At 39.1% G+C, this 143,084-nt stretch overlaps 11 protein-coding genes and 1 long non-coding RNA gene across 28 annotated transcripts; 8 read left to right on the top strand and 4 right to left on the bottom strand.

Moving 5' to 3' along the window:
• Nucleotides 1-1,175: 1,175 nt before the first annotated feature.
• Nucleotides 1,176-2,227, top strand: LOC128859209 (uncharacterized). The gene is made up of 3 exons (XM_054096004.1): nt 1,176-1,434; nt 1,512-1,907; nt 1,983-2,227. The coding sequence occupies exons 1-2, from the start codon at nt 1,274-1,276 to the stop codon at nt 1,864-1,866; spliced, it is 516 nt and encodes a 171-aa protein (XP_053951979.1). The 5' UTR covers nt 1,176-1,273; the 3' UTR covers nt 1,867-1,907; nt 1,983-2,227.
• Nucleotides 2,228-5,995: 3,768 nt separating this feature from the next.
• LOC128859208 (zinc finger protein 91-like) lies at nt 5,996-9,437 on the top strand. Of its 3 annotated transcripts, XM_054096001.1 has the most exons (4): nt 5,996-6,069; nt 6,180-6,777; nt 6,838-7,947; nt 9,186-9,437. In XM_054096001.1, exons 2-3 carry the CDS (start codon nt 6,462-6,464, stop codon nt 7,941-7,943), a joined length of 1,422 nt encoding a protein of 473 aa, XP_053951976.1. In that variant the 5' UTR covers nt 5,996-6,069; nt 6,180-6,461; the 3' UTR covers nt 7,944-7,947; nt 9,186-9,437. The 3 variants fall into 3 exon arrangements, with proteins under 3 accessions (XP_053951976.1, XP_053951978.1, XP_053951975.1); XM_054096003.1 differs by lacking the exon at nt 9,186-9,437 and having other exon boundaries at nt 6,180-6,762; nt 6,838-8,554; XM_054096000.1 differs by lacking the exon at nt 9,186-9,437 and having other exon boundaries at nt 6,838-8,554.
• A 26,913-nt stretch (nt 9,438-36,350) lies between these two features.
• Nucleotides 36,351-38,795, top strand: LOC128859205 (gamma-butyrobetaine dioxygenase). Of its 2 annotated transcripts, XM_054095999.1 has the most exons (5): nt 36,351-36,529; nt 36,744-37,778; nt 37,840-37,966; nt 38,036-38,344; nt 38,424-38,795. In XM_054095999.1, the coding sequence occupies exons 2-5, from the start codon at nt 37,289-37,291 to the stop codon at nt 38,749-38,751; spliced, it is 1,254 nt and encodes a 417-aa protein (XP_053951974.1). In that variant the 5' UTR covers nt 36,351-36,529; nt 36,744-37,288; the 3' UTR covers nt 38,752-38,795. The 2 variants fall into 2 exon arrangements, with proteins under 2 accessions (XP_053951974.1, XP_053951973.1); XM_054095998.1 differs by having other exon boundaries at nt 36,351-37,778.
• A 1,049-nt stretch (nt 38,796-39,844) lies between these two features.
• On the bottom strand, nt 39,845-41,048 carry LOC128859206 (uncharacterized). The gene is made up of 4 exons (XR_008454112.1): nt 40,962-41,048; nt 40,814-40,902; nt 40,692-40,759; nt 39,845-40,631 (listed from the first exon to the last, which is right to left on the bottom strand). It is a non-coding gene; the product is annotated as an uncharacterized LOC128859206 (long non-coding RNA).
• A 326-nt stretch (nt 41,049-41,374) lies between these two features.
• On the top strand, nt 41,375-43,059 carry LOC128859204 (uncharacterized). 2 transcript variants are annotated; one of them, XM_054095996.1, is made up of 2 exons: nt 41,375-41,482; nt 41,896-43,059. In XM_054095996.1, exon 2 carries the CDS (start codon nt 42,178-42,180, stop codon nt 43,009-43,011), a length of 834 nt encoding a protein of 277 aa, XP_053951971.1. In that variant the 5' UTR covers nt 41,375-41,482; nt 41,896-42,177; the 3' UTR covers nt 43,012-43,059. The 2 variants fall into 2 exon arrangements, with proteins under 2 accessions (XP_053951971.1, XP_053951972.1); XM_054095997.1 differs by lacking the exon at nt 41,375-41,482 and adding an exon at nt 41,553-41,673.
• A 1,431-nt stretch (nt 43,060-44,490) lies between these two features.
• Nucleotides 44,491-46,469, top strand: LOC128859202 (peroxisomal targeting signal 1 receptor). Its single transcript, XM_054095993.1, has one exon. It carries the CDS (start codon nt 44,680-44,682, stop codon nt 46,420-46,422), a length of 1,743 nt encoding a protein of 580 aa, XP_053951968.1. The 5' UTR covers nt 44,491-44,679; the 3' UTR covers nt 46,423-46,469.
• Nucleotides 46,447-50,081, bottom strand: LOC128859203 (uncharacterized). 2 transcript variants are annotated; one of them, XM_054095995.1, is made up of 4 exons: nt 49,717-50,072; nt 49,544-49,632; nt 49,418-49,477; nt 46,447-46,972 (listed from the first exon to the last, which is right to left on the bottom strand). In XM_054095995.1, exons 1-4 carry the CDS (start codon nt 49,828-49,830, stop codon nt 46,891-46,893), a joined length of 345 nt encoding a protein of 114 aa, XP_053951970.1. In that variant the 5' UTR covers nt 49,831-50,072; the 3' UTR covers nt 46,447-46,890. The 2 variants fall into 2 exon arrangements, with proteins under 2 accessions (XP_053951970.1, XP_053951969.1); XM_054095994.1 differs by lacking the exon at nt 46,447-46,972 and adding an exon at nt 47,059-47,335 and having other exon boundaries at nt 49,717-50,081.
• A 924-nt stretch (nt 50,082-51,005) lies between these two features.
• Nucleotides 51,006-55,036, bottom strand: LOC128859201 (polyubiquitin-C). The gene is made up of 2 exons (XM_054095992.1): nt 54,818-55,036; nt 51,006-53,703 (listed from the first exon to the last, which is right to left on the bottom strand). Exon 2 carries the CDS (start codon nt 53,688-53,690, stop codon nt 51,174-51,176), a length of 2,517 nt encoding a protein of 838 aa, XP_053951967.1. The 5' UTR covers nt 53,691-53,703; nt 54,818-55,036; the 3' UTR covers nt 51,006-51,173.
• A 15,923-nt stretch (nt 55,037-70,959) lies between these two features.
• LOC128856756 (uncharacterized) lies at nt 70,960-71,700 on the top strand. The gene is made up of 2 exons (XM_054092072.1): nt 70,960-71,072; nt 71,133-71,700. Exons 1-2 carry the CDS (start codon nt 71,019-71,021, stop codon nt 71,535-71,537), a joined length of 459 nt encoding a protein of 152 aa, XP_053948047.1. The 5' UTR covers nt 70,960-71,018; the 3' UTR covers nt 71,538-71,700.
• Nucleotides 71,701-74,485: 2,785 nt separating this feature from the next.
• Nucleotides 74,486-96,295, bottom strand: LOC128859200 (probable E3 ubiquitin-protein ligase HERC2). Its single transcript, XM_054095991.1, has 15 exons — nt 94,090-96,295; nt 93,126-94,029; nt 92,496-93,067; nt 91,875-92,429; nt 90,901-91,811; nt 90,685-90,838; nt 89,676-90,626; nt 88,470-89,581; nt 86,560-86,933; nt 79,211-86,494; nt 78,621-79,146; nt 78,067-78,550; nt 77,762-77,938; nt 77,050-77,374; nt 74,486-75,371 (listed from the first exon to the last, which is right to left on the bottom strand). The coding sequence occupies exons 1-14, from the start codon at nt 95,050-95,052 to the stop codon at nt 77,222-77,224; spliced, it is 15,120 nt and encodes a 5,039-aa protein (XP_053951966.1). The 5' UTR covers nt 95,053-96,295; the 3' UTR covers nt 74,486-75,371; nt 77,050-77,221.
• A 918-nt stretch (nt 96,296-97,213) lies between these two features.
• On the top strand, nt 97,214-103,034 carry LOC128859199 (gamma-tubulin complex component 6). The gene is made up of 10 exons (XM_054095989.1): nt 97,214-97,904; nt 97,963-98,355; nt 98,412-98,861; nt 98,920-99,073; nt 99,133-99,268; nt 99,324-99,540; nt 99,603-100,713; nt 100,777-101,964; nt 102,025-102,562; nt 102,626-103,034. The coding sequence occupies exons 1-10, from the start codon at nt 97,494-97,496 to the stop codon at nt 102,846-102,848; spliced, it is 4,821 nt and encodes a 1,606-aa protein (XP_053951964.1). The 5' UTR covers nt 97,214-97,493; the 3' UTR covers nt 102,849-103,034.
• A 3,070-nt stretch (nt 103,035-106,104) lies between these two features.
• Nucleotides 106,105-134,083, top strand: LOC128859197 (protein PRRC2C-like). 12 transcript variants are annotated; one of them, XM_054095985.1, is made up of 4 exons: nt 106,105-106,392; nt 108,632-109,216; nt 125,419-129,563; nt 129,632-134,081. In XM_054095985.1, exons 3-4 carry the CDS (start codon nt 125,423-125,425, stop codon nt 130,375-130,377), a joined length of 4,887 nt encoding a protein of 1,628 aa, XP_053951960.1. In that variant the 5' UTR covers nt 106,105-106,392; nt 108,632-109,216; nt 125,419-125,422; the 3' UTR covers nt 130,378-134,081. The 12 variants fall into 12 exon arrangements, with proteins under 12 accessions (XP_053951960.1, XP_053951959.1, XP_053951962.1 ...); XM_054095984.1 differs by having other exon boundaries at nt 108,614-109,216; XM_054095987.1 differs by having other exon boundaries at nt 106,105-106,660; nt 108,835-109,216.
• The last annotated feature ends 9,001 nt before the right edge of the window (nt 134,084-143,084 follow it).

The raw sequence follows: 143,084 nt of genomic DNA, 5'->3' as shown, positions 1-143,084 counted from the left end.
TGGTTGCATTTGAGGAATCAAATTCACAATGGTTGCATTTCATCGATCAAATTCACACTAAACAAATGACATGTACCCCATTTCGCTACATTCTAAAGTTTATAACTAGTAAATATATTTAAAAAAAATATTTCCAAAAAAATATATTGTGTCATGAACACAATAATACTAAAATAAAAAATGATAACATAATATCTCGTTAGGTATTTTCGGTCCGTTCAGTAGTTCAATTTTCTTGTTGTTGAAACGCCAAAGGCGACAATATCATCTAAATGAGCCCAAGTTTTTGGTTTGCGGGATCTTTTTTTTCGTCATTTTATTCGTGCGTGTATGCTCTGTAACTCAAAATACGATGATACACTTATAATGATTATATTAATAATTATATTAAGTTGTTAGGAAATATGGAAATGAGTGCTTCAGCATAACACTTTTTATTAACACTTGTAATTTTTCCGCTTACTCCTATCTCGCCGATGGCTCGTAAAAAAAAAAAGAAAAAATCCGCAAACTGCGCCACAAACTAGCAACAAGTCCCAGGTAAATGAAAATTTTCAATTACCTGGAATTTGTACTCGCACTTCGCCATTGCAACTGCAACAAATCAATGGGAATTGTACTCTGTGTGTGGTCAGCAAGTGTCTTTTTCAACTAGTGTACTTCTGGAAAAGATAAACATCTTCTGCATGATTCACAATATTAGATAGAAACAGTTTTGATCAGGTCATCTGGGAATAAACCAATCGTTATGTGTTTACATCAGACTTTTAGTTGAAGGCAATAATCGTCTGCTGTAAACGGCCATTCATCGGATTTAATGGACAAATTTGAGACATCAACCATTTCTTTGAGCAACCCTAGATTTCTTTACATACTGTTCATGGTAATGCATGGTTACGTTAACGATTGTTTTTCATACAATAATAAAATCCATATTATAAAGATCTTGCTAAGAGCTTTAATACGCATAGACAACAAATAATGAATTCGTCTTGTTTCATTCAGAGCTGACACACACGTGGGCACGGCGAAAGAAAAAAAAAACAACTCAGCTGATTTACTAACACCACCTGTAATATATTCGCCTTAATCGCAAGTGATACTTTCAAAAATTCGTACAGTACAGCAATTGTAATTGCAACTCGCACCAACCCACCCTATTATCTGAATGCTAATTTAAGATGAATGAAAACTCAATCAGATTTGAAGTAGTTTTATTTTTTACATATATTTGTTTGTAAATACGGTGTAATTCCTAAATTGTTAAATAATAATGACGAGCAAAACACAACAAGCCTTCCAAGGAAAAGAATGCTTCAGTCGTATGAATTTTCTCTATCAAGCATCCATGCTAATGGCTGGCAGCAACAACACTTTGGCTTCTTACTATGGCGAACTGTGTCGGAACATTGGCAAAAAGGCAGTGCTTAGAATGTAATGTTAAATAAATACAAAACTTAAACTAATATCTTAATATATATGTACATCTTAAATCTGCATTTATACTATAGTCATCCGGACGTTAAGCGACAACTATGCAAACGTTGCTCCCTCGCAATGCAGCCGGGCATTACGGCTGATTTTAATGCAACTGCACGGCGGAAATGGCGAAAGTGCTCCAAAAATACCCACAGTATGGACGAAAATACAAGTTTTCAATTGACATGTCGCCAGTGTAGTTTTAAACGCCAGTATTTATTTAATCCGCAATTCAAGTTTTGGCTGGAGAATGAGGAGTCGGTGGTGGAATCCATTACTCTAAGAAATGAAACTACTAAAGATGAACAAATCATGTCAAACAAAATCAATCAAACAATAGGTGAAGAACAAAGTATCACAACGCAGAAACAACACGATATCAAATAAGTAAACGAATGAACGTGGGAAAATGTAAAATAACATATTTAGTAAGAATTATGAAATACAAGATTTGGCTAACCCAAGTTAAATTCTAAAACTAACTTAAGACTACTACGTCATAGGTGAGTTGATGACGGATCTTCCCCACTTCTGACAGATGTGCTAGGAATGTCATCTCGCAGTTGGTGGCTTATAAAACCAGCTAAATTCTCCAAGCCATCTTGTTCCAGATCGCAAAATTCTTCCTTTACAACCGGCAAGGGCTCTGAAGCAACTTGAAACCTTTTTAATATAATTCCTGTGAAAATATTTACATGCATTTTATAAATATTGACATTCATAGATTATACATATATTATAGTTTTTATCCTTCCTTACTTATATACAAAAAAAAAAATACCTGTAAGTGGCGGTTGTGAGATTTCCAAATCAGGTTTATCATCCATTTCCACATTTGCAGAGTCAGATAATACACCGTCATTGCGGCCAAGTAAATACATCTTTAGGCGGTATTTAAATTCTTGCTGATCTGGGTGGTCGTTCCACCCATCTTTAGATCGGATGACACCAAAAAAGTTATAAAGTATATCTTTGTTAAATCGATATGTAAGCAGATATTTCACATCGAAACGGTTTTTAACATCGGCGAACAACATTTGCAAAGCGTTATTTGTCTGTATTATTCCTGAAAGTAAACGTTCGGATCCCGCCATTACTATATGACATTTATACGAGTATATTAAAATATAATACTTGGATTACCTTTTTGGAACGGTAGCAAATTCTGTTTACCAATCACTCGAATGCGTTTCATCATAGCCGTCATCTGGTTGATTATTTGATCCTGCTCCTCGAGGGCAAGCCCATAAGCGTAACATATTTTTCTTTCATCAGCACGTGGTACCCTGACGTTCAGAACGTCAAACCAATCATTTGTCTGAAAAGATTGGAACTTAGGTAAGATATTATAATAATACTCGTATAGGTCAATGTTGTATACTATTTTAAATAATTGAAAGCATTCCTTCCAGTTATGTTGCAGTAGGTGTCCCAAACTAGCAGCCCTTGTTATAGCTTGCGCCACCGTATGGGAAAATAATTCGGCAGCTGTTTTCACCTTCTGGCGAAGGGGTCCCGAAACGTTTAAGTGGCTTGCAGAAATTTTGTGCGCTATTGTGAAGTCCGTAGATGTAGATGACAACAACTCTGATATTATTTCCTTTTGCACAGGTTTCCCATTGATTAAGAACCCTTCATCTAGGAAATGGTATCTTAATAATTTGAGTAATCGGGGAACATCTACAAAAACGAAAATATTTCGACCATTGAAAAAAAACCTGCAAACACGAAATGTATTAATAAGGATTAACTAAAGACAATTTAACAATCAAAACATGCCATGGTTTTTCTTCGTTGACATTTAGATCATTAAATAGATGGGTGGCATCAAGGTCGCTTACAACCGCAACAACATTATAGCCACAATTATGGCAGCTTTTCAAAATACTCTCAAGTAGCTCTTTATTCATTTTACAATCAAAATCATAAAATACCGGTTGCTTCCATCTAGACATAAGACCTAATGAAAAAATTACAATAAAAAATATATACATACATAAGTATGTAAAAATAATAATTTATATAATATTAGTGTTAACTTTTTACCTCTGAGCATTACCACTTGGACATGATTTTCAGATGCCACTGGTGAGTCTGACGAAATGTCATAACGGTATGACCGCCTTATTTTCATTTCGCCGAAGCTCAGAACACACAGTTTTTGAATTGGATCCATTTGCGTGGAGGCTGCTAGTAATGTAAAAACAGGTTCGATAAAACCTTTTGAAGCATCAAATTTGTTCACCCATCTATTAAGGGTGCGAGTCCCAGGTAGAGGGAATTTCCTCTTATATAACAATCTATACGCCTTGGGACTTGCAGCATACAAAGTAATTGACTGAGCAATGTCCATCTCAGACCAGTTCGTCACTTTTGTACCAACTTTTAGACTCATGACTTGCCCTTTTGTAAAAATAGAACGCAATTTCCCCTCCATGTTACCAATTTCTGCCTCCATTAAAGAAATGCGCTTTTGGAGAGATTTTATCTCCCTAGCATGATTCTCCTGGCGTAAGTTGTATTTTCGTCGTAATGTCTCAAGGTCGCTGCTTTGCTTTTTATTCTCTTTTTTAAGCATACAATTTTCGAGCTCCAAAGCCTCTCTGTAAGTATTTTCAAATCACACAACCATTACCTTTACGTAGCAATATAGAAAGAGCTTACATTTTTGACTCAACTTCTAGTAAGATCCTCTCGGAAGGAAGAATCTCCGGGCTTGGTGGTTCCGAATCATCAATATTTTCGGTAGAATCCTCCACAAGTGACACATCTGTAATTTACATTCAAAGCTGGATGATTAAAATAAACTCTTTTAGTTTGGATAACTTTCAATACCTTTTGATGGAGGTTGATGACGTAACTCTTCACCCAGACTTTCATTAACATGCTCTAGAGATTTCTTAGGTACCTGAGGATCAGGTGGATAATATTTTGGTACAGCACCCCTCTTTAAAAATCGCTTATTCGAAAAGCCTAAGATATTTTCAGTAACACGTTGTTATTAAATGCTGGATTCATTAATAAACCAATGTTACCCAAATTAAATTCCATTTCATTTTCGATGTCTTCAATTGAAAAATGCCTTATGCATATGCGGCCTGTTTTCGGATTGAATCCATCTTCTCTCTGGCAGAACTGAATCCATTTCTCCAACAAAGCCGCGTCCGATGGGAAACCGAAAAAGCTTAAAGATTTGTTGCTTGCGGTTTTACAGCTATCACAATTTAGAACCACGCACTTCATTTAAATAAAAATATTAATTTTAATTAAACAAAAACTCAACTAAAATAACGCACAATGAAATATTGCACTTTCGCACATTTGTATTCACCGTATCCGTAAACAAACCGCTACCTTGGCAAGAGCATTGGCCACATGGTGAAAATATATTTAGAGGTGTGCTCTTTAACAGACCGTCATTTGGCGCTGAGTGAATTTGACAAAAACAGCTGATGGGCTATAGTCACTTGGGATATGTTTACAAAAAAACTGAGATTGTGTTGGTGATATACGAAAAAAATCAACACAATGTCACTCGTATGCAAATGATTGGACGAATGTGTGAATACATGTGAAAGGATTGTGCAGACTACCCTTGTGACGTTGCAGCTGAAGTTCCCCTCACAATTTTCTTTTTCACCATAGTTAAAGAGCAAACCTGTAATAGATTCTGTATTCAGTGAAAACTAAAATGTGACGCCCCATAATCTTATGTTGCATTTTGGAAGTAGGAAGAAAGAGCAGAATATAATCGCCCTGTGCGAAAATGATAGTAGAAACTAATAGAAATATTACGTGAATGAGGTGTTTAACTAAAGTGGTTATTATCAGTGCTAAAACTGAAAGATCTCTCAATACTAAAGTGGAGCTAGTCGGTTTCTTAATCCTTTTTTAGTTTACATAAAATACGATTTAATATTGTTTCTTGTGTATAATAATTTAAATCTTGTTTGTATTTTATTCGAATAAATTTGTTTAGTCAAACCTATACCGAAGAGGTAAATAACACGACTTAGTTATAGTGGAAACTCTGTATTCCGTCATTTGATATTCCAAATCATAGCAAGTTGCGCAGTCGGGATTATCTGGAGAGTTATGTTACAGCAAATATCTCGATAGGAGTCAATGACCAATAATATATCAATTCAATTTACACAAGTTGTATTTGTTTGAAACTATTATAATTAAATGACTATTTAAAAACAGAAAGTAGCTTACTTGTGAAAAAAAACTAATTTTCATCATATATTTGCGCCGGTTCAATAAGAGCCTATCTTTCTTCAAACGTAAAAATAGCTTTTTCGTAATAGAAGTACCGTCGTGTATTTCGTTTGCATTCAATTTAGCAAACGCTGCTTCCAGAAGCTAAATTTTTTTTGTTTTGAGTTAACTTTGCACTTAAATTACTCCAATTCTACAAATCGTGCATGAAAGATATTTTTTAGAGGGGCCGCACATATTTTATTAATTTAAAGCACTTAGTTGATTTTTACAATTTTATTTCAACTTTCAACAGCAACCAAACAAAAACAAAAATTATGGCGGATAAAATATTGTCTGTGATGACATGATTCAATTGTAGAAGGTTAGGTAAGTAGCAGCTTTCTTGCTTCCTCTTGACAAACCGGCTTCCTTACTTGAAAAATGTTGCTTCTTTACAAATATACGTACATGTTTTATAAAAAGCTTTTAAATTTTAGTAAAAATTAAACTAATAAACTATAATGAAATCATGGTCTGTGAAGATGCTGAAGGCTTTATTGTGAATGCCATAGTGGAAACAGAAGAGGTTAATTTTTCTTTATTTGACATTTGATATAAACAAATACGAAATTGCTAATTGAAATGGGAAACAGGCGAATAACAGCATGAATAAATACCCAAATGTTTGGGAGCGGATGCTACTGTATAGTAGTATAGCACATAAATAATAAAGTTAATAAGCCGGGAAATACAATTAATAAATTTACGTTTAAATAAAAATGGATCCGATAGAGAATGAAGATCCATTTTCAGCTGCGCAAATGCCCACAGATTCTATGGAAGTGACTATAGAAGATATCAATCGGCTGGATGAAGAGGATTCTTTGGAGGAAATAGAAGGCGTGGAAGATGATTTGACTATATTAGAAATCGCCATTGCGAAGGCAATTGAAAATGTAAATCCCGTGTTCTTTATGCACCTCTTATGTCCGCGCTGCGGTGAAACATTTAATTCACCTGCCCTTTGGCAGCAGCACTTGGATAATGTACATTTTTTTAACAATTTGAAAATGTTGCCAGGTACATTAGATGAAGGTAGATTTGAAATAACTTTGAATTTTCTTGTGTTTAATTTTTAAACATTTTATTTTTCAGATGAAAAAATGTATCGATGCAAAAAGTGTTCAGCTGAGTTCAAGTATATTGAATATCGAAAAATTTTACTCCACTGCTTTTCTCATATGACTTTCAATGCATATTATAAGTGCAGTTTATGCGATCATTTGGAGTGTTCAGGGCCGGAAATGGCTCGTCACATCAAACGACATATGGAAGTACATATGCTTAAGGCGAAAATTAATGGGAAAATTGTACGCCCTAAACGGTTTTCATTGAGTGAGGGAATCGATTATGAAAAATTCCTGCTTTATATGTGTCCTGAATGTCAGTTAACGTTTCGACAACACGATTCATGGCTGCAGCATGTTACCGACAAACATGCGCTCTTTGCCAAGGACAAACTTAAGTTTAAAACTGTGGATATTGACGAATCCATCGAGAAAAAAACGCACCTTATTACAACTTGTGAAATATGTGCTACCACTTTGGCTGGCGACAACTTGGAACAGTGTCAGCGAAAGCACTATTTAACTCATCTACGTAGCAGAGCTTTCCGATGCGCAATCTGTAATTTGCATTTCAACTACCGCAACGAAATTAAGATGCATTTACTGTTGCTGCATTGTAAAAATGTAGAAACTTACGAAGAGGCATTATTGCCAGGTAATTTGCGCCCAAACAATGCTAAGTTCGCCATGAATGCTAAATTCTGCGATAAAGGGGCGAAATTCTTGCAGCACATTGAATTCAATTGTCCGATTTGTGGTGTTAAATTTGATAATCCGGACGACTGGCGTTTACATATAAATGAAAATCATGACTTCTATAAGGCGCCGTATATGGCATTGATAATAACCAATTTTGGTTCATCCTCTAGTACAAATAGGGCCTGCAAAAAACGACGTCTACAACCATACTGCGTTCTTTGTGACCGGGTACTAGATGGATGTAGGAATTTTCATCTTTTGTGGGCTGAACAATTACGTCATGCACCTCATCGGGCCTACACTTGCCGCATTTGTTCAGAACAATTTTATTCGGAACGTATCTTGCTGAAGCATTTGAAGGTCTTTCATACAAATACGGATGGGAGTGTTAATACTGTAGCAAAACAACGTCGGAACAACGCGAAAGAGATATAATTGTGTAATTTTATTTAATAGCTTAATTAGAATTAGTTCTTTAACTAGATTATTTATTATGTATATTTATATTTTTTTTTTTACAAAGTATATGTAACATTCATATACTAAATAGATACAACATCTACCATCCATATTCATGTGGGCAGAAAAAAATCTTGGCCTGCCTCAAAACACAGCTCATATGTATCTACATATAAAAAATTCAAAAGCAAATAGACAAACGTATGCAAACATATTCCTAACATATGCAAAAAAACTCATCTAAACGGTATTCGCGTACATATGCATATGTATCTATTTTGCATATATGAATACATATGTTGGGACAATGTACATATGTACGTAAATGTTTCTATTCTAAGCAAAACAATGAATATTCGTATATACATATAACCGCACATACTTACTTTATGCCTCTACATGTGTCTGCTTCCAAAACTAAAATTCTAAGTCTAGCGACTACAAGAACAAAATGCATTCCTAGGCGTACATAGCTGTTGCGGCCATGATTATTTACCCGCGACGGCGCTGAACAGTTTCAAATATTAAAAAGCACAACAAAAACAAATTCATTGATAAGTTCGAGCTCATATTTCTACGAGCAAGTACTTTCATTCATAAAACGAGCCGCCCATATGCCAATTTTCTCGACCATTCGAAAATAGTCAATATTGGAATATTTCGCGTTGAATTATTTGCCAATATGTATTTGGTAAATCTTGAATTTTTGTCAAGTCGAGTGGCCGCGGCTCCGTACATACATATGTATGCACCAATATATGTATGTAAATATGTGTTCTAAATTCTCGACAGCAATAGCAAATCGAAATATTTTTTCTGTCGCAAGTGCTCGCAGCCTCATATGTATGTATGTCTATGGAAGTTTGTAGGCATGTATTTATGTATATGCGTGTTTGCTTTTGCACGTCCATATGAACGATTTTTCATATGCAGATATTCATTTGATTTAGCTGAACGAATATATTGATTTTGTAAGGAAATCCTGTCGAATTAAATTATTGGTATATGTTCATTTAAGTTCTTCTTACTCTTAAGAAAATTGAAACACTAGTTTTTTTAATCTCTATTTTTTATTTTTACCAACAAGTAAGTTAACTACTCATATATAGCATATATATTACAATACTATATACTTTATTCTTTTTTTCGGTCCACTTGTTCGATGGAACATCATCATAGCCTAATTAAAATTTTTATTATTATTTTTACAAAATTTAGATTGAGGTATATTCAGTATAATCATATACAAATTATATGTCGTTCACTTTCCCTCTGGAGCAGTGATGATGCCTTGGTCCAGCGGCGTGTGTTGCTGACACGTCTCAGCTACTTCTTGATTCTAATTAGCTTTAGGATGTTTAGGTTGGGAGACTTGACTTCGTCCCCTTTGTTGGACTATTGGCCTTGTGGCTCAACAGGGTAAATCAATACATCAAGTATTAACGGCGGCGTGCCGGAGTAAAGTCAATCGTTCTTTATTAAACAATTGTCTGGACAAAACTGATTATAAGAATGGAATGAATAAAAGACTAAAGCTAAGTACATAAATGGAAATATGAATCTAAACCTAAATACATAATAAGTACATAAAGATCATGCCATGGGTTTGTGGTCTGTAAAACCGACTCAGCATATTTCCGATCAGAATTCCAACGCTTGCGACACAACGGAAACGGCTGGCCGTTGCTCCGACTCACATTATTTTGTTTATGTTGCATATGTGGTCGGGTTCAGCGACATTGTTTGCGCGCAGGTTGCTCGGTGAATTCATTGCGAGGGACGTTCGATGATTTGGCTGTTAACTAGCCCCCCTTTAAGATTGTTGCCGTCCTCGGTGACACTTAACTCCTTTACCAGTTCTTGCAATTTGATGGAAGATCTTCTCCGGTACCAACACTGATAGATGATGCCAATACAGCCAAAGGCAAGGCTGAGTGTTACACCAACCATGAACCAGACTCTGGGAGTCCCTCCGGAAAACATATCGTCTCTTAACTTCTGAATTATATGTAGATTGTGCTCATTCATCCTTTGTAACATTGGTAGGCTGAGCACTTGGTCGTGTCCTGTAATATTCAGCAATGGTGACGCCGCGATGCCTGGACTCTTGTTTACAACACCATTGTAGTTAATGTATGTGGTCTCGTTTATAGTCGCAATACGTTCAAATGTGATGAGATGTGTGCCTTCAATTGTCATCACTGGGCCGTCATCTACTCTTACTCTTGCTGATAGTTCGTTGACAACGATTATTCCTTCGTCTAATAGGGTAATCGGTTCCAAGTGTCTTGGCTGTGTGTGGCATAACGCTGAACCTCCGGAATGTAATCCGCTGGCGCATGTGTCATAAGCAGATTTCTTGCAGAACGTCGCAAAGTTGGTTGTAGCGCATTCTGTCACAGCTAGGACTCCATCGTCGCATTCAGCTACTATGTCATCATGTACTTGCAGAATGGTGTTATTGTGGGCAACAGGATATATCATAACCTTCTTACAAATAGTCTTAACATTAGGATATTCAATTATTATGTGGATTACTCTATTTGATTGAAATATTTTTATATTTGATACTGCCATTAAACTAACTATTGGGACCTCTGCGAGCTGTTCGGTAAAAATTGATTTTAAATCTTCGTGGTCGAGAATTGCGGGGCTTATGATGTTAGATTTGGCGAGCGTTATAGTGAGCATAAGGTTTTGGATTTCAGTGGTTAACATTCTATTTCGTGCAAGTAAAGTTTCATACAAATGAGGAGAGTCTACGAACTCGCCTTTTTTTTCTTTAATTAATTTATTTACTGCATCAGTTGAAAGGTTAATTTGTTTCTGTGCTTCAGTGATTACTATTACTTGTCTGTTGTTTGATTCTATGAGCTCGGCTTCGGTAAGTTTAATCTTTTCTAAGTCTGATGCATCAGGCGTACCTGCAACGATTTTTAAAGCTGTTCCTAGAAAGTCTAAACTTCTGGCCATTCTATGGTGTACCGTTAAGCTAGATAAAATATTCTGAATATGGTCGATATCTACATCTAACAATTTTCGCATGTGTGACTGAGGGAAAAGTTTTGATAATTTAATTGTATCATCTATAATGCTCATGAAATTAGATAAATTTGTAGAATGTCTCACGTAACTATGTTGTTCCCATACAAAAACGTTTCCGTCCAATATCGGAATGTAGCTTGCGTGCGAGAAATCGGTGATGCGTGCGTGAGTTGTGGATAAGAGTATGAGGGTCACTCCGATGAACCTGTATGAAATGATTAAACTGAATTGTAGTAACTATCTGTAAGAATCTTATGCGTTATGACCTATGTTTACCTCACATTGTCCTTATGGACCACCCTCCCCTTAACAAGTATAGACGTTCCCAGGTCTGCTTGTACGGCGCCCTCTCTGCACAAGGGAGATAGTTTGTTACCTAATCTTTTGTTATTTTTGAGGTAAACTTTTTCTCCTACATCAAACATCCTGTTCTGTCTGTTCGGGTTGCATCTAGCTAATTGATCTTGCTGAGCTTTTATTAGTCGATCTTTGATTTTTTGCTTCATTTCGTCCGGTATAGAGTGAATTACATCGAGTGGTTTTTGTTCTGTTACTGAAGGTATGGTTTTATTATATTCTATTGTTGCTCTCATGATAGCCTGAACTGTATCGCTAACTTTTTTATCCAACTTTAAACACCTTGCGATTTCTATTAATGTACTGTGGAAACGTTCCGCTTGCCCATTGGAACAGCTATGTAATGGGGGGGCGTTTACAACGTCAATGTTAAACTGATGTTTTAACAATGAAGTGATCGTTTCGGAATTAAACGCTGGCTCATTGTCGCAATAAACGGTTTTTGTGTTTGGAAATGTATTAATTATAAGTAAAATGGGGTTAACAATATCGACTATTGATCTAGAAGGTAAGGGCTGGACGACGGTGAATTTGGAAAATTTATCGATGCAAGTCAGGAAAAGTTTCTGATCGGTAGAAAATATGTCAATGTGTAACATTTCTCCGACAAATGAGGGAATTGGCGTCTTCCCGAGTTCTTGTTTTTTGGGGTGTCGGTCGTACTTGGCGATAGCGCAAACTTTGCAATTTATTACAACCTCGTTAGCCAATTTAGTCATTTTTGGGAAGTAGTAGTCCCGAAGTATCTGTTTTACGTTTTCTTGTGCCGCTCTGTGCGCACGATTATGTTCGGTGTTGACTATTTCTACCTGTTCGTCTTTGTTAGTGATGTCTGACACTATTCTTTTGCAATGCCAGAATTTGGTTGTCGGGAAAATTGAAACCAGCTCATGTTGAAATGCAGCTAAAGTTGTGAGTTCGCAATAAAACGCGTTTACAACATCGGGGTTCACAGCAAGTTTTAATGTTTCTATGAGATTAATTTTATCTGTAAATTGAATTAAGTGACGGGTTTTTTTGCCAAATAGAATAAGTCTTCGATGCAACGAATAACGTGATTCTTCCAAAGTTATCTGATTTCTATAACAATTTAGGGGGTTATCAGTTGTTTGTATAGTGTATGTAAGGGATACCTCACTGTGAATAGTGGCTATGTCTGAGTGCGTTTCGTCTTGGAGAGCGTTAAGCTCTTGCCTAGATAAGGCATCTGCGACAAAGTTTTCTTTCCCTGGCTTGTAATGCAATTGGGCGTTATATTGTTCAATAAACGCCTTCCACCTCTTGATTTTCGCATTCGTATTTTTCTCAGACACTGCGAACGTGAAAGGTTGATGATCTGTAAATATATGTAGCTCTCTTGTACCGTAAAGGTAATTCTGCAGTTTGCCGAGGGCCCATACAATCGCCAACAACTCTCTTTCGTTGGTAGCATAGTGAGTTTCGCACGTTTTTAGCGTTCGGGAGATCATGGTGATGGGTCTACCGCCTTGAGATAATACTGCTCCAATGCCATTTGCAGAAGCATCTGTAGTCAAGTCAAAAGGTCTTTTGAAATCAGGGTACATGAGCATAACATCTTCTGATGCTAGTATGTTTCTCAATCGGTTAAAAGCGTCGCGTTGAGATTCGTCAAATTGGACTGCTACTTTCCTAGACATGTGTTTGCTTACAGTGCCGTTTTCGCCTTTTAGTATATTAGTCAAGGGTCTTGCTATGGCTGCAAAGTCTTTGATAAACACCCTATAGTAGCTGGCTAGGCCTAGAAAAGATCTCAGAGAGTATAAATTTTTTGGTTCAATGTACTCTTGGATCGCCTTGACTTTTTCTGGGTCTGTTTTTGCTCCCTCGCTAGTAACAATGAAGCCTAGATACTCGACACTTTCTTTAAAAAATTTCGACTTTTCCTTGGAGATTCTCATGTTAGCATCGCAAAGTTGCTGAAGTATTATATCGATATGGCGGACGTGGTCTGCGGCATTTTCAGAGAAGATAATTACGTCATCCACATAGACATAACATATCTTTCCGATCTGTTCTCGCAAGATATCGTCGATTGCTCTTTGAAAAATGCTTCCCGCATTTTTTAGACCAAAGGGCAAACGACAGAATTCGTATTTTCCGCCATTTATCGAGAAGGATGTCTTTTCACGATCGTCCTCCGCTAGGTAAATCTGGTGGTATCCGGATTTAAGATCCAGTGTGGTAAAAAACTTAGCCTTTCCGAGGTTAGCTATGATTACCTGGATACTCGGCATCGGATATCGGTCGGCGATGGTCTTCTCATTTAGTTTTCTAAAGTCAATGACCAGCCGTTTATTCTTATTTCCGTTGGAATCTATTCCTTTCTTATCAACAACCCAGACTGGGCTATTATACGCAGATCTTGATGGCCTTATGATGCCATCTTTCAACAGCTGTGCGACTTCGTTGTTTACAAAATCTGACACGCCTACTGGGTATGGAAAGGGCTTTGAATATACCTCCTTATTGTCTACAGGCCGGATCCTGGCGACGACTGAAGTATTGTAAGGCAGTGCCTCGTTAGAGGTCGCGAATGCACTAATTCTCTTCAGTATCATTTTCTAGAATTCGCCTTTTACGGAATTTGGGACTACGATATCATCGACACGTGTAAAGTTCACGTTATCGCACGGATGGTGATTGAGTATTTCGGAAGTATTACCGTAGTTTATGCTGTTTTCCATCAGGTCAATAGTTACCCCCGCCTGCGTGAGCAGATCGAAGCCTATTATAGCATCAAAGGTGTCAAGGGTATCTAATATGAAAAACGTGGCAACTTTCCCAAAAATTACTATTGAACATTTTTTTTGAATTTTACTGGACCCATGAATGGAGTTCACAGTAAAAGGGGTGTCGACTGGTGTTACGTTTTTTAACTCCTTTACGGGTTTAATGTAACTTTTTGCCGCCCCGGTGTCGATAAGAATCTTTAATGTTTTGCCAGCCAATTGACGCTCGACGAACGGCAATCGGGAACGACCTCTAAAAAATTCAATAAATCGTTGTTCTCGGGTTCGCCACTTTCGTCATCTATTTCAGCACGCGCAGTTTCGGCCATTTCTTCGTATTCTTTCTCGTCTTGGGTAGGCGCTCGTTGCGTAATATTGTTAATCTTTTGGCGCCTATAGCCTGACGTGCGTTCTGAAGTGTTATGCCTTTTCCGAGCCCCGTCTTGTGTAGAATAGCCCTGTGGCTTTCCCCAATTGGTCTGTGGTCTTAACTTGGACATCGAAGGATCAACGTCCATGGGTTGAGCCTGATACTTTGATTGTGGCTCTTTGTCATTCGCTAGCGTTTTAGGGTCAGCTTGCTGTGCCCTGCTTTGGCCTTGATTTCCCACAAAATGTGGATTTCTTTCCTGGCCCCTGCCTTGTCTAGCTTGGTTACGATTGCCTTATCGCCGCTATGGTTTCTTTCTTCAATTACTTTAGCATAAGATGCAGCAAATGCGCTTCTTTCGATGCTATTTTCAGCCTCACGGGCCACTGCTAATGCAGATGGCAAATCCTTGGGCTTCGCTGGGATTACTAAAGATTTTAGGGGCCTCCTAAGTCCTGCCATGAAAGCGTGTAGTGCATCGTCTCTAATTTCTGCACAAAGAATGGACGCAGCTTGCTCGTCATGAGTCATTACTATTTTATTTGTGACCAGAGTGAGCTTCTTTTCTACCTCATCGTAATATTCCATTAAGTTTAGGTCACCCTGCCTTACCAGTTCTAGTTGCTGCCTAAGTACGCGCAAGGATGTTTTGTCTGCGTACGAGCAGTCGAGCCTAGCGATAATGGCGTCAAAATTAAGCACTGTATTGTGCGACGTAAGGATGGCACGAGCTGGACCAGTTACTTTGTTTTTTAAAATGGCCACAGCCTCGTAATGTGCCTCGCTGCCTACGTATCTTTTGAAAATCTCATATGCGTCTATAGCCGCCTGCCGCCACGACACGTATTCCTCATGATTTCCATTGAAGCTAGGCACTGATTTTGCAATGTCTAACTTCACCTCACATCCCACACTAGGGTCAATTGTTACTCTCTGGTATGTTTCAACTTGTGGGGTCTCTATTCTTAACGCATTAACCTGACCTCTAACTGTTTCAAGTTCCGCTCGGAACTCGTCTTTTAGTCTCCTCTCTTGTTCGAGGAGCGCACTGTTTACCGCACCTTCTACTAACGCTTTTAGTAATGCCGGCTCCATTCCTAATTGACCGTTTCTTCCTGGCCTAAATCCTATTTCTTGCTCTTCGTCACTGTCGTACTCTATCTTTATATTTCTATAAGCCCAAGTCATGAGCAGCCAATGAAGCGAAAATATCAACTTGTTTCTCTTTTTTTTTTCAACAAAAAAACTGCACTTGCACGTCAATAATTTCGCGACTATACCGTAATGCTCACTTTCGCATTGCCAATTTATTCACAATTTTTTTTATTTAAAATAGTTTTTCATCAATACTTTTTCTAATTTTTACCGAACATTCACTTACATGTTCCTGTTTAGGGCCATGGTGTTCCTAACTTAATAGATATCGTAAGATTATCTAATTCCAGTTTTAACTCTGTTGGGCGCCAAATATATGTCGTTCACTTTCCCTCTGGAGCAGTGATGATGCCTTGGTCCAGCGGCGGGTGTTGCTGACACGTCTCAGCTACTTCTTGATTCTAATTAGCTTTAGGATGTTTAGGTTGGGAGACTTGACTTCGTCCCCTTTGTTGGACTATTGGCCTTGTGGCTCAACAGTGTAAATCAATACATCAAGTATTAACGGCGGCGTGCCGGAGTAAAGTCAATCGTTCTTTATTAAACAATTGTCTGGACAAAACTGATTATAAGAATGGAATGAATAAAAGACTAAAGCTAAGTACATAAATGGAAATATGAATCTAAACCTAAATACATAATAAGTACATAAAGATCATGCCATGGGTTTGTGGTCTGTAAAACCGACTCAGCATATTTCCGATCAGAATTCCAACGCTTGCGACACAACGGAAACGGCTGGCCGTTGCTCCGACTCACATTATTTTGTTTATGTTGCATATGTGGTCGGGTTCAGCGACATTGTTTGCGCGCGGGTTGCTCGGTGAATTCATTGCGAGGGACGTTCGATGATTTGGCTGTTAACTTACATACTATATAAAACTAGAACCCGCACCGTCCGGAGATTTATAGTTTTCAAGTAATTTATTGCTAAAATTGTGTAATATAGCGAAAGGATATTGTTGTTTTGAATACAAGTATAAAAACCAGTAAAAATACGTTTGTGACCATATATTTTATGAATTGAACTGAAATTTAGAACAAAAAACACATAAATGTATGTATTATATTGTACCAATTTATAAGTGTATTGTATTATAATGCGTGTAAATATTGAAAGTTATAAAAGTTGTTCATGAGCCACTCCCTAACATCTCAACCAAGTTTCATTAAATAAATCATTATACTTGGCTTAAAATTGCCCATACGGTATTATCCTAAACCCGATCTTTTAAATTCAAAAGTTTTTTATAAATATGTAAATAAAATAATGAGAAAGTGCGCATTCTAAATAAATAAATCCCTTCTCTGCTTTCTATTTCATGCATGCATATCAAAATCAAATCGAATGCAATCATACATTTTTTCCAATATTTGGCGCAATTTTCATATATATATGTATGTAAACCTAATATACATATGTCCTTTGCTAATATATGTATATAAACATGCATACATACAATTACGCGCAATTTTCATAAAAAAACCAAAAAGAACAAATCATATGGACATATCAAATGAACAAATCTGTTCTGTACGCAAGCAAATGTAAGCTAATGTAAACTACATTTTTTCACACTTGCGTATCACTCTCTCCCTCTCATTTCTCTCCGGCAGTCAAATTAATTAATTTCCTTCTGTTAACTTGTGCTGATTTCATTTTCCTACCCGTATTTTGTTAGAGCCCAAAATGAGGAACGGGCCGGGACTGCGCCTTCTCTATGAATTTACGTTCTCTGTTATAACTATAGATACGTTCCATAGACCGCATGAATCTGAAATAATTAAATAAAATCGCATAAACAAAAAATTGTATTTTTGAAAATTATATCTTTACAGAGAACGTTAATGATAGAGAATTCTCACGGGCTACGAATAGTGTGAATTGTCAAAAATGAAGTGAAACCGCCGCCGGGGTGTGGTGAAACTTTTAACAGAGCTATTTACAGCGATTTCTCCTTTAGCATATTGGCCCTGCACAGTTTTTGGCTTCTGTAGGAAATCAAATTGACGAATAGCCGACGTCATTTTGCAAAGTATTTGCTTGTGCATTTTTATGTTCCCTTGATAAACGAAAATTTATTCAATTTGTATTTTCAAACAAAGATGATGAAGAAAAAATGATTTGAATATTATATGCGCCAACATTTCAAATCAAAGTAACTTTAACATTTTGATTTAATTTAAAAAAATACATTATAAAACGACCTCTCACATTTTGGTATGTGCGTTTTAGTAAATTTAAAACTAAACAAATTTGATGAAAATTTTTAGTAATTTTTTGAGTCGAAATTAATTCATAGCATACAAGTGTTTTGGTATATCGACATATCGCTCATTTGCTGCAACGTCGTCATAACTCAAAAATCGCAAAATTTTAGTTAACATCACTAATATATCGGAAATAATATGTTTGATCAACTGACAACGTGTTATATCCGAAGTTTTAACATTTCACGCAGCATCGCGTTAGATGCCTTTCGCTCTTATTACATATCCTATTGCGTCGTATTTGCAACAACGTATTATCTCAGTTGTGCGTCGGCTTTTGTGTGGTTAACATCATGAAGTTCTCTAGAAAAGTGTCATATTTCATTTTGTGACAATATTAATAAAAGGTAAGTTCACTTTTATATCTCTTTCTTTATCGTGTATATTGCATTATTTTAAGATATGACGTTGTGCATGTAAAAATTTGAGTGAATTCCTGTAGTGTTTTTGAGTGTTATGACGTTTTTGCAGAAAATAATAATTTTTATTTCAGTACTATTTTGTCTTGAAACACTATTACAAATAAGATGTATTAGTGAAGCAATAGTGTATTAAAGAACTATTCACTGTTATGACATTGCACTAAATATTTTTTAAGTATAAATTATTTGATATGAATCATTTCCATTTATGTCAGTATTGTTGTCATTTTCAGTCAAAAAATAATGGAAACTAATTCTCGATCCGCCAAAATGGTGGGAATGGCTTTAAAGAAACAAGATGGAAAGGGTAAAGAATACCATATAAAAAGTACATCAACAGTGAATTTTGTAGAAATGAAATCAGACTCTTAAGCACGAGCTCATTTTCTGAGGATGAACACGATTCCGTACGTGATACCACATACATTCCACCCGATATTGTCAGTAAGAGTAACAGTCACAGCGAACCAAATTCAACATCAGACAGTTCTGAGGCTAACACAACCGGTGTCGAAACTCCGATGATTTTAACGAGTCCACTAAAAAAAGGAGTAAAGCGTAAACGAAATGAGAGTAATTGGGTAAGAAATGTAAACAAAAAGTTGAGAAATAGTGGAAAAGAAAATGGAAAGCCATTTAACGTTACAGAACTGTTCTTTGAAGACTTCTTTGATATGAAGGCTTTAGTAACTGAAATGGGACTCCAAAATATGGCAAAGGTAAAAATTTCCACAGTGGTGGTTCTGCAAGTTCGGCGCGATTCACCTAACACCATTTTCTTTAAAACATCTTATAACGAAAACGAATTTAAGGTGGCAAATAATATCATTAAAAAGAAAAACATGAAGGATATTACAATGACAAGAGCATTTTATACAAAACCTCAGATAGCGGGCCGCAAAAAAAAGATCTGCTAGAATTGATACAGAAAAATCACATTCCTAAGTATTATAGGCCTTTTTACGAGCAATTGTAATCCTGATTCAATTCATTTTTTTATTTAAAATGAATATTATTTTTTACGTGAATTTATGTTTCTTTATTTGTGTACCTGAAGTAATATGTTAATTTTTATGTTACAATAAAATATGCAATGAATGCAATAAGTTTTGTTTAATATTCATATTTTTTTCTCTTATAATGTTTAGTAAGGTGCAATTATAATACAGTCACAAGTCAGAATTTGCAATAGGTTTCCAGCTATAAAACATTTTGTTATTTGCAGTAACGCCACAATTTTAATTATGTCAGACCATAAAGCCTATTTTTGCAACAACAACGTCATAAGAAAAACTCGGAGTACTTTTGAAGCTATAGAAAAAAGTCCATTATACATTTCAACCTTTAATTTACATCTACGTCTTCACCAGATGCTATTTCAGCAAATTTGACCATAATCTTCTTTTCATATACAATTTTAATATATACATATAAAAAAATTTAAAAAGTGAAAAATGCGTCTCCTGTAAAATCACAATTTTTGAGTTATGACGACGTTGCAGCAAATGCATTTACATTTGAATATGCATTTATTTGTTCCTTTGGCAAACCAAATTTTTTTCAATTTACATTTCATTACAGGGAATAATAATATACATGCATTTGTATGTATGCATTTTCTAGATAGTATAAAACTTTAAAATAAATTAAGGAAAACTTCAAAGAAACGTATTTGCATATATGGGACAATTAGTTCAATTGACATCATCGGCCTTAACAACCGCGCTGTTAGTTCTGCCTTCTCCAAACTGGATAAAGAGGCAAAGCGAATGGGTTTGGTGGTGAACGAGGACAAAACGAAGTACCTCCTGTCTTCAAACAAACAGTCAGCGCACTCGCGTATCGGCACCCACGTCACTGTTGACAGTTATAATTTTGAGGTTGTAAAAGACTTCGTGTATTTAGGAACCAGCATTAACACCGATAACAATGTCAGCCTTGAAATCCAACGTAGAATCTCTCTTGCCAACAAGTGCTACTTTGGACTAAGTAGGCAATTGAGCAGTAAAGTCCTCTCTCGACGAACAAAACTAACACTCTACAAGACTCTCATCATGCCCGTCCTAACGTATGGCGCAGAAGCTTGGACGATGACAACATCCGATGAAGCGACGCTTGGAGTGTTCGAGAGAAAGATTCTGCGTAAGATTTTTGGACCTTTGCACGTTGGCAATGGCGAATATCGTAGACGATGGAACGATGAGCTGTATGAGCTTTACGACGACATAGACATAGCGCAGCGAATAAAGATCCAGCGGCTTCGTTGGCTGGGTCATGTCGTCCGAATGGATACAAACGCTCCGGCTTTGAAAGTATTCGATGCGGTACCAGCTGGTGGTAGCAGAGGAAGAGGAAGGCCTCCTCTGCGTTGGAAAGATCAGGTGGAGAAGGACTTGGCTTCACTTGGTGTGTCCAATTGGCGCCGGTTAGCACGAGAGAGAAACGACTGGCGCGCTTTGTTAATCTCGGCCAAAATCGCGTAAGCGGTTATCGCGCCAATTAAGAAGAAGAAGAAGTTCAATTGCATCTTTATTAAATATAGTGTTGCACACATATGTATGTACTGAAGCAACCATGACCCACCTGCCGCGCATCGCCTTATATTTCATGCAATAATTAGGGAGTAAATATTCGAATGATCGAATTCCTGCAAATGCTAAAACAATTTCTTCTGCATATGCATCGACGTGTGTGCATGTGCGTATATGCACACTTGATCCCTAACTATACCTATCTATATATATATCAATTGATCAAATCAATAAATTCTGTATACAAAACGCTTCATTACCAGGCACACAGGAAGATGGCATATGCAAATATAAATATGTGAGTTGAATTCAAGAAAAACAATGCTTATTAATATACATATATGCATGTGCACTTTATTCCTCAAAATGCGTATGTCGTTCAAAGCTAAAATTCTATGCCTAGCGACTACAAACATAGACGCAGGCGTAGCGGCCATCATTCTAGTTGCCATAGCGCTGAATAGTCGCGGCGGCGCCGAAAAGTTTCAACAATTGTACTGTGCAACAAAAACTCATCATCAAAAAATTCATTGATAAATTCGAGCTCATAGTTCTAAGAGCAAGTACTTTCATTGATACAATTCGAAAATAGTCAATATTGGAATATTTCGCGTAGAATTACATATTTGCCAATCTATACTAATATTATAAAGAGGAAAACTTTGTTTGTTTGTTTGTTTGGTTGTAATGAATAGGCTCAAAAACTACTGGACCGATTTTAAAAATTCTTTCACCATTCGAAAGCTACATCATCCACGAGTAACATGGATTATATTTTATTTTGGAAATAGGGCTCGAGATATAGGTCAAAACGTGGACCCGGGTAACCTTCGGATGTGTATGTACAATATGGGTATCAAATGGAAGCTGTTGGTGAATGCTTTAGTCCAGAGTATTTTTCATGCCGCTCCGTGACTAGGGTCTTAAGATAGAGACCAAAACGTGGACCCTAGAATGTGTTTGTACAATATGGATATCAAATTGAAGCTGTTGGTGAATGCTTTAGTACAGAGTATTTTTCATGCCGCTCCGTGACTGGGGTCTCGAGATATAGGTCAAAACGTGGACCCGGGTAACCTTTGGTTGTGTATGTACAATATGGGTATCAAATGAAAGCTGTTGATAAGTGCTTTAATACGGGGTAATTTTCATACCTATTGATTACTAAGGTCTGGAAATATATGCCAAAACGTGGACCCGCCGTGTCTTTGAACCGAATTAAACCAAACTTACGCACATTGTTAAGGAGGTATTGAAGATGGTTTCCATATAGTTTGGATACCTATTGGTAGATAGGGTCTCGAGATATAGGTCAAAACGTGGACCCGGGTAACCTTCGGATGTGTATGTACAATATGGGTATCAAATGGAAGCTGTTGGTGAATGCTTTAGTTCAGAGTATTTCCATCCGCTCCGTGACTAGGGTCTCGAGATAGAGACCAAAACGTGGACCCTAGAATGTGTTTGTACAATATGGATATCAAATGAAAGCTGTTGATAAGTGCTTTAATACGGGGTAATTTTCATACCTATTGATGACTAGGGTCTCGAAATATATGCCAAAACGTGGACCCGCCGTGTCTTTGAACCGAATTAAACCAAACTTACGCACATTGTTAAGTAAGTATTGAAAATGGGTTTCGTAAAGTTTGGTTGTAATTCGGAGCACTGGCAACGGGTACAGCGTTCTTTTGAACCAGCCATAATGTCGCTTACTTTTTTAACGCTTGGGGCGGAACTGAACTGTCAAATTGACAGTGTGAGTTACAATGTGTCAATATTTCTTTCTGATTTGGATGCCATAAGGAAAAAACGTAAGTGCAACATGTAAAAATTGTTTGTGAATTTTTTTGGAGTGGATTTTGGAACAGTGAATAATTTCTTACGAAATTTGAGAATTTAATGTGAAATCCGAATAAAATTATGTGTTCGTGGAAAAAAAATTTTTTTTGGTTTTTTTTTTTTTGAAAAATATAAATGGATAATGGTTAAAAAAGCTCCAACGCTTAATAAAACATATAAATTGAAACGAAAAATTCATGGATGATCAGGTAAAAAGACGATTGTTTATTCATATGCGTTGATGTGTTGATTTGAAATTTAAAAACAATCTTCTTTTTTCCTGATTTTCAATTTATATTTTATATTTACTCAAAAACAAATAGAAAAACAAAAAATATTGTTTATGCCAAAGCGCTTGAATAAAGAATAAAGAAATAAATAATATGAAAATCATATATTTTCTGTTCTATACCATATCTATTCTATTTTAGCGTGCCCAGCGAAGGGGGCCGGGTTTGCTAGTATTTGATCAATCTTGAATTTTTGTCAAGTCGAGTGCCCGCGGCTTCGTACATATGTATGCACAAATATATATATTACATGTAAATATGTGTATATGTACAATGCTGTGCCTATGAATGTGCGCTGCGCCTATGAATGCGCGTTGGATTTCTTGAGAAGTTTTACCGTTTTATTTTGAGCTGTGGCTGGTGAGCATACATACACACAGCATATATGTACATATGCGCAAATGTATATAAATTCACAAATTTACATTTGCATATGCCATCTTCCTGTGCGCCTGGTAATGAAGCGTTTTCTATAGAGGATTTTGATTCAGTTGAAGGGATTCAACAAAGTTTTACAGACACCACCAGACAGACAGACATAACATACATACAGTGAGTGCCACTCAAAATGGCCCACATGTAAAAAGTTTACAAAACGTGGTATAATTCCAAAAACTTACATTTTCTTTTTCAACTTTTTTATTTTTCTTAAACTATAAATAATAGCCAACAAAAAAACGTAAACATATTTCATTAATAAAATAAAGTTTTCAAAATTTACGAGAAAGGAACAAAACACATGAAAAATGACGCGCCACTCAAAATGACCCACTCATTTAAAGCAACTCATATAACGGTATTTCACGAAACCTGTTTGTAAATTTTTGTCTGTTTAGTTGCTTTGAATACATTGTTCATGTGATCGACTTATTAGTTGTGCGTGCGAAGTTAAGAGTGTGAGATTTTGCGTATTTTCCTAAAATGGCTCCTCAAACCACAATAGAAATACGAAATTTGATAATACAGCATTATAAAAGTGGTAAAAGCCAAAGAGAAGTAGCTGTTATGGTTAATAGGTCACGCAGTACTATAAAAAATATAATAAAACGTTATAATGACGAAAAACGAATCGCAAACAAGCCAAAACATCCTGGTAAGAAAGTGCTGACTGAACGTGAAGAGCGTTGGATTCTACAAAAAGTCAAAGTAAATCCACGATTAAGTGCTCCAATTCTTCGAGATATGTTAGCAGAAGCATTTAATATAAAATGCAGTGCAACAACCGTCAGAAGGGTTCTTCATAGAGCTGGTTTACATGGAAGAATTGCCCGGAAAAAACCATTTGTAAGTGAAAAAAAAATAGGAAAAATCGTTTGGAATACGCTCACACCTACTACATGAAAGATTTCGAATTCTGGAAAAACGTAATTTTTGTTGACGAATCCAAATTCAACTTATTCGGATCAGACGGGAGGGTAAACGTATGGCGAAAACCGAATGAAGAGCTGGATCCAAAACATCTTCGACCTACAGTAAAACATGGTGGTGGGAACGTGATGGTGTGGGCTGCTTGTTCGGCTTCAGGTGTTGGAAATTTCTGCTTCGTGCAGGGTAATATGGATAAATTTCAATATTTGCAAATTTTGCGAGAAAATCTAAAACAAAGTGCACAAAAGCTGCGAATAGAGAATACATTTCACTTGTATCAAGATAACGACCCAAAGCATTCCGCCCACATCGTCAAAGAATGGTTATTGTATAATTGCCCTAAAGTCTTGAAAACACCTCCACAGTCTCCAGATTTAAATATAATAGAGAATTTATGGCAAAAATTGGAAGTTGAAATTCGGAAGCGAGCAATATCAAATATAAACGACCTCAAGACTGCCCTAATGGAGGAGTGGGAGAAAATATCTCCAGACTTTACAAAAAAATTGGTGGAATCCATCCCTAATAGGTTGAAATCGGTAATAAATCAAAAAGGTTATCCGACAAAATACTAGTTTTAATGAAATTTATGATTTTTTTTATGTATATAACTAAATTTAAATGAGTGGGTCATTTTGAGTGGCGCGTCATTTTTCATGTGTTTTGTTCCTTTCTCGTAAATTTTGAAAACTTTATTTTATTAATGAAATATGTTTACGTTTTTTTGTTGGCTATTATTTATAGTTTAAGAAAAATAAAAAAGTTTAAAAAGAAAATGTAAGGTTTTGAAATTATACCACGTTTTGTAAACTTTTTACATGTGGGCCATTTTGAGTGGCACTCACTGTATGTACAATACATATATAATTTTGGATGATTTGGAAAAATTCAAGTTCATATTAAAAAGCTACCTAACATTCTTTGCTTCTAATCACCAACAAATTCTTATCGACTGCTGCTAAATTTACATAATTCAGCCCCTTACTATTAACTTTTGGTGAAAAATGTGGCTGTGGTGTACCTCGCGCGCAAAACGAGTACCCCTGAAAATTCCATACGTTCCTGTCATTGAGACTTCTCTTCTTTATTTAGGTAGGTAGGTAGGTAAGATGGCAAGAATACCCCAGGTACGCTACAAGTAGCACTTACGTGCCGTTTTGATACCATAAAGTGGACCACTACCTGTGAAAGGATTAAGGGAGGAGATAAGACCGTCTACAGCCATCCAGTGCTGTTGATGTAGCGGAGGAGAGAAAAGGGATCTAGGCTGGAGAATTTCATTAAGTCATCCCCAATGGGGACGCTGAGGAATCTCAAGCGCCTAGCCGCCAAAGCCGGACATCTGCAGAGAAAGTGTTCCACAGTCTCTTTCTCTGTAGGTTCCCTATAGCTTCTGCAATGGGGGTTGTACGGAATTCCAAGTTTCTTCGCGTGAGTGCCGATCACCCAGTGGCCAGTGATCACCGCAGTGAGTTTGGAAATTGAATGGCGGGGGGTTCCCATCACCTTAAGCGTTCTGTTTATATCGTATTGAGGCCATAGAGCTTTTGAAATGGCACACGATGAGACAGACCTCCATCTGTCTTGCGCTTTCTTAGAAGTAAGTTGTGTAGTTTCCCTTTAACGACGGCCAAGGAGATACCGATGTCTGAGAAGAGGGCAGCTGGATTCCCTCTATATTCCTGTGCCCGGGAACCCAGATGAGGGAAATGTTTCCTGCACGTTCGAGGCGTTTAAGTTCCTCCTTACAGGAGTTCACGAGAAGAGAGCTGCAATACGGCGACGACAGTGCCTTGATTGCAGCTTGGCTATCGGAAAAAATATTAATGTCTCCCTCCCAACAGCGATCCCGAAGCATTTTGCATGCCTGCAGGATCGCGAAGACCTCTGCTTGAAAGACGCTGCTTGTCTCCGGCAGTTTATAGGAGACCGAAATGCTGGCTGATTTGGAGTAGACCCCCGCTCCCACTCCAGACTCCATTTTGGATCCGTCAGTGAAAACAGAGGCATCTATATCCGCAACAACTCTCCCCTCTTTCCAATCTTGCCTGCTCGGAAAGATAGCCCTAGCACAACCCTCAAAGCACAGTTTGCGGATGGAGAGGTCGGTGCGAATATCAGAGAAGGAAGGGGAGATCTGCTTCAAGATGCTGCTATGCCCTACAGGGAGTTGTCTTTATTTAAGAAACGTCAGAATCGAAAAATAAATTTACATCGTCAGAAATAGATTCAGACAATACACACATGTTGCGCATTCGTTTAGGATTTGGCGTAAAATCACTTCCGCCACTTAAGGAAATGTACACGTCTGATCTGGATGGTGATGCAGGCGGTTCCTTACTTGTTTATATGTACAATTCCGGATAGGTCGACATGCTTTTTTTAATTAAAAAAAAACCGCACTATTTCAAAACCCCATAAAAACAGAATCTACTGTATTTTGTATGGATATAGAGAAGGAGGTAAATGGAATCGCAATGGAATAGGTCAAGTTACATTTACACAAACGTGAAAAATTACGAAACATTATCAAATTCATGAAAGATATGTTCAATTTCGATTGAGCATCAGACGTTAATAAGTAAACAACACTAAGAGGCCCCATCATCGATTTGACTTTTTCAAGACACATTACACTCGAAACACTCCCTTTCATTTCCTACTTTTCCTATAATCGTCCTATTCTCAAAAGAGAAATGGTTCATTACCATGCACACAGGAAGAAGGCATATGCAAATACAAATGTGTGAATTTATATACACATGCGCATATACATACATATAGGTATATGCTCACCCAAGTAGGACAGAGCCAGATGTCGAACGTTGCCGAACGCGGGGGCCGATTGTGCTCTTTATCGTTCGTTCCGCGCTCTCCCTTGCAGTTCAAGCAAGGTACATTAGCTTACATTTCCTTGCGTACAAAATAGATTCGTACATTTGATATGTCCATATGATTTGTATGCATCTTTACATATAGATTTGTTCTTTTTGTTTGAAAATTGCGCGAAATTGTATATGTGCATATGTATATGCATGTTTATATGTTTTGGCATAGGACATATGTATATTAGACTATGAAAATTGCACCAAAGTATATGTATGTATCCATGTTTATATACATATAATATATTAGTATACAACATATCTTATAAGGTATGTGGTAAATATTACCATACATTTTTTCCTCCACATATAATAATAAAGTAATAATAAAAATATTAAAACAACAGGTATTATTAACAACTAGTCGTCACTAATTATAAATTCGGTAAGGATGATGATGATACACTTGGTTTTTTTTTTAATTCTTCAAGTAAAGCAAATTAATAATAATCAAAAAGAAGGCATATGCAAATACAAATATGTAAATTTATATACATATGCGCATATATATGCTCATTCAAGTAGGAGAGAGCCAGATGTCAAACGGTGCCGAATGCGTGGGCCGATTGTGCTCTTTGTCGTTCGTTTCGCTTGCAGTTCAAGCAAGGTAACGACCAACGAGCAAGGTAACGACGATTGAGCAAGGTAACGACACATTTTTTCGTGCGTGTAGCCGGCTAAATCGAATTATAAGACGTTATCACGTCAAAAAATCAGCTGATTTACCGATACCACCTTTAATAGATTGTCCGCTGTTAAAGGCCTTTCAACAACTGGGTCGACAGCCATTAATGACCCCTTCTACTATTTCTTCGAGGAGCCTCGTAAAGATTGTTCTTAATGCAATATATAATAAAATCAATATTATAACAAGTTTAGAGTGCTAAGACCTTTTTACTCGAACCAAGTGTTATTATTTCGCGTTTTAACTTAATTTTCCCACCTCCCATAGTTTGCTCTCCTTTTCAGCGCATGCACTCCCAATTGTCACTAAGGTCCAAAACAGTAATAAGGATCTCACAATGCCAGCCAGTAGCTCTTGGATCAAAGATATGGAAATATTGATGGCGACATTTAAGGCGATTAACCAGACGGTTCTGAGCTATGCTGCACCCGTCTGGGTACCTGACACCAGTAATACGCTGCGGACTTGTCAAAATAGTACAATCAAGATAGCCACGGGATGACTTCTGATATCCTTCCTTCGACACTTTCACGACAAGGCTTCCATCCTCTCAGTTAATTTCTACTTCGGTGCTACCGCATGAATCACCCCTGCTGACATTTGCTAAAGCCTGAGCCACCACCCAGGCATGTCAAGGGGCAGCTCTTCAACTACAATCAGGAAAATCCTGTATAAAACACAACTACAACTACCGGACCGGACAGTATATAGACTGACGTTAAATGCCATTCATCGGGAGACTCTTACAACCTTCCTAAACTCCCGACCCCCGAATGCCGTTGATAGAGGCCAAACCCCACCACCTTCAACTTCATCCCCCTCTGGACCCAACCTGTTGAAACAGCACCTTTCATGGACCTACCATTAGATGAGTTAGACGATGAGGGTCGGTCACTACATCGCACTGGCAAAGGAATCATGTCACCGAAATATGTATGATACCGAACGCGAGCTTTTGCCAAAGTTGCCAGACTCTCCTATCGTGATACTTTAAAAAATCGTGCAACACAGAAATAGTGGTTGCAACTCGCACTAGCCCACCCTATTACTCTGAATGGTAATGATGAATGAAAAGAAGAAGCGACAATTAGATTTGAAGTTGGTTTATTTTTTACATAGATTTGTTTGTGTTAAATAAATAAATAATAATAAATTGTCAACTAATTATGAGCAAAACACAGCAAGCATTCCAAGTAAAATAATGTTTGTCGTGTGTCGTGTCGGAACATTTACAAACAGGCAGTGCTTAGAATGTAATGTTAAATAAACAAAAACTTGAAACTAGTTTTTTAACCCTTCGTTAGGCACGTGGTCTACAATCGTAGACCATTTTAATATTATGACTAAAAGTGTTATTCATTTGAGTTTCTCAATAATACTTCATAAGTATATTCTGTGATTTAATGTGAGGAATATAAACTAATATTTTCACTAAAATATTTGTGTATTTTCTGTAAATTCAATAAAAACGTGAATGTATGTGTTTTTTAACATTTATTGCAATTCATAAAAGTTTTTTCTTATAACTAATGGACGATTTACAAAAGAGTTTTTATTATTCGTAAAACTTAAAATAAAAATATGTAAAATTCAATTCTTTAAATAAAAAAATAAAAGTTCAGTACAAAACTTATATGTTATGGTTTCTGAAAACTGCTTATATTTCCTCACTGAGACATTCCGTGCAACTTTCCCTCATATGATTTTTGCAAGGAAATCTGCCGCATTTAGTACACGACTTTCGGGATGATTTGTTCATATTGCGAGGGCAAATATGACAACGTCCGACATAGTTACTTGGTGATTGAGTGGGTTGTGGTGCAATGCTTAGGATGCCAAGAAGGTTGTGGGCTCGCTGCCTCATTTCCATGGGTAGTCGAGGATTCTTTGATCTAACTTCAATTTGTGGTCGAATGAGCTCCCAAGCGCATTTTTCAAGAAAATCACTTGGTTTTTTTCATCATTTGTTTGCTCATCTATTGCGTTATCATGGTGCATAGATGATATCTGGATCACTGACCGGTTTTATTGGGCAGTACGACACTAGTATACAATTTTCTTGGAAACCAAAAATACTTGACTTTTCTTTACGATTCTTCCTGGGAAAGAATTCTTTGGGATCTTCGCGTTTATTTTTTCTCACAGTTCCCAAATATGTAAGCTTTTTCTTTAGCATCCATAGCACTTTCTTCACTACTTGATAGTTCGGAGAGCGGATTTTTGCTGCTTTCCAATCGTTTTTTTTTTGAATCAGACATAATATTATCTGAAACTAATTAAATTAGCACACTCTTGTAAAAAAATATAAGCAAAACTTAACTGAACTTAATTCAAATATTTAATATATCAAGTAATATTGCCGCAAGAAAAAGTAACGTCGTTAGTCACGTGGTCTACATATGTAGACCAGCACTGTTCAGACCTTGATAAAATTTACAACTGTACGTCAAACCCGCACTGAATGCACTAATTGGATAAAGAGATTAATTATAAACAGCTATTAAAAAGCTTAGGTAATTTAAGAGACAAATTTAAGGAGTTGCACGACTTTGAAAAGACGTGGTCTACCATTGTAGACCACGTGCCTAATGAAGGGTTAATATAGGGTTTTTCAATAGGTGCGCTTCAACTTTTTTCCGATAGGGAGGGCGAACGACGCAATATTTTTTATTTTTCGCTTGTCATTTGTAAACTTCATTAGTATACATTTCATCATGGAACGCTACACACTTGAGCAACGATTGCAAATCGTGCAAATTTTTTATGAAAATAATCGTTCTGTTGCTGCTACTTTAAGAGCATTACGGCCATTTTACGGTCCATTTAACAAGCCGTCCCGTTTTGGGGTTATGTGAAGTCATTGGTCTACAGTAACAAGCCGGCGACGATTTGTGAGCTCAGAGCCAATATTGAACGCGAAATTGCTGGAATTTCGGCCGATTTATGCAAAAGAGTGGTCGAAAATTGGGTTCAACGGTTGGACTTCGTAAAACGTGCACGCGGTGGTCATGCAAAAGAAATCGAATTTCATACTTAAATGTATATGTTCAAACTCGATAATAAAAAAAATTAGTTAAAAAAGTCAAACCGTTTGTGTTTTATTCAAAAAAGTTCAAAAGTTGAAGCGCTCTTACTGAAAAACCCTATATATATGTACATCTTAAATATTTATCCTATAGTCATCCAGACGTTGAGCGGTACCTATGGAAACGTTGCTCCCTCGCATTGCAGCCCGGCATTACGGCTGATTTTAATGCATATGCACGGCGGAAATGGCGAAAGTGCTCCAAAAATACCCACAGTATGGACGAAAGCACTAGTTTTCAATTGACATTTCGCTAGTGTAGTTTCAAACGTCAGTATTTATCAAATCCGAAATTCAAGTTTTAGCTGGAGAATGAGGAATAAAAATGAAACTACTAAAGATGAACAAATCGTGGCTACTAATAATGCCAAGACTGACTGCTACGTCATAGGTGAGTTAATAAGAGAAACGCACTCACTTAAGTGATTTGCCCAGGAGTACGACGGATCTTCCCCACTTCTGACAGATGTGCTAGGAATGTCATCTCGCAGTTGGTGGCTTATAAAACCAGCTAAATTCTCCAAGCCATCTTGTTCCAGATCGCAAAATTCTTCCTTTACAACCGGCAAGGGCTCTGAAGCAACTTGAAACCTTTTTAATATAATTCCTGTGAAAATATTTACATGCATTTTATAAATATTGACATTCATAGATTATACATATATTATAGTTTTTATCCTTCCTTACTTATATACAAAAAAAAAAAATACCTGTAAGTGGCGGTTGTGAGATTTCCAAATCAGGTTTATCATCCATTTCCACATTTGCAGAGTCAGATAATACACCGTCATTGCGGCCAAGTAAATACATCTTTAGGCGGTATTTAAATTCTTGCTGATCTGGGTGGTCGTTCCACCCATCTTTAGATCGGATGACACCAAAAAAGTTATAAAGTATATCTTTGTTAAATCGATATGTAAGCAGATATTTCACATCGAAACGGTTTTTAACATCGGCGAACAACATTTGCAAAGCGTTATTTGTCTGTATTATTCCTGAAAGTAAACGTTCGGATCCCGCCATTACTATATGACATTTATACGAGTATATTAAAATATAATACTTGGATTACCTTTTTGGAACGGTAGCAAATTCTGTTTACCAATCACTCGAATGCGTTTAATCATAGCCGTCATCTGGTTGATTATTTGATCCTGCTCCTCGAGGGCAAGCCCATAAGCGTAACATATTTTTCTTTCATCAGCACGTGGTACCCTGACGTTCAGAACGTCAAACCAATCATTTGTCTGAAAAGATTGGAACTTAGGTAAGATATTATAATAATACTCGTATAGGTCAATGTTGTATACTATTTTAAATAATTGAAAGCATTCCTTCCAGTTATGTTGCAGTAGGTGTCCCAAACTAGCAGCCCTTGTTATAGCTTGCGCCACCGTATGGGAAAATAATTCGGCAGCTGTTTTCACCTTCTGGCGAAGGGGTCCCGAAACGTTTAAGTGGCTTGCAGAAATTTTGTGCGCTATTGTGAAGTCCGTAGATGTAGATGACAACAACTCTGATATTATTTCCTTTTGCACAGGTTTCCCATTGATTAAGAACCCTTCATCTAGGAAATGGTATCTTAATAATTTGAGTAATCGGGGAACATCTACAAAAACGAAAATATTTCGACCATTGAAAAAAAACCTGCAAACACGAAATGTATTAATAAGGATTAACTAAAGACAATTTAACAATCAAAACATGCCATGGTTTTTCTTCGTTGACATTTAGATCATTAAATAGATGGGTGGCATCAAGGTCGCTTACAACCGCAACAACATTATAGCCGCAATTATGGCAGCTTTTCAAAATACTCTCAAGTAGCTCTTTATTCATTTTACAATCAAAATCATAAAATACCGGTTGCTTCCATCTAGACATAAGACCTAATGAAAAAATTACAATAAAAAATATATACATACATAAGTATGTAAAAATAATAATTTATATAATATTAGTGTTAACTTTTTACCTCTGAGCATTACCACTTGGACATGATTTTCAGATGCCACTGGTGAAGCCGACGAAATGTCATAACGGTATGACCGCCTTATTTTCATTTCGCCGAAGCTCAGAACACACAGTTTTTGAATTGGATCCATTTGCGTGGAGGCTGCTAGTAATGTAAAAACAGGTTCGATAAAACCTTTGGAAGCATCAAATTTGTTCACCCATCTATTAAGGGTGCGAATCCCAGGTAGAGGGAATTTCTTCTTATAAAACAATCTATACGCCTTGGGACTTGCAGCATACAAAGTAATTGACTGAGCAATGTCCATCTCAGACCAGTTCGTCACTTTTGTACCAACTTTTAGACTCATGACTTGCCCTTTTGTGAAAATAGAACTCAATTTCCCCTCCATGTTACCAATTTCTGCCTCCATTAAAGAAATGCGCTTTTGGAGAGATTTTATCCCCCTAGCATGATTTTCCTGCTGTAAGTTGTATTTTCGTCGTAATGTCTCAAGGTCGCTGCTTTGCTTTTTATTCTCTTTTTTAAGCATACAATTTTCGAGCTCCAAAGCCTCTCTGCAAGTATTTTCAAATCACACAACCATTACATTTATGTAGCAATATGGAAATAGCTTACATTTTTGACTCCACTTCTAGTAGGATCCTGTCGTAAGAAAGAATCTCTGGGCTTGGTGGTGCTGAGTTATCGATATTTTCGGTAGAATCCTCTACATGTGACACATCTGTAATTTACATTCAAAGCTGGATGATTAAAATAAACTCTTTAGTTTGGATAACTTTCACTACCTTTTGATGTAGATTGGTGAATTAAATCTTCAGTCCGACTTTCATGACCGTGCTCTTGACTTTGCTTAGGTAACTGAGGATCAGGTGGATAATATTTTGGTACAGTACCTCTCTTTAGACGTCGGCAATTCGAGAAGCCTAAGATAATTTCAATGACAAGTTATCGTTAAATGCAGAATCATTAATAAACTATTTTTACCCAAATTAAATTGCATCTCATTTTCGATATCTTCACTTGAAAAATGCTTTATGCATATGCGGCTTGTGGTTGGGTTGAATTCACCATCCCTACGGCAGAACTGAATCCATTTTTCCAACAAAGCCGCGTCCGTCGGAAAATTAAAAAAGCTTAAAGATTTGTTGCTTGCGATTTTTAAACTATTGCAATTTCCAACAGCACACCTCATTTCAATATTAATTTAAATTATAAAAACTTCACTTGCAAAATAACAGAACGCACATAGCACTTTCAAAATTCGCATTCACCGAATTGCTTGTAAACAAACCGCTGTCATCTTGTTTATTGTCTGTTCCTTTACGGGGCCGGTTTACAGGGTTTATAGAAAGCCTTTCCTTTACTCAAAAAATCTGTTCCGGGGACACTTTTGAGAGAATAAGGAGCAACTCTTTCTATGTATTCACAATTTACAGGATATAAGTCAAGTTTCATGGCAACTTCATGAAAAGTGTCAAACGATCAGTTGTGCTGAATTTGCCAACAAAAACGGAATGCGATAAAACCAAATAAACTAGTACACTTATTAAAAAAATGAAAGCAAATAAGGAAATATTTGCTATTGTAAGTGAATATTCTTAAATTAATCAATTTTAACAATTGTCAATTGATCTTTAAACCAAATCAGCCACAAGCAAACCATTAGTTAGTCTGGAAAAAAAATTTAAAATACTACAATACAAATTTAATCATAAACCAATAAATAAATAAAATTTTGTAAATAAAGGGACTGACGTTTTTGCTAGAAAATACTTTTCGATCCCATGCAAATTTAGTTGTTCTCGCGTTACTCTCTCTCAATAGAAAAATATTCATGTTTGACAATTCTACAGGTTTTCCTCCGAAGTTTAAAAACAGACGCATTTTCGTGAGAGTAGCGCTTAGTTAGAAGATACAATATTTTTTAATGCTTTCATAAGTTTTACAAACATGTGGGACACAGGAATTTATGGGCCTTAAAATTGGTATCTAAGTTTTTGAACTTTTCGATTAAAATATAATTAATGATTTTGTAGTTAGGAATTTTAGAATTTTGTAAATAAATCATTTGACGTTTCTATACTTGCAGGAAAAATGGTGTTTTGCTTTCCAGCGTTTTCTTATTGCTCTCTCGTTATTCTCCCCTGTGACATTTATTATTATATTTGACAGTTCTACAGGTTTTGACACGATGTGGAGAATATTGAAGGTAACGCCTTCCGAAAATCGCTACATTATTTTTATGCGGTTAGCATGTGCCGATTAGCGGTTAGATGTTGACGACATCTGCAAAATAAAATACGCGAAAACTATTTCTTGTATAGCATTTAAGACAATAAATACCCGTAGACTGGAGTTATCAAAAAATTAAATGACATAAACCAAACCAGCCTCTGGTTCAATTCTGTTCAAACAAACTGTTTCCTTTGCTACGCGTTAGATGCCCAAACCAGGATATTTTCTATTTTGCGAAAAAAAAATCAGCTGGGTGGATGCCTCAACTATAATAAATATACCTTGCCCACAACATTTAATTGAGTACCGGCTTGGACAGATCTGAGTAAAGGACAGTTTGTCGTCAGACCTTAAGGGGTTATATACAGTTAGAATTTAAAAAAAATCGATTTTTATTTTTGTTTTTTTTTTCTTAGTGTACATATATTTAAGAATAAGAATAAGAATTTCAAAAAAGACGTTTCAGAGTGCTTGAAAGTGCTTTTCAAATTTTAAACGCGTTTTTCTCAAAATGGTGTTTTCAAAGTCGATGACCAATATTACTCGAAAACGGCTAAACCGAATACTCTCAACTTTTGACACGAGCTTCTTAAATATATTTTTTAGTAATTAATCGAAGATTTTTTCTCACCGATAAATATTTTTTTTAACAATTTAAGGCCGAAATTTTGGTAAATACTCGATTTTTTTTAGAAACCGCAATTCTGTAAAAAAACTTTTTTGCTTATTCCTTCAATTAGTTACTAGATTTAACATTACTTTAACGAAATCTGTTTCGTTTTTTAATTTGAGAGGGTCCAGTTCAGAGATATAGTGGTCACCGCAAAACGTCTTTCTTGAGAGGAGCTCCCGGAGATCAGCTGTAGCTCCTTTCCAAATAAATAATTTTACTAATACTAAGTTTAAAAATACAGTTAAAAGATAACGTAATATGTGTACAAATTTTTAGATCAATAAATTTAAAAGTTTTCTCAGAAAATTTTCTGAAAATTTCGCTTTTTTCAGCCCTTAGAACTGTATATAACCCCTTAAAACCTCCATTCATATAGGTGCAACATACATATGTACACTTAGAACAACTTATATATCATCACTTTCCTTCTGCTGAAAACAGTGAAGACCGCACGGCATCCCTTACCGCAGTCCTTTACGTGCTCAGCAGAATTCTTTTGGCTACGTTGCCTGGATCAATTGCAAGATGATCTCAGTTACAAAACTTAAGGATTTAGGAGGGGCTTAGTAAAACTGCTACAACAACAACATATTTGCTTTCTTCATGGCTTAAATAACTACGTGAATAGCACAAAGATGTTTCTTAATTAAATATTTTATAAATTATCTTACTTTTTTTTCATCGTTAAGAAAAAAGGCAACATATAGAAAAAATTTATTTCACGTATATATGTATGTATGTACATATACATATGTATATGTATGCACGAATATGTACACAGATAATAATAAAATATGTCTTCACTAATGATTTAATTTCTTTAATAACAAAAAGGGAATGTACTGAAAGTAAATGTGAAAACCCCTTACAAGTGCAACCTTTCTTAACCTTGCACACGGATCTCCAGGCTCTCATTTGCACTATCTTTACAATCTGCTTTTGCGCCCCTGCGCACCTTTTTTGATGATCGCATAGTTATAACTAAAGTTATTGTAAAATCATGGATACATACATACGTATTTCACCTTGAATAAATAGGCTCTCAGGCTTTTCACGGAACATTGCCCAAAATATGCCTGCGAGTGTTTAATATTTTACATTATTAAATTACAAAACATTTCCATCGCTCAACCCTCCTAAGCACAATTTGAGAGCTCGACGTCAACTCAGCTTTAATTCTAAGAGCCTGATCTTCCTATTATAATGAGAAACAATAAGCTGAGCTTTCTCCTCTCGTATCTATCATCAAGTAAATATTCAGTGTACAATCGCTTATCACAATAGTACAGCCGTTTCATAGTCATTAGTTATTGCTTGATAAGGGCATAACCAGCCAATCCATTTGCTCCCTTAATCACTGGATACTTAGCCAATAACGGATGAAGATGTTCGCTAGACAATTCAACAACAGCATTTTGCACAAATTACTTGTTTCGCGTCACTTCCCGATGCCTCAGCGGCTACTTAGTGCATCTGTGGCAGAGGGAAATGTGGTCGTTGTGCAGGAGCCGAATGGTGGTGCACCTTTAAAATTTCCCAGTGTTTGGTTACGCGACAATTGCCAGTGTAACTGCTGTTTTCATAAAAATACCAAGAGTCGACAGGCAAACTGGATTCGTGGCAATGTGGAATCACGCATCCGGAACATAAGTGGTGGCCATGAAGAGGATGTAGTGGCTATTGATTGGTTCGATGACCACAAATCGGTCTTCAAACTAGACTGGCTGCGGGATAGAGACTTTGCACCAACTAATCGCGAACGCTACATTGAAGAAGTTTATAAGCCATCCTACCAACTGTGGTCAAAACCGGATTTCCCAAAGGTGTGGCGCACTTTCGAGTTTAAGGATGTTATGGAAAAAGATGGAAGTGAGTACTAGTGGCTAAGTGATATTTGTACCTTAACAAGCATATGCTACTATTTGTCTAGGTTTCTTGCAATGGTTGGAGTCATTAGCGGTACAGGGGTTTTCAATTATCAAAAATGCGCCACATGATGTAACTGTGGCTAGGCAACTTTCTGATCGTATTGGCTTTATAAAGCGCACCACTTATGGGTAAGTAATCTGTTAAGATGCCTGCTAATTTAGATACAAAAATATTTCATTACGATAACTTATCAACAGTGAAGAGTTTGAGGTAAAGTCGAAGGAGAACGCAACCAACTACGCCTACCTAATGTCACCCCTGCCACTGCATACAGATTTGCCATATTACGAACACCAGGCCGGCATCAATCTGTTACACTGCTATGTGCAGTCTCTTTCTCACGGTGGCAGTAATCTTTTGGTCGATGGTTTCTACGTTGCAGAAAGATTACGCAAGGAATTTCCAAATTTTTTCGAAATACTGTTAAAAACGCCAGTTGATTGGTATGATCTCGGCAAGGACAGTGGCATATCGTTCCATAATATCTGGCGCTCACCAATGATTTCGTAAGCCTCTACTCATGCATGCATTCATATAAATATTTCATTTTTAAAGCATTCAAATAAAATTCTGAATTTTTGCTAGTTTGGATGTGGATGGCCGTTACCATCGCATTAACGAAAACAGCATGAAGCGGGATAGTCACTTCACGATAGCACTCGAGGATGTGGTACCCTGGTACGAAGCTTACGACAAATTCATTGAATTAGCATACGCAGAGACTGTGGAATTTAAAATCACACCTGGCGAAGTTTTTGCCTTTAACAACAAGCGTATGTTGCATGGACGCACTGCGTATGAAGATTCGCCTACGAACAAACGACATTTGATAGGTGCCTATGTTGATTGGGACATTATCTATTCTAAGATACGTATCCTTAGGTCACACAAAAAAAAAACAAAATGGAATTAAAGTAGAAAAATAAATGCATATACACGTAGATTGCATGAATACTATTTATTCTGGTTTGCTTATAAACTTTTCTTGCTTTGACTCATTATACCTTCTCCACGCTGCACACTGGTTGCGTCCATAGGCCAAAAACATGATTCAATTATAGAAGGTTAGGTAAGTAGTGACAAGGGCGCTTTGACACTCCCTTATTTTAGGGCTGCATTTACGAAGGATGGGAAAAAGGGAAAAATGTCTTCCCCTTCTTGCCTAAAGGTAGTATAAAAGTACGTAAAGTAACTAATTAGTCATGTACTAAGAGAAAAACAAGTATATTGGTTATTTAATCTACATTAAAACAAAACGACAGAAAAATTATAGTTTTTTCTTTAAACAAATGTAATATTTATTTAGAATATTTTCGATGTTTATCTAACACAAGAGCACGCAGAACTATGGGATGTTACTTATGTATGTGTTTTTTTTTTCTGCCGTTCGGAGTCGGCTTGAAACTGTAGGTCCCTCCATTTGTGGAATAACATCAAGACGCACACCACAAATAGGAGGAAGAGCTCGGCCAAACACCCAAAAAGGGTGTACGCGCCAATTACATATATATATATATATGTTATATATATACAATATATATATATATATATATATTGCAAACTATTTTAACTCTTCTAATTTCAATTTTTTCTTATATTTAGAAATGATCGACTGAACTTCTGCTTTCGCAATGTCTTTACGGTAACATACTACATGTACCTACATGTATTGTTATGCACGAAATAAGAAAAAAAATTAAACTTTCTGTTTCATCTCATTCCTGTCGATTAAGTATATTTTGACCTTTGGTGTATTAAAAGACTTGTACTATTGTAGTAAATTAAACATATTAAATTCCTTTATTATGACTATTTTTTGTTCTCTTGCACAAAATATACTCAAATCTATTGCATGATTATATATGTATATATATATATATATATGTATATATTTATGTTACCGTAAAGACATTGCGAAAGCAGAAGTTCAGTCGATCATTTCTAAACATAAGAAAAAAATTGAAATTAGAAGTTAAAATAGTTTCAGTCGATCATTTCTAAACATAAGAAAAAAATTGAAATTAGAAGTTAAAATAGTTTCAGTCGATCATTTCTAAATATAAGAAAAAAATTGAAATTAGAAGTTAAAATAGTTTGCAATAAAAATTACAAATTTACTAGTTTATAGTTTAAAATTTGTGTACTTTAATATACTTTGCGTCCCTAATATTAATAGGAAAATGTATTAATATAGACTAAAACCAATACATCGAAAAATTTTAGATGTTGGTAATATAATCCACTTTTAGTAATTCTGATGGTTTGTAAATTTACGTATATCAATACCACGTGTCTCAGTAATGAATCGGAGAGGAAATATGAGGAATGTGGGTGCACTTGCTCGTATAGGTGTTGGAACACTGCACTTACTTCAGGCAGAAATCAAAAACCTGTAAACCAAAAACTTAAAAATAACTCACAAATATATCATTACAACTTATCTGTAATTGTAGACTTAAAGCGCGAGGACTTGCTCGTGTAGGTGTTGCGCATACATCTACGTACAGCATATTGATCTAGATGGGGTAAGGTATCGACGTGGACAGCCAGTTCGGAAGTCAAATTGATTTCAGAGGTAGCAGTACTAGGCACATAATGACCGTCACATGTTAAACAGGTATTTGCACCATCATACACAACACGCTCCATGTCTCCTATGAAATTGTCCGTAGCACCACATGAGACAATGGTAGAAATACGTGCATACGTGCTTTCGTTTCTAAAAACCACAATAGTTGGGCCACCTAGCTCTTCAACACACACCTTCCGCAGCAATTGCTCGTCTGTGAAGTCCTACAAATAAAAACTTTTTATTTATTACAATTTATTAGCAAATATTCTAAAAGAACTTACTAACTGTAGTTTATGTATTGTATGTAAGGTGGTCTCTATTATATTTGCAAAAACGCTGCTATAAAAACCTATGAATGAAAAAGTTTAATAAGAATTTTTACAAATGTCTGATCTGGACTTACGTGTATGAAAATTCACAAACCGGGGGTTTTCTGCAGCAGAAAGCCGACTCCAAATAATCGACTATCACCATATGTAAGACATAATCGACCTAAATAGTGAAAAACGACATTAATTTACAAAATAATTAGCTTTTATTATTATACTTACTTGAATGTTTACAAACAGATAAAAGATTTTCAACGAATAATAACAAAGCAAAGCGTCAAAGTGGAAACGGTGTTGCCGACCAAATAATTTGCACCAAAAGTTTAGTTTTCACTACAATTCAAAAATTTTTTTGTGAAATAGGTACTTTTTTTTGTAAAGAAGCAACACGTTTTCAAATAAGGGAGCCGATATGTCAAGAGGGAGCGAGAAAGCTGTTTACTTACCTAACCTTCTATAATTGAATCATGGGCCAAAAATCAAAAATATCATCACAAAATACTTGGACAAAACGAACACAAATTGACACTAAAATATTCAATCTTCAAAACGCCAAACCGGGTTTTCCGCAAATCTAACGGAACTTTCTAAAAATAGCATTGAAAGAATGAACTTGTGTACATTTTTGCAGCCCGTCTGAGCTTTGTTTGTACTTTGTCATTGCAAATTCGTACTTCAAAGTGATCAAACGTTTGACAAAGTGGTCCGATATTAGTAATTTAAAATGGATTTTTTAATTGAAGGTATTTACTATAATAAATGTTTATTTAAAGGTTAATTTGATCAATTCAAACATTTTTGTGTGATTTTGAACGTCTTAACCTTTTTTGTGCATTTTGTGTACGTCTTTTTTATGTTTACTAAAAGTTTTAGTTGTGTTGCCCCCGGATGCCCCCATTGAGAGTGCCATCACTGTATTTGTCAATGTTTTAAGGTAATAATCATGAAAAGTTTAGTTGCTAAAAGTTGCTAATTACCTTATATTCATAAATAAACTAAAGTGGTCTTATTTATTTTCATGGGACAAATATCCACCGTTATCAGTTGATCTTTGTGTTGTTGGTTTCGTTTTCGTCGTTTGTTTTGTACCTTTTCTTACATTAAATTTTCTGTACTAATTTATGTTTGCTTTGCACATTTTATTTTCATTGTATAGGAGCATCTTATAACTGTGTGTTTTCACGCATCCACATTTTTGATCTTTGGTGCAAAGAAAAAGGCACGAATGCCGAAAAAATGCAAGGCATAAATAATTTACTGGCACTAAACATAAAAAGCAAAGGCTACGAAGTCACTCAGGCTTCAATTTAAAAGGGAGACCGCCGCACTTTCCGTCGAAGAAGAGCTCTACTTCAAGGAGAAAATAGCTAACTTGAAGACAACAGAGCATAAAATTTGCAATACAACATTTTCTATAAAGCACGCCCTTCAATTAACCATGGTGGATGGTAAAGTTTGCAACGCGTTAAGCAACACGTCCTCGATGAAATGCTTTATATGTGGAGCAAAGCCTACAGAAATGAATAATATTGAAGAATGTGTTGGAAGAGATGTGCAAGAAAAGTATTTTGAATTCGGGCTATCACCACTTCATTCATATATCCGGTTCTTCGAATATTTCTTGCACATTTCGTACAAGCTGGATGTAAAGCTTTGGCAAGTACGATCGGGAGAACTCAAGTCTATTGTATTAAAGAAAAAACATCAAATTCAAGCGGAGTTTCGAGAGAAAATGGGGTTACTGGTCGATGCGCCAAAGGATGGAGGTAGAGGAAACTCCAACGATGGCAATACTGCCAGGAAATTTTTCAGTAACCCAAGCTTAGCATCTCAGATTACAGGCATTGATGAAGAAGTTATTGCCCGATGCCCTACGATACTGCAAGCCTTAGCATCAGGATACAAAATAAATATAAAAAAATTCGAAAAATTCGCACTAGATACAGCGAATAAATTAATTGAAATGTATCCATGGTACTACCTTCCAGCAACAGTGCATACAATTTTAATTCATGCACCAAAGGTTATAGAGCACGCTTTGGTTTCGATTGGAGAGCTCTCAGAGGAAGCTGCAGAGTCAAACAATAAAGAAATAAAAAAGTGCCGGCTGCAGCATACTAGGAAGACGTCTCGTATACTGACAAATACAGATTTAATTAAAATGCTTCTTTTGAAATCAGACCCTTTTATAACAGGTCAAAGAAATCTGCCAAAGAATCAGAAATCCACTTTTTTATCATCTACATATGATTTATTGGATGACGTATGTTAACCTTGTTTATTATTTATCTTTAATTTTCATCATTTTTATTATCTTATAATTAAATAATATTTGCTGTTATATATGATTGAAAAAATGGAATCAGGAATTTTTTAAATTATTTATTGCTGGAGCGCAGGGGGGGGGGGGGGGGGGGGGGGGGAGTTTCTCTTTCACAAATATTTACTGTATGCTATCTAAATTCATCTCTAATACCCAGAAAAAAATTTCAGCTCTCTATCTTTACGGGAAGTATTTTTGGCCACCAGCCCCATATAAGCGCAACCAGTGTGCGCTGCCAGCCTTGTGGTGGTGGTCTAGCGAACTGGAAAATATAACGCTCCAGATACATACTTATGCTGTCGTATTACATTTGAACTCATCATATTTTTCGTTTGCTGCGGTCTAAAGAATCCGTTCAGTCACAATATATACATACATATGTATATATATATTTCTAAAATAGTCAGACCTGCATTTCCGTAATAACTCAGATTTGTGTCTGGCCAAGAATTGAAAGCGAGATATCTACTCTGAGGAGTGAAGTGGAATGCTATCAGTCGTCGCGCTGCTCGGACGCCTCTTGAATTGATATTCGAATTTCTAAGTGCATTATACTTGTAGAATCCTAGTTCGATTAATTTCGTAAATTTCGACTCTTCAAATTATTTGAATACAAGTCGGTTGGCTGTCTTTATCAAAGTGATAGTTCTATTGAAATCACCAATGAACAAAAAGTTACATTGGAATTTTTATACAGCTTATTAATTGTTATGCCCTTGTGCATAATCTTATCAGTGCTATGCTGAGAACTTGCACTCAGATCTTCTCTCTATGCAACGAAATCTGCTGTAAAAAGATAAGGTGATTTCCTTACTTACTGCTGAGGTTAATAACCTAGACTCTTACATTAAGTGTTGCTACTGGGAAGTTTGGTAGTGATAATGCTGCAGTAAAATAAGTGATTGCTGCTAAACGCATTTGCTCACCGTCATCACTAATCTCTCACGCTACTCTTTCTTCGTCCGTCGCTGCTAATGATTTCCATCTTGTTATTACTTATTATAAAATGTTATATCGATTTTCGCATGCGTGTTGCTGCCATACTTTTTTTAAACCTCAGTAAAATTCGTTTACAGATTTCCTCCAACTGTTTATTACTAGTAGCCAATTGCGCAATTAAATTAGCTATTCCTTCTCCTTGTCTTTTCTTTATATCGTTAATAATAATTAAACAAACCAAAAACTCCAAAATATTCCACCACAGAAATTTCTATGAAGAAAAACCTTTCACAACAGTATTGACAGCTGATTCTCAATTTTGCAGGTAATCTGCCATATGTGAACGGGTACATTAATTTTGTGGATTTATTGGTAATTAATACATATGTGAACGTACTTTCGTCGTTAAATTTAACTTGTTGAAAGCTATCGAAAATGCAGCGCTGTGTTGATATTCAAAATCAGCCGGTAGTTATAGCAATTAAACACAGCTGTAGTAAACTATTTACATTTTGTTGTGGACATTAGACTTTGCTTATCTCTCAACAACGTCGAGCATCCTTCTACATTTGAGTGAAGTTATTGGATTATCTCCGTCTCTTTGGCAGACTTTTTAGAAAAAATCCTCCACAGTGAACTTTTATTATTTCAAAATCATTCCAGCTACATTACATCAAGATGTCATTGCGCCAGCTTGTGGATGGTGACTGCGGTGGCGTCAACCCACTCATGCAACTCGGAGGTCAATTTATACGTGATGCCGCGCGAAAAGATGAAGGTTTTACAAGTTCTCAATTTGAGCGCAGCATGCCACCTGATGAACAAATGGTCAACGACTTCCTGAGCCAGGTGGCTGCACCTCCGCAATCTTTCCAAATGAACGCACTTCTACAAGAGATGCGGGAAATTGAGCAAGGGAATGCATCGGGCGTGCAATCTACACCACGCGTCATAGACGAGGTAGTTAGCCAAGAGTGGTCAAAAGAATTTAGCATGCAACAAGCCTCACCTCCCCCTCTGCAAATGGTACATATTCAGCCACAGCAGCAGCAGCTGGTGCATGTACGAGAATTCTTTGACGAAGAAGGACCCAGAACATCAGCATCCTCACTGGGGCAATTGCCGACAGCGCCATATATGCCACTTCAACCGCTCCAGAGGCCATATCTAGCCATTTGTCCGCCCTATCAGCCAAGCACGGAACAATTTTTTGAGGAAATCCAGCCGTTGAGCAAAGAAGAGGGCGAAATATTACTCCCACAAGAGCAATCTAAGGAATCTATCGAGGAATGGATTAATGATTACCAGGACAGAGTGAAAGAAAATCAACAATCTTCTAGCAACTACAATGAAAAGTTCTGGCAACGCCTACAGGATGAATGGCAAAAGTTATCTGAAGATTCTGAACACCCTTGGCTATCTGAATACGGCGAGAATTATGACCCATACAAGGAATACGAATTTGCCGAAGAAAATCCAATTGCTGAACAGGAGAACGCATTGGAGAAGGGGAAAGAGTATATGCAAAAAGGTGACATACCCAGCGCAGTACTCTGTTTCGAAGCAGCTGCCAAAAAAGAACCAGATAACGCCGAAGCATGGGAGTTGCTGGGCATTTCACAGGCGGAAAACGAAATGGATCCACAAAGCATAGCTGCGTTGAAACGTTCTCTAGAACTTCGGCCAGATAATAACCGTGTACTAATGGCACTTGCCGTCTGCTACACTAATGAGAGCTTGCAGAGTCATGCCCTGCGTATGTTGGTCAATTGGATACAAGTTAATCCAAAATACATGCATCTCTTGCAGCAGCATCCAGAATTACAGACAGAAGGTGCAGTCATGGCCTCATCGCTAATAACGGGCAATAAACTGGTAGCGGTGCAGAACCTTTATCTCGACGCTGTGCGCATGAATCCTCATGAAGTTGACACAGATGTACAGGAAGCTTTGGGCGTGCTCTATAATCTCTCCTCCGAGTACGACAAGGCAGTCGATTGCTTTCGTGCAGCACTACATGTTAATCAGCAGAATGCTAAAGTATGGAACCGTCTAGGCGCCAGTTTGGCAAATGGCACGCGTTCGGTAGAAGCTGTAGAAGCATACCAACAGGCACTACAGCTGGAGCCGGGTTTCATACGTGTGCGCTACAACGTCGGCGTATGCTGCATGAATCTAAAGGCATACAAACAAGCAGTTGAACACCTACTCACGGCACTGAATATGCAGGCGAACTCTGCAGTTGCGAGAGATTTGCCAATCGATGCGGCGGCTATTGGTGGCGGTCAAGCACGCATGTCCGAATCTATTTGGAGTACATTAAAAATGGTGATTTCCTTGATGGGACGCAGCGAGCTACATGGTGCAGTAAATGACCGAAATCTTCAAGTGTTAAATGAGGCCTTCATCGATGCAGCTTAGTTCAATAAATTTTGGATATTAAAGTATAATTCTAATGGTGTCGGCTTTATTGGAAATCCGAAATTTTCTATATTCTTTTAAAAAAAGTGATATATGTATGTATGATAAAATTAATAAATCAATGACTATGTAAACGAAAAGATGTTAGAATTCTTACAGCAACAACAAAACAGTTGAGCGTTATAACACTTTTAGTTGTTATTTTAAGCTTCATACAAACATTTATTACTTTTTGTGTTTCGAATATACTTAATACGTACATTTTTTAATAACTGCACTTCATATTAAATTTAATATACATTTATAGCTACAATACACTTTTACTTTTACAAATTACAGATTATTTTTCTTGGAAATGCTGAGTACTTTGAGGCATGTTAGTTAGCAATCTATTCCGCTAGTTGCCTTTTGATTACATATTCGGTGTCGCAGTGCTGTCGGTCCAGTATAAAATCATTTGTTTTTGATTCACTTGCTCGCTAAAACTTTGCGTATGATGATAACCACGAGAAGACCAGTAGTGAAAGCTCCAATCGCGCAGCAGATTTGTCTGTTTTGAGTTAGAAGAGTGCAATTAAGTACAATTCACTGTGGTGTTAAATACACAGAATAAATAAAAATTGTATACGGCACAAATTAAACGTAAAAGCGGCGCTAACGTTTATTTACATATATATTTTTTGAAAAATATAAATTATCACATAATTAATTGAGCAAGTTCGAAAACTGATTTGTTTAAAAGCTTAGGTTATGTGATGGCATTTAAGCAAGTGCGCAACATTGTTTTTCTGGCGGTAAAACAGCTTTGCCAGCAGTGGCCGTGGAAGTCATTTCCGTCGTGTCTATTGTTGACTGGGGTGGTGATTGTGATAGTGCTGGTGTTGGTGGAACTTGTGGAGGCAATGGTGGCGTGCTGTGTTAGATGTTTAAAACGGTAAAGGAATAAAGCATTTTAACAAGGCCAACAAAAACAACCAATAGATTACACCCGACTCATTTAATGTGCACAAAAATCAGTGAAATTGCGAAACGAATGAATTGCGAAGTGTTAATGTTCAATTTGTGCCACACCTACATATATATATTTATAAATACATGAATATCTCGGTTAAACTTACACGTTAGTTTATGATTTGCAAAACTTCACTTTTTTAGTCGAAAAATACTTGAAACTATAAAAATATATAACTTCAGGCAGCGTAAGGTTTATGGTTAGTTTTTAAGCTAAGCTAATTTAAAGTGTCAATCTTGAAGAATTAAGCTAAGTTTAAAGGTCCCCGGAAGTCAAAGGCTCGCTGAAAAATTGTATGTAAAAATAGTAGTTCTTTTTTTACAAGTGATGAGATCAGCAAACTTGCGCATCCTCGAAAAAGTAGTTAATATTTTTTAAAGTCTGCCAAAGCAGAAATACGCTCTGAATTTTGTTAAAGAAACGCTCCAATATTTGAATATTGTTGGAGCAGCATAAACATTACCCGTACATACATATACGATGAATGCTGCTGAAGTGACAGTCCTTGGCAGGACATAAGCCCGGGTCCTTCCATTTATATAGAACCGATTCTCGTGGGAAGCCATTATTTTGATGCTGCATGAACATAATTTGTTCGGACCTACTCGACCTTTGGTTACTTGTCAAATTGCCAGTTTAAAGCGGCGTATGTTATTATAGCAACATCCAATGTTCTGCATAAATTTTTGGATAATGCTGCTAAAATGCAACGCCTTAAACGAGTTTAAATCCGTGCCGTTTAGGCAACATCGACCCTACTATTGACCTTTTTGCAACTACTAAAGTGGCAATCCTTGGGCGAGTGTCGTAGTTCAGGATACGGTCAACGTTTGAATTAATTCTTGTTGTTACAGTTGTTCTTGTAACATTATAATTATAATGTGCAACCCCTTGTGTGATTTCTTCATGGATCATCATCTTGGACTTCAAGTAAAGAAGCCATAGACCGACAAACCGCGCATTGTCAATGTGTCTCGCCCGAAGAGATTCCGGCTTCAAAATGGTCGGGTTAAACTCCTACTTATCCACAATGGCCCCGACATACCAAACATATGTGCGGCATGTGAAGGCACCCCGCACGACACCTTTTCACATGCCCTTAAAAACCCAACACTGACGGGGCTTCTATTACTGTTTGGCGTTTTTAAGACTTATTCTAAATTTCTCCGACTTATTTTACATATTTTAGCTCACTACTGGTTGCACGTTTCTATCATCCACGCTAGTGCTGCACGACCACAGTAATTGGGGCACAGAAATTTATCAGTTGAAGTAGTAAATATTCGTGCTGCTTTAGCGCAAATTTTATCAGTTAAAGCTTCAACTGAGAGGCCGTGTGGTTATCAGTTTATTTGATTACATTAAACGACAATTATATAACTTAAAAATGGAATTCGTAGCAGACAATGAAGCTGGTGCTTACAATGGATTTTGTTGGATTTATATGGCTTTATATGCACCGCATTTAAACAAGCACCATAAATTAGCATTGAACACAAGAACATACACGAAATGGAAACTTTATGAAGTACCCAACAGACGAAGCCAATACTATTAATAATACAACCGCACGATGAATATTTATATATGTATGCATGCAAATATTGAACTATTATATTGCTATCAACGTTTTGAATGCATAATTATATTACAATAAGAAATAAATGATGACAAATGAATATACTGCACGCAAGTCCACCGTATTGATTGGTTTATGGAAATGGATTATTTTAGGGTGGTGTATTGCGTTCAAGCAAATCTACCCGCTGTTAATTTGAGAGGTTTGAAGTCCAAATTTGGTCAAATTGAGGCAACCGGATTCATTGTAGGTATATAATTGTCTATGTTTTTCTGAACAATTAAGCCATTTTGTGTTAGATTGGAATGGCATGAAATGTAAAATTTACTTAGTTTATTAGTCAAAAATGCAATCATGCAGGTGCACTACTATCTTCTATTCTAACAAACATTACAGCCACTTACCTTACTGACAATTTACTACCGCCTTCCACATCACCAATATAGTATTTTGTGAGCATTTGCCTGAAAGTGACGTGCAATTGCAATTTTAGTTAGATCGCTTTATGTACGTTCAGATAAGTTGCTAACCTCGCTTCTTGGCTGTGCCCCACATCTACAAACTCACGTGTGGCGTCACGGCCTGCCACTTCGTCCAGCGTTTCTTCACCTCCGGGATGCTATTTTATATTTTTTATACATCGCATTACTTAACCAATACATATATGTTCGTAAAGAATGCATTTAATTAAATTCTGCTTTACCTCGTTTCGGAATTTCGTCACATCGTACACTTTTCCATCGATGACTATCCAGAGATCATCTGGAGTATTATGTTGTTTCACTGCATCTAGTGTGTATGTCTTTGGCGACGCCATTGGATAGGAATAAAACTGAATTTTGTTAACTAAGAATTTTAAGCTTTTTGCACGCCTTGCACCTAAGCAAACATCCAACTAGTAAAAGAACTTTTTTTCAAATGACAGCTGAGTGCATTGAACCAGAGGCGTATTCAAAGCGCATGGCAAGTGAACAATATCCAGTAATGGGCGGCAATTTAATTTCCGTAAATAATGACTTTAAATTTTTCGTATAATTTTTTATTTGACTTTTAGGTCTAAGTCGACTTTTTGCAATGAGTTTTCCCCAGAGAATTTTTTGAAATCTCGAAGTCATATTTAAAGTTGTGTTGTTAGAAGATAATAAAAAAACGGTGCTTTAGTGCTACTTGGAAAGGGCCAGACTGGCACTTCAACCATTTCACCTAGGAGATAAAAAATACTTCGCTTCTTTTTATTCTACGAGCGTAAGCCGTTGTATTGAATTACCCGTCTCGAATAGTATTTTTTTTTTTTTTAATAATTGGCTTGCACTCTATGACAATTGAAGTTTCATTTTCATTTCCTTTATTTAAGTCAAACATACAACCATAGGCCATTTTTACAATGATTGACCTGAAGAATTAATAAAATTTAAATTGTTGAAATTAGAAAAAAGCAAAAAAAAGGTTCAATGCAACAGCAATTACTAGATTTTATTTCGGAAATATTAACAACAAATTTCTTTAAACAATATATTGTCAAACAAATTATAATGGATTTACTGATTTCTTCGAAAGAATACAAACCCGCTCAATTTTCTTACAGAATTTTAATTTTTAAGTTTATTAAGCAAGGCGAATTGATTGTTGTGGTTGTTGTAGCAGCATAAACATTCTCCGTGCATATACGAGGAATACTGTTGAAGTGACAGTCCTTGGCCGGATATAAATCCGGGTCGTTCCGGTTACGTAGAACCGACTGTCGTGGGAACGTGACGAATTGATCGTCCTTGTTTATTTAATTAGGTAGCGATTTTGGACTCGGTTATACGCTAATAAATGAATTATTGTTGCTTGTCCACGAAAAGTGTGTACAATACAAACCCTCCCAGATACTCCAAACCCAAAATTTCTACAAACCAAAGATATACCAACTAATAAAACTTTATAACACATACTTACGCGCCACTTTGGAGACCTTTCCACACAGCAACAAATAAATGATACCATCACTTTTTGAAATAATGCATCAGGATAATTTATTTTCTTTTAAACATAAAAAACGGTATATTTCAATTTTTAATCAGAACTGATTTAAAAAGCATTAAAATACAAAATAGAGCTAAAATAACGTGATAAAATGAATACTCTGAATTTTGAATTTAGTTATTCTATTCGAATTTAGAATGCGCCTCCGCGAAGACGTAGCACCAAATGGAGAGTTGATTCCTTCTGTATATTGTAGTCGGACAAAGTACGCCCGTCCTCCAACTGTTTACCAGCGAAAATTAAACGTTGTTGATCTGGAGGAATACCTTCCTTATCTTGAATCTTGGCTTTGACGTTTTCAATAGTATCGGATGGCTCAACCTCCAAGGTGATAGTTTTGCCTGTCAATGTTTTAACGAAGATTTGCATACCACCACGGAGACGCAAGACCAAGTGAAGGGTAGACTCTTTCTGAATGTTATAGTCGGACAAAGTACGCCCGTCCTCCAACTGTTTACCGGCGAAAATTAAACGTTGCTGATCTGGAGGAATACCCTCCTTGTCTTGGATTTTTGCCTTTACATTTTCGATGGTGTCGGATGGTTCAACTTCCAAAGTGATAGTTTTGCCCGTCAAAGTTTTTACAAAGATTTGCATACCTCCACGAAGACGTAAAACTAAATGCAAAGTAGATTCCTTCTGAATATTGTAGTCAGACAATGTGCGTCCATCCTCCAACTGTTTGCCAGCGAAAATCAAACGTTGTTGATCTGGTGGGATTCCTTCCTTATCTTGAATTTTAGCTTTGACGTTTTCAATGGTATCGGAAGGCTCAACCTCCAATGTGATGGTTTTTCCCGTCAAAGTTTTGACGAAAATCTGCATGCCACCCCGCAGACGTAGAACCAAGTGAAGTGTCGACTCTTTCTGGATGTTGTAATCGGACAAAGTACGTCCATCCTCTAGTTGTTTGCCGGCGAAGATTAAACGTTGTTGATCTGGAGGAATTCCCTCTTTGTCTTGAATCTTGGCCTTTACATTTTCAATAGTATCGGATGGCTCAACTTCTAAGGTGATGGTTTTGCCCGTCAAAGTCTTCACGAAGATTTGCATACCACCACGGAGACGCAATACCAAATGAAGGGTAGACTCTTTTTGAATGTTATAGTCGGACAAAGTGCGTCCGTCTTCAAGCTGCTTTCCAGCGAATATCAAACGCTGTTGATCTGGAGGAATACCCTCCTTGTCTTGGATTTTTGCCTTTACATTTTCGATGGTATCTGATGGCTCAACTTCCAAAGTGATAGTTTTGCCGGTCAAAGTCTTCACGAAGATTTGCATACCACCACGGAGACGCAAGACCAAGTGGAGTGTGGATTCCTTTTGGATATTGTAATCCGATAAGGTGCGCCCATCCTCCAGCTGCTTTCCGGCGAAAATTAAACGTTGTTGATCTGGAGGAATACCTTCCTTATCTTGAATCTTGGCTTTGACGTTTTCAATAGTATCGGATGGCTCAACTTCTAAGGTGATTGTCTTGCCTGTCAATGTTTTAACGAAGATTTGCATACCACCACGGAGACGCAATACCAAATGAAGGGTAGACTCTTTTTGAATGTTATAGTCGGACAAAGTGCGTCCGTCCTCCAACTGCTTTCCGGCGAAAATTAGACGTTGTTGATCTGGAGGAATACCTTCCTTATCTTGAATCTTGGCTTTGACGTTTTCAATAGTATCGGATGGCTCAACCTCCAAGGTGATAGTTTTGCCTGTCAATGTTTTAACGAAGATTTGCATACCACCACGGAGACGCAATACCAAATGAAGGGTAGACTCTTTTTGAATGTTATAGTCGGACAAAGTGCGTCCGTCCTCCAACTGCTTTCCGGCGAAAATTAGACGTTGTTGATCTGGAGGAATACCTTCCTTATCTTGAATCTTGGCTTTGACGTTTTCAATAGTATCTGATGGCTCAACCTCCAAAGTGATAGTTTTGCCAGTCAATGTCTTCACGAAGATTTGCATACCACCACGGAGACGCAATACCAAATGAAGGGTAGACTCTTTTTGAATGTTATAGTCGGACAAAGTGCGTCCGTCTTCAAGCTGCTTTCCAGCGAAAATCAAACGCTGTTGATCTGGAGGAATACCCTCCTTGTCTTGGATTTTTGCCTTTACATTTTCGATGGTATCCGATGGCTCGACCTCCAAAGTGATGGTTTTGCCTGTCAACGTCTTTACAAATATTTGCATACCTCCACGAAGACGTAAAACTAAATGCAAAGTAGATTCCTTCTGAATATTGTAGTCAGACAATGTGCGTCCATCCTCCAACTGTTTGCCAGCGAAAATCAAACGTTGTTGATCTGGCGGGATTCCTTCCTTATCTTGAATTTTAGCTTTGACGTTTTCAATGGTATCGGAAGGCTCAACCTCCAATGTGATGGTTTTTCCCGTCAAAGTTTTGACGAAAATCTGCATGCCACCCCGCAGACGTAGAACCAAGTGAAGTGTAGACTCTTTCTGGATGTTGTAATCGGACAAAGTACGTCCATCCTCTAGTTGTTTGCCGGCGAAGATTAAACGTTGTTGATCTGGAGGAATTCCCTCTTTGTCTTGAATCTTGGCTTTTACATTTTCAATAGTATCGGATGGCTCAACCTCCAGAGTGATGGTCTTGCCAGTCAAAGTCTTCACGAAGATTTGCATTTTGGGAAGAGAGCTGAGAAATAAAAAACAAAACAAAAAATGTATTAAGTTTCACATAGCTTTTGATGCAACATATTTCTATAAAACCTATCCATGAGATAATAAAATCCTACAAGACAATAAAAAATTCTTTGTATACCAAATGTTCACAAAACGATCTATGATATTCTACATTTCCCCGAAGTGGAGGTAGAAAACTATCAATGGTTAAAAAAAAAAAAAGAAAATAAACTATCGATCGGTTCTTTACAAAATTCCAGTTTGTTTTCCACAAATTCGACTTTTCACCCTTAAATAAATGTCTCCATTCGGAGAAAGTTCTGTTTATTACCCACTGATTTTAGCACGGCGGGCAGAGATCTAAAACCCCACCAATCATGCATATTAAAAAATTCTGCATTTTGCTATGTAAATAATCTTCGTTCAAGTTTTACATGAAAGTAATTCATTTTTGAAAAAAAAAAAAATTAATATTTGAATTGAAAACAGGGCGACTGAATTAAAATCATCCAAATCAAGATATCATTAGGCTAATTTTTGTAATGATAGTTTCACGGAAAATTTATTGTCCGACAATAACGATACCGTCCTGATTAACATAAGTATTTCTATAAATTGTGAAAACTATCGATAGTCATACTATCCCACCTATAGCATAAACTAAATGAAAAAAAAAAAAATAACGTATCGTCAGGTTTTCACAAAGCTTCACCATTACAACTTTATTCCTTCTTCTCACATTACGAAGTTTCATCAGAATGTTTCATTTATCAAACATTTTCTGGAATATTATACCACATGACTCATCATTTCATTTCCGTCACAATGAATTTCGCGTTCACGTTTACAAACGTACAAATATACTCGAATGCATATGCATTCTGCAAGAGCTGTTCACAAAATTTAAAATTAAACAAAAGAAAAAAAACTTCGTCACGAATGGAATCATTCGACGCCATCTTGGAATTATGAACGTCGGAAAAATCGAACGATTTTACAATTTCAATTATATTTGCATTGCCTATAGATACACAATTTTTTTGCATTTCTAGTTACCCTTCCCTAAAACAATGTGTAAATGAACTTTTCCCACAATTTAATAATGTTTGCATAAAACAGGCACTCACCTTAACCTCTTTTTTTACACAGAAATTCGAGTTTCAATAAAAATAACAGTTCTTGCTTCAGCTCTTCAAATTACGTTTGCTGATCTTATTCAGAATATTTCTTTTTATATATGTATTTTAATCAAAGCACACTTTTTTCACAGAAAATTATCACAAATAACAAGCGCTGGTAAACCTTAAGGTGTTTAATTCACAAATGTCAAATAACGTTTAACCATACGAACGCTACTCCTCGTATTTATATCACAACGAAAATATGGGGAAACTAATTCTATTTCCCTTATGTACCTGGAAGGCGCACGCAATGGCGACTATGTACAACAAATCGCATATTCGCTATCTCTTTTACACTTTTATTGTTTGACTTTTACTCCATGTAAAATTTCTATGCCAATACAGACAATTTCAAATAAATTTATATATTATTTACAACTTCAGCGTATATTTTTTGCGTGGTATATGAAGTGCAGTTGAAATTTTAACGAATTTGTTGTTTTTAGCTCAGATTTTCTTACTGCGTATTTGTGAAAAATTTGATTTGAACAATTTTTTGTCTCTTTTGGATGATTGGGATATTTTGCGTTAAGTGTTGGTAAATTGTGTTTGAAAAAAGTGTATTTAGTTTTCTTGCTTGAATTGGTGGAATATACAAAAACATAAAAATAAATTTCTTCATTAACAAAACACATATTAAGTACAAATCTAGAAGTTTTAAATAAAGTGCTGATATTTTCTTTCTTTTCGGCGGGTTTTATTTTGAAAATACGCTAAAAACAAACACAAAAATTATTTGGTATGGTTACATTTACAGGTATTATATTGCTCATATATTTAGCGTTTTAGAGCACTGCTGCTCATTTTTTCTTAAAGGTACAAATATTTCCCAGTAATCCACTGGAAAGTGTAAGAAGAAAACATACATCTATATATATAAAAGAACTTCGTTCAAGTGATTATATATTTATATCTCAGTATATATGCTTATATACGACTTTGACCACACAATTTACTTACATATATACACATACATATAAGAAACTCAGACCAACTGATACCGGTTTATTGCTTATTACCTTAGGTGGCATGCTTTTCTTCTGGAAAAATCGAAAAAAAAACGGGGTGAAGGTTTGGTTGGCTTATATAAAAATTACTGCTCTCGTTCTTTCCACAACAGGGGAAGTGACATTTATATATACAAGTACATAAATAAAATGCAGATACTTATATGTATGCATTTACATATGTACGTGCGTATTGAAATTACAAAAATAATGTTCAGTTGACTGCTCTTACGTCCTCTAGTTGCACCCAATCCGCCACAAAGACGTGTTTGTTATGTCAATCGATCCCCACCAAGCAATTACATAGTACATATGTATTTCAATAAAATTCTCTTTGCTTACATTTTACTTGCTTGTTGAGTTGTTTTTGTTATAATTATCACGTTACAATTGCATATGGACACCAATTTTGTGAAAGTTTTATAATTTTCTTTTGATTAACAAAAAATTCAGACGTAGAATAAATCAAATTATCTTAAAACGAATAGGCACTTTTTATGAGTTAATTTTTTCAGCTCAAGTATTGTTTTTGTTTTGAGGATTTTCGATAAGTTAAGTGGAGTGGCGTAGGGTTTCGATTCAAGGGCTTTTAACTGAATTTTTCCAAGGCAAAAATTATTTTAGGTAATACATGTGTGTGGATGGCAGTACAAGAAAAAATAGAGGTAGAAATGCGAGAGGTGTAGCGTCATGACGGAGAGCATAATCATTAGTTTCACTTAATGGTGAAATTGAATTTTCACAAAGTGGAATAACCGATGATGTGGCACAATTTTCAATATTGTGAATGTACTAATCAACTGTGCATAAAAAAAGCAAAAAGCTATTCGAGTGACGCTCCTTTCTGTGGTGGTGGAAAACTGCGAAGGGCATCCATTTGAATGCCCCTGACCGATTTTACCTATGTACACACATGCTTATGTACATATGTACATATGAAAGTATCTAAGGGTCGTGTAATGTACATAAAACAGGGTGTTCAGCATAAATGAATGGTCTCTAGGGGCTGCCAGTTGCGGTCTCAGAGTCAACTCTGACAAAACGGAGTTGATGTTATTCACCAGGAAATACAAGCTTCCAAGACTAAACAACCAGTGTCTTACACTCTCATCGGAAGTCAAGTATCTTGGTGTTATACTTGATCCCAAGCTCCACAGGAAGCTGCACATAGAAAATAGAGTTAAGAAGGCCAGTATAGCCTTCTACGCCGGTAAATCTATGTTGAGAAAAAAATGGAGTCTCAAGTCACGTGTCGTACTCTAGATGTACAACTTAGTGGGTGTGCCTAGTTTGGTGGGCAGCTCTTCAGAGGAGCTACAACACCACTAAATTAGAGAGAGTGCAGAGAACTGCATGTGTGGGCATCACTGGGGCACATAGAACATATCCCACCGCTGAACTCAACGTCATTTTGCACTTACTTCGCGCGGATCTTTAAGTTAAATCCAGTGCTGCTCAGAGCGCTTCTTCTGGTTAACTCCTGTAAAGAGGAGCCCAAACGTCTAGAACGTGCAGGAAATATTTCCCTTATCTGAGTTCCTATCCAGAGGAATATAAAGAGAAATGAAATTGACCGTTGTTAAAGGGAAACTGTATAATTTCTTTCTCAAAAAAGCGAAAGACAGATGGAGGTCTGTCTCATCGTGTGCTATTTCAAAAACACAATGGCCTCAATAAGATAAAAACAGGACGCTTAAGGTGATGGGTATTCCCCGCCATTCAATTTCCAAACTTATTGCGGTGTTCACTGGTCACCGGGTGCTCGGAACTCATGCGGTGAAGCTTGGACTTCCAAGGGGGGATTCTGCAGAGAAAGAGACTGTTGAACACTTTCTCTGCAAATGTCCAGCTCTGGTGGTTAGGCGCTTAAGATTCCTTAGCGTGCCCTTTGGGGATGACTTGAAGAAATTCTCCAGCCTAGATCCCTTTTCTCTCCTCCACTACATCAAGAGCACTGCATGGCTGTAGATGGTTTTCTCTTCCCTACATTTTTTTTTTCGCAGGTAGTGGTCCAATTACACTGTGGAACAAATTCAGGTTAGCAAAAATTAGGTCCATTCTGAGAGTGGCGGGTGAAAATAGAGGCGAAATTAGAAGACCCGTATCGCGCCGTTTGTTTATGTTAGTTCGAATTTTTTTTTAATCGGCCTTCGAAGTTTGGGGTCAAATGCCGATTTTCAGTATATTGTTTATATGGTTTTTTGGCTATAACTCGTCGACTTATTGATATTTTTTCAATCTGTAAAAGCCAAATTATTGCTAGAGACCTGTGCAACAATTACAATTTTTGAAAAAATTGATTTCGAAAATTTTTGTGGTACTTATGAAGCAAAATGTTGGAAAAATTATTTTTTTTTTATGTTTTTTGAAAATATTTTCAACAAAACTAAGTCTTTTTTGCATTTTGTGTGGTCTATAATATGCTTCTCAGTTTCTTAAATAAATGTAATTTGAAAAGAAAATTACGGGATTAAATACTTTGGCAGCTACTTAGACGAAAGTCACAAAATGTTCGAAAAATTAACGTTTTCCTTATTATTTATTAATATCTGGCAAGCAACTCATTGTTTTTCGCTTTTTTTCTTATCTAAAATATAGTTTTCAATCCATCACATAAATATCATGGAAAAAAATATAGTATCAGTCGAAAATTTGTGCGATATACACGCATTCATTACATAAAACTAATGTAAAAAAAACCCAAAATTCCTGGTAAACACATAGTAATTAAAAATCCCCAAAACCATTAAATAAATATCGATTTCGGTAGAAGTAATTAAAAAGGGAAGTTTCAAGAATTAGGAACATTCCAAAAACAATTAAAGAAAAGGAAATGCTAAGTATGGATTAAAAAAGGGATTTTCCGAGAAGAAAGCATGTTCCAAAAATAATTAAGGAAAAGGAAATTCCCAGAATACAATTAAGAAAGGGAATTTCCAGGAACAATCAATAGCTATTAAAATAATATTTGTAAACATTTGTGTTGAAATCTCAATGATTAAAACAACAGTTTAATTAAGTGTAATATTTATTGATTAAATAACGGTTATAATGTATTAGAAAAGAAGCACGCAGTGCTCTTAGCAAAAGTCGGCAGACAACTGAAAAAAAACAAAATTCCATTTCCCATACTATGACCCACACAATATTCATACCGACAGGAGAGGGGGTCTAAATAGTCCGGTACAGGTATTTCGGCGAATTGTTTACTACTTGCCCTTGCCATGATCATAATCTACTGGCATAGCGACATTTAAGCACGTTTTGCGACTTGTAGACCTTATTATTTACAACTTGTTATTTCAAGAGTGGAAACTTTCAAATTACAACAGCCTGAGAACTACAAAATTGAACAATCTGCATGCGAACTAATTTGAAAAATAAAGATTCAGTTAAGACTCGAAACTCAGCCGAAGCTGATGTCTTTTAATTTTCGCTCGGTCGTGATAAAATTTGCTATTCATTCTTTTGGAACCTATTTCATTTTGTGAGTGATTTAAGTTAAGTGTATCAGTTTCATAAAAATAACAAAAAAAAACATTCTATAATATATATTGTATTAAAAATGTCGGAACCAAAGAGTTTATCAATGACGTAAACTAGGCCCCTAAAAAAGTTTGCTTTAATTGCTATTCAAGTCTTATGCAATGGAAAAGTGAAAAGAAGAAGGCTATGCCTTTTGGTGTACCAATGATGTGGTCAGATAATAGCCCACATCAAGAAGAAAATTGCTATGGATGTACCAACTACAATAAAACTTTGAATAGAAGGAAAACAAAGAATAAAACTTATGTAGCAGTGTCAAGTGTCCAATTACCATTACCGCACTCAGAATTCGTTCCAGTACCAACATACCGAAGTACTGATCTTCAAACAGGTATCAGTACTACAACCACCCATGGATTTCTCCTCAGAATTCAACCCTGGTGAAGGTACATCCTATAAAACATCAAAGGACCCAATCCTAATAACACAAAACCAATTGGATGGAATTGTTGCAAATTTGTGTTTGACTCAGAAAAAATCAGAACGACTGGCTTCATTTTTGAAAGGAAATAATTTGCTGACGAAAGGTACAAAAGTAACAGCATATCGAAAACGCCAAAAAGAGTTACAAAAGTTCTTCAATGTCAATGATGCAAAAAATTTCGCTTATTGCAACGATATTGAAAAGTTAATGGAGGCGATAGGGTTAACCTATAAAAAATATGATTGGCGTCTCTTTATCGATAGTTCACTAATCAGCTTAAAAGTTGTGCTTTTGCACAAGACAAATAGAATGCCTTCTGTTTCGATTGCGTATAGCACTGACACTAGTGAAACTTTCGATAAATTGAAAGACATTCTGGAAGTAGTCAAATATAACGAACACCAATGGCGCATTTGCTTCGATCTCAAAGTAGTTTCCTTGATTACAGGCTTAACAGCATCTGGCCGTCCAAAATATTCGTGTTTTTTGTGCGATTGGGATTCACGATACGGAGAAGGTATTGTATTAAAGGAAGAAACCAGTACAAACAACATAACTGGAGTAGTCGAATTGGGCGAAAATGGTCTAATGACAATAGGCTACACGAAAGTCTTGTTCCTGAAGTGAAAATTTTGTTGCCGTTGCTCCTCATTAAACTTGGCATTGCTAAAAATTTTTTGAAATGTATCGCAAAAAGACCAGCAGTATTCAACCGCTTGAAAGACATTTTCCCAAGAGTAAGTAAGGCCAAAATTCAGGAAGGGGTTGTTAATGGTCCCGACATACGGAAACTAATGAGTCGTCAAGATTTTGAGCAAGTTCTGACAGACCGAGAATTAAATGCATGGCTCGCATTGAAAGCAGTCATCAAAGGACTTTTGGGTAAAGAACGCGAAGAAAACTACAGGCAATCTGTTGCAAACATGTTGGCAGCTTTCTCTGAAATTGGGGTTAATATGTCATACAAAATTCATCTCTTGCATCAGCATCTCGAAAAACTCGCTCAACAGTTGCCAACTGAATCTGATGAGCAAGGCGAACGTCATCACCAAACTGCGCTTCCATTTGAAATAAGGTAACTATAGAGTGTGCATATTTTGAATTCCTAGATTTTTCTAATATCTTGGTCAGAGTGCACAATTTAAACATGTTAACGATTGAAAACTATTTTCGTTTCAAGTACAGAGGAAAGAAATCTCCAGATGCGATACTCGCTGAAATTTGTTGGTGGTATAAAAACACCTTTGAAGAAGAGGAAGACGAGGAAACAGAGGAAGAAGGGGAAGACACAGATGAAAATCCAGAATATCTGTTGGACGAAATAATCGATCTCTCTGATGATGATGACGATGACCAAGACATTAGAGAGAGCAGTGATGTTGATCCACAGCCGCCTGCTAAACGGCAGCTGGCCAAATTATTAATTTAATTTATTTTATTTTTCTACTTAAAACTTTTCATTATTAACATTTCAAAATTATATTTTTTTCCATATTTTTATATTTTCTTTTTCTATGTTTCTTCAAAACCAACACTGAACAAAATTGGTAAATAAAAAATGAGAAATAAATTAATATTAAGCTCAAAAAACGCAAGTTTTGTATTATGACTGTATGCCTCAAGCGCAAATTATCGACTAAGGCAATTTTTTTTCAAATGAAATTCAATAAAGAAACTGAGAAGCATATTATAGACCACAAAAAAAGTAAAAAACACTTAGTTTTGTGGAAAATATTTTCAAAAAACATGAAAAAAAAATAATTTTTCCAACATTTTGCTTCATAAGTACCACAAAAATTTTCGAAATAAATTTTTTCAAAAATTGTAACTGTTGCACAGGTCTCTAGCAATAATTTGGCTTTTACAGATTGAAAAAATATCAATTAGTCGACGAGTTATAGCCGAAAACCCATATAAACAATATACTGAAAATCGGCATTTGACTGCAAACTTCGAAGGCCGATTAAAAAAAAATTCGAACTAACATAAACAAACTCGCCACTCTCAGAATGGACCTAATTTTTGCTAACCTGAATTTGTTCCACAGTGTTATGGTATCAAAACGGCACGTAAGTGCTACCTGTGGTACTCTTGCCATCTAACCTACCTACCTACCGGGGCGAAATTATTGTATGTTGGATGTTCATGATCCGTTTTCGTTAGCTCATGTAACAAATAACTTTAATTTACATAGATATCTACTTAAAATAATCGTACTTCTGGAAATTTTCTTTTGTCTACCACTTCCAATGTTTTATGATAAAACAATACCACATGCGAACTTTCATTGGAATAAACCTAACAGAAACAATGCTTTTTGGTGTCTTTGTTGAAGTAGAAGACATCTGCTTCCAAGGAATTCAGGTACAAACATATGTATATATATACATATATACACACACATACATGTGCATATGTATATATGTACAGTGAAACCCCTAATTGAGGACACCACCAATAATCGGGCAAAACCCAAGAACCAAGTTTTACGTGCCATTTTTTATTATATACATATATTTGTATTTGCATAAAACATGTGAGGATATGCATATCCTTTGTAGATGAAACGGTATCCATTTGTTAAAAATGTTAGCTTTTAGCTTAAAGGGTTATATACAGCTAGAATTTTCAAAAAATTGATTTTTTTTATTTTTTTGTTCTTAATGTACATAGGTATATTTAAGAATACACACAGAAAATGTAATATCGTTCCGGTGAATATTTTCGAAGTTGCACGCAAATTTAAAAAGGCGTTTCAGAGTGCTTGAAAGTGCTTTTCAAACTTTAAACGCGTTTTTCTCAAGTTGGTGTTTTCAAAGTCGGTGACCAACATTACTCGAAAACGGCTAAACCGAATACTCTCAAATTTTAACACGAGCTTCTTAAATATATTTTTTAGTACTTAATCGAGTACTTTCTCACTGATAAATATTTTTTTTTATAAACAATTTAAGGCCGAAATTTTGGTCAAAAATCGATTTTTGTTTGAGAAACCGATATTTTGTCGAACAAATTTATTTTGCTTATTCCTTCGATTAATTACTAGATTTAACATTACTTTAAAGAAATCTGTTTGGGTTTTTAATTTCAGAGGATCCAGTTTAGAGATATAGTGGTCACCGGAAAACGTCTTTTTTGAGAGGAGCTCCCGGAGATCAGCTGTAGCTCATTTCCAAATAAATATTTTTATTAATACTAAGTCTTAAAATACAGTTAAAAGATAACATAACACCCTATGACCAGAAAGTACCAGGAATGTTTAACTTAAACGAATCGAAGGCGTAGCGCAAAATGAGTACCTTACATCGGGCCAGACAGTCAATAAGCGTTTGAGAGATGCTGTACGTCGCAAACGGTCGGAGATGTGGACAAAAAATTCTTGGATTTTGCATGATGATAACGCGCCATCGCACGGAGCCCATGCTGTGCTGGAATATTTAACACAACACCAAGTAAATACCATCGTGCAAGCACCGTATTCACCTGATATGGGCCCGTGCGACTTCTTTTTGTTTCCCAAGTTGAAGTTACCACTTCGTCGAAGGAGATTTCAGCCGATAGAGGAGATCAAAGGAGCTGAAGGCCATCCCTTCGTCGGTTTACCAGGGGTGCATGGAGAACTAGGTTTAACATGTGTATTCCTTCAGACGGGTCATATTTTGAATGAGATAAAATAAATTTGCCTGAAATTTAACTCTGTTTTCTTTTATTTAAACAGTCCGGGTACTTTCTAGAAATCTAGAAATTTCGCTTTTTTCGGCCTTCTAACTGTATATAACCCTTTAAATAAACGCCAACTGATGATGCAGCTAACTTCGATGCAGATGTCAGGTACACTATCGAATCAGGATATCTACACTATCGATTGTAAATGAAAAACACGAAACTTTTATTTAGATGTTGAGGAAGTTAGAGGAAGTACCTGAATATTGCATGAGAATGAATGGGTGAAAGGAAATGAAGTTGTAATCTGAAGCCAACATACATACATACATATGTATTCGCTGCATTGAAATTTTTATCGTTGGCGATATTATTTTGAAATGCAATACGTTAAATATCTGGAACTTCATCCAGAGCCATGGGTTCTAAAATAAAAACAAGATAAAATGCGGCAAACCATTGTAGGAAACCATTTTGAAAATTAAAATCTCCTAAAAAAAAAAGACCGACTATTATATATGTATGTACATACATACATATGTATATGTTTATAGCAAGCATAAAAAAAATCATATATGTATACCATAAGAAATCAAAAAAAAGTATTTCATTAAAGACCAAGTATTTTTATACATTTTTCTTTCAGTTTTGTGCTTCAACGGCCATAAGCAAAGAATAAATTGTGGAACTATGGGGGCCGCTTGTGGGAGGTTTCACTGTATATGTATTAAATATTTACTTGCCAATTCTTGGTAGTCAAAGAGAGTCAGAACAAAGAACTTTGACTACAAAGAGACTATTTAACGCTTGCGTGGTCGTTCGCTGTATCTCGCTGACGTTTTAAAAGGGAAATATTACAATATGTTTAGAATTATTTGATTGGTTTTTTCCTAAATATTTTCGATAGATACGTACATACCATACTTACTTACATATACATACATATGTACATGAATTCGCCTTGCTATTATATGTCATAGCCAACACGTGAAAATTGCCCACACGCAAATTCTCACATACTTATGTATGTATGTACATATCTGACGTAATATGCGTATTAACATTTTCTAAGAAATAAATACTATTTCTACATTTATATCACACATACATATATATATGCATCCATTTCTATTCATTAGTACATACATACATATGTATCTAAATAAATATACATATATGGACAACTTAGATACATATGTACATATATGAACGCGCTTGTTTGTATAAAATAGAAATTTCGTTATAAAAGCGTTCATTTCATCGTGTAGATTGGTCAAGGCCATTTCACGAATGTTTTGAAAATTATCAAAATTGATAAGTTTGTTTATACGCATTAAGTTCATCAACATATGAACTGCCAAACACAAAGAATATCACATTAGTTATGTATGCATGTATGTATGTATGTCTACATGCCTACACATAGGGATGCCAATCCGGGTATCTTTGAGATTCCGAGATCCCGAAGAAAATTGAAAGGAGTGGAAAGTGTTTATATGATATCCCGAAATACCGGGATGCAACTGATCCGCTAATATTAGCAATCCTAATATACATATTTACATATGTGTGTGTATGTGTTTATTTTAGAATTTATGTCTGTTTGCCTCCTTCAAACAAATAATACGAAATTTGCACGAATTAAATAATATGAATATATGTACATACAAGCGGCCGCCGTAGCCGCATCGGTTGGTGCGTGACTACCTTTCGTAATTCACAGAGAGAACGTAGGTTCGAATCTCGGTGAAACATCAAAATTAAGAAAAACATTTTTCTAATAGCGGTCGCCCCTCGGCAGGCAATGGAAAACCTCCGAGTGTATTTCTGCCATGAAAAACCTCCTCATAAAAATATCTGCCGTTCGGAGTCGGCTTAAAACTGTAGGTTCCTCCATTTGTGGAACAACATCAAGACGCATACCACAAATAGGAGGAGGAGCTCGGCCAAACACCCAAAAAGGGTGTACGCGCCAATTATATATATATATATATATACTATACATACATACACACATACGTGCGTCAAAGAGAAAAATATTCAAAAAAGTACAAAAACGGAAAAACTTGTATGTTTTCGTGGCGCGCAATTCAAAGAAATAAACAAACTAGAAAATTGCGAACTAGCTAAAATTGCACACTTTTCCTGTGATAACTTGTTTATAAGTATGTATATAAATGTTTTCACTAAGCTAGCCAAATGTTACAATTAAAAATGTATCCACTTCAATTCCTCCCACTACGCACTCAACTCTCCTTTTTTCCAAGTATTTTTTTTTTTATAACAACACCAAAACATGATAGTGTGTAACACTAATTATAGATATGAAATTGTTTGTACATATGAATTGTTTCCCCTTTTCCATTTACACGTCAAAGCTGCTCTTTAAGCATATTAGACAATAGATAGCAGATACCACTATTCAAATACTTCCCACAAAAGGGGGCTTCGGGGACTTTAAAGCTTTCCGCGGCTGTCAATTGGCATTCGAGTGCAAAGGGTTGGCTACGAACAAGTATTTTATTTTGCAAAATCGATTTAAAACTCGCACAAAACAAAGCAAAATATGGGCGTACGAAGAAATGATGAGAGTGGTTGCTAGCAGCTCCATTTAAAGTGGAGTGTTTAACTTAAGTGTTCAAAATCCTACACTTGTCGCACACAAAAATAGGTTATTCGGCACATTACGCAAATTTGGACCCAGTATTAACCGCAGGGGATTGCTAAATTTCTTCTTCTTCTTCTTAATTGGCGCGATAACCGCTTACGCGATTTTGGCCGAGATTAACAAAGCGCGCCAGTCGTTTCTTTCTCGTGCTAACCGGCGCCAATTGGACACACCAAGTGAAGCTAAGTCCTTCTCCACCTGATCTTTCCAACGCAGAGGAGGCCGCCCTCTTCCTCTGCTACCACCAGCTGGTACCGCATCGAATACTTTCAAAGCCGGAGCGTTTGTATCCATTCGGACGACATGACTCAGCCAACGAAGCCGCTGGATCTTTATTCGCTGCGCTATGTCTATGTCGTCGTAAAGCTCATACAGCTCATCGTTCCATCGTCTACGATATTCGCTGTTGCCAACGTGCAAAGGTCCAAAAATCTTACGCAGAATCTTTCTCTCGAACACTGCAAGCGACGCTTCATCGGATGTTGTCATCGTCCAAGCTTCTGCGCCATACGTTAGGACGGGCATGATGAGAGTCTTGTAGAGTGTTAGTTTTGTTCGTCGAGAGAGGACTTTCCTGCTCAATTGTCCAACTTAGTCCAAAGTAGTACTTGTTGGCAAGAGAGATTCTACGTTGGATTTCAAGGCTGACATTGTTATCGGTGTTAATGGTGGTTCCTTTATAAACGAAGTCTTTTACAACCTCGAAATTATAACTGTCTACCGAGACGTGGGTGCCGATACGCGAGTGCGCCGACTGTTTGTTTGAAGACAGGGGGTACTTCGTTTTGTCCTCGTTCACCACCAAACCCATTCGCTTTGCCTCTTTATCCAGTTTGGAGAAGGCAGAACTAACAGCGCGGTTGTTAAGGCCGATGATGTCAATATCATCGGCATACGCCAGCAATTGTACGCTATTATAAAAAATTGTGCCTGAGCGATTAAGTTCTGCGGCTCGTACGATGCTCTCCAACATCAGGTTAAAGAAGTCACACGACAGCGAGTCACCCTGTCTGAAACCTCGTTTGGTGTCAAACGGCTCGGAGAGGTCCTTCCCAATTCTGACGGCGCTGCTGGTGTTGAGCAACGTCATCTTACATAGCCGTATTAGTTTTGAGGGGATACCAAATTCAGACATAGCGGCATACAGGTAACTCCTTTCCGTACTGTCGAATGCAGCTTTGAAGTCGACGAAAATATGGTGTGTGTCGATTCTCCTTTCATGGGTCTTTTCCAAGACTTGGCGTATTGTGAATATTTGGTCGATGGTAGACTTTCCAGGTCTAAAGCCACACTGATAAGGTACAATCAGTTGGTTGACGGTGGGCTTAAGCCTTTCACTCAATACGCTCGCTAGAACCTTATAGGCGATATTTAGAAGACTAATCCCGCGGTAATTGGCACAAATTGCAGGATCGCCCTTCTTATGGATTGGGCAGAGCACACTTAAATTCCAATCGGCAGGCATGCTTTCATCCGACCATATTTTGTATAGGAGCTGATGCATGCACCTTACCAGCTCCTCGCCGACATGTTTGAATAGCTCAGCCGGCAGTCCGTCGGCGCCCGCGGCTTTGTTGTTCTTTAGCCGTGATATTGCTATTCTCACCTCGTCATGGTCGGGTAGCGGAACGTCAATTCCGTCGTCAACAATTGGGGTATCGGGATCTTCACCTTCTCGGTGACATGCGCAGCTGTCACCGTTTAACAGGTTCGAGAAGTGTTCCCTCCATAATTTAAGATTGCTCTGTACGTCAGTCACCAGATCGCCGTCTTTGTTCTTACAGGGAAACGCCCCGGTCTTAAAACCTTCTGTGAGCCGCCGAACTTTCTGGTAAAATTTTCGGGCGTTGTTCCTAGTGGCCAGCATCTCAAGCTCCTCGCACTCACGTATTTCGGCCTCTCGTTTCTTCTGTCGGATAATACGTCTCTCTTCCTTTTTCAGCTCTCTGTAGCGATCCCACATGGCTCGCGTTGCGCCCGATCGCAGCGTGGCTCTATGGGCGGCATCCTTTCTTTCTGCGGCAGCATGACATTCCTCGTCGTACCAATTGTTTTTTCGGGCTCGCTGGAAACCGATTTCTTCTTCGGCGGCGGTACGTAGGGAACGAGAAATGTTGCTCCATTGCTCGCGCATGCCGGTTTGTTGGGCAGTGCTCTCCGAGAGCAGGAGTGAGAGTCGAGTGGCGAATCTTCTGGCTGTCTGTTGTGATTGCAGCTTTTCGATGTCGAACATTCTTTGCGTAGGTAGATGTACGTTTTTTTGCTGCACAGAGGCGGGTGCGCAGCTTGGCTGCAACAAGGTAATGATCCGAGTCGATGTTGGGTCCTCGGATCGTACGTGCATCTAATACACTAGAAGCGTGTCTTCCATCTATCACAACATGATCGATCTGGTTTCGCGTTTTTCGATCAGGAGACAGCCAGGTAGCTTGGTGGATTTTTTTTTGCTGGAATCTGGTGCTGCAGACTACCATGTTTCGGGCCCCGGCGAAGTCGATCAGCCTCTTTCCGTTACCGGATGTTTCGTTGTGCAGGCTGAATTTTCCGACTATGGGACCAAAAATTCCTTTCTTGCCCACCCTGGCGTTGAAGTCGCCAAGCACGATTTTTATGTCGTGGCGGGGGCAGCGCTCATAGGAACGTTCCAAGCGCTCATAGAAGGAATCTTTGGTCGCATCGTCCTTCTCTTCCGTCGGGGCGTGGGCGCAAATTAGCGAGATGTTAAAAAATCGTGCTTTGATGCGAATTATTGCGAGACGCTCGTCCACCGGAGTGAACGACAGTACTTGGCGACGAAGTCTCTCTCCCACAACAAATCCGACACCGAATTTGCGCTCCTTTACATGGCAGTTGTAGTAGACGTCGCAAGGTCCTATGGTTTTCTTACCTTGCCCCGTCCATCGCATCTCTTGGATGGCAGTGATGTCAGCCTTTACTCTCACGAGGACATCAACCAGCCGGGCAGAGGCACCTTCCCCATTAAGGGACCGGACATTCCAGGTGCATGCCTTCAAATCATATTCCTTATTTCGTTTGCAGGGGTCGTCATCAGTAAAGGCAGTTCTCATCCGAGGCTTTGCAATTCTTTTCATTGGGGGGGATTTTTAAGTGGCGGGTCCCAAACCCAGCGCACAACCAGCTATCCTGGAATGCTTCGCCTTCTCACGTTAGCTCACTCCCCAACGGGTGTTCGGAAGCTACCCAGAGGATACGTGGGCTAATCCCGGCCGTTGTGAGCTGCTTGAACTATATGTAGAAGAATCGTCCTGGCCACTCCCAAGTGAATGGCGATCAGTAACTTTCCTCACTTGCGTGGACTTCTACACATGGAACCATCCTCCAAATTATAAATTCTAAATAAAGTAAATTTCTACTCACAAGTATTTAGCAAGTGTAAGAGCCTATTACCGAAATCTGAGCGAGAATCACACGAAATGGTGTTTCAAATTAATTGATATTTTTGAGGATACAAATCTTTATTCAATATTTTATTTCTTTTCTTTGTTTAATAGCTCGCCAAAACATTTGGTAGCTGTCGCTTACTAATCGACTGGTGGTCCGCGTCAAATACTGTCGCCATGCACATTGACTAGTGGAACCATTGGACACAATTTTGAGAAAGCGACAATTTTCGAATTATGTTTAAAAAAGGATTATCATGATATACAGGGTGCGTACGGTAGTTGAGGACATGCATATATGTACATAAATATCTGGCTAAAAGTTCCCGAATTGATTATTTTTCTTTTTGCTCTTTTTCAGATAAGACATGAAGGACTAGAACTTAACTCAAGATATGAAAAGTCATGCAGTTATCACAGCTATATGTGCAAATTTAGGAATCTATTAGGAACCTCTGATTTTCTTAAGTGCGCTTGTTCATCCGCTCATAAGGTTCGCCGTGAATTGGAAGTATCAGGCGGCGATGCGGAATCTGTTTCAAAACGCAAAAAATACGAGGAACGTTCTGACACTGTCCGATTTCCAAGCGATCATTGACGAGGACCCTTCAAAATCAATGGGAGCTCCTGCGAGGGAACATAATGTTTCTGAGGGTCTTATCCGTCGAGTTGTCTATGAAGATATCCGCTATAAATCCTATGCTATACGCAGAAGATAGTTTATCGAGGTTCTGGAGACAGTAGTGAAATCCTGGATTGACAGTGCACGCGGTGGAAGCCCATAAATGTTTCAGCAAGACTCTGAATCTTCACACAAAGCGATGACACCACAAGATTGGATGCCTGGAAATTTCCATGATAAGCATCCTCATAACACCAACAACTTTCCATCATTCCGTTTTACTAACATTTTTAAATAAAAAGCGTATGGAACCAGAAGAAACCAATTACACTAATCACACCATCTTCTGCAGATACGTCTTGGAAGGAACACTATAGCTCAAAGTAAAGGTGTCGTACCATAACGCCATAATCTTAACCGCAGATTCAATTGGTCTCTATGATTATGGCTATGACTACGGAATTATGAGATGTCACCTCTAATCGATTACAGTATTGCTCGCATGTTGGTTCGATCAGCAAATTTATGGCGTTGTGCTTTACGTTTCAAAAACGTTAATTTTAATTTTTTTAAATCTTTGTATAAACAAATATTTAATTAAAAAATGATGGTTTCAAGCACTATCTAAAAGCTTACAATAATTTTCTCCATGCTACTGGGAAAGAGGAAATCCACTTAGTATGTTCGAAATAGTATTTAAACTTCTTTGTTTTTCTTTCAAACGATTTGTAATATAAATTTCAAACGAAGTATTGTCAAAATTATATAGCATTTCCGCATGATTCAATCATTAGCATTCCCGCATATCACTAAAAAATGTCAAAGTTCAATAAAATGTTTAATAGTGAAACAATCACTGGACGCGCCAATGTAAGTAGCACGACAAAACATCGCTCAGTTGCACATAACACCCACTAAATGCATTGGCAGGTTGCCAAAGCAACATACGTCTCCTTCGCAGTGCTCTACATAATACATCGCTTACGCAAACGCTCGAAAGCTGCTGCCAAATGCCCCGAATGCACTGGGGACAGCAATAAAGCAGCGTCAGTAGACCAGTTTGGGAAGAGAGTAGCTGAAGGTACCTGTGATGCCGAAACTTGGAAGCGCGTAAGTGGTGGTAATGAACCACCACCAACAGCTGAAGATGCCGTTGATACAAAAGTCGGGTCGGTAAATCCAGTTGAAGTAGCTACAGCAAGAAATGACAGTAGTAAAGAAGGAGAGGAGTGGCTTGATATAAAAACACTAAATACGGAGAGCAAAAATACAAAAAAGAAATTATGCGAAAACGAAACCTCCATAGTAAATGAAGTCTGGGGTTGCGATTTCTGAATGCTGGTGAAGCTTGTTTTTTTTCTTTTTTTTTGTTGAACTCCGTGCATATAGTTCTTAGCTTTTTTATTTCGCTTGTTTAAGACAATTATTAAAATATTTCATATGCCTTATATACAGATGTACCAATGTATACATAGTAAAAATAAATTTAAATCAAAATAGTCAACACAAAATTGTATGTAGTAGGCAGAAAGGGGTTCGAAGTCCCCAATTATTTGTTTAAGCTTCATTGCTGCGACTTAAAGGTGGTGGCACTAGACCAACAACAATGTTTTGTACGTTTGATTATCAAAGCAAAGTATTGGTAAAGTAGAAAACAATGAATGAATTCGCCTTGTTTCATTCTGGGCTGACAGCCCATGGCCACGGCGAAAGAAAAAAACCAAATCAGCTGATTTACCGATACCACCTTTAATAGATTCACCTTGGCTGTAGCAGAAGAAACTTAAGGGGTGTCGGAATGGCGCACTGCGTTACTCCGTGATATAGCCATTGTACAAGATTGCAATTAAAAACACTCTTCTTCTTCCTATTTTTTTGGCAGGTGAGTTTGACAGGCACCTATATATGTGATGGCGTAGGTGATTGGTATTTTTACAAGGCGAATATATTAAAGGTGGTGTTGGTAAATCAGCTGATTTGTTTTTTTTTTCCATGTGGCTGTCAGCCCAGAATGAAACAAGGCGAATTCGTTATTTGCTTTCTAGTTTCCCAATGCTTCGACAATTAAACGTACAAAACATTGTTGTTGGTCTAGTGCCACCACCTTTAATGAATGCGCCTTGGTATTTTTACTTTAGTGTATTGGTGTAGTTCCTAGCCAAAAGAGAATTTTTGTGGTAATCTTAAAAAAAATATTGGAAACAAAATAATATTGAAAACGTGGAAAATTCACAACAAATATTTTTAATATATTGCTCAGCTTCTTCTTCTTAATTGGCGCGATAACCGCTTACGCGATTTTGGCCGAGTTTAACAAAGCGCGCCAGTCATTTCTTTCTCGAGCTAACCGGCGCCAATTGGACACACCAAGTGAAGCTAAGTCCTTCTCCACCTGATCTTTCCAATGTAAAGGGGGCCTTCCTCTTCCTCTGCTACCACCAGCTGGTACCGCATCGAATACTTTCAAAGCCGGAGCGTTTGTATCCATTCGGATGTCATGATGTCATAGGCGAAGACTAATCCCGCGGTAATTGGCACATATAGCATTCTAATGTATTGAGCAGAGCACGCTTAAATTCCAAGTACTGATCATGCGTCCCTATCTACGGTGGTTAGTTCAGTTTAAGAATCCAGAATGCTGGCAAGCATGCTTTTATACGACAATATTTTGCATAGGAGCTGACACATGCTCTTTACCAGCTGCTCGCCGTCATGTTTGAATTGCTCAGTCGGCAGTCCATCGGCGCACGCGGCTTTGTTGTTCTTTAGCCGCGTTATCGCTATTCTCCTCGTCTTGGTCGCGTAGTGGAACGGCAGTTACGTCGTCAACGATTGGGGTATCGGGATCTTAAAATTATCTGTGACATGCGCAGCTTCGAGAAGTGCTCCCTCAATATTTTAAGTACTCCCGATCGCAGCGTGGCTCTGGATAGATACAGAAGCCTTAAAGGAAATGTCGATAAATCATAGAAATAATCGAAGTCGACCGGCATGTTAATAGTCGAAGCATCGCCCAGGAGCTAAAAATCCACCATAAAACAACTTTAAGCTACTTGCGGCAAATTTTACGAAAAAACAATGGATTTATTTTTCCCCGCACTAATATATACATACATATATACAAGTCGGACAATTCAGTAAAACACATTTCGGATTTGTCTAGTTGAATTGAGTAAAAAATGCAAAACGCAAAATGTTTTTGAATTCTAGTACGAAAATTGTGCGCTAAATCTGTTCCATCTACAAGTAAAATCTGTACATGATTTGTTTTATTTTTAATAGCTTTTATTTTTTTAAATGTAATATTTCATAAAATTGCCATCGAATCGCTACACAACAACTGCACAATTTAATTAATTTTTCGTGTAATTCTTTTTTTTTTATCATAAAACACTACTTTGCAGTTGCTAAATAAGTGATTTAGAATTCTGCCAAATTAGTTATAAATATTTTCTTGCTAATTTCAATGAGATATTTGCTAGTTTTGCGTGTTAAATGTGGAAATGGTTTTGTTTTAATGCTAAAATATAAATACATATTTGTATGCATATACGGGTCTAGAGGCTATCATATAGTAGGCATGTATGTATGTATGCATGTTTAATGAATAAGAAAACTATTTGTTTATTTTATTGTAAGTTTAACTTAAAGTTCAAAAGGAAAAAAAATTCTATGAGTGAAAATAATTCTATTAGCGACACAAGCCTCGATGCTTTTAGACTTGTGTTCGTGAAAAAAAAAAAATTAAATTAGGAAAAAAAACTCGTGTGAGCTTTGGCGATAGTTCTTTTTCCATCGCATATTTTTTCCGGAAAGTATTATGTAATATGTAAAATAAATAGGTATATAAATTATTTCTATAGATATAAATTCTAGAAATTTTTTAATTCTACTCGCACTTCAGCAGTTATGAGGCATAAATTAATTATTTCAGGTTAATAATTTCATTTTAATTTAAAAAACCATTCAAAATTAAAGAGTCGAAATCACAGAGGAAATATAAATGAATTAAAATCACAAAAATAAAAGTGATTGGCTTATTTGCCAATGTTGTTATGTTAGAAAAATAACTGTTTCGCATTGTAATAAATATTTGTTCAAGCTGGCAAAAAGAATTTTAACGATTTTAACAAAAATATGGTAAAACCGTTGTAATAGTAGTAAAAAGTTAGAAAATAAACTAAATATTAGAAAAAAAATTAGAAAATAAAAAAATTGGAAAGTGAAAAAATAGTAAATAAAAGAATTAGAAAGTAAAAAAATTTGAAAATAAAAAAATTGAATGAAAAATGAAGTGAAAAGCGTTTACTAAATAAAAACAGTTACATTGCTGCTGCTGCTAAATTATGTTTTCATGCATTTTTGGTGTAAGCGCTAAGCGCTTAGCTATAACTAATTTCTAAATCACTAAAATTTACCAAACAATCGGAAATATTTACTCTTTTACGGCGTAAAATAACATTGCTCGATTTTTTTCTTACATTTCATTTCTCATTTCTTAGCTTTCTTTTTCTACTAAAATCAATACATTTTTTTTTAAGTAAATAGAAATTTATAAAATTATTTGTTTATTCGATTTCTTGGTTAAAAATTCATTTGTAAAGATTAGCATAAATACCAGTTTATAAACATTTGTTATTATTCTGGTTATTTTGTTTTTGGTTTATATGGAAATTCACAAAAAATTAATACACAATAAATTCATTGAATACAAAAAAAAAAAGAAAAAAAAAATAGTGGAATTACGCAAAACGGTAAATTAATGTCTAAATGTGGCGAAATGTGTATTTGTGTGTAAATAAGCTAATTTTTTCTTGCAGTGTTTGTCGCCGTTGCATGCGTACCGCATTGTCGGCAGTTGTCAGCAACATAAACGGTTGACTCACTAGCCAACCGATTCGCCAACAGTTTGTTTTTGAATAAAATTTGAATTTTTAATACTATTTTGTTTTTGGAATTTTGGCTTGCTCAAATTAATTTACTTTTTATGGCTGTGGCAACATTATGCCATGCTGCCAATGCTGTTAAAACATTGTATAATCCAGTTAATTTCGGAAATTTCTCTTGCTTTAAAATACCTTTGAGGCCTTTTATAAATACATTTTTCTTTTTCTTGTCCGTTTCCTTTGTTTGCTTCGCTTCCGTGGGGTCGTGTGGGTTTGTATGGTGCTGAAAAGAGGGGAGAAAAGCTTTTATTACTCTTATCTATTTATATTTGAATAACAAATTCAATTTTTGTTTTTCGAATTTCGCAAATTTAAAAGTAAACTACTCTTGAGAGAGGGTGGTTTTGAGGTTTGGCTCCGATAAGTTTTTATTAATTTTACTTTCTTTAATATTATTTGCGTTGAAAACGCGCATCGTAAAAACCCATCTGATCACATCATTTGGTTATTTACTTCTTCACTTTTACAGTTTTATTTATTTACTTTTTAATTTCAATTATTTTTTCATAAAAACAAGGTTCATACTACAACAAAAACTATATAAAACAAAGTTGTGAGAATTCGGCAAATTTTCATCAAAATTCCAAGCTTTGTAAACAGATTTTCGCAATAAATTGTACACCTTTTTGGGGGTTTGGCCGAGCTCCTCCTCTTATTTGTGGCGTGCTTCTTTATGTTGTTCCCCAAATGGAGGGACCTACAGCTTCAAGCCGACTCCGAACGGCAAATGGTTTTTATGAGCAGGTTTTTCATGGCAGAAATTACTCGGAGGTTTGCCATTGCCTGCCGAAGGGAGAACGCTATTAGAAAACACTTTTTCCTCATTTTGGTCTTTCACCGAGATTTGAACTTCTCGAGATCATTCTCTCTGAATTCCGAATGGTAGTCTTGCACCAACCCATTCGGCTACGGCTGTCGCCGTGCAGTTCATTCAATTTCTTACTCCAAATTTGTGAAAAAAAATTTAAATATGCAATTTTATAGCTCATTAAAATTAGGTACAATAAAGTGCAAGTTTCAAGTAGGTCAAAAACACTCTGATTTTAGAGATTTTTTTCGGTCGCCGTCTTGTGCATTTTCTCCATTTAACGCCTACTCCACTTTTTTAATATGGAAAAAACACCCAACTTGCACTTTATTATACCAAAATTCAATGTCTAAAAATTCTGCGTAAAATGTTTGATATTTTTTTGAAAATTTGCCGCATTTTTGAAATTTTGTATAAAGTTCCAAACTTTGCTTTATATGGTTCTTTTTGTACTATGAACTATATTTTTATAAAAAAATAATTAAAATTAAAAAATAAATAAATAAATAGTCAAAACATATCAATATGTGGTGAAAAACTTTCTTTGACGCTCCCAGTACACTGGACGCTCTCCTAACGGACACCCTCTCTTACGCTGAAACTTTGTTCAGAACATCCTTAAGAATTTTTTTGAATTTATTTCTCTTGAGCAGACAATCCTCCCATAACATTTTGCACTTTTCTCGTAAGCAGACAAGCTTTTCAGTCCCTGGGTGTCCGCTTAAGAGAGAGTACACTGTATATGTGTATAATATTACTTTTGTTTTGTTTTTTTTTGTTTTAGGGAAATGCTCCATTTTTATTTGCGTAGTTAATAATGCTACTTCATTAAGATTCTTGCGTTAAAATGAATTATTTTTCTTTATTTTATAATTTATTATATTGTTCCTAATTTTGTTATTTTTTTTACTTTATTTTATTTAAATATAATATTAAATTTTTAAATAATTTTGCATTTTTTTCTCCCTTTTTTAAATTAATGAGTTACCTCCAGTTTATTATTGTCGATTTAGTTAAATGTTTTTTAATTTATTATTTTCATATAAAATTTTTTTTTTTTTTACTAACGCAAACTTAGGCTTATTTTACTTACCAAACTACGTTCGCTGCTACTACAGACTACAAATTCATCCACCAAATTTATATATCTACTTGTATGTATGAATATTTTGCTGATTATTTTTCAAATATATATGCACGTATTTTATATTTAATTTGTTTTATTGTGAAATCATATCCACATTCCACTAAGAGTTGATTTTGATTTAGGCCTCATTACTCGCAGCCGATTCCAAATCGCTGTCGTCCTCGCTGCCCGTCGCTTCGGTGGGATCACCCATGGCAACGCGTGCATACTCGTCCGTATCGATGCTCTTGCAGAAATGTATGGCATATTTGAGCTTCTCCAGCAGAACAGCCTAAGGGCATGCAGAAAAAGTAATAGTTGTTTTATTAAAAAAAAAGCATTCGAATTATTCTGGAAAAAAATTACCAAAAAAATTTCATAAAGAATTAAACCAAATTAAGACAGAATATGCTTCAAAAAATACATAATTGTTAAAAAATAGAATAATTATTTCTATTAAACTTATATAAAGAATCGTGGCACTAACATCGAAAATTTTTTATTATTTCTTATTTGCTAAAAATTTGCAAGTGAAAGAGACAGAAATACATTTAGTAATGAATAAGAGAGTAAGCAATTTTCTTTGAGGATTTCAATATTTCAAGCGTTTGGTTTAGCGCCCCAAAAATTTGCTTTGAAATGCGTACGTACGTGGTTTTTAATCAGAGTAGATACGAACCTTGCAGGAGTAGCGTGGCATTTTCAGCAAGAAGAAGCAGGTATAACTTTCCGGTAGAAAATTGTCGGGAGGACTCTTGTCCAGTACTTGCAGTACAAAGTCGCGTCCACGGAAATCGGCAATCGTACGTGGTAGACGAGTACGACCCCAGACAAATCGTAAAAAAAGGGAACGTTCCTGAAAATATTTGGTTTATCTCTGAGTTGCTACAAATAATTATTTCTCTAGAAAGCAACAGCAACTCCAAATCTTAGTACCACAAAAATGGTTTATTCCAGTTTACTCATACAGCAAACTTCACTCACCTGGTTGGAGAACTCTTCCATGACTTCCCAGAACCATGTTACCAAAGCGGAATTCGGGTCAAAACCTTTGTAAGTGGCAACCGATTTCAGCAGGCCCAGAGGTATGTCAGGCGAGCCACAAACCATCGCTTGCAATTCAGGTGCTGAGAAGAGTGATAGCAGCGGTACTGGTATCACTTTGGACATGCCGTCACGCACAGCTTTCACCTGCTCATCGAACTCATGCAGACGGAAATTCAAAGCAAGACGCACATATTCGTGGCGATTCTGTGGCGAGATGCGCATGTAGCGCGTCGATAAGGGCACCTCATGTCCTTTGGCCGAGGAAGTGGAGAAGGGTAGTTCCAATGTGCTGAACACCTTGGGATCCTCGTCCATATTGCGTATACAAAGCAATCCGGCGACGTAGTCGCGATCGACTTCAGTGAGATCAGAAGGACGAAGCTGTTCGCCGGCCAATTGTCGCCAAACGGTCTCAGCCAAACTAAATGGAAATGAAAACACAAATATTTGTATAATCGGTTAAAATTACTTATTTTTCGTTTTGCCCTCACTTCAAACTCAATGGCGAGCCAGTGCGTACCGCTATGCCCATTAGCACGCCTAAAAATCGGAACATGTTCATCTGTAACACAGAGCTGAGCGTTGGGTCGAGCAGGAAACAATCGCGATTGGCTCCCGCCTCGCCACGCCCGTTGGGTGTTGTGATTAGCAGAGGTACACTGCCGTTTTGCAGTTCGTCACACATTTCTGCTATCGATTCACTGTAGCCACCGCCGCAATCGTCTACGCTCTCGCCCACAAACTTCACCTTCCATACGCGATGCGGAAGCGAAAGAGCCTCTTGCGTGAGCAGCGGCAACTTTTGCACCATCTGCCCAAAGACACTCTTCATTCCGTCGATGCCGGCTAGACCGTTGCCTGATTTATTGCGTGATCGCTTTACCTGTATGCGATTTAGCTCAATCACCGGCCCGTGTTGTTTATCGCGTACCATAGTTGTTTGTATGACTTTGCGGAAAGCGGCTTCTTTGATCGTATACACAAGCACGTCTTTCAGTGCACCCAAGCTAAGTTCACCTTTGAGGAAAGTAATATAATGTATTTGTGTAACACCAGAATCTTAAATGCCTGCCGCTCTTACCTATGATTGGCAGCATAGCCAGGCAGGGACAAAGTAGCTCCGAGAAGTGATGCAGCAGTACAAGACGCGCATGTAATGCCTCCGGCGGCATTTCGCGTACTAAATCATACTCTAGCGGCGGATTGGGTGGTGGGCGCATGCGATCTGTAAGTTGCGATGTAGACATGGCAATAGTGTGCGCCGAGCCGCAAGTCACTTTAACGATGTGTTTGTTCTGCAGTGCAGCCACCAGACGTGGACGTTGTATTGCGCTCACAGTACCATCGCCCAACTGACCTTCGTCGTTATCTCCCCACGTGTACACTTCGCCTGCATCGGTACAGGCTACACAATGCAGTGAGCCAGTGGCAATTGAAACGATCTTTTTGCCTTGCAATGCCGCCACCTTCTTTGGCCGACGCACATGATCCACGGTGCCGTGTCCGAGACGATGAAAATCTCCCTTGCCCCAGGTGTAGACTGCGCCGGATTTGGTAAGTGCTACCGAAAACTGTGAGCCGCATTCCACTTTTACTACTCCTAGGCCAGCGAGACTTTCGATTTTGTAGGGTAGTTTACAACCATCTGAGCCGCCGCGACCCAATTTGCCATAATCACCGTCACCCCAGCTCCAAACGTTGTCGTCGTCGGTGATACAAAGTGTTTGCGCGTCCCCTGAGCCGCAAGCAACATCAATGGCCCGATAGCCTAGCAGCGCCTCCACCAGTTTAGGACGCAATTGATCCTCAGAGTCCCCATGACCAAGTCGGCCGTAACGCCCTTTACCCCAGGTAAGCACATGACCCGACGAAGTAATGGCCGCTGAATGCGCGCTACCGCAAGCTATGTCTACTATGCCGATGCCTGTGAGATCTTCGATCAACTTCGGGCGATCGTAGCTCATCCGATTGCCATGGCCTAGTTTGCCATCCTCGCCCTCGCCCCATGAATACACCTCACCTTCAGTCGTTAACGCCAGACAGTGTTTGCCGCCTGAGTTTACAGCTACTTTCTTGACAAATACATGTTGCAGTGAACCAATCAATGTTGGTATAGCCCAGGAGTCTGTGCCGCCCACGCCAAGTCGACCACCCGAGCCGTAACCGGTAGCGAAGCACTTGCCATCGGGAGTGACTGCAAAAAGCGTTTGCTCGCCGCCCGCTAGTTGCACAGGACGCAGTAAACTAAGCGCCTCACACGGGGTTGGGGTCTTGATGCGGCTGCCCTCGAGTCCACCCAGCTGGCCGCGATGATTGTGTCCCCAGCCGTATATTGTACTTGCACCACCCCAAGATAAAGCCCAGTCGTCTGGTCGTCGATTGAGCCATTGTAGCAGTTGGCTGTCGTGCGCTCCTTTGAAGACGGTGTGGTCCTCGTGTAGAAACTGCAACATATCGTTGCCTGTAGAAGATGCCAATGGTGGCAGGCTGGAACAGCCGCCGGTGCCAACGTTGCTTGGCTCGTGTAATGAGAGAGACATCATTGAGTCAATGTATTGTATAAGGTTGCTAGTGCTGGGCGTCAATGTGTTTACGATCGTAGAGCTAGATGGTGGTGGAGGGGGTGTTGGATTGCTGTTCGTGCTGCCGGCAGATGAAAGCGATGTAGTTGAGTTCATCATCGAACCGCCACTGCCGCCGACGGGAGAGTGACTTTGTTGTGGCGCTGGCATCATTTCGGCGAACTTCTTGCGTACCTCCATACAGAAGGGACGTGGCAATTCAGTTCGCTTTATTAGGGACTGTGCGACGCGCACCGCAATGCAGTATCGTTTGAACCATGACCATTTGTGCACGTCAGCCGGCGGTAGTACAGCATCCAACTGCATGTCGCAAGCGAGAGCTGCCAAAGTTTTGAAGTAATCGGAATGCATGAGGTGAATACCCCCACGTACCTGTGGCTCCTCGTACTCATACTGTCGCAAGAGTTCCGGTATTAGTGGCATCAAAATACTGTTCAGCGCTGGATCCATTGGCTTCGGAGTATGCTTTGAAAGCAGCACGGTATGTAGCTGTTTTAATGACCAAATCCGTTGTGTCGTTGTGAGCGAATTAAGTTGCGCGCAGGCAGCCAGTGCGGCTGCCAAACGTAACAGCACGCTCGTGTTGTGCGGCCCAAGGCGCTCATTCAACAGCGCCATCACCAGTGGCATTGATGGCTGCGAGAGCACCGCGCGATCCGAGCCGCGTTCATGCAATGCGGTCGCTGGCATTATGCCGTGCACCCAAAAGCGCCAGCCCCAGCCATTTACCGAACTGTCCGATGTGAATTTCCAACGCATTTCATCACCGAGTATACGAACTTCTGGAGCCCACTGTGCATATTCGCGTCCGGAGCGAACGGCAACCAAGCGACCCGAAGTATCCATGATGACCAGTGGATCGTTGCGTTTTTCTGTGGAGCATTGGCTATCGAATTCTATGCGCAGCGACTCGGCTCCGGGAATTTTCACTTGACCGACTATTGTGATGTTGTCTACATATGGATGGCTGCTCTCCCGCATAACTGGTTTAGGTACTTTGCCCAAGCTATAACGAGATGTGCATAAGTCCTCAAGCTCTGTGATGCAAGTCTCAAGTAACATCGCGCCGATTGTAGGCGAATTCGAGCCGAGTGCGATGAGTGTGTCGGAAATGGTCTGCGAAGTACTGAGTGGGCCGGTGCGGCCAGCTACACTTAATTTTAGTAATTCCACTAAGCTCTTGGCCTCTGATTCGCCCAACAATGAGGTAAAATCATCCAAGCCGGTAAGACTAGTCTCCTCAATGATTTCTTCTTGGTTGGTCATTGTTGCCGCTAGTGCTGACATGGCACTGGCTGACATTTTTGAATGTTTGTGTGGTGCGTTGCTGGAAATGGATGCTGAGAGCGAGAGTGAGCCGGTTAAGCTTTGGAACGCGCTTAATGGGCCGGCTGGTGCGGGCACAATTTCCGCCTCTGGCGAGGGTTCGTGTACGGCCGGGTCGGTGGCATCGGCTGGCGCCTCCCCACCACCCTGAGCAATCACTTCGTTATTACCGTTGTTGTTGTGGCTATTATGCCCACCTAGAGTGCTATGTGGTGTGCTACGCGAAGCACCAGTTGTCGTATCTTTGCCCAAAGTAGCATTGCCTTCTTGTACGTCGAACTCGCTCGTTGTCTTTTCATGCAGATTCACTTTGCTATGACTAGTGAGTGCGGCGACAATCAGCTGGCGAGCCTGCAATATGCTCATGGCGTTCAACACGTAATTAAGCGCAGTTTGGCGTGCGCCATCCGTCTCGAGCGAGAGCAACGTCTCGCTGAGGCTCACTTTCGACGTTGGTTTCGATGTATTTGGTGTTGTTGTAGGTGTACTCAACTGGGATTCAGTGTCATAAATGCCAAGGCTACTGCCACCAAGCGGATCCTTTGACGTCGCAAATGGCACAGGGCCCTTCTTCTCGTCTTCCGATGGCGATTGCGGCAAGCCCCAAGCGACAGCGTGCGAGCTGCCACAAGCGACGCGATTGACAAACACCGAATCCAAACCAATGACCAGCGCCGGTTTCTTATTTACAACGGTATTGCCAGAGCCTTGCTGGCCGTGGTCGTTGTCGCCCCACGCATACACTTGCCCGGTATCGGTTACGGCCAGGCAATGCAAGGCGCCTACCGCAAGATGTATAACCTTTCGGCCGCGCAGTGCCTGTATCGGTTGCGGTTTGCGCACATGTTGATCGCTGCCGTGACCCAAACGGTAGTAGTCACCCTTGCCCCAGGTCCATACTTCGCCGGTGCGTGTAAGCGCGAGACTGAATTGTGCGCCACATTCAATTTGAATGACACCGATGCCGGTCAGACGCTCGATTTCGTGTGGTATCGAAGAACCTTCCGAGCCGCCGCGGCCCAACTTGCCAAAATCGCCATCGCCCCATGAGTACACCACACCTTCTTCCGTTAGCGCCAGTGTTTGCGCATCGCGGCTACCGCAAGCCACCTGTATAACACGTTTGCCGCTCAATGCCGCGACTAATTTCGGCTTCAGTTGCGTCGCATTGTCACCATGACCAAGGCGTCCATATTCGCCCAAACCCCAAGTATACAGCTCGCCAGCAGAGGTGATGGCCGCACTGTGCGATGAGCCGCAGGCAATATCACGTATCTTTTTTGCACGCAGCGCTTCAATAAGCTTCGGCTTGTCCATGGTGAGGCGGTTGCCATGTCCCAGTTTGCCGTCCTCGCCCTCGCCCCAAGAGAAAACTTTACCGTCTAGCGTTAATGCCATTGCATGCTTGCCGCCTGAATGAACTGCCACCTTCTTTACTACGTATTGATGTAGTACTGGAACCTGGCGCGGCACTGACACATTTACGCTAATGCCCAAACCGAGCCGACCGTTCGTGCCCTCGCCACACGCGTATACTTTGCCATCCTGCGAAACAATAAACAGAGACTTAGAGCCACCTGCAATATGGATAGGACGCAATCGACTGATTGTTTGAGAGAAGGTTGGCACTTTCACTTTGGAACCTTTGAGACCGCCTAACTGCTCCTTGTCATTAAGACCCCAAACCATAACGGTACAGGGCGACTCACAAATCAATGATGATTTGGGGTCAGCATTGCTGTAAGCGCTGGATAAACATGGATTGGAGTCGCTCATTTGCTCATATTCACATGCCAAGAATGAGGCATTCATCAGCAGCAGATCGAGGTCAGTTTGCTTGCGGCGTCCAATGATGTTCAAGCCATGCACCTTGCACTGAATACCGTTGTTGCGGCACTGTTTTATGACTATTTCCACCCAGGGGTAATATTGGCGCACGTCACTCATTAGTGTTGCTGTAGTGTCGGTGTTTTTGATGGAGATCCACGAATAGTCTTTCAGGTTGCCAATGCTATCGCCCACGCGTACTACTACTAAAGAAGGCTGGTGCGAGTGATCGCCCGGGCTGACCACTATCGAGAGACTATGTACCAGCACATGTTCATGCATCTCCAAACGAATCCAGTGTTTGGTTTGACTGCTCGATGAACTTTGCCAACAATACGGACTACGATCTAGGAGATGTTTGGCAGTTGATTCATTAGAGGACACCGTGAGTGAACGTATACAACGCGACCAGTCTTCAATGAGGTCGCTAGGTGTGGGCACTGCGCCGCTGATGAGCCCTAATAGGCCACCACTAGGTCCTCCTACTTGGCCGCCCACTAATTCAATGTCATTTAGTGTTCCTTTCCAACCGGCATGCTGTGGGAAATCGACCGTTACATCCTTACCGCGCACCGCTGTCACAGTGCCTACGCTTCCGCGCAACACATAACCCCACTTATAGCGTGAGATTGCGCGTAACCGCACCTGCGTGCCAACAACCACCTGCGCTGAGCGCTCACATGTCGTCTTCTCTCGTGGCATTTCCAACAGCTCAATGTGCACGAAGCAAACCCAGTACGTGTTACCATGTAGTTGCCAGTCTACCTGAACGTTAAGATCATGCAAACCCTCCGTGTCCACTTTAAGCACTGTGCCAATATCACCTTTCTTGATCTCCTCAAAGTCACGGCAGCAACGCACTAGCATGCCGGGACAGACGAGCCCGCGTACGTACTGTGCATACTGATCCGCAGAAGGAAAGTCTTTACGCGTCTCGAACTTGACCAGTTGTTCATGTATAGAGGAGCCCTCTACGGTGTCTGAACTGCTATCTAAACTCTCATTGTCCGAGTCAGCTTCGGGGTCATGCAGGGTTTGCAGCTTCGATTGCAGTGAAGTGTCACTCGACGAGCCGCCGACAGCGCCACCTCCACCAACTAACGGCGGTTCCAGATAATCTGTGGCATCTATGGTGTTTGCGCAAACGTCCGGATGTTCGAGTATCCATTGAACGATTTGCTCTGGTGTTGGTATTACCTCCGGGTGAATGGTCAATTGCTTCACAGCCAACTCCACCGACTTCTTAGAGAAACCCATTTCCATGATCTGTGCAATGAGTGGCGTAGCCTCCGTGTTGTTCTTCGGCACTTGTGGCTGACTGCTACCCGACGCTTCGTCCAAAAGTCCAACATTGTAAACGGGCACGCCGTGTATCATCGTCGGCTGCATTGGTGGCGTTGGTGCGACAAAGCGTGCAGCGCTTGTCGAAGCAGCTTCATTCAATTCATTGTGCACTTTAGCGGCAAGCACTTGCGCACAATTAAGAGCTGCAGTTGACAAATCTGCGTAGTTGTAGATGGCTTTAATTGGTGATGGCTGCGTCGCGCGTATTAAAATACTTTGTATGAGCAACTCGGCGTTACTGATTGTTGGCTGAGCGCTCAATTCGTCACTATTAGCAGCAACATTTATTGCATCTGTCTCGCCACAAGCGTCGCCTTCGGCATTCGATTTACCATCACAGCTGGCGTTAGCTGGTGCGGCTTCCTCAGATAAACTCTCATCGGAAGAGTAAGCACACAAACTGGGCGAACGTTGCTTGAGTATTTTCCTTAGAGCGGCTTGATGTCGATACAATACACAATTCGCATTCAGCACAGAGAGTTGTATTTGCTGCCCGCGTAACAAACTGATGTCCACGCCATTTGGCACACATTCCTTGCGCTCGCCAGGACCAAAGAGCAGCACGGCCCACGAATTCAACAGCATTTCGTTTAGAGGCAAACGCGAGAGACTAAAAACTGAGTAGTCAGCGCACTCAAATGCTGTGCTCAGCGAAATCTTACGAAACTCGCCACTCAAGGCTTGGCTATCTGTGCTAAGTAAACACTTGCCTTTATTGGTAAAGCCACAAATGGTGGCGGTGTTGCCCTCAGAGCAGACCTGTAGACCCACACGTACACGTATATCACAGCCACCTATTGTACAGAGCACGCCCATCACATAGATATACTCATTTTCCAGGTGCTGCAAGTCCAAGCCATCTTCGCCGAACAACTCTGCCGCGACGCATAGTTTCTGAGCGAGGAACGAGTTAATCGCCGCATTCCAGTAGGGTAGTGTGTGCAAGCGGCGCAGCAATGTTATGATTTCTTCAGCTATAGTACCCGAGTGCGAGGCTGTTAGGAGCACGCGCGTTTTGCAATCGCCGACGTTTTGTTGCAGCGAGATGTCATGTGGGCAGTAAAGCGTTATCTTGCCCAGCGTTGAGAAAAATTGACGCACCAGCATAGCCATGCGTTGCATGTGTGCTTCATCGGTCCAATGGATAAGTATGCTCTGCAACAAACGTAGGCAGTGAATGTTGCGAAAAAGGTCCTGCTCGCGTGTTATTGGCTGTTCGAGTAAGCTGATGTAGAATTCAATCCAGGTGGTTGAAGACAAATATTTGGCAAGGGACTTAGATTCACCTAAAAGCTCGAAAAGAGGTGATTGGAAAAATAATACAAAAATTACATTCTTCCATTAAGTTCACCTGCAATAGCTTTCAAGAAACCCAAAGTCGTCCAATTGTCCAAGCCATAAATGTTGCCCAGTGTCGATTTGGGATCGAGTATTGAACGAAACATGCTGGATATACAACGCACAGCATTTTTGTCCATCTGTGCGCTGTGCAATCCTATGCCCACTGAGATGATTTGCAGCGTTTTAGTGCAGGCATAGCGCAAAAGTTTAGTTGGGTGGGATTCTCCATTCAGTTGAGTGTCACAGCAGAGTTCATCCTTCTCAGTTTCCGTGTCCGGTGAGATAATATTTAAAGCACTTTCCGCTAAACGTAAATCGTACTGACCCTCTTTGCCCATGCGGTAGGAGTTTGTAGCGCCGGTGTACCATTCGACGCGGACCCAACTGGAAGAGGGGTGAAGAAGAACAGTGAGATTTTCTTTTAGATTTCGCATTTTTAATGTTTTTATGAACTATAAAGATAGTTCTTAGCGCCATTATATATATGTAACGGGTGATTTTTTAGCTATTATCTTTTTAAACAGTTGGTTTAAACAGCTGACGCACGTTTCGTGTTTTGTTTCACTGTCAAACATCTTCAGTTTGGTCAACAACGTGGATAATTTTGCGAAAGGATTTAGGTGTGAAGCCTTTCAAAATACAGCTGGTGCAAGAATTGAAGCCGAACGACCGCAACGCAAAATTTTTGGTGAATGGACGCTTGGAAAGTTGCCCGAAGATCCACTTTTAGATCGAAAAATTGTGTTCAGCGACGAAGCTCATTTTTGGATCAATGGGTACGTAAATAAGCAGAATTGTCGATTTTGGAGTGAAGATCAGCCAGAAGAATTGCAAGAGCTACCAATGTATCCAGAAAAAGTCACAGTTTGGTGCGGTTTATGGGCTGCAGGTATCATTGGACCCTACTTCTTCAAAGATGCTGCGAATCGTAACGTAACTGTGAATGGTGAGCGCTACCGTGAAATGATATCCAACTTTTTTTTGCTCAAAATGCAAGAGCTTGTCTTGCATGACATGTGGTTTCAGCAAGACGGTGCCACATGCCACACAGCACGCGTAACAATGGACTTGTTGAGAGGCGAGTTCGGTGAACATTTTATTTCACGTTCGGGACCTGTCAATTGGCCACCCAGATCGTGCGATATAACGCCTTTAGATTATTTTTTGTGGGGCTATGTTAAAGCTCATGTCTATTCAGACAAGCCTGCTGCAATTAACGCATTGGAAGACAACATTAAAGCATTTATATGTGAGATACCGCCCGAAACATTGGGAAGAGTATGCCAAAATTGGACTAAGCGGAGGAGCATTTGAAGCGCAGTCGCGGTCAACTTTTGCATGAAGTAATCTTCAAACATTAAATTATATGGACTGTACTATCGATTTAAATAAAAATTGCATGCATTTTTCTGAAGTTTACGTGTGTTTTTTTGTAAAACTTTCCTATAGCTCTTAAAAAATCACCCTTTATATATAATTGGTGTGTACACCCTTTTTGGGTGTTTGGCCGAGCTCCTCCTCTTATTTGTGGTGTGCGTCTTGATGTTGTTCCACAAATGGAGCGACCTACAGTTTCAAGCCGACTCCGAACGACAGATATTTTTTTATGAGGAGCTTTTTCATGGCAGAAATAAGCTCGGAGGTTTGCCATTGCCTGCCGAGGGGCGACCGCTATTAGAAAAAACTTTTTCTTCATTTTAGTCTTTCACCGAGATTCGAACTTGCGTTCTCTCTGAGTTCGCGCACCAACCCATCCGGCTACGGCGGCCGCCACTACACCTTATATTATTACACCATAAGCTAGGGTGGATAAACCAACTTTATAGATCCCACTGCTAAGCATTACGAATACACGACCAAGTTTTTCAAACATTGTACATATTAAAAGTAATTAAATTTACATAAAGTTCAACTACTCACCCATCCTCGCCCACTTCGCTAATGATGCGTCCCTCACCCGGCGGATTGCCGTCTTGATCACCCCATTTCCAGTCTGCGCCGCGTACAATGCGCGTTCCAATCTTCATCAATTTAGCCAGCTCAGGCCCAGTCAAGTTGGCCTTATTTGACTTCTGTTTTAAGATCGTGTCTTCATACACCACCGACAAATCGTATGCGTTCTTCACCGCCGGCATTTCACCACCGGTCTGACTAAGTAATCCAAGTACTGTGCCCAGTGTGCCTGAATTCACAATCAAACTCAATTCGTTGGCGCTCATGTCCTTGGCCAGAATCCCAAATATGCTGAGTAGAAAACGTGCGCGCGGTAGCTTTTTCAAAAATACATAAGTACCCAGATTAGAGGTATCCTTGCCACTACCAGCATTGTATTTGCCCTTTAGCTGTATCAGCTCTTGATTCACCAGCCGTTGCAGTTCGAGCACAGCCCACTCGAGCACGCGTGATTGCGCTAGCAGCAGATCGGCCTTTTGGAAAGCCGTTATCATGTTAAGGTCATACATTACGTTCAGTGTTGCTTGTTTGCTGTTGTTGCTCTTCAAATGCAGACCCAAATAACCGTTCAGCATATTGTATTGTACGGCATCGAACAGACCATGTACTTGCAGCATGGAATGCAACATTTCCAGTCCTTGACGTCGTATTTGATAACGTTGTACCTGGCAGTACATGGCCCGGCGCACAGTTTCTACGTCGCACACCTCTTGCATCACAAATTCGACGATCTCGTGCATGATGGGCATATTTAACTCGCCGGAAAAGTACCACTTCTCGCGCAACTTACGTAAGAGATCGTTATTGACACGTGGTTCATCATCCGCGGGTTTTTTGTCTTCGTCAAAGTCGAGTTCATTGGCCTGTAATTTAATTTCTTCGTTGGACGCCTTGCGATCGCTGAGTATGGCGTTGTTGTCACCAGCGTCAAGTAGATTTTCGTTGGACGCATTGCCTCGTAATGGTGGGATGAGCACAGTAGCGCTGGCCAAGGAACTGCTATCATTATCGTTGGTGCCAATCGCCGAGTCTTTGTCAGTGCTTTCGGAGCCAGCACAGTCGCCTTGCAGCAATGATTCCTGTTAGAAAATAAGTAGATCGCATCACATATTAAAATAAATTCAATTGCATTAGTAATAGTTGCATCTGCATCGCTTTCGAAATTCAACTCACGTGCGACTGATGCAGCTTCTGCGCCACATTCTGACTTTGTATGGTCACGTTGAGTATGTCTTCTGGTTTACCACAGGCCAGTTGTTTCTTGGCCATTCGCATTTCTGCTATAATACGTCGTACGACGTGCTTGAACCGTGGCAGCCGATGTAAAATGGGCAATTTTCGGAGAGCCTCCTGCTCCAAACTCACCGCTGGACGCACTTCGTAGAGCAAAAAACGCAAACGCTCCAGCATGGGGGCGCACACCTCCTTATAGCTGCGATTCAACTGCTGTCGTATACGCACCACTGACCACTTGGTTTGATAAATGAGGCGTATCATATCGGCAATTTGCCGGGGTGTCTTAGCTGCTGCCACGCCGCTCAATTCCCGCTCCAGCACATTCAACACCAGGCCTCCGAGGCTCTGATGGCGTATAAGCACTGCGGTTAGCAAACGTTCTAGCTCCTGCACCGGATGCTCAGGTGGGAACTCTTGATGCCAAATTAAATTATTGTCTTTGCAGTACTTTTCCGAAAGCGTCATCCAAGTAACGACAAGTGGGTCTGTCAAACGCGCCTCACTCAAACCAGCAATGAAGATTTCAATGCGCTGCTGTACGCTGTTGATCACCGGATGTGCGACTGCTACGCCACTACCGCCGCCAGCTGTGCCGACGCCAACGCCACCACAAAGGGCTAGACTGTGTATGGGCGGCTCGGTAGGCGTGCTGCCCGCAGTACTTGCGCTGCTACGCGCCTCACCCTTTTCTTCGTCAAATGGGTTGCTCGGTTGCAGTAGCTGTAAGCCGCCGCGGAGTATGCTGGAGCGAACAATGGTCTTACACTGCAGCTCGGCTGGCTGTTGAACAGGACCAGTTTGGAGGAGATTCACAACGAGACCGAGTAGGTAAGCGAGCGCACGCTCCGAATTGAAATGGGTGACTACTTTGCTCTGCTGCACGTGGGGCTGAAAAGAAGAGCAAGCAGGTGAGAGAAGTAAAGTGGATATGCGTTGAAGCGCATACTTTCTCCTCAGTTAGATTGACGGCATACCGTCCGACTTTGTAGTTGCTCAAAATATGCTCCAAGCAGTTGCGATAGATTGGCGTATTCATTTCGACGGTGAGGTCTTTGCCAATACCAGACGAGAGCAGCTCTTTGATAGCTGCATTGTCATTTCTGCAAGGAGTGATCAATGTTTAATATTAGTTGTATGCCCCTATCATATCCCGCCCACTTACTGGTAATCACTGACATCGCAGACGTAGCCGTTCAATATGATCCATTTGCCGCCATCGAGTATATGATTTTCAAAATCGTTTTTGCGTATTAAATTTACATCGTCCATCGGCTGCATATTGGCGCCTTTCTGATTGCCTCGACAAATAATTCCCGGCCAGCCCATGTCGTCCGAGTCCTGTACTTCACTGTCGCATATGATGCGATTCAAGTTGTCCAATGCATGCAGCAGTGGCAGGAACACCTTTGTCCACTCGAAAGCCGGCAAAATACTGGCTCGATCGCGTTTCAATATAACCAGGCCGATTAGTAGTTCGAACAGCAGCGTGTCTGATATATCCGTTTTTAGAATATCCGCAACAGTCTCCTTACCTTGTAGCGCGATTTCATGAGCTTTCTGCAACGAGAGTATGCACAATGAGACTGCGCTCTGAACATATTTGCTGAGCAGCGCCTCGGCGCCGTTTATGTCTTCATTTTTCGATTGGTGTATGTGTGATAAGAGCAAACGCTGAAAGCGGTGCAATAGATCTAGACTAGGACTAGTGTGTTCGGCCATAGTGGACTGCGTAGCGGAAAGTGAAGAGAACGAGTCTTCCTCGGGCTTCGATATGCCAGCATTCAGCAATAGTTGAGTTAAACGCGCTTGGGTTAAGGTTGAGTTGTTGCGTAGCAACTGTCTGATTAGGTGTAGTAAAGGCAAATTGTGGCCGTTGTCGGTGCAGTCGTTGGCTTCGAGGCGAATAGCCTGTTTCAATGCAGTCTCAAGGCCACCCTCGGCCATCAGAGAACCGACTAACAAATCCGTCATGAAACGATGTCCCGAAGAGGAAATACCAGACTCGGAGGGCAGCAATGAAGTTAGAGTTTGTGCGCGCTCCGAAGCGGTGGGCAACAATACGCTCCAGCCGACCTGCAAATACACAATTTTCATTTAATCGGTATAAAAAATATTCCACTTATAATTCCGCCGCACCTGTAGTGTCCACTGCGCAGCTTCCTGCATGGTTTTCAGCACATTTGAGCCGCCCGCCAAGCCGAATATCCGCGTTTTCAAGCTAACGAGCAAGCGCGATCCTTCCGACAAGCCAACCGACTTAGGCGAAACAGCATTCACTATTAGCGCATGTAACTGTAAACGTAGCAGATTCAAACAAGCCACGGCAATGCATTCCGATTCTTGATTGGGGGTTTGACGGTAGTTGCTATCTTGGCCGCACACTATGCCGAGCAATTGATCGAGCAGTCGAAAAGTGTGTTCGCTGAGATCAATGACGAACGGTATCTTCATTGGCACACTCTGCACCGAAGACTGACTCCATATTATGCTTTGTGCGGCGCCACAGGCTATGCCAAACGCCTGCACCGAGGGATGGGTGGCAAGTATTGGGTCGCGCAGTATTGGCTCCTTTGAGATGGAGGCAGGGCAGACTTGTTGGAAATCGTTTCGGCCCCAACCAAAAACTTCACCTTTGTTACTCATTGCCAGACAATGCCAAACGCCTACTGATACGTCTACAATGACTTTTGACTGTGGCGAAATAAAAAGTTAGTAAAAAAATCGTTATTATCAATAAAAATTGAAGCTTCAACGCACCTGCAAAGCGCTTATCTGCTTCGGCGTATTAAGACATTGAATATTTTTGTCGAGCAGTCCATGTCCAAGCCGACCATCGTAAGCTTTGCCCCACGAGTATAGCTTACCATCGCAGCTGAGCGCCATAGAGAATTGCGAACCGGCATACACTCGCTTAATTAGTGGCAAGGTTTCGATTAGCAACGGTACTTGGGAACCATTGCATGAACCGTTTCCTAGCTTGCCATAATCCCCATCGCCCCACGCAAAAACCAAACCTTCTACGGTTAAACAAAGTGTGTGAGAATCACCGCTACCCAGCGCCACATCGATGATACTATATTCCCGTAAAGCGTGCACATGTGTTGGTAAAAGTTTGTCATCAGAGTTGCCATGGCCCAGGCGACCATATGTGCCACGCCCCCAGGTATAAAGGTTGCCATCCATGGTGATGGCGGCGCTGTAGGTGCAACCACAGTAAACCGATTTCACGCCAGGCTCTAGGGATTGGATTTTAGTTGGATGTTCGCGCAGTAGTGAGTCACCATGGCCGAGACGACCACCCTCGCCGCAGCCCCATGAGTAAGCATTGTCTGTTGGAAAAAATTACCATAACCCCAATAGAGCACTTTTATGGTTATTTTGACTTACCCATACTGTCCACAGCCATGAAGTGACGCCCTTCACAATGCGCCGCCACAGCTGTCACCTGCACATCAGTCATTTCCTCGATAAGCATAGGCTCTGTCTCTGGTTTGGCGGTGCGCCAGGTGTACATTTTGCCTTCGTGAGTAAGGAAGAGCACATATTCCTCCGAGAACGCGACTTGCTTTACCTGGAAATAGAAATTCAGCACAGGCGCCGGATAGTGTGCGCCAGAGAAGGAGCTTCCCGCCATTGATAGACCCACGGCTGGTTCTGCAGTGAAACCATATTGATCGTGGCATAACGACAGCCAACCAAGTGCATATATGCGCTGTTCATGTAGTTGCGGTGTTGTGGCAGCCGAAATACTTTCCTGTGAAGCTTGTGCATGTAGTGGAGGTTTCGTTGACTGCATTGTCCGAGAAGGCAAAATTGCGGTTGTCGTGCTAGTTGGCAAGTGTGGTTTGGCCAGACGATCGAGATGCGAAATAATGACTACTGCGGCCTGCTTCAAGTCTACATTGGTGGTGTCTTCATCGGGTAGTGTGAGAAAGCGTAGGAACGACTCTGTGGCGCTCGCAAGTGATGCTTCTGAGGTGTTATTGATACCATAGTTTCCAATGTATTCATAGCGCCGTAAAATGGGTACCAGAGGGGCACCGGTATTCTGTGGCGCATCGCGGTTGTCATCTGTCTCTTTCTCTTTTTCCCATAGCGTTAGTAGCAGCACAATGGCTTCTAATGTTGCTGCGAGTGTGCCTTTTTGTGCACCCAGCTCTAGTAACAAGCACAAAGCGGTGTGACGGTCTTCGCGCGGTGCTGTACAACGGCCGCCCAGAGGATCACCAAGTGCCACTTGTCGCAGAAATTTGATAGAGCGCTCCAGCACTTCAATCCACAAGGTTGACACCTAAAAATAATTTACATTTTAGATTTTCCTTCTAAATAAAATAAACAAAATTGCCCTCACCTGTGTAGCATCGAATAGCGAAGCTTCCGGCAGATCTTGCAGCGATTCTAATGCTTCACTAAGAAGCTCACTGCACATTTCAGTGTCCTCTCCAGATCGCCAGGCACGCCGCAAGAATGCAAACGAAAAATTTAGAGCTGCGCGTGTGCCTACACGTGCTAAGCCCAATGTGGCTCGTTCATTTTCTTTTATAGGCGATGGCACGTCCACTGTTGAAAAATGTCGCAATTTACTCGTTGCAAGGTAGTTCATTTCTCGTGCTCGCATAGGACACATACCGCTATTAACACCACTTCGTTGATCCTCATTGAATTTACACTTTTCCGCAGCCGTTGAAGCAATACTGCTCGGCATTCCGATGTTGGGACACTGCAGCTCTTGTTTTTGCTTCCAGCGTGATAGCGCAACAAAATAGCGTTCGTAGATTAATAGCTGTTGGCGCAAATGTATTGAAGAGAGGCAGTTGCCTGCCGCCTGCAACGAGATGTCGTGCAGCTCAGCCAACAGCGTATTTTGGCAATTGAGTTTGACAGCTGTGTTGGGACACTGGCCCCATAACCACGACTCGAAAATAACTTCTGATGAGATGCGGTTAGCGGCAGCATTCTGCACAGCTGTAGTCATTTTCTTGATAGCGGAGTCCGAATCGAGAGTACGACATGCGGGGCAGTTACACGCAGATAGTGGTCCGCAATAGTCCAGCGGACAGCAAGAGCATTGCAGCTTTTGCACGCCACAGTAATGTTTCCCATCGTCGCCCAGGTAAGATAGGTGGCCTGCAGCGTTCAGAACATGAGCTGCCGGTGATGAGACTAATTCGCAATCCTGTATAAGATTATTCCAAAGCACAGCGGCATCTTCGACGTTGCGCAGGCTGGCGATAAGATCGGCGCGTAACCATTTAGCATCAAGAAAAGGCAGCGGACGTAAGTAAAGGTCTGCAGTTGAATTACACGAGGACATAACTGATGTCACTGCCTCACTGGTGCTGCAGTGATTGTATTATGCTATTTTTATAGTTACAGACTTTTTAGTTTGTTAGAAATGGCTTGAAGCTGTTTATTTAACAGCGTTGGATTTTGATATCAAATCAAGTCCACTGCTGATTGTTATATTTTGTAACTTCTAACGAGTGGAATCGACTCGTATAATTTTTATTGTAACGTTTGTTTACATTTTCATACTGATTTTTTTTTTTTTTTTTTTTTCCTGGGTATATAATTCCAGTTATACCAACTCGTTATGCACGTAAGTTTAATTACACGCAAATTTTATGTATTTGTTAAAATGTAATCGGTGTGCTTAGTATTTGAGCTTCGCGTTAACCTCAAGCCACCGCTCGTACCGCGACTTCCCTTGCCTTACAATCAGTAGTGAGGCGTAACGGCTGTTGGTTTTCTCACAGTGTACAGTAGAAACAGAGCAAATGATTGTGCCAACTTCCACACCACTGCATTAGCACCGCCGCCCACTACGTTTTTATTGTAGAAAAATTCACCTTCCGTTCAGTGTCGTTACTGCCCCCCCCCTTGTGATGTTGTTATGTTTGTCGTGACGCTCGCTTTGATGTCGTCACTTTCGCTTTTGTCGATTTGTTTTGACCATGTAACAATTCGTGTTGATACTTTTGCTATTCGTTGTTGTTCTCCCCCGTTATTACTTGCTTTTGTTTTTGTAGGTGTTTGGGAAAATTCAATTTTGCGTTAACTGCAGGCCTCGCGACGCCGCCAATAATAGGTCACAGAGGAGAAACACTCGGTACGCGTCGTTCATTCACACTCTGTCGAACACTGCCCCCACCTTAAAATAGGAGTTCCTTTATTTCTATAATATACTCCGATGGTACAACTCTGAGAATCTGCACCCTTTGCTCGGTAGGAATTTTACTTACTACCCTTCCGCACTATCTGGACTTAACTATAGTACACACAGAAACACACCCCACTATAAGCACACCACACACAAAATTTTCACAGCTCAAGATTTTCCTTTGAATTTTTTCAAATCCAATTGTTTCGCTTTAAATTCGAAATTTATGCCGCAATTTATATACCAATCTATCGTGCCGCCTTTCCACTACAACTATTTAGTATTTTAAATATCGAATTTTAACTTTTTCTTTGTATAATTCCCATTCAAAAGAACGCTGCAGTTTTTTCCATAGGCTCAGTAAAGAATCTCGAGAAAATTGTTCGACTGACTGCCGTGCTACCAGGCGTTTTGTCGGTTATTGCGGGATTTCAGCAAAAATTACCCAAAAATTACCCAAGTGAATAGAAGAAGTTTGTCACATTTGACAATTGAGGTGTTATTGCTAAATCAAAAACATATTGCTTCTACAGAAACGACAGGGGGAAATTTTTAGTAATTTCTTGTGTTACTATTGTTCAGTATTTCTTTGATCTCGCTATAAAATTTCGTAGATGCGGAAATACAAGAAAAAATTTAAAGAAGAAGAGCTCTTTGTTTGCAAAATGTTTTGAGCTAGAACTTTAGTTTACATTTGAATTGTGGAATAATATTCTAAAAGACGCTACATATTGTTATTTTGAGATACTCAATCGTTTGGTAAACTTGCCCGATATCCCTTGAGCGGATATCACGCCAGTCAAGAAGACCTCCTCTGCGTTGGACGGATCAGGTGGAGAAGGGTTTGGCGTCACTTGGTGTTTTCAACTGGCGCCGGTTAGCACAAGAAAGAAACAACTTGCGCGCTTTGTTGAAATCGCTTAAGCGGTTATCGCGCCAATCAAAAAAAAGAAGAAAGAAAAGAACATTGCGACCTATAACGATGCGGTGCGGTAGTGAGTATTTTATGTGAGTAATAGTAACTTCATTCACTTGTGTCATAGTAACTTCATTCACTTCTTTTCGAAATTTTAGTAAGCACTTCGCAGCAGTTCCAATATGCTGCTGTTTTCAAAATTCTCGGTGCTTTCTGGCAGCACTTTCGTCTCTTTTGGCAATCACTAAGAATCCACCAAAAACTCTATTACTACTGGTATATGTCAATCTCTTACCTTCAGTCAACAGCTGTTTTTTGTTTATAAACAAATGCGAAACACCGATCGTAAAAAAACGCCATATTATCTAAAATTTATCAACGGAATTTTATTGAAATCATCAAATTGATCCATAATAATTATTTGTAATGCAGAAACTCTTCAAAAATTTTGCTGGATCAAGCCGTTTACTGAAAAACAACTTGTTGTTATTGTTCTTGTTGTTTTGGTAACATAAATGTCAACAAACATAAGACCAGCGACACCTACTGGAAGTCAGTACATACTACATTACAAAAAAAGAACAAATATTGAACCATAGGCCCAGGGAGTATTTTGTGAAAAACTGAATTTATCGTTTCAACTAATTTTAAACTGCAATTCATCACACACTTTGCCGCCATGCATGATGACGATCTGGTGGATAATGCGGATAGTGTTAATTGTCTCATTATACAGCTATGTAGGAATCTTGCTAGCCAGCAAGGACTGGAGGAGCCTGAACTCAGCACAGCTGTGCGCAAATTGAAGTCGGACTCCTTTGAAATCCTGCTGAAGAAATCAATGAGACCGCATACATATCCACAAACGGATGACAAAACGGAATTCGATCCACAACGTGCGGTTGATATGCATATATTCGCCGCCAAGTTACATTCGCGTGCGGATCCTCAGGTATGTGCACGTTATGCGGCGCTCGAACAGCAGATGAAATCCATCAGTGAAGATTCATACTTCAGTGAGGGGCCCGGTCGTGGTGTACTACATTTGCTGTTGTTGCTGCAGGGTAATTTGCATGAAGAGGAGCAAGTGGTAGGTAAATGAGGTAGCCATTTGTATTGCTTTAATGTAACGAAACTTTAATTCAAAGCCTGTGCCAAGCCCACCCGCGCTGCTGATACCTGGCCCATTTACGCTCTTTGCCAGCTATGAGAATAATCGTTATTATCCGAAACCACAAACGTGCGACTGGTTAAATCCACAACCCCGTTTTTTCAAAGGCGTGCAGGATATTAAGGCGTCCGATAATCCATACATGCCCAAATATCTACTGGGAGGAGAATGCAATTTACTGGCGAAAATAGAACAAAAATATGGTGCTAAGCCAACGCGCCCACCAGCCACAGCCCAAGATTACACCTTTACTGCCATGACGCGCCGTGTTCTAGGCTCCTCGATGCGCGTTAATATGAATAGTTTTCGCTTGTTGAGCGATAGTGAACAACAGCCGTTACCGGCTAAAGAATTGCTAACAAAACTGAAGGTTGGTGAGATCAACACTCCTTTTTCATTTATTTAATTCTTGTAATTCCATTGCAGCTTAAGTGTGGTTTAAATTCGGTACCGATGGTGGAAAAAGAGATCGCTTTCAAAGAAGAACCACGCATTTTATCCTGGAATTGGCAAAGTTTGGGCTGTCGTGGCGTACTCCGCCAGCGCCCGTTCGCCAGTGAAGCCGAGGTGGTGATTGATCTCAAGTGTCATTTGTTACAAATGCTTGGAGCCAAGTTCGAAACAAACATTATGACTCGCGCTGACTTTTTACACGATTTGAAGGCACTAACTGCCGGCATACAGTCGGAGACATTTCAATATGACGATCGTATGGTGTTCAGTATGCTGCCGAAAATCACAGTGGAAGGCTTGCTGCCGGATACGCTCAGCAGCTATGCAGCGAGTTTCCTGGAGTGTGGCACCTGTTACAAAAGGCTGCACATAATGATACAGAAAAGGGACTACAAACTGATGTTTGAAGGATTCATATTTCGGGTGAGTGGGCGTGGTGGCGTAAAGTACGAAAAAGTTATAAAATTTGTTATGTTTGCAGGCGCTATGCAGCGCAATAGCCGAGTACTTGCTCACGTTTCGTCAATATGTGTTTGCGCAGCAAGATGACACACTAATTGGCTTCTATGCGCGCATGCGCAAAATGATGCGGCAAATAAGCAACTTGTCGTTTACGTTGGCCATACATACGGATGGTAATCTTACTGATTTATTGGTAGAAATAGCATTTACTCTAATATTTTATCTTCTCTAGTGGAAGCACACGTATCGCTGCCCATGGGCTCACAGTTTCTTGGCTACTTGTATCGTGAAATTGTGCACACCACTGAGAAGGACTATATAATGTTATTGGTTTATATTCTAAAGTCCTGCTGTCACGTTTACTTCAAGTAAGTAGTCAATAGAAGTCTTAGTGGAGACCTTTACTCACTTTTGCTACGCCAGACACCTGCAGAAATGGATCTACTATGGGCTTTTGGACGATCCCTCCAATGAGTTGTTCATATGCTTTGTCGATCACTATCGCTCCAATACGAAGTACTTTTATGATAAAGCCCATTTCGTGCGCAAGGAATCTGTGCCTGGCTTCTTTCAAGGCTATGAGGATGACATCTTACAGTGTGGCAAGTACACGATGTTGTTGAAAGCCTACAAACCGAGTGTATGTGAAAATAACTAATTTGTCTAATTCTATTTAAATCAGTTGCTTGCCTCTATTTACAGCATCCACTTTTCCGCTTGGACTATCCACTTATTTCCGTGTGCCTCACTTATGAGGAGATTCAAAGCCTGAAGAAGAAGTGTATCAAGTACAGAGAACGTGCACATGCAGCCTGTGGCACCGCTGAGGTCAGCATACGTCGAATATTCGAAGCGCGTGCCGCGAAGAAGCGGCAATTTTATCAACGCGCATGCCAACGCACTCGTGAGAATCTCGAGAAGTGGTCACTAGAGCAGCACGAACTCGCATTGCTTGCTGCTGAGCGCAAAAAGCGACGGCTCTATGAATTGACGACACAATTGCAGAATGCTCAACAGCGTAAAATTGATGAGCGTCGTGCGAATGTTGAGCTGGAGTTGCGTTTACTGCGAGAAACCGAGAAGCTGGAGGAGCAGCGTATGCTGCGCGAAAATATCAATCTTCGCAAGCGTATCGAATACTACCAAGAGCTCAGTGATATGATGCGCACCGATACAGTGGGAAAAGTGGGCTCAAATAAACAGCCGGAGCCACAAGCCAAACAAGAGCAGCCGTCGAAGTTAAGCCCGCAGAGTGATGGTAGCGTTGAGAGTGCGCAAGCGCTCCAAACACCGGGCAGCGGCGGAACCGATACTGACTTTGAGTCGTGTTGTGGGGAGGAGGCCAAAGACGGTGATGCTGACGCGGACGCGGACTCAGTTTCGCTGTATGCTGAATGCTTATCCGAGGAGTTCGTGCGAAAATTCGAGGAGAATGAAAACGAGCTACGCATTATTTGTGCGGAGACAACAGCGACGGGAGTAGTAAGTCGTAAGGCACAAGAGCATGACAAGACACTGATTATGCTATCAGAACCTGGCGATGGCACACCACAGGAGGTCAGCTCAGATACTAGTTTCCATACCGAATCGGACACGGCAGCACTGTCGGTTCATGCTTCTAATACAACATTCCTGAAGCGCAGCGTTTCAGACGTGATAAATTCGAACGAGCCGCCAACAGGCAGTGTGCAACACAATATTAGCAGCACCACGATTAGCATTGCACCAGCCACGCACATTGAAACACTGACACCGAGTATTACGATACGGTCTGCAGCATCAGCGTTAGCCCCCAACGCAATCGCTGAGCGACGTAAGTTATACAGTTTTTTGACTAAAGTTTTCATAATCTAATCTGTATTCACTCTCCCAACAGCGCTTACCGAGGCACAACGCAACAAGTTACGTGTGCTCGCGCACGAGTTTGGCACCTATAGCTCAGCCGCCGATCAACCAGTACAACCTGACATTAATCTAAATACTCTGCCGGATAGCGAGTTAACGGAATTGCAACGCAATCGTAGGCGTATGATGCAGAATGATCCTTTCGTTGAGTACAACAAAAGTCCGCTGGCCGATCGCGCGCATCTCAACCTGAATTTGGACACGGAACGTGCACGCAACCGACGTCGTGTTCTAGAGAGTGAATTCGATATACTCACTGGAAAAACGCCATCGAGTACTACATTCACAGTAGAGCAGATTGCAACACCGATGTCCACCACCTCTGACACGCCGCTCATCGAGAGTGGTGCTTCAGAGTTGACTGCTGCAGTGGTGAAACAAAGTGATCTTGCCAATGGTAATTTGCCGACGAAAACAGCTTTGAAAATTAATGTGGAGCTGGCAAATGAGCCACAAGAATCAGTGGAAATAGAGAAACCGACGGGTCGGCTGCTTGGTTGCCACACTGCAGACACGCAGGAGGCGTCGGTTACGCCCGACTACGCGTTAAACAGCGCAGGCTTGCAAGCCAAGCAAGGCTTTGATTTTGTCGATGCCGAGCGAGTGAAGAAGCAACAACAGGCAGCCGCTGTGGAGGCGCCCTTACAACCGGATACAATGTCACTCACCTCCAGCGCTGAAGAGGAGGAAATCGCCATTCCAGTGCAGGACTACAATGACCCTTACAAACGCAGCCGAGAGTTGCTCAATAGCAATTTTACCTGCGCCACACGCAGTCCGTTTATACGCTTAAACATGACAACTACTCCAATGGTAGTGGCGACAAGGAAGTCACGCGAGTCGCTGGAACAGTTAAAAGTCAACAGCATGAGCGTCATCACGCTCACAGAATTTCTTCAAAAATCCGTAGTACTGCCTATGACCACACATCTCGATTTGGTCAACAACGAGGTGATGCGTTTGTTTCTCGATGAGCTCCAGATCTTAGATCATCTGCGTAGCTTGCGGCATTACTTCTTTTTGATGGACGGCGAATTCGGTTCAATCATCTGTGATGGCATTATTGGCAAACTGGAGACCGGTGCATCGCCCGCGAAACTGCTTAACTATCAGATGCTGCACTCAATACTCGACACCGCGCTTAGTTCAAGCATAACAGGTAAGTTTGCATTTGCATTTGTATTCGCTTGTAGACAAATACAAAGAGCGTCCATTACAGGCAATGACAAAAACGCGGAAAATCTGTCCTTCACCATTAGCGATATGCCACAAAAATTCGATCTCACCAATCCGGGCGTGTTGAACGTGCTCAGCCTGAGCTATCGCATTGAATGGCCGCTGAATCTCATACTTAATCCCGAAACACTCGAGCAATATGGTAACATTTTCAAATATCTCATCAAAGTCCGTCGCATCAGTTGGGTATTGGAGCGCGCCTTTCAGATACTCAAGGAGGCCGTGAACAAGCACGGCAAAGGAATACTCAAATCGCCGCAATATCGTCATGTGCAGTTTATGCGCCACAAATTCTATCATTTCGTGCATGCGCTGCAGAATCATATCACCGCCAATGCGCTGCAATCATCTTGGAAGACGTTTAAGGATGATCTGTTGCAGGCAAAGTCGATTGAGGATATCTATCGGAAGCACACAACCTATGTGAAACGCATTCTCTTCCTCTGCATGTTGAATCGGCACAGTGTAGAGTTTTATAACACAATCGAAAATATATTCAAAATTTCGTTGCGATTCTACAAGTGAGTGGGTCTTAAAGCGTCGGTATTTGTGCATTGACAATTTCATATCTTTATTTTTCACAGCAATCTGAAGTCGCGCGAATTCAAGCAACGCAGCGGCGACGAGTATTTCACCCATTCACGCTATGAGAAATTATCCAATGACGAACAGGAGTTTGACAAGTTCATTAAGTTCACGATATATCTGGGTAATAAGATTGTGCGTCATGGCTACCAGGAGGAGATTGGCCAATTAATTGCTTTGATTAATTTCAATCAGTACTACACTGCAAGTACTATTCCATAGTAGTTTATGAAACGGTTTGTTTGAATGAATTTTTGAATTCAAATATGAAACTCATAAAAACTCATTATAAAAGTCGAATTTAAATGTTACTATGTATTGATGCCTGTCATTATGTATATTTAATTTTATTATTAGTTAATATTGCCTTGAACTAATTAAAAATTATTAATATTGCTTCATGTTGAATTTAAGATTTTTAATGCGTTTTATTAGGGGAAAAATTATTAAAAAATTAATATTAAAAAATATTATATATAGAAGAAATAAAAAAATATAAAAAATAAAGTAAATAAATTAAAAAGTATATAATAAGTAAATAAAAATATAAAAATAAAAAGTAATAATAAAAAAAAATAATAATAATAAAAAAATATAACAAATAAATAAAAGGTAATAAAGAAAAAAATGTGCACCTAAAAAATATATAATAACAAAAATATAATACATAAATGCCACAAAAAAGGATATAATAAATAAAAAATGTAATAAATAAATAAAACGAATACAATAACTAAATAAAAAATATAATAAATACAAAAATATAATTAAAAAAAACATATAATTAATAAAAAATATATAATCAATAAAAATGTAATAAATATAAATAAACAAAAAAATTGAAATAAATAAACAATGTAATAAATAAATAAAAAATATATAAACCATATATAAAAAATTAATAAAAAGAACAATTAAAAAATATAATTAATAAGAAAATATAATAAATAAAAAAATATAATTAATAAGATAAAATATAGTTAATAAAAAAAATATGTATAAATATATTAAAAAAATAATTAATAAAAACATGTAATTAATAAAAAAAATATTCTTAATAAAAAAAATATATAATTAATAAAAATAAAAAAAATTAATAAAAGGAAAAAAACTTAATAAAAATAAAAAAAAATACTAAAAAATAACAAAAGTTAATAAAAATAGAAAAATTTATTAAAATAAAACAATTATTAAAAAAAAATTAATAAAGACAAAAAAAATGTATAAAATAAAAACATAAATAAAAATTAATAAAAAGAAAAAAATGAATAAAAATAAAAAATTAATAAAAATAATAAAATTAATAAAACAAAAAACATTAATAAAAATATTAATAAAAAAATTAATATTAATAAAAAAATTACTAAAAAATAACAAAAGTTAATAAAAATAAAAAAATTTATTAAAATAAAAAGATTATTAAAAAAAAAAATTTATTAAAATAAAAAAATAAATTAAAATTAATAAAAAGAAAAAAAAAATTTAAAAAATTAATAAAAATAAAAAATTAATACAAATTAATAAAAATTAAAAAATTAGTAAAACAAAAAAAATTTATAAAAATATGGCGCCCATATACTTTGTTGGCTGATTGATCGAGTTTTTTCTTCAGCTTGTGGCGCTGACTTGGTGTTCTACAAGTGTAGGTATGTACCTACAGTTTTATGACGTCGTGGAGAAGGTCTCCCAAGGGCGACTGCCATTAGAAGAATTTTCTATCGTCTGTTACCTCATGTCCCCGGTGGGTTTCGAATCTGAACCAACCGATATGTAGTCACGCGCAACTTACTCGGCTATTTAAAAAAAAACATAAAAATTGAAAATGTTGGTAAATCAAGGTTATTTATTTAACTTTAATTTAAATATTTGCACAATAAATTAAATATTTTGCAAATACAATACGACTCACAGCGCTGCTGACGGAGACCTTCTGCGCTCCGCAACTTTTGCAAAGTAATTTATGAATTGCTTTAAGCGATTATGCCAAATTCGTCTGAGCAGATCAACCCCTTTCAGAAAGTTTTAAATTAATTGCACATTTTTACCGGTGCGATTTTTGAGCATCTTGATGGGTCGATATATTCCACAATTTCTTGTCGCCATGTACCTATTGTTGAGCAGATTAGAATGTGCCGCAGGATCAGCGTCTGCGCAGAGCGGACATTGTCGCTGAAGGATAGTTGCAATAGATGGGAATGGGTTATAATTTCATGGCTAAGCCGCAGGTGAGTTAAGTCTTAGCTTACGGAGCGACATGTTTGGGTCGTAGACGGCCCTCTTTCTGCTCGTAGTGATTGCAGTGTAGTGGTGGGCGTACGTTGCCCAGCCCATGGTTACTGAAGTTAGTCTATGTCTTAGTAGAAGCGTTTCGCTTAGATACGGAGTCATACATTAGGGAGGGCGGGATGGCATTTTTTCGGCTTCGGTATCAGAAGGGTAAGTATTTTATATTTAACGAATGATAGTAAACTTATCACAACTCTCATTTTCGGCATCAGAATTTTCTGAAAAGTTGGTTCCGATAGAACATCACTAACCTCACTCTTGCTTTTTGATTTTCATAAAGAGAATGTAATTCTTTTGGAATTACCAACGTTTCACATTTTATTTAAATCTTTGAGTTTCGCCTCAGCTATAGGCAATGCATCCGAATAGATGCCCTTGTTTTTTGTTTTTTTTTTGAAAAAAAAAGTTATATGGTTCATCTATTGTGTAGTTCAACCAGCAAATAATTCGCAAGGGCAATTTAGTAGCTCCTTGAGTAAAATAATTAAAATTCAAAAAGGCGTCATATATGTAGTTGTGTGTGAATTTCAAAAGGTTTTGGCAAATTACGTGCCTTTCAGACAAGATTCATGAGTCTGTTACTATTTCCAAAAAATGGATCGCTGAAATTCACTGTCTAGCCAAATCCTTTACGTTTCGATTCGAAACTGGTGATGTGATGGAGTGACCTGGTAAGCTAACTAATTTGACATGATCAATCAGGTTTGGATTGAAGAAAAAGAAGTTGCAGATAAATTCGCAAAAATTCTTTTCAATTTTACGTGCCGGACGCAAATTTAGGGGCGATCTATATTCAATTAGTTTTGTATTTAATTAGCTTTCTTTTAGAAATCTCAATCTCATTTTAAGTATATCGAATAGAAAGCGTTTTTTACATAAATTAGCCAAAGATTAATTATTTCATAATTAAATTTAAATTTAACAAAATTTACTTGTCACATCCACTTTGACTTCACAGCAGTACTACCAATCAATCGTATTGTCAACCGAAAGCAAAATATGAGCTAAAAGTCAGCTAAAGTTGAATGTTCACAAAATACTCTCTCATTAATCCATACACAAATTCAATTTACACACACCTCTATAAATGTGGTATTTTAAAGAGCACAGAGAGCAGCACTGCAATTGGCATGCGTGCATAGAGCGTTGCGCTTGTGTGCGTTCATGATGGGCTCTCTACACGCATCTTCGTTCATTTGCTGTTTGCTGTTGGCATGTTGGTGAGGTCGCACGTTTGGCATGCAAACAAAATTCAGTATAAAATTGAAAATGTCGTTGTAATAAGTTGTGCGCACGGTTGGAATTTTTTCGAATTTCCACTAAACGGCGCCCCCACACACCCCGCCAAAAGCCATCGCTTTGCGGTTACAGCTAACCAAACCACCAACCACCCACCTAAGGCGGGAGTTGAGTGTTCAATGTCCTATGTTCCGTATTGAGTGTGACTGCAACAGCTTGCGGGACAGTAAAAACGAAAACGGTTAATTTTTAGTTAAATTAAAAGAAACAATAAAAAATGAGAAAAGTTCGTTCGTAACAGAAATGCGAAATTCGTGCATAGAAATGAAGTGGAAAATTAGCAAATTGCAAAGTGCGAGCGTGCAAATGAAACGCAAGAAGTGCGCGATGACTGGACAGCGCGATGCAGTGGTGAGACCAAGTATGCGGTGAAGATAGAAAAATTACAAGCACAGAAAATACGAGTAAATTACGAAAAATAAATAAATAACCAAACGTGAAATAGTGAAGTAAGTGAAAACACAATTGTACAAAAATCAAGCAAATATGTAAGTGTAAAAAGAATGTAGTGTAGAAAAAGTGAAGAAGCCAATATGAGAAATTTCCAGTCAAAAGTGCCACGAGCGGAAGTGGGCAGGGGGTGGAAAAAGCGTTGTGCCGTGCAAAGTATATAGGTTATCGGGTAGTGGGGCGAACGAACGAGTAGGAATCGCAGTATGAGATGCGAGTGCTGGACGTACATACATACGTACACACATTCAAAAGCTCATGCATGCATACCACAGATACATATTGATATACATGCACTGCGATGCAAAGTGTTGAATACATCCATGAATAAACGAAATGTGCGGCCATAGTGCACACTGGCACACAAACACACACAGCCATAGGCAAGGGCGCGCATGAAAGTATGTATGCATAAGCACAAAAAAGCATACATATTTATACGTACATACTCACATTTGTACAACGAAGCGTACATACAACGAGTGCTCCTGCTGGTGCATGCCGTGCAACAACAAAAACTAAATGTAATAAAAAATAAAATAGTGGAAGACGAGCTATAAAGCGGCTGAAGTGACTGGCTGCCTGACTGACTTACTGACTGATCGACTGTCTGTCTCTATAAATGAAAAAGTGCTTACAACAATAACAAAATAACAATAAAAATCTTATCGAACAAAGAGTGTAGAACGCCAGAGCGCAGCAACTTTGGTTATTTTGCTAGAATTTGATTAGTTTTCTACTACTTTTTTGCAAACAGTTTAAAACTCAGTGTATTACAGTGATTGTGAAAAAAACCATAGTAAAAGTAATTTAAAAAATGTATGCAATTTATAATTTTCTAAACGCGCCCACTTTTTAATGAGTTTCTTACTGCCGCCACCACTTCCCAACCCGCACGAAAGCGTACAAATGCATAGAAGTACTGCTCTTACGATACGCACACACACAGGCATGCCTACAAAGGAGAGTATGCAAGCATAGCACATGCAAATAACGTAGTCTCGTATACAACAGAGCTCCACTCAACAACATACATTTTTTAACATTATTACTTTACTTTTTGTTTAGCCTTTTTTGGCTTTCAAATTTATTGTTTTTCTACACTTCATATGCTTTTATGAGATTTTTATCATTTTCCCTACATACGCTTCATCAGCTTCGTCAACATTTTAGTGTATTAGCGCTTCTGTGTATCTACAAGTTTTCTTGTTCAAAAAACGAAAAAAAAAAACAAAAACTATCTTTGAAGTGCCAATTAGATTATTTCGGAGCAAGAGCAGAAGTCATTGATAGAGAGAGAGAGTGTGTGAGAGCGGTCGCATGCAAAGAGAGAACGTAGCTTGAGCTTGCATACGACAATACGTATCTCTGTATGCGTTGAATGTTTGTGAAAGGGTGGGTGGGCGCACGGCAGTAAACCAGAGAGATGGCAATGCTTCTCAATCAGTTTCGAAATTGTTGTAAGTGAGCACACTCTCATCTGTTCGCACACAATAAAACTACTCGCTGTCCCCTTAGTTAGTAGAGTGCCACTATAGCCGTCAAAGAACTGTCAAAAATTTTGACATATAAATTGAAGACTTCTCCATCAAGACTTCTCCATCGTACACACCCTCGCACATGCATACACATTTTACAAAAGTATTTTCAGCCTCTTCTCAGCACTCTCTTTACAGGAAATTTTCGGCACTCCTGCTCTGCTACTTCCTGCTCTCCTCCGCTTACACTCTTCAATCAGCGCGTGCATCTTCATTTGTTTATTTACGTTGCAGCATTGCCAGCTTGCATTGTCTCAACTGTATATGTGTACATGCGCAGGCCTGTGTGTCCACGCGCAATTCGATTACGTCTATTAATTAACTATCTATAAAATATAATAATAAAACGGGTAGTAGAAAATTTAATTGAGTTTGATTTTTTTAATGGAAAGTCGCTTAATTGATAATTCACAGTAATCTCACCTAACAAAGGCACAAATCAAATACAGCGCAGGGACATAAATGGAAATATGACGGTCAAACTTGTAATTGAATTGATATGCGTTCGCTTAGTAACTACTTGCGAATTAGAATAAAAAAAGAGTAAAAAGTGTTTGTAATGCAAGAGTGAATGAAAGTGAAAAAATATTTGTTTTGAAAATATAAAATTTTAAAAATTGTACTTAAATTAAAAGCTACGCAAAAATAAGTTCACAAATTAAACAATTTTAAGGCTTTTCAAATGCTGGAAAGTGCTAAAAAATTTATAAGCAAATGCATAACTTAAAGAAAATGTCTGAAAATAATGAATTGTGTGTTGTAAATGAAAAATATGAATTTAAATGTGCATCGGAAAAATTTGAAAGTGTAAAGGCATTACAGTAATTCCTCAACCAAACTAAAATGCTATTAAATTATTCCAAAGTTAACCAAATCGTAGGCTTCCGTGCCGCAGCTCACACAAAGTGTCCAATTCGAATTCTTATACTGAATTGTTTAGTTTGAATTTTCACACACCAACAAATGTCTGTTGGATAGAGAACAACAAACATTGATCAGCTGTTTGCATGCGCAAAAGTAAGTTGGCCTAGTATTAGTGATAATAATAATAATAATAATAATATTAATAATAATGAAGGAGTTCTACAAGTGGAAATAGAGGGATTCATTTTTGTCAAATTGTAGTAACAAGAAACTACTGAAAAGATATAATAAAAGATTTAACCATCACATCCGACAGATGCCGTAAATGCCACATACACACAGCAACAATAGATCACATAACATCAGGATGTCTAATGCTCGCGGGGACAAAATACACGCAAAGACACGATACAGTAGCCATAATTATTCACAAAGAAATAGCCACAATTCTCAAACTAAGAAATAATACAACACCGTATTATTAATATACACACGAAATTATACTAGAGAACGAAGATTTCAGACCTTGCTAGGGCAGAAACATATACACTGATACGACGATAATTTGCAACATAGCAGATATCACAATAATAGACAAGAAAAAAAAGCACACAGCTAACTGAAGTAAGTGACCCTAATAACATTAACTTACACACCAAATACATAGAAGAACGAAAGACATAGAGCTTGCGCAAGAAATTAAACACATCTGGAAACAAAATGAAGTTAAAATATTGCACACCACTTTTATACTTACAGCACCCAGAATCAATGAATATAGACGAAAAAACACATGAACAAATACAAAAAGCAGTCACACTGAAAACAGAAAATCTAAATATTTCTCTTCTTCTACTTCTTCTCCACCTGATGTTTCCAACGCAGAGGAGATCTTCCTCTTTCTCTGCTACCACCAGCTGGTACCGCATCGAATACTTTCAGAGTCGGAGCGTTTGTATTCATTTGGACGACATGGCTCAGCCAACGTAGCCGCTGGATCTTTATTCGCTGCGCTATGTCTATGTCGTCGTAAAGCTCATACAGCTCATTGTTCCATCGTCTGCGATATTCGCTGTTGCCAACGTGCAAAGGTCCAAAAATCTTACGCATAATCTTTCTCGCAAACACTCCAAGCGTCGCCTCATCGGATGTTATCATCGTCCACGCTTCTGCGCCATACGTTAGGACCGGCATGATGAGAGTCTTGTAGAGTGTTAGTTTTGTTCGTCGAGAGAGGACTTTACTACTCAATTGCCTACTTAGTCCAAAGTAGCACTTGTTGGCAGGAGAGATCCTACGATAGATTTTAAGGCTCGGTGTTAATGCTGGTTCCTAAATAAACCAAGTATTTTATCACCTCGAAATCATAACTGTCAACAGAGAAGGTAGAACTAATGTTTGGTATTAAACGGCTCCTAGAGATCCTTCCCAATTCTGACGGCGCTGCTGGTGTTGAGCAACGTCATCTTGCATAGCCGTATTCGTGTTGATATCGACGAAAAAATGGTGTGTGTCGCTTCTCATTTCATGGGTCTTTTTCAAGATTTGACGAATTGTGAATATTTGGTCAATAGTAGACTTTCCAGGTCTGAAGCCACACTGATAAGGTCCAATAAGTTGGTTGATGGTGGGCTTCAGCCTTTCACACAATACGCTGGCTAGAACCTTATAGGCAATATTTAGAAGACTAATCCCGCAGTAATTGGCACAAATTGCAGGATCACCCTTCTTATGGATTGGGCAGAGCGCACTTAAGTTCCAATCGGCAGGCATACTTTCATCCGACCATATTTTGCATAAAAGCTTATGCATGTACCTTACCAGCTCCTCGCCGCCATGTTTGAATAGCTCAGCCGGCAGTCCGTCGGCGCCCGCGACTTTGTTGTTCTTTAGCCGCGCTATCGCTATTCTCACCTCGTCCTGGTCGGGTAGCGGAACAGAATTTACGGGCGTTGCTCCTATTGGCCAGCATCTAAAATTCCTCGCACTCACGTATTTCGGCCTCTCGTTTCTCTCCTCCTTTCTTAGCTCTCGGTAGCGATCCCACATGGCTGGCGTTGCGCCCAATTTAAATATTTCTAAACATTGAAATTCGGGAATTGTTAACATTAATAGATTATAGATTCGGCCGCCGTAGCCGAATGGGTTGGTGCGTGATTACCATTCGGAATTCACAGAGAGGTCGTTGGTTCGAATCTTGGTGAAACACCAAAATGAAGAAAAACATTTTTCTAATAGCGGTCGCCCCTCGGCAGGCAATGGCAAACCTCCGAGTGTATTTCTGCCATGAAAAAGCTCCTCATAAAAAAAAAAAAATATCTGCCGTTCGGAGTTGGGTTGAAACTGTAGATCTCTTCATTTTTGGAACAACATCAAGACGCACACCACAAATAGGAGGAGGAGCTCGGCCAAACACCTAACAGAAGTGAATAGATTATGAACGTGTAATATAGTAAAGTCCTTTATGAACCAGAAACAGTAGCACATCAAAACACTGATTGCTGGCTACGGTGACCCCTAAATTGTCTGAAAATCACATATTGCTTTCTTCCTCCAAAACAAACTGGTCTAACTCTACTTGCCTGGATCACCAATATTATAGAAAAAGTGTTTTCAAAAAAGCGCTGTGAAACCAGTCTTGAAAAGACTGTCTTGAACACTTAAGCCTTTCGTTCGCTTAAAAAAGGCTTCACTTTTATTGCGACTCAACAGCGATTCGCTGATGGGAAGGTGCCGTAACTTAAGCTTTTTATGTATAGACATCCTCATTGAAGTAGTTACCGAAATTGCATGCAATTCCCAGTATAATGAACACCTTCACATTCGCTACTCTATCAAAGAAAAACTATAAAATACAGATTTTATTTTCTCTTTTCTGATGCTCATATTTGACATGGACTCAAACAGTACTGAGTGAAGCAAACACCTAAAATCTTATTGTTTTCACATTACCTAACGTAACCCGATAACTCTTATATGCGGATAGTTTGAAAAGTTCATGTAAAGTCAAAGAGTTGGCACTACTGGCGAGTATCGGGGTATGATTAGCTAGTTTTATCCAGAGCGGTATATTTATTTGTGTTTGGCATTCGTTTGAATCAAGGAAGTCGAGTAATTTCCAAAAGATGCACGGCAACGCACGCCTCATCCGTTGCGGTCGCAAAATTTATAGGGTTACAACTCGTTTCACATCCCCCCTATTCTGCAGAATTGGCTCCTTCGGATCCCTTGAACTACTATTTGTTCCCGAATTTGAAAAAAATGGCTGGCGGGAAAAATATTTGATTCAAACGAGGGCGTGATTGCCAAAACGAACGGCTATTTTTCAGAGTCAGACACATCCTATTATTTGGTAGGGATCAAGACACTAGAACAGCGTTAGACGAGGTGTATAAAGGAAATTATGTCGAACAGAGAAATTAGTTTTACCCTAAACAAAAAAGTAGTTTTTAGTTTGGTACGAATCTTTCAAACGTCCCTCGTACAGGTGCAATGCGTGATAAGGATCATTTAAGTCATCTTTTGAAAAAGTAATGCATTTTTGTTTAGTACATCTGCGCACCTCCAACCTTTCTGCGGTACTTCGACCACCCATCTCCAAGCGAATTCAGCGGTTTCCGGTTCCATGTGTTGCCCCACATCCAATTATTTTTGCTTTCTTCCCTTACCTTAATGTTTCTTTCATTTCATTCATCACACGTTGACTACCTACATAGTAACAAAATCAGCGAGGCGCCAACTTCGCCCACCCACTGCAGGACCATACAATTTCAAAGGGCTTCCAATTACAATAAAACATTCGTTGTTTGATTTTTCTATTTATTCTTAGTTTGTTACTTTGTTGGCTTGTTATTTTGTTTACAGGTGGATCGCGTGTGTTGATTTTCGATTTACTACTTAGCTTCATTATCTCGGCACAATTTTCTACGATAATAACGTAAACCACAACAACGACAAAGATAGCTGAAGAACAGCTGCATGTCTTTATCTGAAGTGATATGTACATAAAATAACCTCAAAAGAAAAAAAAGAAAAAAACAAAAACCAAAATAACAAATGTGTTGTAAAGTAAGATTAAATCAAAGTAAATTAGTTATTCTCGTTGATTTTTTAATTGAAAAGTTAACAGAACCGCAAGGTCGTTTCGTATGCCTTGACGGTTGAGTGAAGGGGTTTGAATGTGCCGCTTTGTTCTTATTGCTTTTCGCGCTGTTGTTGTTATTGATTTGTAATGGAGTACTACTTTGTGGCCGTCAGCTGTGCGTCAACGGCGCGCTTCTGATTTATTTGTTTTTCTTTTGATTTGAAATTTATGGTTTTTTATTTGGAGTGCCCAATTATTGGTGTATTGGCGATCGTACGCCAGGATGCAGAGTGAAGCAAATTTTCGCTTTCGTAAACAAGGAAGAAATCATTAGTTTCTTGAGGTGGAAAACTGGAAATGATTTTTACAATTTTAAGGGAAGTCAAAGCATTAGAATGGAATTTGGTTGCTGATGTTGGGGTTCGCTGGAAAATGTTTCAAGCACTCAGATAATATTGCCCACTGTACTTAAGACCAAGAGACAGAATTTAAGGGGACAGATACCTGTAAATGGGCATATTTTCCCTGATTTTCATTAAAATTATTTAAAATTAAGAAGTGAATATATTTTTTTCAAAATCGGTAACGGTTTATTTATACATTAAAATAATATACAATTTTTTTTTATTTTAATCATTTAAAACGGCGGATGTACACTCAATTCTTCCAGGAAGGTCGCAGCGTGGCTTCTCAACCGGCGGGCATTGTAGCATCGGCGTCAGTGACCTGAATAGGAAAAACCAAACATTTTTTTGTTTACTAATGTCATAATTTCTATATAAATTAAAAAAAAAATGGGAAAAAATGCGCGGAATAAAATGCTTAAAAAAAATGAATTAATTTTTCGAAAAATTTTCAAAAAGTTGTAAATTCACATAGAAAGTAATATCATAAAAAATATGTGTGCAAAATTTCAGGGAGATCGGTCAATAACTTTTCGAGTTATCGTGTACGCCAATTCGAGAAATATAGTTTTGAGAAAAGCGCGTCTAAAGTTTGAATACATGAATGAATGAAAGAATAGAGTAGCCACGGTTGACGATCTATAATATAAGAAATTCTTAAATTTACGTTCTAAAATTTTTTTACATGTTCTTAAAGGATTATATTAACATTTTATGAAAAAAAAAATTGTTTTCGAAATTTTACAGGTATCTGTCCCCTTAAAGTATAGGGGGAGACATCTGGATTCAATACTTCACTGCAAATCTCCCAGGTAGTTTTAAGAATCTTAGCAATCCATTCTCAAAAAGTGTCCGACCCAAAAATGTCAATCTAAGTTTGGCAAAACTCATAGCGACAGAAAAAATGCTCTTTACCATTCTCATCCTACAAATAAGAAGTGGCGCCCACATGGATTGTATCCGTAATTAGTCCTATTAGAGCTCGTAGCTCACTCCTTCACTGTTTGAGCAAAAACAAAAAAAAATGTATTGTACTAAAATTATTTAAATGGGCTATAAGCCTGCATACCAAATATTATTCTAAAAATTCTCATTAAAAAGTGTGAAATTTTGTTAAAACTTTGAGGTAAGAGGTGTGTTCAAAAAATATCGCGAATTTTGTGTTTTTTCAATAATTATTTATTTAGTCATTAATATCTATTTTGTCCCCTTCAAAGTAATTCCCATGAGATATTATGCACTTGTGCCAACGTTTTTTCCAATCTTCGAAGCACTTCAAAAAATCATTTTTTTTCCTGTTCAGCTCCTCCTTCAATGCTGTCTTTATCTCGTCAATCGTAGCGTAGCGTCGTCCTTTCATGGGCCTCTTCAGTTTCGGGAACAAGAAAAAGTCACAGGGGGCCAGATCTGGGGAATACGGTGGCTGTGGCATTATTAGTGTTTTGTTTTTGGCCAAAAAGTCGCACACAAGCAACGATGTGTGAGCAGGGGCGTTGTCGTGATGCAAGAGCCAATTTTTGTTCTTCCATAAATCCGGGCGTTTTTGGCGGATTGCTTCGCGCGAATTGGGCATAACTTGCAGGTAAAGTTCCTTATTGACCGTTCTACCCTGTGGATAGAACTCCTGATGCACAACGCCCCGGCAATTGAAGAAAACGGTAAGCAAAACTTTTACATTCGAACGAATTTGGCGCGCTTTTCTCCGTCTTGGTTCGTGCAGCAGCTTCCATTGAGATGATTGAGCTTTGAATGAATGAATTTGAAGAGGTCGAGCCAAGGAGCACCAGGAGATTTGGTGGCTCCTAAAACACTCAGGCTAAAAAGCCCATTGTATTTAAAGCTCTGGAAAGGGGGTAGATAGTCAAGGAGGGAGGGAGAAAAGTATCAGAGAAAGAGATAGGAAAGAGTAGAGACAGTTAGTCCTGTGAGAATTTTCCAGATTCTTTGGCAAATCTGTAAATATCCTCCAGTTTTAGAGAACGAATATTACTCATTCCCATGACATTGGAACCCAATACTCGTAGTCGCGCTCTAGCAAAGGCAGGACACTCACAGAGAAAGTGCTCAGTGCTATCCGCCTCCTCCAAGCATGACAGGCATACCGGGTCCTCGATGATTCCAATGGTGGTCATATGCTGACCCCATGGGTTGTGTCCTGTAATGATGCCGATTATCAACCGAATGTCTTTCCTTCTAAGTTTTAGTAGAAAGTTTGACAGTTTTCTGTTCGGACTTGTCACAAAACACTTTGCAGTTCTGCAGCGTTCTAGACCGGACCATCGCTCTTTATGTAGATTGCCTACATAATCGTTGATCCAATTCTTGATTCCTGCGGGACTGATTCCGATTATTGGCTCTGGCCCCTGTGGGGGCACCGCTGATCCGCGGTTGGCCGATTCGTCGGCAATTTCGTTTCCTTGAACACCGGAGTGTCCCGGAACCCATATAAGTACAAGCCTGTTTTGTCTTGCGACAGAATTAAGCTTCTTTTTACATTCTTGAACAATCTTTGAGGTTTGCTTCGCGTTCTCCAGGGCCTTTAATGCAGCCTGACTGTCACTGAAGACTCCAATCTGTTTCCCGCTCCATCTCCTCTCGATTATTCATTCGGCTACTTTTAGGATGGCAAAAACTTCTGTTTGGAAAACAGTTGCCATTCCCCCCATAGCATAGTGATACTTATTACTATCGTTTAAGTACCATCCGGCTCTAGACCCTATTTCAGTCTTGGACCCATCGGTAAAGAAAATATCCGTCAAACCTCCTTGCATACATTCTGGATTGCTCCATTGCTCACGCAATGGAAATCTGACATCAAATTTCCTTCCGAATGAAACTGTGGGTATCAGGTCATCTTTAGGTGCCAAAAACAGTGGATACTGCTCCGACAGCAACTTAAAGATTTCTCTGTGTCCCGAAGTTCCATCTTCGTGCCAGAAACCATATTTATGGAGTCTACACATTGCTTTTATTGCTTCCTGTTGTATCTTAAGATCCAGGGGGAGCAAATCAAGCATAGCATTTAGGGCATCACCAGAGGTTGTACTCATGGCACCCGTGATGCATAAACGTACACTTCTTTGCAGCCTGTATAGTTCCCGGATTGTGGACTTAACCATGCTCCGTCGCCACCAGACCACAGAAGCGTAAGTGATGATTGGTCTGATAAGTGCCGTGTATATCCATAGGACCACAGCAGGTTTCAGACCCCAAAGGCTCTACGGCATTGCTGAAAAATCTTCAATGTACGATTCACCTTCAGTGAAACGTGTGTCTCCCAGGTCAGCTTCTTATCCAAGATTACTCCTAGATATTTAACTTCGTTGGAAAGACCAAGTGTCACACCTTTCAGTGTTGGAAGACTGAGTCCATCCGATTTCCGTTTTCTCGTAAACAAGACTATGGTTGTTTTGTTCGGATTAACGGAAAGACCTTGTCTTATGCACCAATCATCGATTTTGTCAAGAATCCTCTGCACTTTCGTGCAAAGCCTCCTTAAGGATTTTTCCGATGTTAGCGCACAGACGTCGTCCGCATATGCTTGGACGTGAAAGCCGAGTTCCTGCATCTCTGCTAATAGGGAGTCTACGACGAAGCACCACAACAGCGGAGAAAGAACACCCCCTTGGGGACATCCTTGCTTGGCCCTGAATGTGATTTGCTCGTCATCGCTCCCACCAGCGGTTAACAGCCTCTCAGAGAGCATAGAGTATATCCATTTTATAATGGCTTGATTAACTCCGTGTCGTTCGGCAGAAGAACATATCGAGCCGAAAGTGGCATTATCAAAAGCCCCCTCAATGTCCACGAACACGCCCATTGTGTATTCGTCAGCTTCCAGTCCAGCTTCAATCTTGCTAACAAGATCGTGTAAGGCTGATTCACATGATTTTCCACGCTGGTAAGCGTGTTGATTTCTACTAAGTGGACTTCTCGCCAATACCCCCACTCGAATATGTTTCTCCACCACTCGTTCCAGACTTTTCAACATGAACGATGTCAAACTGATTGGTCTAAAACTTCTGGGAACTGGGTAGGAACTGCTAGGGAATAGTCATCTTTTCCTGGTTTCGGAATAAATACTACTCTTACTCGTCGCCATTTGGATGGTATATAACCAAATGCAAGACAGGCTGTGAAGATCCTTTTCAGGGCCTCAATCAGCCTGTCTCCTCCTTTTTTAAGCATTGCTGTATATATTCCGTCAGGTCCAAGGGACTTAAAGTTCTCAAAGGAAGATAAGGAAAACCTTATTGATTCCCTTGTCACTATCCGACTAGCAATATACCAGCTGTACCTAGAGGTTCCACCGTTGCCACCGTCATTGTTCATGCCACTCTCAGCTTCAGAGAGAGTTCTACTACACGGAAAATGGGTTTCGAGTAGAGCATTAAACGTTTCCGAATTGGAAATGGTGTATGAACCATCAGGTTTTCGAATGGAATCCAGCCTTACTGAGCGGTCTAAATGAAGGACCTTACAAAGTCTCGCTGTTTCCCTCATTTCTTCGACGTTACTGCAGAAATTTCTATAGGATTCAAGTTTGGCTTGCCGTACTTTTTTCTTATATTCTCTCTGTGTAAGTCGATGATTGGCCCAGTCCTCTTCTGTTTTGGTCTACAAGGCCTTATTAAGAAGTTTCCTGGACCGTACACGAAGCTTCGACAGTTCAGGGTTCCACCAAGGAACCGCTTTCCCCTGTCTGCTTTGCCTGAGTGGACACAGTTCGTCAAAGCAATTGATTAAAGTACCTTCTAATTTCTTAGTAGCATCTTCAATCATTTCTGCTGATTTGAGTTTTTTCAGGTTTGGTAATCGCTCTGTTACAAGCTCACCATACCTGTCCCAGTCCACATTTCGAGGATTCCTACCGGAAGGTATTGATATTGTGTCAATTCCCAGTCGAAATTCGATAAGACGATGATCAGAAAGAGAGTCCTCTTCCAAAACTCGCCATCGGTTTATTTGATTTCCAACTGACCTATTGGTAAGTGTTAAATCAATCACCTCTTGTCTCCTTCTGGTCACAAAAGTTGGTTTGTTACCAGTGTTTTGGATGACCAAATCGGATGACAGGATAAAATACAGTAACTTGAGACCTGTGGGGTTGCATTTGCTGCTTCCCCACACAATGTTCTGTGAATTTGCGTCACAGCCCACTATTAGCCCCAGATTATTGGATTCTGCGTACTTGACCACTTCTCTTAGCTCCCTCGAAGGAGGTTTCTGTAAAGAGTCGTAGGGTAGGTAGGCCGAAACTATGATAGCTTCGACCACTTTTCAAGTACTTTATTTTTGCAGCAACGATATCTCCGGAGCATAGCTCTTTTAACATTGTGTGTTCGATTAACCTCGGCATGATAATACATGCTCGCGGTCTCACATTCCCTTCACAATGAAGTATTTGTCCCCACGACATAGCACTTAGACCACAGATACGCTTGTGACATACCCATGGTTCTTGTATAAGTATTATGTGTATGATTGAGCTTTAGTTTCCCCGTCATAACCATAAACCCACGCTTCGTCACCAGTTATGACCCTCTGGAGCAAATTTGGGTCGTCGCAGACAGAGTCCAACATCTCATTAGCAATGTTCATGCGATGCTGCTTTTGGTCGAAATTGAGCAGTTTTGGTACGAATTTTGCGCGACCCGTCTCATGCCCGAATCATTGAAAAAAAATCGAATGGTAGGAGCCAATCGATATGTCTAATTCCTCAGCAACTTCTCTAACGGCGATTCGCCGATTGGCCAATACTATTTTCTTCACTTGATAAACTTTTTCGTCTGTTGTTGAAGAGCTCGGGCGTCCGGCACGCTTTTCGTCGTTCACATCTTCTCGGCCATCTGAGAACATTTTGTACCACAGATAACCGGTGCTTTGCAAAGTAGCTTCTCCGTATGACACAGTCAACATTCGGAATGCATCCGCGCACTTAATTTCGTTTTTCACACAAAATTTGATACAGGTTCTTTGAGCCATCTTTTTGACTAGGTAAAAATCGTAGACGAGTCGAAACACGTGCAGCAAAGCAGCTGTCAGCAATTAACTGGACATTCGAAAAGACCGAACTCGTCGGCATGAGTACCAACATAACGCCACAAAAAAATCAAAATTCGAATATACGTAACCAGCGAAAATTCAAAATTCACGATACTTTTTGAGCACACCTCCTATTTCATAATTTTCATAATTTTTGCGCAAAGTAAAAAAAAACACTTTATAATTGGTATGTTGAGTTAAGTTTTGATTACTAGACACTAAATAAATCAAAGTGTAATAGCTAAAACTTGCCAAATGTCGCACATCCATTTTACTATTCATGGGTTTATACAAGTGCTGAAACTAGCGAAAATGTATTAGGCGGTTCTCACTAAACACCAACGTATGTGGGCTCATGGGGTTGGAGTTGGTAAGCGGCAGTCCTGTAATCAGGCTAAGATGCGGAAGGCCAATCGCCTACCCATCTTAAAATACACAGATTAACGAAACCAATACAAACAAAGAAAATAAGCAGCTGCTCACCTATGACCAAACTCTAAGCTTAGTCCTGTAAGATCATCATATGGTCCATCTCAAGGCAAAAATCGCCCAGAAGTGGCCAGCTTTCGCCAATGGAAAAGGAATTGAGTTCCATCAGAGCAATGTTAGGTCACACACATCGGTTTGTGAATCGCAGGGAACTTGGTTTGGAGCTTTGTACGCAGCCAACTTATAATCCGGCAAGTGATTGTCACCTTTCAATAGCTCTTTCTTATTTTTTCTTTTACTTCCGTGTCTGAAAAAGCACCGACTTTATAGTTTGCTAACGTGTGCTGAAAGAAACTGAATCCTGAAAACTTTGAACGCTTTATAAGTAAGAAAGTAGCAGAACGAAAGTTGTGGCACCAGATCATTTAATTAGTAAACCGCAGTGGTATCCTTTTCAAAATCTCAATTCTTTTGAGTCATTACTCAAAAATGTTTTTCATGCAACTGTCAACAGTTAGCGCAACCCTCGCTTGGCGCCACAATTCTGCGCCCAATTCGCCCCACCACTAGCCGCCAGGCTTATCGGCCATTATACGAACACCCATGGCGTAACTATCAACACCAGTGTCTCATCCGTTGTCAGGTGAAATTATTTACAAGAAAACTGCAAAACCAAAGGGCAAAACTTCAGGGAAAACGTAAACGCAGAACAAGAAGCACCAGCGCTACCGACACTACTTCCTGTATGCTACCCTCAAGCGGCATGTTTCTCCATCAATTTCTTTACTCCCCCACCATTTAAACCTTTAAATGCACGCACACATGCACATGGGTAAATACGAGTGTTTTCGGTGTATCGTTGAGTGTTCGGCGCAATTGCAAAGTATCTTTACGGGCCGTTACGGACATTGTAGCAACAGCCGACACTTGAGTGGGCGAGAGTAATCATAATTCATAGCAGAACCGTAGAGATGTGTGCATACAGCGAGCGCTTGTTGTTTGTTGCTGTTGTTCGGGCTGTCAGAAACATATGACGTGTGTCGCGCGGAGACTTAAATCCTTCTTTGCCGTCGAGATCCGCGCACCGCTAACATCGAAATGTAAGCGCATTGCCTTCGAGGTGAGTAAGTGAGTGTGGATTTCCGCTGACGCTGTGTGACGGCTGACACTGAACATCCGTAGGGCGTTGGGAATGTGAAAACGAGTGCACGTAAATGCTTGCTATGTACATAAGTAGATGCTGGTGTGGAGACTTATGCAAGTAAATGTGCTCGTGCTGTATAAAAGTGAGAAGAAATGGCCTGCGATTACTCGAGCCATTATGACGCAGTGAAGTGTTAGAGGAGTAGCAGCAAACAAGGCACAAATAGTCAACTAGTTGTTTGTTGCCTGTAATGGTTTTTCTTGTTGTAGTTGGAAGTGAAAAAAGCTGTTGACAACTGACGCGCACTCGACTTCAGCTTTAATGCTGCCATATTCTCTGTGGAAGCGGGAACAGTCATGCACCAAGAGATGATGCATTGAGGCTAGGATTCGCCCAGTTACAAGCCGGAGATCGCTGTGCGTTTGCAAAGCGGAAACGTTGGCGGATGCGTGCACATAAGCAAAAACAAAAAGACAAACAGAAAATACACACACAAAGCGTAAAGTAACATACGCACTCGCACATACACATACAATACAATACTGGTGGCTGCTTTGTTGCGCTTATTTGCATGCTACCAACGAGCAAACAGCCAAACAAACAAACAAATACATGCAAGCACAAATACACAAACAAAAAAGTGTTGCGTATTCATGTTGCCACTTACACCAGATATACATACATACGTATATACGTTCAGCATACATACGGTTACTGCTGCTGTTGTACGTAACTATGCTCATACATACACACATACAAATATGTATATGTATGAAGGCAGGCATTATTGCGCCACTTTATTTGTTTTCGTTTTTGTTCCTTTCTGTTTACACTGGTGTTGGCTTTTTCGCGCTTCGTTCGTTCGTTTGTGCGGTGCGCTGTGCCAGCATCCAGCAGCCACACCTCCCCCTTTCCGACCACTGCGTGGCACACATTTTTTGGCACGCAACAACGCGCGTGTACAGCTTTTCATTACATACTTGCAGGCGTTATTTGATGTTTTTGCACCAGCACAGCTCGCTTATTGGACTTGTTGCTGTTGCAGTTGTTGTTGTTGCTCTAAAAGTTTTACTTTTGTGTGCGCACATGCATTTCCTCTTCCGTATGGTCACGTATGTAAATGTTGCAAGTGCATTTGTGTGTGTGTGTTTGTATTTTTTCGCGCGCAAAACGCGCGAATTGTCTTTCAGAATTATTAACGACCCATTTTTTTTACATGCCCATTTTTCATTTATGCACGTACGAGTGCTGAAATAATAAAGTAGGAACAGAGTAAAATGAGTACCTTCACAATAGTGGATTTTAATGTTAATTGTTATTTGAAGCGAATCGCTTCCAGCCAGCTAAGCAAAGTAAAAATGCTACATTACAGTTTGTGTATATCTAAAACCTTCTTTTTTTAATATTTTCACCTCATTTTATCCAACGCGTAGAAAGGAGATGAAGTCCAGCAGTGCTTCATTTTTAATTTTTTATTATTGGCTTTTCTGAAAATTCGGTAGCAAATTTGAGCCAAAATTATTATTTTTTTAACCTTATTAAGCGGTTTGGTCAATATAGCGCTGAGGGTTTGTGTCTGACTTCTATTCGCAATTCGGAGTCGCAGCCAACTGGGGACAAAAAACATCTAGTTACAGATTTTTTTTCTTATGGCGATCACCTCTAGACAGGCAATGGCAAACCAAAATCATATGCCTCTGGGAGGCGGCAAAAAACTATAGGTCACTCCATTTGTAGGATAACATCAAATGCGCAACGCGAACTGGTCAAACGCACGCCTTCGAGCTCAGTAAGGTTTTAACCTAATGGTACACTGAAAACTCACTTTTGATATGTTTCCCTTGAGCTGGTGAGATTGGTAGTCTGTTACCTGTGTATGCTGGGTGGCAATTTGCAGAAATGGCGTTCAGGCTAATGTCAAGTTTGCCTGGCAGGACTCAGAAAACGACGTTTTTCGTTGTCATTAAGTTGGCTGCATAGGTTCAGTAGATTTATTCCTGACTAATACCGATCTGGCTCTGAACACAAATCGTCGCATGGCAAGGGAGGCCATAGATAATCTTGGGATCTAATAGGTAACTACGCATACAAGTAAAGATAACGGCTTAATAACTACCCTGTATATGCATATGTGCAAAATTAAGCATACAATTTGGTTTTTAAATAACTTTTTTACTAAATAAAAAAAAAATATCAAACAAATTTCACTGGAAATCTTAATTTTGACTTGCACGCGTTCCATTGCTTGTCTATTTGTAGATATTCCTATAGAGTGATTAATTTTGCGCCACCTTGTATATAAGGGTGCAGTGCGCAGCTTCAACCATTTGCCCAAGCGTCACTCGGTCATTGTCCTATTACTGTTTTATACATCCTGCGAGCCACATATGAGGACAGCAACCGGCTCAAACTCTGCTAAATAAATTTTACTCCCAATTAACCCAATTTTATCGCATAATATGAATTATTTTCTACAAAGCTTCTAAATTACTTTGCTTAGCGCACAATGAGTCCTTGCAAATATTTACAAAGCCTTTCAATTAACGACCAACACAATTTAACTGGAATTTTTCAAAATTCATGCAACTATGTAATTCCGAGTTTTGTGCAGCGAAAACTTCTGACTGACTTTCTTAAACACGCACACGCGCCCTAACCTAACATATGTTTGCCAAAAAGTTGAGCACTACACGCTATACACTTGCCACAAGTGCTTGTGTGTCCCCATTGTGAGCTCATAAAGCAGTCATTGTCTTTGCACTCAGCACGACAGGCGAAAGCTGCTCTGCGGCGCGGTGTGTTGCGCGGCGGCGTTTGGAGTGGTGTTTTTCTTCAAATACTCGACACTAGACAAACAACAAAAACGACACAGGACGCTCGCGCAAAAACAACGCTAAATGTGTTGGCTGAAAAGCGCTGAAAGCAATTTGAACAAAAAAAAAAGAAATAAAATGTGTGTGAAAAAGTATTTAAAACAGTAGCTGGTGTGCGCTCGGTGGAGTCGAACAGCAGGCAAGTTCCAAATCCGACTAACAAGTGGATTAAGTGCGCGAAACATGTCACCCACAGACGACAGCCAGCGCATCAGTGTAACTGTGGGAGCGGGCGGGGCGGGGCGGGGCGCACGGCATGCAAAGTAAGCTGACTCTCATGCCCACGCGTGTATGTTCACTTGTTTGTTTGGCATACTCACATGTCACTTGTGGTTACTTGGCTGACTGTTTATGGACTCCATCAATCCTCTAAGCCACGACCCCAAGACTCATCCTACCCCGCCATTTGTAACTTGGTGAAGTGTTGCATGTACAACTAGTAACGTTGATGAGTCCTCTTCAGCCGCTACGTTTTACACCATTTTCCATCGCATTGCCACCGCAGTAATAACTCATCCTAATACCTCCTCACATGTTTGTTGTTCCATTTTTGCGTTTTTTATGCTATTTTTTACGCTACTCAACATTCATTATCCGTTCTGCCTGCACGCCAATGCTTCTCCATTTCGCATGCAGCGTTGCTTTTGTAGGACTCTTGCAAGGGCCGTGTTGAAGTATTGACATATGTTGATTTGTGTTTTGCTTCTTCTTCCTTTTACTACCAGGTTGTGCCAGTTTTTCCGTTGTCGCACGAACTGTATGACAGGCTTATGAATGCATTTGCTTGACAATCCTTTATAACGTTTGCCATTTTATTGTTATTGCTGTTGTTGTTGTAGTTGTTGTTGCATGTAGGGACTTAATTCACTAAGCACTCGTTAGGTTAACGAATCAGTGCCACTGGAGGAGTGAAGCGTATGAGTGAGCTCAACTATGAATGGGTGTTGAGAAGACAATTACCGACTGACATGTGTCGTTGAGGCGATTAGGTACAGATAGACGGTACAGCTGGTCGAACGAGTAGATGAGCGTGGCCAAAGTAAGGCGAAGGCAAGATTTCACGTTAGATGAGATGGGCGAGTAGAATAAACGTTCGCAAATTACTAAACCCCATTCGAGTGCTTGTTGTAGAGCAGCGTCTTCTTGGGCGCTTCCGTTATCTTCTACGCTTTCGCTTGCTGTTTGGCACGTGCGAGCGCTTAACCTGTTAGTCTATTGAGCATTTGAGGGCATCGAAAATTATTACGGTGCATGAGAATGACTGAATATAGTTTAATTGTCGGGGAATTTACCATTTGGTTTCCATTCATGCCAATGAAAATTTTTTTCCTTCAAGTACTTTTCTACTAACTACATTTTTTTCCTTTTTGTTTTAGGGGAATGGGACCTAAAAAGCGTCTCATTACAGCAGCTGCCGCCGCCGCCGCTGCCGCCACTACTACTGAGCGTCAACAACGTTCGTCTGCCCATATAGCCGCAACGGCAAAGAAGCGTCACGTTCCGGGAAAGGCGAATATTTCACCAGTGGGCCGCAAGCCGATTGCCAGTAACGTAACGACGGTAAAACGTAGCGCTGCCGGTCGTACGCCTTCGCCCGCAAAGAGACAGCAAACAGCGATCAATAAGGAGCGCGAGAAAGAAAAGGACAAAGAGAAAGAAAAGGATAAGGAGAAAGAGAAGGAGAAGGAGAAAGAAAAGGAGAAGCAGAAGGAAGAAAAGTTAGAGAAAGTTGAAAGTAAAGAGTTGGATACGGCTGACATTAAACCAAATGAGACAGAGCAAAAAGTTCCGCTTGCCAAAAATAACGAAGAAAGTTTAGGAAAGCTCAGTTTAGAAAAGGACCAACACAAAGCGCAATCTGTGCAACCCGAGGAATTGGTCAAGAAAATTGCTGGGACGCATATATCCAAACCAACAAAGCGTACACCGTCTCGTGAGAATGTGAAGAAATCTAACGCTTCCGAGACGAAAGATAAGTCTTCCTGTACTTCCAATAAGAAAACGGAATTGGAGAAGCAAAAGGCTGATTCCGAACCGCCTGCAAGCACATCAACCTCATCTTCTGCTGCCAACAAGAACAAAGCGGACGACCGCAAGGATGGGAAGACCAAAGCCATAAGTAAAATGCTTAAAAGTCTCGATATACAAATAAGCGGTTTCGATAATATACTGCCAAGCGAAGAACGCATACAAGATACTCTCAAGTCCTCCATTTCGGAGAATGTGAAGACTAAGTCGCGTGCTGCGGCGGTTAAGGTGATAGCAAGTTTGAATCCGCCGAAGTCGAATATAGCGCGTATTAAAGCGCGACAGGAGGAAGAGAGAAGGGAGAAAGAAAAGGAAAAAGAGAAGAGCAAGGACAGGGATAAAGACAAAGAGAAAGATAAAGATAAAGAAACAGAAAGTGAGAAGGATAAGGAAAAAGAGCAAGAAAAGGTTGATATTAATTGCAAGGAAACCGAGAGTGGGCATGTAATTTCACAAACACCCAAAGAGGAGATAAAAATAACTACACAAGAATCTCCAGTCACACAAGAAAAAGCTCAAAAATCAAACGAAACTTCGATAGACTCTAATAAAGTTAATTCTTCGAAACCTAACGAATCTCAAGCGTCTCCCAGTGAAACAATTAAAAATCCTTTAACCAAAATGGCGCCTAAGAAAAAAGTAGCGGCCAAGCGTGCCAATAAACCCGACACTTATCAAAAGAACAAAAAAGCAACTACTCAAAAAGCGACCGACAATGGTTCCAAAACACAGAAAATGACTACCAAACCCACAAATTCGACCGAAGTTGGTACCCCGTTAAAGAAGAGGCCACTGAAATCAAAGCCGATAAAGAAAGTCATCGAAGAGAAAAAGAAAGAAGAAATTGCCGAAGCTGCAGATATGGCAGACAAGCAGTGCAAGGTTGTGGAACCACCCGATCCACCGGACCAAGAAAAGAGCGAAGAAGGAAAGGGCGTGAAAACACCAAAAAAGACCCCATCGCCGAAAAAAGTTAAGACGAACCCAAAGAACACGGACAAGTGCAATATTCAGGAGCCTGAGAAGCCGGTTGACGAACGGCCAGAACTAGTAGAAAAAGAGGAAACTTTAAGAATAGTATTAGACGCTAATACGGAAGTAGTGCAAATGGATCTAGAAGAAATGCCGGTATGTGCAAGTGCTCCGAAAGAAGTAGAGCACAAAAAAGAGAATAAAGACGATGTAGAGCACAATTTGGAGACTGATGATAAACAGCAAACAATAAAGCCAGAAGAAAGGACTGAAAGAACCGCGACCTCGTCCACGTCCACGTCTTTGGTTGGCAAGAAGCAAACGTCGAATATCAAGCAAAGATTACAAAACAAGTACAAAGTGCCGCCGATTAAATCCAGTGGCGCCAAATTACTTAGCAAAAAATCAAAGTTTGCAGAAAAGCTGGTGGTTAATAAATCTAATAGTGCCGTAGCAAAGGACGACATTTATGACTTCAGGTCAGGTTCTGAGGAAGAAGATAATATTAAAATGGTGCTACCTACACTTAAAAATTTACGCGAGTTCGCCGATGAAGAAAATAAAACAAAATCTACTAAAGAAGCTCTAAAGAACAAACCGAAGTCGATTGTGACAGACGAGCAGGCAGAGAAGACCGAAGCAGTACTAGAAAATGAAGAAGAAAAAAATGTCGAAGAGCCCGCACAGGAGACCGTTGAGCCAATGGAAAATCCCAAGGTTGATGAAAGCGCTAAAACCGAAGAAAATGTAGATGCTTTGAAATACAACGTTCAGGAAAATGAAAATACGGTAGCTAACCCTGCGCCGAAAGCGAAAAAGGTAACCAAAACAAAGGTGACACGGAAGGTGTATAAGAAAAAACCATTAATTACAAAGAAAGTTCTCAAAACCGTGAAGGGAACGATATTGCAAAAGGCATCAAAACAGAAAGCGAAGGCCAAGAAAGTGAATAGGGAATCTTCAACAGCCACCAGTGATTCGGAAGATGAGAAAAAGTTAATTGATTTCGGTCCCAAACGACATCGTATGGCATCATTGAATGCACTAGCCAAAGTACAGTGTCTCTACGAGAATGAATCGCGTACGGCCTACGAGTTGGGTCTATCAAAGGCGACACAGCTTCCTCCTAAAATTCGCACCGTTGATGGAAGTGATGACGAAAAAGATAAAGATAAAGACAAGGATAAGGACAAAGAAAAAGATAATGATGAAAAAGTTAAGGTAAAGAAGGAGAAAAAACCAGAAGATATCGCCAAAGCTATTGAGGTCCAGAAAGCAGAGTCCGAGGATGAATCCCAAGAGGTGGAACCGAAGCGTGAGCTGCGCCATGTGCCAGGCGGCCGTGGACTCGGTAAACATTGGGAGTTTGAAGAAAGTGGCGACAGTGAAGACGAGGAGATAGATAAAATGAAGCTGAAACGCAAGAAGTTGCAGAAAAAGTTGGCTAATAAGAAGGAAAAGGAAGCGGAGAAGCTAAAAGAGAAGGAAAAAGAAAAGGAAAGAGAGAAAGAAAAGAAGAATGACGAGGCTTCTGGTAGCAAAGCTGGCAAAGCAAAAGAAGATAAAGAGAAAGATGGTCAAAAAGAAAAGGATCCCATTAAAGTAAAGCGAAAATATACCAAGATTAAGAAGCCATTGAAGAAAATAGTTAAATTAAAGTCCGAAAGTTCCGATGCTGGCGAGAACTCCGAAGCGAGCGAAAATGAAGCCAAACCTGAAGATAAGGAGATATCAAAAGCACACAAAGCCAAATTGGAGGCACGAAAGCCGCCAAAGAAGCGTAAGCGTATGCTACGCGAGGAGCTAATCGGTGATTATAAAGGCATCTTGGCACGCAAACGTATGGCCAGTCTTAATGCCAGCGCCATTGTGGCAGCCACTTATGAAGTGGAACGTCATCTGGATAAGAATCTTGCCTATGGCAGCTACGAAAGCAGCGACGGCGAAGAGAAGGCTTCTACGCCGGCTAAAAAATCCAAGGATGCGATAAAAGACGGCCGGAAAGCATCCGTAGCCACAGTGACAACCGAAGAGACATCGGCCACAAAGGGAACCAGTGATGCCACTGCCAATACCAATGCTACGGCCAACAGTTCGAATGCGTCCAATGCAAGCGGCACAGCAAGGGAGTCGAGGCCAATGAATATAAATGAAGAGAGTAATGACTCAAAGTATTCCAAAGAAACCAAAGAGACCAACACAGATACAACGACAACGGCTGGTTTTCGTGATTCGGGCAGCACAAAAGATGCCAAGGACTCCAGCCGACCGACCTCGTCCAGTGTGGTCATAGTTCAAGATACTGACGTTACTATAACGGGAGTGTACGTAAATTCCACAACCGGGTCAAGTCAAGAGGCCTACTGCAAGATGCAATATCGCGTACAATCAAGTGTTACCGAGGAGAGATTACTGCGTCCAAGCTCAGTTGATCCACCAAAATCTTATACGCCGTTAAGCGCGCTCTCCAGCATGTTGCCGCCGGGTGCTACAGCAGGCGCAGGTGGAGCAATGAGTGAAGGTGAGTTGTAGTGCTCTAAAGCTTATTTTAGGTATATCAAATCGTAACTTTTGTTTTGTCCCACACAGCGCATGGCTCACCACCGCCACCGCCACAGCTCAATGCGATCGGCACCACACTGCCAGAGGCGCTGAGCGCGGCAGGTATGTACCACGCCAGTGACTTGGGACTGCATACCGAACACGGCGCTCCAGAACATGGCCCACCGCCACCTTCCTACGCTGCCGCAGCCGCCGCCGCAGCTGCCGCCTACCACGCACATCACTTGTCTCCAGCTGCTGCAGCGGCTGCTGCCGCCGGTATGCATGTACACCATCAGCATCAATATGCGCACGCACATGCGCATCAATATCCACCAGTAGGCGGTGAACACGGAATTCATGGTGGACCACCACCCCCAACAGCCTCTGGTCCACCGCCGCCTCATCACTATCAAGCACCACCACCGCCACCTCCACATTACGGGCCGCCACAGCCACCGCCTACATCGAGCGTAGTCGGTCAGGGACGCTGTGATGTTGGTTCGCCACCGCCAACCTATCGTTCAAGTATCTACGCGCCGCCAACGGGCCCGCCGCAACCACAGGCAGCGCCTGGCGGCTTGTTGCCGCCGCCACATTCCTCACTCTCAATGACAGCGGGAGGTGGCGCGAGTGCCTTCTGTGCGCCCAATCTACATCATCAGCAAGCACAGCACCAACATCAGCAACAACAACAGCAGCAGCAGCAACAGCAAATGGGACAGCAACAGGACACAAGTGGTGAGTCGATACAAATAATTTATTATAAACTTTTATATGTTTATTCTTTATAAGGGGGGTTTCTTTTTGAGGGCAGGTTCGACCATATTTCATATGCTACATGCTGGCAAGCAGCGAGATACAACAAAGTTAAGCAACAACAATAGCCTCAAATATAACAACAAGCCGTAAGTGTCGTGTGATTGCTTCCCGCTTATGGTTGAATGCCAGCCAAGCGCTCTAATGCATTTATGCCGCGCCAGCTCATATTAGCAGCCATCGCCTTGGAATTCTAACGTTCAACGCTTGCCTCACTTGCTGTGCAGCAGCACATTTAGAGACTGCTCTCAGTGCCAATTAAATTTTTAATTGGATTTCTAGTTGGTCGTGTTGTATTTCCGTTGAACTGAGTTCATCTAGGTTAGTTGAGTTGAGGCATTGCTGAGGCTGCCTGCTTTCTGCTGTCCGGCCAACTTAAGTGAAAGCCTTTAACCCTGCATAGGGTTAAAGTGGAGTACACTAAACATGGCTGCTGTTGTAGTTGTATGCCTTACTTGACTGTTGTTGAGCCAGAAAAAAGGGTGTTAAAATATTGGGCTTAGCAAATTGAATTTGAGTGGCTATCCTTGAAGTTATGGGCAGAACTTTCGAAAATGAGTAAAATGTGCTAGGTAATTTGCTAGCGATAAAATTGTATTGAAACGAGTTTGAACCGGTAAAAACTCGCTTTAGTTTTCATGAGGACGGACTGTTCCGTGTGTAGAAGTCCATGCAAGTGGGGAAAGTCTTTGATCGCCATCCACTTGGGAGTGGCCAGGAGGATTCTTCCGCATACGATTTAAGGAGCTCACAACTTCCGGGCTTCGCTCAAGTATCCTCTGAGTACTTTCCGAACACCCGTTTGAGAGCGAGTTAATGTGAGAAGGCGCAACAGCTCAGGATATCTGGTTGTGCGCTAGTTTTGAGACGCGCCACGTTAAATTCCTTCCCCAATGAAAATGAAACAATGCCTCGGATGACCTCCGATCAGGTGGAGAAGGACTTGACTGCACTTGATGTGTCTAACTGCGGCCGGTTAGCAGGAGAAAGAAAGCACAGGTGCGCTCGGCCAAAATCGCTTAAACGGTTATCACACGATACCAGTTAAGAAAAAGAGGAAGAAGAAGAACTTTTCCGACTTCTCTTGCTAATTAAATAAGAAGTGTGAATTTCTGAAGTGAAATATTATTTCTATACCTAGTTTCCTTCCCTTTTCACAACAAATGTATGCCCTTATATCCACAAAGTGTAGTCCCTCCCCTATTGACCTAAACAATACACCTTCTGCATGCAAACACATACATACCTACATTCATAATACGTATCCACAATATTCCATCTGTCATGTTTCAGCCTATGCCTGCTTATCCTTTGGAATGTGGTGCCCTGCGTGTATCCTTCCCCCTCCTTTGCTAACTTCATCCTTTCACACATATTGGCATTTTCGCATTTGCATTAAATGCCATTTAATTTGTCATTACCAGCGTCGTCTCGTTTGTCTGTCGCTCTGTCGCTACCTAAATGGCTGGCTGACTGACTCAGCTGACGAATGAGCGTGTTGGGAATTTCGTTTAACGAGCTGCCGATCCTTGTCAGCATAATTTAATGTCTGCCAGTGTTGTTTGGCAGGTGGTAGCTGTTGAGTTTGTTGTTGTTGTTTCGAGTAGTTGGCATATTTAAGTAACACACTGCTAGTTGATATTGTTGTTGTTGTTGTGTTACGTGTCAATAAAATAGAAATCAATGTTAATTATTGCTTTTGCGGTGACACTTGAGGTGTTGGAATTTATGTATTAAGGTCACATTGATTCGATATGTAAAGGGTGGCCCATCTAGTGGGTGGAAGTTAATTTAATTCGCCTATGAATAATAGGGTCAGACATATTTGTGATAAGGGAAGCTGATGAATCGCATGAATGCAATGAGACAATTATATCGAAAGTCGATCATTATCGATTACTCGAAGCGTTTATATTTAGTCTGAGTCAGCTGAGCTTGTCACCCTAATGTGGGAACAGATCAGGGCAAGCAGCTGTTAGCGAATTGGGATTGAGAAAGTTATCGCCGACAGTTTTTTTAAATAACATACGAAAGAACAAAATAAATCTTAAGAAATATATTTCAAAAAAAAAAAAAAAAATTAAAATAACATAAGTCAGTAAAATTAATAACATTAATAAACAAAAAATCGGTAACAAGCAACAAAAATTATTTATCCATATTTCTATTGAGAAAAAATCTATTTTAGCCTACTTACAAATGCTTCCAAGCCATAAAATATGCAACAGACAATTGAAATTTAATATCAAAGTTTCATTTGTGCTCTTTATCTAGTAATTTTTCGCGTTTCATAATCTATTTACGTTAATAATTCCCGAATTTCATAGTTTAGAAATATTGAAAGCGCCTAAAGGTATGCTAAACTTCAATGCACATTATTTTATTGATAAGCTTCATGCTTAAAATGCAGACCACAGTAAAAAAATAACATCTTCAACTGTGCCGCAAAAATATAGGTAGAGCGCCTAAAAGCAAACTCAAATTTATATTTTCCACCTATTTATTCGTAAACTTAACGCTTAAACCACACGCCGTAGTAAGAAAAATACAACCTATAACGGTACTTCAAAAGCAGACTATTACTTTTTTTCTGAATAAATTTATTGCTTTAATCGAGCAGCTCAAAATCGTCATTTCGTACTATAAAGACAAACACTAGAATGTGTTGGCGCCTCTAAGTATGCTTCAAAACTAAAAGGCAAGCGCCAAAAATGGACTCAGCAAGCCGTCAATTTGCATATTCATGAACTTTGTGTTTGATTGGCACCCCCCAAAATCAAAGTCATCACCACACATACTATCACATCTCGAAGTATGCTTCAAAAGCGTAACTTAATACTTTTTGGCAGCTCATGCAATTATTTAAGTTTTTTACTTCCGTTTTCTAAACGTAAATCAAATTCATTTTCACGCACGATTGGCGCTTAATTGGCTGCACTTAAACTTTTGCTTGTATGAAATCGGACGAGCGAAGCTGGGGCAAAGCGCATCGAGAATACTCTTTTACTGTTCATTAAGTAGCGGAAAATTATGTGCGAGCGCCTAAATTTAGGCCTTGCAAAATATTGTTAAATGAAGGAGAGCGCACAAGTGAGAAAATTTATGAAAGCGAGTTTAGTCTATAGTTTTGTGCAGAAGAGGAGCCAATCATTTGGAAGATATTATTACGAAAAACTTAAGCGCAAGGCGCAGTTTGGGTGGTTGGGTGGTATTTAGGGATATGCAAAATGGAGTGTCTTGGGCATTTGGTTTTCGACAGTAATTTAGTGTATTTTATAAAGTTAATGTATCTAAATTAAAAAAAGTGTAATTTTGCACGAATGCACCTTTATTGCGCACCTTCTCACATGTAGTGCTCTGCGGTGGCCATCACAACTTTTTATTGGTTCTGCTAAAATCAACTAAGCAAAGAAAATTCTTTAGTTCCATAGTAAATCTTGTTTCTTTGGAAAATTAGAAAAATGTCACCGTCTAAAAGTTGCATTCGAATTTTCAAAAAACAAAAAAAAAATATTTATTGTTCAAAAAAACTAAAGTTTAAAGTTTTTGTCTTGGCACGCAGTAACTTGTCGTATAATTTTGAGGTTGGCAAATCTCCGAAATTATTTATAGAACTGATTTGAAATTTGCAGCGAAGATGAAAAAACAAAATGTTTTTTTTTAATTTAAAGGTCTTTTCAAATTGACTACAAAATAGTTTACAATAAGTAGCTTTAATAGACCTTGGATACTAACTGAATAATATTCCTTTATATAAATGCAAATATGTATAATTGGCGCTTACACCCTTTTTGGCTGAGCTCCTCCTCCTATTTGAGGTGAGCGGAAGCTGCTTTTCAATGAGGATCTTTTTCATGGCAGAAATACACTCGGAAGTTTGGCATTCTTGCCGAGGAACGACCGCTATTAGAAAAAACTTTTTCTATCATTTGGTGTTTTATGCCACGAAATTCGAACCTACCTACTTCCGAATGGTAGTCACGCTCCAACTCTTTACGCTCCCTTTACTTTTAAATTATCTTCGTAATGAGGTCACCGATGACGAGAAGGCTTGTTCGTGACCATTCGGTTGGTCCCACCTTCAATGTTCACTGTTGCGTGAAGTGTCAAGTGAATAGTAATAGCGCTCGGCCCTCAGCAAGCCATGGGACATCTCCACATGCATTTCCGCCATGAAAAATCTTTTTATAAAACTATCTGGTGTTCAGAGGGGGGATAAAACTGTAGGATACCTCATTTGCAGTATAACATCAAGCCTCATACTGCTTCCTCGGTCACACACTTAAATTTAAATGTATCTGCCAATAAATTTTACACACATACGTACACACACTCATATATGCATATGTGTTAATTGTGAATGATTTCAAATACAAATAAGTACCTATGACTGCATGACTGCATGACTGCATGACTGCATTATTTAATTGTTGGAAAACTTTCGAACGTAGCGCAAATGCATCACTTTAGTTGGTATTTCTGTGCACTTGACGCTTACATTAAAAAATAAAAACAAATGAAAAGGAATAAAAGTGTCTGATCACAAAAAGTTTGAATTACTTCTACTCATACTTATTGGCGATAAATATAGCACACATACACACACACACACACATACAACCAAGGAGACCCACGGAAGGAACTGCCAACGAGATGCGTGAACAAATTAATGAAATCAATTTGAAAAGTTCTGTAGATGGTGGAATATGTGTATACATATGCTCACTCAAATACACACTGAAATACACGGGAGCTCGTGCACACACACAAACTATCGCACTAATGCAGAGCGACAACTACAAGCAGACTAAGTACGCTCCCTTAAAAGTGGCTGGCTGACTGCGTGTGTCGAGTCGGTTGTATACCACTTTGATCAAAAAGTTCTCGGAATATATACAGAGAATTCACAATACCAGTTTATTCCTCAAAAGTGATATTATCGCTTTCGAAGTACTGACCATCAACTCCAACGCCCTTATGTCAGCGTTTGATCCAGCCCTCGAAACATTTCCGGAACTCTATTTTCGGTGTAGCCATCAGAGCCGTCTTCGATTTTTACATTACTTCTTTTCGGCTGTTAAAACGGTGACCTTAATCGTGCAGCTGTCAAACCCGGGCATTTACAGAGAAAGTGCTCAACAGTCTCCTTCTCTGAAAGGTTCTCACAGCTTCTTCAATGGAGGTTAAATGGTGAACCTAGCTTTTTCGCGTGCCGAGCGCCCAATGACCGGTTAACACAGCTACGAGTTTGACGTGGAGTCTCCAGAACTTTCTGAGTCCTCCGTCCATTCTACTGGGGTCACAGAGTTTTCAAAGTAACACATGAAGAAATGGATGCCCACCTTTTCTGCGCTTTCCTGAGGAAAAGGTGGTGCGATCCCCTTTTAACAACAGTCAGAGGAATACAGATGATCAGGTAGGAGGTCTCTGAGACCAATTTAGTAGTCCGCTTCCTGACAAGCCGTATTTCCTGGAGCCCAGATCAGAGAAATGTTACCTGCACACCTAAGAGATTTGATATCTTCCTTACAGGAGCTGACTAGTTTGGATCTGTACCAGGGCGTCGTTAAATGCAAACCGTCAAGAGATTTGGTAGCTCCTAAAATACTCAGGCTAAAAAGCCCATTGTATTTAGAGCTCTGGTAAGAGGGTAGATAGTCACGGAGGAAAGGAGAAAAGTATCAGAGAAAGAGATAGGAAAGAGTAGAGACAGAGACAGAGGTAGTTAGTCCTGTGAGAATTTTCCAGATTCTTTGGTAAATCTGTAAATATCCTCCAGTTTTAGAGAACGAATATTACTCATTCTCACGACATCGGCACCCAAAACTCGTACCCTTGCTCTAGCAAAGGCAGGACACTCACAGAAAAAGTGCTCAGTGCTATCCGCAAGACAGACACATTGGGTTCTCAATGATTGCACTGGTGGTCATATGCTGACCCCATGGGTTGTGTCCTGTAATAATACCGACCAGCAACCGAACGTCTTTCCTTCCAAGTTTTAGTAGAAAGTTTGACCATTTTCTGTTCGTACTTGTCACAAAACACATTGCAGTTTTGCAGCGTTCTTGACCGGACCAAACCCTCTTTATTTAAATTGTATCCAATCCATGAATCCTGCAGAACTTGTGGGCGAACCGCTGATCCACGGTTGGCCAATTCATCGGCAATTTCGTTTCCTTGAACACGGGATTGTCCTGGAACCCATATAAGTACAAGGCTCGTCTTCAGTAATGATGCGTTTGTTGATGATGTTGGACTTTATTGATGTTTTCATAAATTTTTGATGCCGACGGCCTGCCATTACCTTCGTCATCCTCGATGGACTCACTCCCCTCTTCATGCCACTCTTTAGAGTATCATTAAGTACCGAAAGAGTTTTATAACATTTAAAGATTTTGCACCATTGAATCCATTTTTAACGCAAAATCGAATGTTATAATAAATACGTTGTTCCGTGAACTTTTTGATCAAGGTGGTATTTTCTACTCTTTCGTTATTTTTATTTTTGTATTTTCCTACATGTGTGTATATTTCGTGCGCCAATGAAGAAAAAAGTTGCGCAACGTTGCCAGCAACATAAAGTTTATTTCTTCATTAAAATGTTTTACTGCTTCAATATTACTTTTCGATTTTTCTTCTCGACGTAGTTCTTGTCACTACACTTTGTTGTTATTGCTGCGCATCGCACTGGGTTGAGAAAAGTTTTGAGCATGCACACATGCATACAAACATTCACACTTGTACATATCCATATGTATCTGATTGTCTGCAAAGTGTTGATTGAGAGCGAAGTGCTGCCGAAAGGATATAACTTTTTAAAGTGCTGGATAAATAAAATATTTCAGCAGGGCGTATCGGACATAGCTTTGCATTACTTATAACTATTAAATGCAGTTTGCAATTGAGACGATTAAATAAATCGTTTGCTGTGCAATGCAATTCAATTCAACTGCAGTCAACTCCAGCGCGGCAGCAATCAAAGTGAGGTTATGGAAATTGAATGACGAATGCGTCAGACAAAGTTAAAATATAGTTAAACAAACATTTTTTAGTTCTGATATAAAGTTTAATGAGCTTAAGCAGCCAAATTATAAAATGATAAAGTTGAGGGTAGCTGACTGCAGTGAGCCAATATAGGATGATTGAAAAGTATTCAAAACAAGAGTAGAAGAATCAGAATTTGTAACTGGAATGAGTTGTGTTTTATTGATTAAACTTCCCTCAACTTCAATGTACTTATTCCAACGATCCTCAAACATTTTTCTTCTATCTCTGCAGTGATTTTCCGCAACCTCTGCAAAAGACTGTTTCACTGCTCTTTGTTGAATTATTAACTAACGCGTCATGAACTTTCCTAAGACCTTTGCCATATTTAAAATTTCATATAAAATATGGAGTCTTCCTTCAACTCAGATGCCTAGCGTATCAGCAGTTTCACGCTTAGTCTAACTCGGACTTTCTCATACTCAATACCATCCACTTTTTTAATGATTTCTGGTGTTCCACTTCTCACTAACTTTCTATTAATTTCTGCTATTGATAAACCACCCTTAACAAAGATCTCACGGATCCCACCTTGAAAGAACTACTCGTCTTTTCAAGCAATCTATCGCAAGTCACATATTTTTCCTACCTTCCCATGCCGAAGGACCCACTTGTGTTTTCAAGCAATCCATTACACCTTTTACGTTCCTTCCAGATAGCACACGCTCCTCACGTTGAAAGAATCCATCGTCTTTTCAGGCATTCCTCCATTTCTCTGCCAACCTACAGTTTCCGCGAGCCATTTTTAGTTTCTTCAGAAAAACGGAACTGCTGCTCAGCACAGTTTCAGTGGCAAACGCTATAGAATAGGTGAGGCATGTAAAATTCATTAGCAAATAGCATTAATGCTCGATTCAAACACTTCCGTTGCGCTCCGTGACGAGTTCTTGTGATCATTTCACTAAGTTTCAATGGCTCATAACAGATTAAGAGGAATTGATCTCACAAAATACGCAGCATGAGCTTTGAGCCTTGAATTTTTTGGCTTGCCCATTGATTCTGCTTTTGCACTGATGGATGTCCGCGTAGCTGCCACTTGATTTCGCTTTTACGCTGTGGATTATATTATCGTAATAGTTCCGCTTTCCAACGCCAATCGCAATACGTTGCAAAAAAAGTCCCTATTTTGCCGTCTGAGTAACTCAAGAAACGTCGCTCGACATTTAGACGAGAGCCTAATTTAATGCGGCACCTAATTTCCTCGTTCTTGGATTATTCCCAAAGCTTTAAAATAATGCGAGACGGATTGCTGAGATGCGAAAAGAAGATCTGCTTATTATGTTTGCATCTGACATATGCTGGCGTGTAATTTTTTTAAATATCTAAAATTTTTTCGAGTATAAATTTCTTTAAAAAAACGGGTAGATTTTTAATAATTTTTCTGTTTTATGATGGCATCTGCGGCACTTTTCATATAACAATCAGTGCAACTTATAAAAACTGGCTTTGATTTTTTTAATTTTTTTCTGCAGGAAATAAATTTTTCTACGAAGTAAAGTGCAAAATGTCGTACGCAAAAAAAAAAAAATATGTAAAAAATTTGTTCGATTTTTCTGCCGCTTAAGATTTTTGCTTTTTGTACCTACTAAAATCGCATGAGCCATTTTGCTTTATAACCAAAAATGATCTAATCAGTTTAGAAAGTTGGGAATTTAGATGAAAATTTGCAGAATTTTTCTAAAATTTGGTTTACATTTTGATTTATATGGTTTTGGTTAAGACATGAAGAATATTAAAAACCAAAAAAAAAAAAAAATTATCGAAAAACATTGCAAATACTAAAAAAAATCACCAGGCACGCAGTTATGCTAGTCAAGTCTTTGTAGGTTTTCGTCCAGTAAATTCGCATTCTCAAACTTTTTTTTATCGACAGTCTCCCATGTCTAGGTCTCCGTATCGAAATTACCATTTTTGCAGCTTTGAAACTATGCGAGCCACGTGATTTTACTAACTGAAGCCTCCCCACAAGTTTCCACATTCAATTGATGCAACTTAGCCGCTAATATGTTTTTTATTGAAACAAAACAAATGAACAGCACCCACAAATAACAATTTTTTGCCCCAAATAGTGACAGTTTCTCGCACAAAAAATATATAATATTTCTGAAATTTGAAAACGTAAATGAGCTGCTGTTTAAAGATGGGTAAACATATAGTAAAATGTGACGTTTCAAATCGGGCATTTTTGACACCAGTTTACTTTCCAAAATTCAATAAGCGAAATAAAAATGAGCAGCAAGTTTTTGCTCGTTGCTGCTTTACTTTCTTTATTCCTTATAGTCGCCTACTGTTTCTATTCATCTGTGTTAGCCCGCGCGCCTTAGGTGTAAACACAAAGTATTAAGTCCACCTTTTACCGACCAACAATTCCACCCACAACTCTGCAGCAAAGTCTAAACTTCTTTCAACCAGCTTTTCTGAATTTCCGCTTCTTCTACGTCGCATAAAAAAAATTATAAAAATATAAAAATATGCTACCTCTTTCCTGAGCGTGAGCGCGCAGTGAGGATTTAATGAAATTATTATTGCGCTCTTATAAGTTGACTTGGACTTCTGCAACTGCAGCGCCGCCGCCGCTCGCTTAGTCAGTCTTGGAAGTGTTAAACTGAAATCAATTTAATATGAGAGTGGCGTGTTGTAGAAAAAATAAATAAAAAAATCATCTGAAAGTCTTGCAAGGCTTGAATAGCAGGTTGTGCGACTGTGCGGCAGAAATTGATGATTTGGAATTAAATTTTTCTTTTATTTCTGCTTACTCTGCCCATTGGCAAATAGTTGGAAAAGTGTTGATTAAAGTGTGCTGAGAAAGTAGCAAATGGATTAATGAGTTGGCGAAGCTGTTTTAATGCGATAGAATTGAATAATTTTGCCAAGTAATTTCAGTGATAAGTGCAGTTGAAAGGCGAAGTATTGAAGGCTTGAACTTTGATTTTTTGTTTTTAAAGCAGGTGAGTGAAAAGGGTGGTAAAGTTCAGAAACTGATCATGAAATATTTATATGTATGGTTCCGCTTTAGGCTTCAAACTGATCACAGCGCACTCTCCACCAAATCGGATAAGTAACATTAAAACTTTGAAAGTTATCTGAAAAAATAGTAGTAAAAAATAATAAAAAATATAAAAAAATAATAAGAAAATATAAAAAATAATAATAAAATATAAAAAATAATAAAAAATATAAAAAATAATAAATTTTAAAAATAATAAAAAAAATGTAAAAAATAATAAAAATACAAAAATTAATAAAAAAATATAAAAAATATTAAAAAATAATAAAAAATTATAATAAATATGCAACCCTGATATGTTTCAAGGGATACTGACTTCATTGTCACGGCTCTCTTTAATTTTTTACTTCTATTAGGCTGACTGTAACTTCTTCTTAGAGCTTCAAACTGATCACAGGGAAATCTAGGAAATTTGGAAATTAATATAAATATCTGAAACATGAAAATAAATAACGGAAGTGACTGAAAAGTGTTGCCAAGTTCAGAAATTGATAATAAAATATTTTTATTTATTTTTTTGGGCTTCACAGAGCAATAACCACTTAATTTTTCGGCGCCAATATTCGTAAAAGAAATTTGAAAATAATCTAAAAATAAGAAATAAATGATATGTTTGCGCTGTTACTGACTTTATTTGTTCGACTATTTATTATTATTTTTTTCTTCTATTAGGCTAACTGTAACTTATTTCACACTGATCACAGAGCACTAACCATAAAACCTTTCGACGCCAATAGGCATATAAGAAATTAAAAAAAAAATCTCAAAATAAGTAATAAAAAATAGTAAAAAAAAATAAGAATAAAACAAATAATAAAAAAATAATAAATAATAATAATAAAAAATAATAAAAAATAATAATAATAATAATAAAAAAATAAATAATAAAAAAGTACGTGTAGCGTAGTATACATAACAGAAGTGAAACTTTCAAGGCAGACAAAGAAAGAGGGAGAGTCCCGAGGGAGAATTCAAATCATTTGCAGAGAATACAAATAGACAAAAATTTACAAACAACGGAGAAGGGTCGACCGGTCAACCGCGGCAAAAAACGCACACTGCTCCGCGCGTTTATCATCCGCATAAACGCAGCGATTCCAGGACCGCAGCAACGGCACAAATTACCGCAAGGCAATACCAATAAACCCGACGCCGGAATGGATAGCACTTTATAGTATGCACAAACACTAGCTAGGGAACGGAAATAAGCGCCAAAAAGTAGGCACCAAAAAAACAACGCCAAATAAATTGGGACCAAAAACCGCCTACTGGTGCCTACTGTACCAAGAAATTATAACGCCAAAAAGTAGGCACCAAAAATATATTTCCTACAAATTTGCACCAACAAACAAGCGCCAAAAAGTAGGCAGTGTTGTTTCTCACTAGAAATTAGCAACCACATCGAAATCCTCAAGAAAAATAGCCCATAGTGTATCTAAGATATATGTATGGTTTAGCTCTCTCTCTCCTCTGCGTTATATCTTTTTTCTCTCTCGCGGAACGAAAATGCCCAAAACGTTGCATTGGCTTTGAAATATTACTCTCCATTCTCGCTGGTCCATCGACGCCTAAGAAGTTTCACTTCAAAAAAAAAAAAAAATAATAAAAAAATAAAAGTGCAACTCTGATATGTTTGCCCTTTTACTGACTTTATTTGCAAGACTCTTGGTTAATTTTTTTTTCTTCTATTTGACCAAATACAATTTCAACGGTTTTTAAATTTAATTTTTGTATTTTCTTTTGTACAAATTTAAAAAAACTTGAATTCCATGTCAAAAATGCGATCTTAAAGGTATATGACACATTTCAAATTGATTTCGCTACAAAAATGCAAATCTGATAAAATTATGCGTGTATTGTTTTCGTAAGATTTAATTTTTTTTTAGATTTAATTTTTCGATTTTTTATATACAAAATGAATTAAACAATAATTTCATGTCATAAATGCAACTCTGATCTGCTTTAGCGTCTATTGGCTTCATTAATGGAGACTTTCAAACTTTTTTCCACTTTTCTTCTTTCTCCTTCTAATTCTTCTTCTCCATTTACATTAGTTGATTAAATTTATTTCTATTACACGCACTTTTTCGAAGCACTGGCAAAAGCGTAGTAGTAGTTATGGTGGTGGCAGTAGTAAAAGAACAGGGTATAGGTGCTCTCAAGGATCTATGCAGAAAACGAAATAAAAACATAAAAAATTGGCCTATTTATAAATAAGTGCGTGAACAACAAATGTAACGGTCATAAAAATGTTTGCTTAACGGTAAACCATCGAAATAATGGATGCAGAAAAATAGTCAAACTTTCGACGCTAAATGTGTCACATTAATAACTCCTTTTTTGTTTTTGTATTAGACTTTTTTCTTATAATAAAAAAAAATCGAAAAAGTATCGAAAAGTATTTGCGTCTTCAACGCGCATCAATTCGTCACCATGCAACAGTCACTACGTCGCTTGAAAATGTGCGCGCAGTTGGAGAATGACAAATGAAACAAAATAAAAGAGAATCAATCCGAAAATTGAATTTAGCTCATGAATTTCATTTTGTTTGATTCGTTGCTGGTGCCTCAAAAGGTCTTACGTAAGTTAAGTAGCACGTAAAGTGAGAAAAAAGAGCGATAAAAAGCATGG

The sequence above is a fragment of the Anastrepha ludens genome, chromosome 3 (assembly GCF_028408465.1).
Source record: "Anastrepha ludens isolate Willacy chromosome 3, idAnaLude1.1, whole genome shotgun sequence".
Lineage (NCBI taxonomy): Eukaryota > Metazoa > Arthropoda > Insecta > Diptera > Tephritidae > Anastrepha > Anastrepha ludens.
The sequence above is the reverse complement of the archived record's forward strand: the minus strand, read 5'-3'. Positions and strand labels throughout refer to the sequence as shown.

Coding starts and splice junctions, on each gene's coding strand:
- LOC128859209 (XM_054096004.1), top strand. CDS start 1,274: ATGACGAGCAAAACACAACAAGCCTTCCAAGGAAAAGAATGCTTCAGT. Junction 1,435..1,511: donor AAAAAGGCAGTGCTTAGAAT/GTAATGTTAAAT, acceptor TTTATACTATAG/TCATCCGGACGTTAAGCGAC.
- LOC128859208 (XM_054096001.1), top strand. CDS start 6,462: ATGGATCCGATAGAGAATGAAGATCCATTTTCAGCTGCGCAAATGCCC. Junction 6,778..6,837: donor GCCAGGTACATTAGATGAAG/GTAGATTTGAAA, acceptor TTTATTTTTCAG/ATGAAAAAATGTATCGATGC.
- LOC128859205 (XM_054095999.1), top strand. CDS start 37,289: ATGAAGATGTTCGCTAGACAATTCAACAACAGCATTTTGCACAAATTA. Junction 37,779..37,839: donor TGTTATGGAAAAAGATGGAA/GTGAGTACTAGT, acceptor CTATTTGTCTAG/GTTTCTTGCAATGGTTGGAG. Junction 37,967..38,035: donor ATAAAGCGCACCACTTATGG/GTAAGTAATCTG, acceptor ACTTATCAACAG/TGAAGAGTTTGAGGTAAAGT.
- LOC128859204 (XM_054095996.1), top strand. CDS start 42,178: ATGGTGGATGGTAAAGTTTGCAACGCGTTAAGCAACACGTCCTCGATG.
- LOC128859202 (XM_054095993.1), top strand. CDS start 44,680: ATGTCATTGCGCCAGCTTGTGGATGGTGACTGCGGTGGCGTCAACCCA.
- LOC128859203 (XM_054095994.1), bottom strand. CDS start 49,830: ATGGCGTCGCCAAAGACATACACACTAGATGCAGTGAAACAACATAAT. Junction 49,478..49,543: donor GGGCACAGCCAAGAAGCGAG/GTTAGCAACTTA, acceptor CGTCACTTTCAG/GCAAATGCTCACAAAATACT. Junction 47,336..49,417: donor GGTAGTAAATTGTCAGTAAG/GTAAGTGGCTGT, acceptor CATCTAACACAG/CACGCCACCATTGCCTCCAC.
- LOC128859201 (XM_054095992.1), bottom strand. CDS start 53,690: ATGCAAATCTTCGTGAAGACTTTGACTGGCAAGACCATCACTCTGGAG.
- LOC128856756 (XM_054092072.1), top strand. CDS start 71,019: ATGTCAAAGTTCAATAAAATGTTTAATAGTGAAACAATCACTGGACGC. Junction 71,073..71,132: donor CAATCACTGGACGCGCCAAT/GTAAGTAGCACG, acceptor ATGCATTGGCAG/GTTGCCAAAGCAACATACGT.
- LOC128859200 (XM_054095991.1), bottom strand. CDS start 95,052: ATGTCCTCGTGTAATTCAACTGCAGACCTTTACTTACGTCCGCTGCCT. Junction 93,068..93,125: donor CATGGCTGTGGACAGTATGG/GTAAGTCAAAAT, acceptor TTTTTCCAACAG/ACAATGCTTACTCATGGGGC. Junction 90,839..90,900: donor TGCGATGTCAGTGATTACCA/GTAAGTGGGCGG, acceptor CACTCCTTGCAG/AAATGACAATGCAGCTATCA.
- LOC128859199 (XM_054095989.1), top strand. CDS start 97,494: ATGCATGATGACGATCTGGTGGATAATGCGGATAGTGTTAATTGTCTC. Junction 98,862..98,919: donor TTGAAGGATTCATATTTCGG/GTGAGTGGGCGT, acceptor TTATGTTTGCAG/GCGCTATGCAGCGCAATAGC. Junction 102,563..102,625: donor ATTTCGTTGCGATTCTACAA/GTGAGTGGGTCT, acceptor TATTTTTCACAG/CAATCTGAAGTCGCGCGAAT.
- LOC128859197 (XM_054095988.1), top strand. CDS start 125,423: ATGGGACCTAAAAAGCGTCTCATTACAGCAGCTGCCGCCGCCGCCGCT. Junction 129,564..129,631: donor AGGTGGAGCAATGAGTGAAG/GTGAGTTGTAGT, acceptor TGTCCCACACAG/CGCATGGCTCACCACCGCCA.